The 144,179-nt window shown below is 39.6% G+C and overlaps 5 protein-coding genes and 1 long non-coding RNA gene across 13 annotated transcripts; 4 read left to right on the top strand and 2 right to left on the bottom strand.

Moving 5' to 3' along the window:
• Positions 1-7,686: 7,686 nt before the first annotated feature.
• Positions 7,687-17,447, bottom strand: LOC134636437 (beta-2 adrenergic receptor-like). Its single transcript, XM_063486417.1, has 4 exons — positions 17,233-17,447; positions 14,015-14,171; positions 13,614-13,905; positions 7,687-10,973 (listed from the first exon to the last, which is right to left on the bottom strand). The coding sequence occupies exons 2-4, from the start codon at positions 14,166-14,168 to the stop codon at positions 9,932-9,934; spliced, it is 1,488 nt and encodes a 495-aa protein (XP_063342487.1). The 5' UTR covers positions 14,169-14,171; positions 17,233-17,447; the 3' UTR covers positions 7,687-9,931.
• A 13,006-nt stretch (positions 17,448-30,453) lies between these two features.
• LOC134636847 (uncharacterized) lies at positions 30,454-35,071 on the top strand. 2 transcript variants are annotated; one of them, XR_010095034.1, is made up of 6 exons: positions 30,454-30,702; positions 30,898-31,076; positions 31,535-31,623; positions 32,509-32,683; positions 32,828-32,979; positions 34,730-35,071. It is a non-coding gene; the product is annotated as an uncharacterized LOC134636847 (long non-coding RNA). The 2 variants fall into 2 exon arrangements; XR_010095033.1 differs by lacking the exon at positions 30,898-31,076 and having other exon boundaries at positions 30,460-30,702.
• A 1,341-nt stretch (positions 35,072-36,412) lies between these two features.
• Positions 36,413-91,782, top strand: LOC134636846 (actin-binding LIM protein 3-like). 3 transcript variants are annotated; one of them, XM_063487075.1, is made up of 23 exons: positions 36,413-36,832; positions 42,713-42,880; positions 55,990-56,173; positions 57,537-57,649; positions 58,604-58,730; positions 59,064-59,157; positions 59,581-59,668; positions 66,086-66,144; positions 67,858-67,938; positions 68,511-68,672; positions 68,791-68,820; positions 69,645-69,756; positions 69,978-70,079; positions 75,050-75,100; positions 80,314-80,451; positions 80,603-80,667; positions 80,982-81,123; positions 84,826-84,855; positions 86,591-86,649; positions 87,687-87,753; positions 87,894-87,901; positions 89,342-89,422; positions 90,336-91,782. In XM_063487075.1, exons 1-23 carry the CDS (start codon positions 36,814-36,816, stop codon positions 90,447-90,449), a joined length of 2,094 nt encoding a protein of 697 aa, XP_063343145.1. In that variant the 5' UTR covers positions 36,413-36,813; the 3' UTR covers positions 90,450-91,782. The 3 variants fall into 3 exon arrangements, with proteins under 3 accessions (XP_063343145.1, XP_063343143.1, XP_063343144.1); XM_063487073.1 differs by lacking the exons at positions 89,342-89,422; positions 90,336-91,782 and having other exon boundaries at positions 42,716-42,880; positions 87,894-88,221; XM_063487074.1 differs by lacking the exons at positions 69,978-70,079; positions 89,342-89,422; positions 90,336-91,782 and having other exon boundaries at positions 87,894-88,221.
• A 2,166-nt stretch (positions 91,783-93,948) lies between these two features.
• On the top strand, positions 93,949-111,607 carry LOC134637572 (actin filament-associated protein 1-like 1). 2 transcript variants are annotated; one of them, XM_063488019.1, is made up of 19 exons: positions 93,949-94,101; positions 101,446-101,574; positions 103,135-103,215; positions 103,342-103,427; positions 103,512-103,623; positions 103,737-103,826; positions 103,945-104,156; positions 104,395-104,574; positions 104,671-104,763; positions 105,345-105,447; positions 106,995-107,150; positions 107,748-107,962; positions 108,173-108,318; positions 108,435-108,513; positions 108,944-109,052; positions 109,158-109,325; positions 109,419-109,585; positions 110,582-110,707; positions 110,784-111,607. In XM_063488019.1, the coding sequence occupies exons 1-19, from the start codon at positions 94,080-94,082 to the stop codon at positions 110,808-110,810; spliced, it is 2,301 nt and encodes a 766-aa protein (XP_063344089.1). In that variant the 5' UTR covers positions 93,949-94,079; the 3' UTR covers positions 110,811-111,607. The 2 variants fall into 2 exon arrangements, with proteins under 2 accessions (XP_063344089.1, XP_063344090.1); XM_063488020.1 differs by lacking the exon at positions 110,582-110,707.
• A 2,747-nt stretch (positions 111,608-114,354) lies between these two features.
• On the bottom strand, positions 114,355-132,796 carry LOC134637969 (fibroblast growth factor 13-like). Of its 3 annotated transcripts, none has more exons than XM_063488562.1 (5): positions 132,530-132,796; positions 121,646-121,756; positions 119,650-119,753; positions 118,138-118,336; positions 114,355-115,721 (listed from the first exon to the last, which is right to left on the bottom strand). In XM_063488562.1, the coding sequence occupies exons 1-5, from the start codon at positions 132,576-132,578 to the stop codon at positions 115,582-115,584; spliced, it is 603 nt and encodes a 200-aa protein (XP_063344632.1). In that variant the 5' UTR covers positions 132,579-132,796; the 3' UTR covers positions 114,355-115,581. The 3 variants fall into 3 exon arrangements, with proteins under 3 accessions (XP_063344632.1, XP_063344631.1, XP_063344633.1); XM_063488561.1 differs by lacking the exon at positions 132,530-132,796 and adding an exon at positions 122,301-123,260; XM_063488563.1 differs by lacking the exon at positions 132,530-132,796 and adding an exon at positions 122,161-122,273.
• On the top strand, positions 123,905-143,439 carry f9b (coagulation factor IXb). Of its 2 annotated transcripts, none has more exons than XM_063488559.1 (8): positions 123,905-124,581; positions 139,231-139,397; positions 139,666-139,690; positions 139,782-139,895; positions 139,995-140,126; positions 141,657-142,018; positions 142,460-142,604; positions 142,861-143,439. In XM_063488559.1, exons 1-8 carry the CDS (start codon positions 124,566-124,568, stop codon positions 143,418-143,420), a joined length of 1,521 nt encoding a protein of 506 aa, XP_063344629.1. In that variant the 5' UTR covers positions 123,905-124,565; the 3' UTR covers positions 143,421-143,439. The 2 variants fall into 2 exon arrangements, with proteins under 2 accessions (XP_063344629.1, XP_063344630.1); XM_063488560.1 differs by having other exon boundaries at positions 124,564-124,581; positions 139,231-139,317.
• Positions 143,440-144,179: the final 740 nt, after the last annotated feature.

Below are 144,179 nucleotides of genomic sequence, written 5' to 3'. Positions count from 1 at the left end.
TTTGGTTGTTGTTTATTCTCATACATAAATAACACTTTCCATGAACCAGTCCCTCTGAGTCACAGGGCTCTTAAAAAAACAAAATACTAAAGTCATTCAGTGATGTTCAAAGGTCTTGAGCCACTCTTCATTTATTCAAATTTTGCCAGAGCCAGACTTTGTTGTAATTTTTTAAACTGGTCCAGACTTTCTGAACGTCTTTTAAAGTCTTTGTTTTTGGTGATTGGCTGGTTCTTCACTCATTTTCATTCCAGTTTTTGTTTTTGTTTTTGTTTGGTATGCCCCTTAGCAGGGACCAATTCAATTCAATTCAATTATCACCAAATCACACCTCAGGTGTTTTAGAATGTAAAGACCAGTGTTGGCTACTTGAAAATAGTAATTAGTTACTAATTACTGATACTTCTCCAAGAAAGTAATCCCATTACTTTACTGATTACTTATTTTCAAAAGTAATTAGTCACTTTATTACTTAGTTACTTAAAAAAAACATGATACACAACACGAATATGTTATAAATCTATAGACCTTTCAGCCCAACTCTATATTTTCCTGCATAATTCATCAAAAGAAACTATCTACAGCAGATGAACAGCATCTGAAACCCAACCCTAAGAAATAGAAAAAATTAGAGTTGGGACCTGAGCTGAGACCTGAGCTGAGACCTGAGCTGAGAGATGCATCTGGCCCTTTAGTTCCGTCCATTTGCTGTTCACTGTATCCTCATCAGAAAGTATTTTGGGAAAACAGTTGCAACAGGGAAACAGAGAAAAGGCAAGAACCTTACAGAGAGATGAATCTAAATTTGAAATTCTTTGGTTCAAATCATGATCAGTGTGTATGTAGAACACTGGGATTTGTGATTGTGTCATAATTGATGGAACTATGAACACAGAAAAGATGTTGATTCACCATGCAATACCATATGGAAAGTGTTTGATTGGTAATTGCTTCATTTTTCAGCAATACAATGATTCCAAAAACTTTGCATGTGCATTAAAAGCATACACAGATAGAAAAAAACAAAGTGGAACGCTATCAACCATGGACTGGCCTCCCCAGAGCATGGACTGCAACATTATTGAAGCAGTGTGAGATCATCTTCACAGAACAGTACTGCATATGTATACAGAATAAAGGCCAAGTTGTCTTAGAAAATATAACCATGTATCTTTAAAAAAAAAATACATAGCATTAAGCATTTATTAAAAAGGCTTTCAGTTAAGACTGGAATGCTAACTAGCTTGTCTAGTCTGTGTAAGATTTGCAGCATTTTAACCTATTTAGTTAACCAACCACTCAGTGTGTTGCCATGATACTGCATTGTATCTCTTGCCTTCCCTTTATTTCCTCACTTCAGGGAGGACACTCGTGTCGACTGACTCTCAGATGCCTCCACCCGAGGTCTGAAGGACAGGCAAACATTATGTAATGTCACTGTACAAACAGCACTCTACTGTAAAAGAGCATTCACCTGCATTGCACATACACAGATACGCACAGATTACACAGATTCAGTCAGGCATCTATCTACATGTTCCTTTAAAAAAGGTAAATAGGTGAAATGTCACCTAAAACCCTCAAATCTTGCTATACTTAGTTTCAGTAAATTTCCCCTGTAGTGCTTATCACATGAGCCCAAACTTTATATGACTGTGTCCCATTTCTGGCCCTCTCCCCTTGTGACTACCCACCATTAAAAAAATACATTAAAAAAGAACAAATTAGACAGTCTTATGTTTCAGCTAAAGATATTTTGCAGGTTATAGATATTTAAGAGGATCAGTTCACCTTTGCATATAGGCCTGCAGCACAGCCTTTGTGCATCAGGCCAGATTTAAAGAATCGTGGGTGTTTGTACACGTGTGACACAAACAGACAGATAGACACACAGACAACCCGTCTGTCTGTTCTCACAGTCCTGCTTTTTCTTGTTTTGGCAGGAGATGTTGGGTCGGTATCAGCTCAGGCAGCAAAACAAGCTCACCATCTATAAACTCTCTGTGATCATAAGATACACTTGGCACATCTCTCTGTGTAACACACACTCTCAGGACATTGTGTATCTGTGCATGCACATTCTGAATATTCTGCATAGCCAGGCTGTGCTAATGTGCAGTTGCATGTCTGTTTGCACAGTACATGAGAGAGCCTGCGTGCAGGCATATGAATATGCCTGCATACTGGGGTTTCACTGTGTTAGTGCCCGTCTGTGCCTCATTTGCAAGCACTATCATTGCATCTGAGAGATACAGGGTGTTTGTGTGTGCAGGTAATTGCAAACCCGTACCTTAGCCTGACAGCTATTAGGAAATGTCTGAGACACAGCCCAGGGTGGGTCTCTGGAGCGAGAATAAACTGCTTCTTTCCAACAACATGCATATGCATGCACTGTGTGTGCATCTGTTAGCCTAACCAAAGTAGTGCATCGTTTCTGTTTGTGGGTGAGTGATCACACAGGACACATGTGACTGCCTTTTTGTCAGTTGTGTTAAAAGTTTAGATCTTGTAACAGGGGTAATACGCAGACACACCTAGACAAAGTTTTCAGTACTCTGTTTATAGTAACCATTGTCCTTAATGTAAATATGTAAGAAAAAAATTGTGTATGTTTCTGTTCTGTGTCCTGTGTACTGTTTGTTTGTATATGTGTCTTTCTGGCTGCTGTTACAACCAAGTTTCCCCTTGTGGGACAATTAAAGGATTATTCTATTCTATTTTCACAAGGAAGTGAAAGCAGATATTCACATGTAGAGAAAGGAAGTGCACAGGATGTAAAACATTTAAATTATGTCTCCTACACTCTTTTCTTAGTTTCACAATTCAAAGAATTATATATGAAACCAGAACCTTAAAATATGCCAAAGGTCAGCAGTCAGAAGCAAACAGAAGCACAGAGAGGAAGAGGTGGAGATAATAATAAAACAGTGTTTAATATGAAATTAGCCATATATATATATATATATATATATATATATATATATATATATATATATATATATATATATATTCACAATGATCCGCTCCCCAAATCTGTCACGTCAGTCTTGCCGAAATCTAATAAAACATTAGAACATCACCACTAAAATTCAGTTTTAAGTTAAATCAGTCTTCAAAGCAAATGTGCTTTTCCACATTATTTTCTCTCAAGACAAGTCAGCGCAGTGTGATATGAGTTGATTTGTGTGGTTTTTCCCACCCAAAACCTTCCAATTGAATTTAAATCATTTCATAAACAGACGCAACAAGAAATTAGATGATTGTGGTGCATTAAACGCAGCTCTACTAAAAGTCTGAGCTATACGAATCAACACAGATAATTAATTTAATAATTTTGGTACATAAACTAAGTGTTAGGTATGGCTCAGCTGAATAAAAATTGTGTGTTTACTCATAACTGTTATTAAGTGAATATTAAATACAGCTGGAGACGGAATGAAAATAGTCATTTCTACACCACCTGCCATATCAATGCAATTTACATATATAGTAGAAGCATAAAAGTTTGATTACCAGGCAATTAAATCAGATGTTATTTCTGCTGAGATGTTTGCTGTCTGCTAACCCTGCAGCTAACCCAGTAGATGCAGACAGCATGCGGCTCTAATATAGTCCAGTCTGAACAATCTTTATAAATCAAGAAGCATTTGAAGCAATAAGCTGTCTTATTATAACACTCTTTTAAGAAAAGTATTCAGAGTTGATGAACTAACTCACCTTACCCTAACTCGCTCTAAATATTCAAATTGAGCAGTACAGAAGGATATTTACCATCAGCTGACAGTGACCAGTTTTGGAGGTATTTGCATAATTTTCTTTAATAAAAGCAACAGTGCAACACTATGAAAATGCTCCACTACAATTTAAAATCCTGAACACAATTCATTAAAATGTGTGAGCATTATTTGGCTTTTTTATAAAGTAAAATATCAAAATTAAAGTAACTATTCTACAGAAAAAGTCCCTATGCAGTGTTTTATGGCAATGTATAATACTTGTGTATTAATAGTGCACATGCATCACTGTGCTGCATTTTCAAGAGCAGGCGTGAGCCATGTCATGAAGACTTTATCCTGACAAAGAGCTCTAAAGAGGTGGAGAGCGTTGCTGGAGAAGTACAGAGAAGGTCAGGAGGAATGCACTGAGTCTTTGTGGCTTTAGAAAAAGTATATCATAGAGTGACAAAAGAGGAACTGTGGTACTGCATGAGAAGGTCAGAAGTGGCAGAGAAGTATATGAGGGTGGTGCAGGACGACAGCGAGACAATGTGGGGAAGTGTGAGGTTGAAATGACAGATGAGGTCAAAGTGAGGGTAGAATCAAATCAGGGATTGGCTTCTTGTTTGCGAAAGATTGCGAACGATGTTTGATAGATTGAAAGATGAAATCAGGTATCGGTCTCTATGACTATGATGTTTGCAGATGACATTGTGAGCTGTAGTGAGATCAGGGAGCAAGTGGAAGAGACCCTGAATAGGTGGAGTTATGCCCTGGAGAGAAGAAGAGTGAAGGTCAGTAGAAGCGAGACAGAATAATGTGTGTGAATGAGAGACAGAGGTGTAACAGTGGAGATACAAGGAGCAAGGCCAACCATTCAAACCAATGGACAGTGCGCAAGAGAGGCAAAGAAGACAGTGGAGATGGGTGGAGTGTGTGGAGACTAGTGTCAGGGGTGATATGTGACAGAAGGATAGCAGCAAGAATAAAAGGCAAGGTTCGCAAGATAGTAGTGGGAACTGCTATGAAGTTTGAAAACAGTGGCACTGAGAAAAAGACAGGAGGCAGAGCTGACGTTAAAGATGGCAGAATTTAGCTCTGGACAAGATCAGAAGTGAGTACATCAGAGGGAGGCAAATTTAGGAAGGAAAGGCTGAAATGGTTTGGACATATGCACAGGGGGGTTGTGGACAAGGGATGATGAATAGCAGGCAGAAGGAAAAGAAAGTGTTGCATTTTGCTGCTGTAGAACTCTTTTTAAATAATATATTAGATTTGTTCTCTTATGTGCTGATCTGGAAGTGCTCGATAGAGCTTTCACATCAAACCCACCATGGTAAGAGTTGATAGTCCTCCCTCATCTCTTTTCTGTGAAAGAAGGTGAGCGCTAAGCATTATTTAAAGTTACTTCACACAACACAATAACAACTATTACCTGTTGAGATAATAAAAGTTTAAGCGGAAGTTGGCTAAAAATAAGCAAAGGAATAGTTGACCTGGTTTTGCTAGTTGTTAGCATAGTTAGCGGGCTGCCTGACATGCTTGTATTTATGCAGCTGGAGTTTGTAACTCCAGTCTCCTGCAGCAGGGTTTTGTGTGAGTAGGCGCAATCTGTCAAGAGCTGCTCCTAGCATCTTGGAAATAAAACTTCAATGGTCTTTATCTGAATAATTATATTGGCTCGACCAATGCTACAAATACACAAATGACAGGTAGGAACGAAAGAAATTTCATTTTCCCTCTAGTCAGTGTTCCATCAAAATTATTTTAAGTTTATATTTTAAAAATAAAAATCATTTGAAACTGTTGCTTTACAGATTAACCTTATTTTATGAAATAAAAAGTACATATATGTTAGGTACCATATATACCATATGCTGTATATAAATGATCAACATGCTGTTTGTTCCTCAAAGTAAAGCTAACGAATTGATGCCTGGAATCTGGATTTTTTCCAGCAGTGGAAACTTGTCTGCTAGCCAAAATAAGTCTATTGATGTGTCATTTGTGATGTCATGTACACAGTGCTTGAGACTTGGGTCTGGACTTGGAGGAGCTTGAAGATATGGTCCTCCATACTGGATGTTATACCGGTTGTAAGTAAACATGTATTCCCTGACTGCTTGGCAGTAGCTTGTGGAGGTTGCTAGCTGTCATTGGGTTAAATTTGTTGCACTGTCATGCCTCCAAAATGCCAGAAAAGCATTTTGGGGTTAGTGAGGCAAGCATGGTGGCCTGTTAGTGACCAAAGAAAGCACAAGGAGGTTTTAGCTACAGCACCATCTAGAGCAGCAACGTACACCAACCACTTGCCAACCAGTCAGAGAATGCACATTTTTCCCTTGCAACTGGTGACTGTATCACATCCAAGATGGTGGACAACTCTTGAAAAATATGCATATGCTGTCATGAGAGAAACCTCTATTGGAAATCGAGACTCCGACTTGCCTCGTTTTGTGAAATGCGGTTCTAGATACCAAGATAGTGATGACAACAAGCTTGGTGTAACACTTCACACTGGGACTTAACAAACAGATGGCTACACTCATGTTTTACTGTGGTGGCTGTGTGCAAAAACATACATAAACATAAGGCACTCTTACCCAAACATTTAGAGCTCAGTCGCATTCAACAAATTAGTGTCTAAGGTAATCGTGACACCAACAGTATCGTTAACATTTTGGACACGCACCAAAAAAAGGATGCCTCCACACGCTAATCTTCCAATACCTAAATTGGAAACGGGTCAAACTTCACAAACACACTTGGACACATCCACAGTTTGTTTTCATGTGTGAGGGGAAAGACGTGTGTATGAGTGCTTTGAGGCAGCAAAGCTGATTGTATTTCCTCTCCAGCAGCTGATACTGTAGCTGCTGTGACCAGCTGCAGCTGTCACTATGTGTCACATGCACCCACACACACATGCACTTATGCCAAACTCACAGCACACAACCCACCCCACCTGCACGTACCCTTTAACTTGAATGCATACGTGACAGCGGAGTCTTCATGAATAACCTGGATGACTGAATAAGCACAAAAAGCTCCTGTCTCAGGGGTTAGTTTAAAAGGATAAAGGTGCAGCACAGTGAAAATCACATTTCCTCAATGTCATTTTACTGGTCAGCCTGAGAGGATTTGGAGGAAGCATTTTCCTTAAATATTCCACAGTTGTGGAAATTTCGTGTATAATATTTTAGACATGCTTGGTCAACAACATGTAACTGAGTTGTATTTTCCACTGGCTACTTGAAAAGCATCATTGTTTTAGTGAGTGCTAAGGCTAAGACAAAGCTAGGAAGGACCGGATTAGAAGTGTTTTATTTATTTTATCTAAGGAATAAATACAGTGACATTAAAATACACCCAGATTTCCCCGTAGCCTGTAACTGAGAAAATAACTGCATGCTAACGGCACATCATTCGTCAAGTAGTCTGAACAAGTTTCACATATGCATCCACACATTCGTACACACAAAACAGGCTGTGTGTGTGTGTGTGTATATATATATATATATATATATATGTATGTATGTATGTATATATGTATCTATGTATGTATATATATATGTATGTATGTATATATGTATGTATTCTTTCTTTCTTTCTTTCTTTCTTTCTTACTGTAGCCTCATGTTTTGGTGCTTTATTGTAGGGTTCATATGTATCAACTGGATATAATTCATGATCTCCTCTTTCCCATGTCACTGACAAAAAAGTTCCTTTAAAAATAGAAAATGAAGAGTAATTTTCAGCCAGTGCGTTATTTGTTTGTTTTTTTGTTCAAGTTTCTCTATGTGATTAAAAAGTGTGATTTCAAAAGTACGGAGAAAAAAAATCCATAAAATTTTCACTAAAACTCTTTTTTATGGTGTAATGTAAGATTTATCAAGTCCGTTTCAGTAAGTTCAGTTATCATCAAAAGGCATACTTCAGTTATTCTACCTGTTTTATTTCCCATAACTTAATGAACTTGAACCCCAATGCAAAAAACAACACCCAATGCAAAAAACAACACCCACCTGAAAGGTAATCCAAATTTCAACAGTACATTAAGAAGATTCTGTGGATGTTTCGAGCTTTACATTGCAAAAATACTCATTTTCACATACTGTAAACATACTGTACACTGAGACGGATACATGCAGGTGATATTTACAGTAACTGACATTGTTCAAGAGTATTTAAAAAAAAAAATCACATATCAAATAATTATTTGTGCACATAAAAGATGAACAAGAGAGATCATTTTCAGTCTGACTTGCTCTGCTTCGTATTTGGACAAATGTATTATCATCACTTTGAATTTGGGAAATGGTGAAAGAAAGACTAATCCAAACAAATTTTTTGTTTCTGCAAAGCTTCTGCTGAGAGCAATGTATAAAGTAAGCACTTAAAATATGTGTAACCTGATTGGTATGTTTTTACAGGGAGTGTAACAGACAATGTTATTGAACCAGATCCAACTACATAAAAAAAAGATCTCCCAGCTCTTCTGACAGAGTGCACCGTTCGTACTTATAACAGAGCAAAAGCAGACAGGATAAAAGGAAAGCGTGGGTTCATGGTGTTGTTGGTGGAGGGACAAAGTGGGGGTTATAGTTTAAGGGAATACGTGATGAAAGGAAGCCAACACATGGGGAGGACACTCATGACAGTCACAAGTTTGGGTCTCACATGTTTATCTGATACACAGTTATACACCACCAAATAACTACGGACCAGTTGTGAGTTTTGTTAGAAGGAATGAAGAAAACAGGCAAACTGTGAGCCTTAAAATATACTCCCTGTTTCAAATAAAACCTTTGGCCACTGGGCAAACATGCAGTTTCTTATCTCAGTTCTGTTGGGTTCTGGTTCATGGAGAGTTTATCTTGATATTATACTTAAACTTTGGTTTCTGAGAAAAAAAAAGTTTGTTTTAACTGCAAATATTATTTATATTTCACATTTAATCCTTTGTGGAACAATGTAAGAAACCACTGTTTTTGACTTAAAAGGCTCCATTACTGTGGCAGCTTTTCAAGACAGGTAGTCCTCATCTAGTATTTTGATGGTATTTTGCAAGAACACGTTATGTTCTGTCAAAACACTTTTACTTATTCTAAAATTCATTTTTACCCTTCAGCTGTATAAACCTGATTGAGTATTATCGTAACCCTGGCAAGTGGGCGGGCAAGGTAGACACTCAAGTTTGTGATGGAGATAACTCGAGAACGAGGCGGCGCGGGATATTCAAATTGATAAAAATCTCGAACGAGTCAGAGTCTCAGTGACCTTGACCTCAATGTCAGAGGTCAAGTTTTCAGGAAATCTTGTGAATGAGATAACTTGAGAACAAGGCGATGTAGGATTTTGACATTGACTCTTAAATAAATATTAGCTTTGGGAGGTGTAGAGGTACATCTACTGATGCGAATCTTATTCATCCCACCTGATAACTCAGGGGCTGTTAATGATCAACAGTAGTTGAAAGTCCAAACGTTTAAGTCTTTAATGTTCTGACTCTAAGTCCTCTTCCTGCTCAACATTCTCAAATGTTACTGCACCTAGAGAGCATTCAGTGCTCTCCAGTACATTCTAATGCTGCTGTGCTGCACTCTTATTATGAGGACAATGATCTTTTTGACAATGTGCAGTGATTTGAAGCAGCAACCTTCTCGCCGACGGCTCACTCCTCTTCTGTTTTTAAGCAACAGGTAATCTCATGACTTTAGTCGAGGAGCATTTTGGAATGAAGTAGCATGCATGATATTTTAGTACTCTTAAAACATGTTTTATTTGGTACCAATGTCATCCCTGTAGTAATTCCAATTTGAGGAAGTTGATAATGTTTGATGTCACTTTGTGAGTTGTTTTTCAAGGCGCTGCTTTGCAAACCTTTCCTGTGTTTATAGCTCGTGAACCAAAAAACTGCCCTTTTGTCGTTAAATAAGCTACAGCATGATGCCTTCATGATCGAGACAAACTTCATACCTGTTTGAAAGGAGACACTGCTGAATATGGTTTGCCCATGTAGATGCCTTCTTGATTCACGCCATTATGAGGAAAAATCGGACCCTGGATCATAAATAAAATCTCAGTAACACTGACAACGTGGCCTCATAAAAGACCAAAAGGTTGAGTTACTCAACTCTCAAACACAAACATTATTAACTTCAACAAATTGGTGCTTACTGCACACACAATAGGAATCCTAATGCTCTAATTGGTCAAGCTATTGAACTCAGACTGTCCTTACAGCTCCAGGTGGCAGAACGGTTTGCCTGCCCGTTGGTCAAGGATCCTGGAGCTACATCTAAAACTTGCTCAGAGCAAGAAGATGGAGGAGCCAGATTCAGTGAGCTGCCTTGAATTGAACTCTCCACACTGCCCTTCCATCTAGAATGCTGAATGTCAAGTTCTGTAACATCAGTAAGAGCTGAGTTCCCATTCAGCCTTTGTGGGAGATTGGGATAACCGCTGTTCTCGCTGCATGGTCCCAATAGTCTCCTTATGCTCCACTGTCTTCCCTTACACCTCAAACGGAGTATCTCCTGGAAGGCGTGCCTGAAATCGGGGCTGCGACAGTAGATGAGAGGGTTGAAGGCTGAGTTGGAATATCCAAGCCAATTGAGGAGTCTAAAGGGTACCTCAATGTTGTCCAGGCCGAGTATGTTTCTGAGGATGTTGAGGATGAAGAATGGTAGCCAACACAGTGTGAAAGTTCCCATGATGATACCCAGAGTTTTTACAGCTTTATGCTCTTTAAGAGAAAACTTAAGACGCTTTGTGGCGGAATGTTTTCCATCCGCTTTGTCTGTCCTCAATCTGCTCTCTTTCCCCTTTTCTTCTTTACCAGTGTCTATACTTGGGTTCTGCATATTTAGACTATCGTCTCCTGCTTCTTCTCCCACCTCAGTTCCTGTCCTGCTTTGATTTAATGCAGGGCTATCATCAGGATAAGCAAACTGTGAAGCGCAATGCAAGTTATACATATGTCTTTCCCTTCCTCGGATCTTCGCCAGCTGTTTCTGAGCCTCCTGGAACACGCGGGTGTACAGGAAAATCATCACCACCAGTGGCAGGTAGAATGATACAATTGAAGAAGTCACTGCGTATGCCGTATTCGTGTTGAACTCACAGCATTTTTCTGCTTCCGGACATTGGGGAGCTCTGTGATCATGTGACTTCCACACCTTCAGATATATGGGTAGGAAGGAGATGAGGGAGGCCACCACCCAAACTGCAAGCACCACTGCAACAGCTCGACCCCTGGTTATCAGCAGGAGACAAAAGAGTGCGCAGAGAAGTGAAGAACGTTGCAAACAGTAGATGTGAGTGACAACACAGAGATAATTTCTTAGTTAAATATTATGTTGGTTGTCAAAAAATGTAAAAGAGCTCTAAAAGCAACATAATAGCCACGACTACATTCTAAATTAACTACAGCTAAGCCCAGGATCTAGCTCAGACAGGTAACATGAGCTGCACTTTGTCATGCAGAGATAACATGCCTCATTCTTCTCATTCTCCCCTTGTCATATGCCAAATACACTCTTTTTCAGTTTGGTGGTCTACTTAAGCTTCCGTTTAAATTTTATATGTAACGTATTTGTGGGTAATTATGAGTTTGGGGTCTGGTTAACTATATTCTTCTAAATATGTCCTTCTGATTCATTCAGATTTAAAATGGCTAATCGCTAAGATAATGGCTTTTCTTCTTTACTGTTACCTACATTATACATGTATTAATTTGATGAATTTGAGTCAGATATAATAATGGTAAAAAAAAGAAAAAAGAAGTACGGCATCTATAATTTCTAAGGTTTTACATATCAGGATTAATTTTTTTAAACACTGTCTAGTCTTTATCATCATGTCTTAAAATGAGATAACTATAACTTGAGATGAACAACAACACATGACATGTTGCACTGTGTCATTATTTCTACAATAAAAACAAAGCTAATATGTGGAAGCAGTGTGTAAAAAAAACCCCATGAATTATTCGCTTGCAGAACAACCTTGAGCAGCAATAACTTGAAATAGTCTTTCTCTGTGTGTCGTTATCAGTCTCTCACATCATTGTGGGGGAATTATGACTCATTCTTCTTTACAGAGGTGTTTCCGTTCATCAGTGTGAGCAGGTTTTCATTTACTCAAAGCTCTCTTAAGGTCTTAAGCTCTCTTACACACATAATTTCAATCAGCTAGAAGTCTGGACATTAAGTTAGAACATCCTTCCTTTTTGAGTCATTCTGCTGAAGATTGCCTGCTGTGCTTGTGATCATTGTCGTGTTGCATGATCGAATTTGACCTAAAATACTTTGGTACACAGAGTTCATGATCGACTCACTGACTGCAAGGTGCAAAAAGTGGGCTTGAGATTTTGCATGAGGTGCTTGTGTTAATATGCTGTGTTTGGCGCTGTACAATATAGCCAAAAATCTCCACTTTGGTTTCATGTGTCCAAAGGACTTTGTTCCAGAAGTCTTGTGGTTTGTTCAAATGCAACTTTGCAAACCGAAGCTGTGCTGCTATGCTCTTTTTCAAGAGAAGAGGCTTTCTCCTGGCAACTCGGCCAAAACAAGCCATGCTTGTTCAGTCTTTTTTTAATTGTACCATCACGAACTTCAACATTTAACATGCTAACTGAGGCCTGCAGAGTCTGAGATGTAGCTCTTGGGTATTTTGCAGTTTCTTTGAGCACTGCACGATCCGACAGGAGGAATTTGCTGAGGAGTCGACTCATTGGAAGATTAGCAGCTGTCTCGAATGATTTTCACTCGTGAATACTTTTTCTCACTGTAGAATGATGGATTTCAAATTGTTTAAAAATGGCCTTATAACCCCGTCCATAAAATCACTGCTGATGTTTTTTCTTCTTCGCATTGTGTTAACACACACCTGAATGTTCCTGACCAGCAAACTGCCAAAAGATCTGCTTTTATTGAGGCGCTTACACATTTATTGAAGTGCATTTGATTAGCAGCACCTGGCTGCTACTTACCCTGTTAATCCCAATGGAAGCAGTAAGGAAGTATTCAGTTTTTCACACACTGCTTCTGCGATCAGGCATTAATTTTGTATAATAAACAGTCACGCAGTGTAATACGTCCAGTGTATTGTTGTTCATTTAAAGTTTTATTTAACTAATTTTAAGACCTGCTAACGATTATTTTAATGTTAACATATCTTTATTTTACCACAACTGTATTTGAGAATCAGAATATCTTAATTGTCATTGTAACAAATACAATAAAATCAAGTCCTGTTCCTGCGGCACTGAAGAGAACAAAAGTAAATATTAGCAAGAATAAATATGACTTTGAAGGTAGTAACCCCAAATGTCCAGCCTCAAGCGAAAAGTCAGGGGTACAGAAAGCTCATGTCTTTGGATCTCTACACCTCTAGATTTTTTTTTCAACCTTAAATGCAATCTGCACTCCCTAGCTGACTCTAACCCAAGCTATGTCAGACTTTGCACAGGGGTGCAAAAGGGAACATCAATATTTTCACGTGTTTAGCCGCAATCCTGAACATCCATAAGACTTTGATGTGAGCAGAAAGTAGAGTTTCCTTTTTTAAGTTGTTTAAAGTTAGATTATTTAACCTTTATTAAAGTTTTATAGAAACAGAGAGGAGGCTATAGCCACACTACAAGGAAAACTGTCACTAATGCCCTGATTAAAAGTCTCATATTTTCCAGTATGTTGCACCTCTGGTTGTACCGCAACAAGTGTCAACAGTGTTTGCCTTCAACAGGAGACAGAAAGCACCTGATGTGACATCACTGGTTGGGTTTAACAAAGTGTTCAACATCTTGGAAAGTTTGAAAATGTAGAGATATTTGCAGTAGCAGCTTGATCTAACCTCATACTACACACTAGCCAAGCTACATCTCTTTTGTACCTGGTGAGCAGTGTTGGGTAGCGGAGCGGCGAGGTGATGGCAAGGTAGCGGTCCAGTGCAATCACACAAAGCGTTTCGATGCTGGCAGTCACGCACAACACATCGGTCGCTGTCCAGAAATCACACATGAAATTTCCGAACTGCCATACTCCCCGCAGGATGTAGGTAGAGCCAAAGGGGACCACAACCACACCCATGATGAGGTCAGCAACAGCCAGTGAGGCAATGAAAAGATTGGTGACAGTCTGGAGCCGCTGAAACCGCAGGATGGCGGTAATCACCAACACGTTTCCTGTGTAGAAGAAAGCAAACTGTATTCGAAACTATAAACTGGATCAATTGTAAAAGCGCATTTCAAATACAAGCAGTTCTCTGATTGAACCGAAAGAGTCACAGCTTACCGAAAACTATAGCCAGGACCAGAATGGCCATAGCAACACCAAGCAGCACGAGTTCTGCGTCACTGTACTCTGGTCTAGAAGAATTGAAGACCTGGGTGAAGTTACTGTGGTGTGAATGGTTAGTCTGTGCTAACACAGTACTCACACCTCCCATGATCTACAGTGAAAACACACAAAAACACAGCTTTGGTCACGAAAGATAAAGACACATAAACTGATTGTTTTGCATGCATGATCAATTTAGTAGGGAAGACGTTTAAAAGGTGTACAAGAGATTGGACAGCTTGTATTTGTTCCTTTGTTTGCCTCTGTGTTTGTCATGCTTTTAACAGTTTGTGCAGCAGCTTATGGGATTTGTATGTTTTCTTGGTGTAGCCTCAGTCCACAGGATCAGCATTTGGCTGCAACTAGTCCACACACACTTCCTAGTGGGATGTTATCTGCTCGGGCTCGGATGCTTTTTGAATAAGATTACATGTGACCCTTTGATCTGATTGGCCTTCTTTAACAAATAAGGGTATTCCTTTTTTTTTTTTTTACACCATTAATGCCATTAAAACAAAAAAGCAAATGCCAGTGCTGGTAAAAGCGAGAGGGTGGCTCCTGCAACATGTGTAAATGAAGACACTAAATGCCCTTGTTATGTAATAGTGCTTACATAAGTAAATGCACAGACAGACGAGTGTGCTTCTAATGTGCCATTAACACACACAGGAGTATATTTAAGCTGTTTGTATACCAACAGATCATTCTTTCTGCCAAAATGATCAAAGAATGAAACGATATCAAACTTTGAGCAGTATATGATGAAAAATAGCTTTCACAGAAGTCTGTGCATGAGAGCTAGCCTGCTTTCTATCTTAATAGAAACAAACATACTGTGTATATGTGTTCACAGAGGAAGTTATATGTTCCTCTATATTGTCCTGTCCTGTGATATGATGTCATGTATCAGCATCCAACTTCATGTTTTTCTTGCCTTGTGTTGCTATAACCTCCCTTTTTCTGTCAACACAGAAAAAGGGAGTTTTTTAGTTTTCATTTTTTTTTAAACTGATACCGAATACTGCAGTGACAGAAAACAGGAGAAAAGTGAGCAGCAAAAGTTTACAGGAAGTAAAAGTCCTTGTCCAAACCACTAGGCCATCAGGACTTCCTCTACACACTAATCTTAGTGCCTTGGTACAGAGTGTACACTTTCGTTTCAGGGTGTTACTAAGCACAAATAACTGATGCTGAGGAAGAGCAAGGCTTGTGAAATACTATATAGGCTCCAGGAGCCCATATACTGGTGTTTGCAAAGGAGCAGTGCACGGCAGAGCAACAACAGGCAGCTAAAAGAAATAATCCCCACATTGCTACGATGCTTTATAGATATATTCCAGTGACACATTAAATAATACATAAAAATGAAGTTTTGGCATCAGTTGCATTTATTCCTCAATGTTATTTCTAGTCATGTTCCAGCATAAATAGTAATAATTAAAACAAGACGTCTGTTTTTTGGGGGGCTGAACATAAATGCTCTTCCACAGCAGGCATCTAACTGACAGCAGACACATGGCGATCCTTGTTTGCGCTTCTGATGTAGATCCCTGTCAGGGGATGGTAAGTTGTATAAGTCATCCTGTCTGGACAGTCCATGAGTAGTAGACAGATACTAAATGTCTACTACTTATGGACTGTTTGCCCTTCACAGGTGGCATTTGACTTATTTTTGCTTTTCTCCAATATGTGCAATTAAGAGAAGAACACATCTATGTCTTAATTCTAATCGTAAGGCTGTTTGGCCAACTGGATCTTCTGTGTGCATTTGCACTTAGATGCATGTGAATGTTGGCTTTATTCCAATGCAGTCCAAACACCCACAACATATGTTAATTGGCAGCAGTAAAGAGGTGCATTGATTCACGAGTGTTTACCCAGTTCTCCCATGGTCAATGAGCAAAGTGTTGAATTTTGGGATGCTTTTTAAATGTTTGGGTGGACCGTCGGGGAATTGTTGTTTTTATGACAATCATCCTGTAAGTGGCATAATCGTCTAAACATGAAAGTTAAACGGTGTCATTACTTTGCAAGTGCAAGGTACCACACGTTAATTTGGAGAGCAGGTATGCTGTCAATCATGCCGTCTGCGTCCACAGCAGCATGTTTGTGCGAACATTCGTCATTGCTTGGAAAACGTCCCTAAGTCAGCACATTAACATTTTAGTAAATACGAACTAAAAGTGCCGAGAAAATGATGGATCTGCTGGAAAGGTAAGCACAGTCTCCTTTTTAAAATAACATTTTCGTTAATTATGCTTTGAAATGAGTTCTGTTATACAATAATGTGTGTGATTGTGCACTGCACACACAAAAATCAGACTTTCATGTACTTGTTAATTCATTTATGTTTACATGATGTGACAGTCGCTGTTGTTTTTCTCACAACACCAGTCACTTACGCTGTTACTCTTTGCCCTAATGACCCCTGTACTACCCCTGCAGAGGGGATCAGTACTCCAGGAGGTGGTTGCACACATTAATACCAAGTCAAACTTGCAAAACTGACTCCAATCGCCTCCCTAACCAAAACTGTTTAAACAGCCGAGACCGATTCAAACACAAAAGATTTACTGAGACGTAAAAGTCCCAATATTTAGGCTGAGGGAGCATGGCGATAGTAAGTACACTGAGCACTTAACACACAAAAGCGCTTGCACAAATATAAGCATGAAGCTGCAAGTGTGTGGAAAATACACAGAGAGAGAGAACACCCAGCTTTTGTTGTCATCGGTAAAATACAGAGATGACTGTAGAGCAAACTGTGAAAAGGACACATGCTTTTATAGCAAAAGATAAACAAGTTTCCGTCCTGATACCATAATAACAGGAAGAAAAGGAAGAAAATCAATGATATCTGTAGGTTTTGTCAGACATTTTAAACAGTAAATGATTATATGATAGGTAATCTTCAAATCTCCCACGATGTCAGAGTTAGGTGCACATATTTTAAACAATGTCATCATCAATTAGTCTTGTAAAACTAGAAAAACTTGAAGATTCTCTATCTGCACGGATCCCTTAGCATTTACTTTAAATCTATATTAATTTCACTGCTTTGATAAGTCCAAAAAACTCACAGAGTGGTGCATCCACCTGTGACAAATAGGTTGCCTGCAAGATTTGCACTTTGTAAAACAGACTTTTATTTTCAGTTGTTCTTTAATTGTTACCTCCAGACTTTGTCCTCTTCTTCAGTCCAGTGATTTCATACTCCAGAAGCTTTTAAATCCACCACACAAAGATTCATAATAAAGTGTCTGCCACCAACTTTTTCTTCATTTTTTGCTGAGTTGTTAATTTCAGGAGTTAGTGTGCGACTGACATGCACAGACAAACACACACACGCGTGCTCTGTCTCGCTCCCTGTTTCTGTTCCCACACATGTATAAACACTTTCAGGTCTCAAGCACACTTGCCCCTTTGAAGCAGCTGAGTCTGTCAGCCTTTTTATAAGCAAGCCACGATGACATCACAGCAGGATAGTAGCCTATCAGAGGACAAGGAATGGCTTTTGCTATATATCATATGTCTGCAGTGCACTGACAGCCGGACAGCACCCAGTGCTCCCTGGGAAACCTTAGGGTTTTAACATTTATTTATTCAGGGCAGCTTTTCTGAGCTTCTTTTCAGCACCACCCTCCTCACATTCTCACATAGGAGGTGCCAAACAAAACCACAGACTTCTGTATTTGGCTGCTGTTTAGCTGTACTTCTGCACCACAGCAGTGCAAAACATAACAGCAACACTATTCAAACTGAATATGGAGTTATACTGTATTCCCATAACCTGCGCATTCAGTAGTACAAGTTTTACCTGTTGCTTTCTGAGATTATGAGGATATGATAAGAATCACTGTGCATGCTCAGACAGAAAGTCAAGACTAAACATCCATTCACCAGTCTCTGGTTGCATTAAATCTTAAATTAGATTGTTTCTTTGTTCCAAACTGCAGGGCTGATTTTAATATTTATAATTTTATATTAAAATGTTTAATACAATGTGGACTACATGAAGTCTCATTAAAACAAACTTAGAGGCAGTGGATGTGGGAAACAAAGTGTTTTATTATGTAATTTTGAATTTTCTAAAAGACATCAATTCACGAGTTATTTCCTTGATTTCTCTACCACTACACAGTCCTGTGAAAAACTAAGTGCGCATCTTGATTCAGTAGCTGGTAGAATGACTTTATCTGTCTTTCATATGCTTGTGGGGGACTTTTGGCACACCCTTCATTGCAGTGTTGGTTCAGTTCATTGAGCTTTCGTTTACACCACAAGGTCCCCAGATGATGTGGCTGCAAAATATCACTACCTCTCCACCACCATGGTTTGAGGTGCAGAAATACTGGGTTTGGTTTTTGCCAAATGGGGTGCTGTGAAATATAGCCAAAGATCTTCGCTTTGGTATGAGCTAAGGACACTTTAACCACACTGCCAGGTTCTTTTTAGAGACAGGAGGCTTTCTCCTGGCTGCCCTTCCAATTAATCCAGGTTTGTTACGTCTTTTTCTAATTGTGTTTTAACTTTTAACATGCTTCCTGAGGCTTGTGAGGTTTGAAATGTAGCGCTTGTTTTGTTGTTGTTGTTTTTTTGTTTGTTTGTTTTAATTTCCCTGAACATTGCATGGTCCCACCAAATTCACCTTGAGGGGATCTATGTAGGGATGGCAGTTGTGTGTTACCACACACTGAATGCTCCAGACCATCAAACTGCCAAAATCTCAGTGTTTATAGAGGTGCTCACACTTGCTGATGATCAATGAATCAAATAGATTTCATTAGCAGCACTTGGCTGCCACTTACCGTCTTAATTCATAAGAAAGCACTGAGGGTGTACTTACTTTTTCACTGGGCTGCATACAGTTGAACTGTATTCATAATGAAAACGACCCACAATAGAACATGAACTTTGCTGCTTCATATTTGTGCATCAGTGTTTCTCATTTCACTGATCCATCACAGCACAGACAAGTCACCACTGGTCGCATATAAACAAAACACTGCGATTACTCTTTTGTCAAAAAGCATATTTTTTTAAAGCTTTCAAGGTAAGTCTCCATAAGTTTGCAAAGCTGTTAATGTGATCTGTGATCTGTAGTAATCATAAATACAGTGTACATACAAAATAAAAAACCAACCCAGTGCGCAAGATGGTGAATGCCTCTGATGCAACCAGTGGTAGTGTCAGTAATCATACCCAACCAAATATTAGGCCACTAAAATGTTTTGGAAAGAGGCTACCTCGTAGAGAGCCACCCAACTGAGTTATGACATTAAGTCAAATCCTGCACCTTTCATCATGCCACCTTGTGTGCTTACTAAGTTAAGACTCTTAATTTGTTCCAGTTGAAGTTGGAAGTCAGAACTGATCATTCAAAATTTTCCTCTCCATGAATTGCTCTACCTTGCCGAGAGGCAATCAAAATCTAATTTTTTCTTGCTTACCTGACTTTACCACTGGAACACCCTCAACTTGGCAGTGGCGTCACTGCCAAGTTCCGACATCTGACTTCCGAGGTAAACGGATCTGGTGGCATCTGGCGTTAACCAAAACGGGTAGAATGAACTCCACTGAAGCTGCAAATGAAGGTCTTCTGTCTTCCCTGAACCTTATATCTCAAGGAGGTGATGCGTGCAACAGGAAGCAGCTAAAGGTTCCCACACACCACAGAATGTACCCAGCAAGGCTTTCATGTAGAGAATTTCTCATACTTGATCACCACAAGCCGTCATTTTATATGCTCATGATGACCTACATGTCGTGAACAATAGACTCCCACATATGCGGCGCATTGAACCACTCAGATGTGAACCAGTTAGATAAAAGATGCTTTCGCAGGCTGATTGAGCAACAGCGTCTCAAAATTGCAAAGTGGCTTATCTCTGTCTGATAATATATATACATACATATTGCTTCTCCAAAGCAATTATATCATCTAAAAATATACACCACTGATGGGTTATGTTTTGTTATGTTTTTAGGGCAGTACTTTTTTTGTCAGCCCATTCAGACTTTTAGCTGTATATGAAAAGCAAGAAACACACTGCACTGAGAGCATCACACGAGCACTCACTTCTTCCCTTTTTTATGGCCTCTTTTGGAGCATGTCTGTCAGAGAGCCCAGAGCAACATCCTCTTGTCCAAACGTACTGGTAGAAGATAAAGCTGAACATTTGATCAGCAGGATTGAAATTCAGGATCTTAGTCAGTTATGTTCCGACCACCCTGCGGTCTGTACTGCAGAAGACAACAATCACCCTGAGCGTGCAAATGAAAGCTATCATAAAGCTGAGCCTGCACTCAGTTCACTGAGGAAACCACAGCTGGTACCAGTGTTCGTCTGACATACACATAAAAACTCTAATATTTCTACTGTTATGTTTGTGTTTTCTGCTCTTTAATGTTTCCTCCTGTGGGAAAAGAGACATAGAACAGAGAGTATGGCCACTTCCTCCTGTCACATTCCTCTTGGCGCCTCTTCCGTCTGCGCCTTATCTTTTCCTCTATCTCTTCACATGTTCTCTCCCCGTCACACCTTCAAAAAGTATCCATCCAAAGCTGCTCCCTCATTCACGTCACTCTTTTGTTGTTACTTTTTGTCAGTTTCTTCTTTCATCTGTCCTCAGCAATAGATCATCTTTGGACACTTGAGCTCACCAGTTCTTTCAACCAAAGTCACATTTAATGAAAGAACGCTAAGACACAGTACACTGACATTTAAAAAAAAGTCTTATGTTACTGAGTGTTGCCACTAAACCTGATTGTAAAATGTTTAAATTAATGCGGGAATCACGCGCCGTCACTCTAATGATATTTTTAGCTGCAATGTTTTTATTTCTTGCCAAATACTTCCAACATTTCCTCATTGTGTTAATATAAAATATGATACAGTGATGTCTGGTTTTGTGTTCTTACGTTACTTTCTGTTATCTGTGCTATTATCAGTTTGGTAATACATATTCATTGCCTTTCCAACATTTCACACCATTGAAAACACACGAGTCCTTGTGGAGGGGTTTCTAAAATGTTGCTGCACCAGTTGATTCTTTGTCTGCTTGTCTGCTTGAAATTCTGTCTTCACAAGCACTTAAATTAGATTTTATTTGAACAAATTATAACAACAATTGACTGATGAGGAGCAAATCTTTGTAAGGAAACAGTGGAGAAAATGTTTTCGTAGCGGTGGCAGTGGGGTTAACGCTGCTTGTAGGTTTTAGAAGCAGCTTCTTGGTACGGTCTTTTTTTCTGTGGGGTTCTGCCTGTGGTTGCACGGGTTTCTTATCAAGGCTAATAGGTTAACCGTTAATGATAAATTGACTGTAGTTGTGAATTTGGGAGTATGCTGTTGTCTGTCTCTCTGTTCCCCCTGGCAACCTGTGCAGCTGTGATCTGTATGCTCGCCGGCTATCAAATGTTGAATAAACAGTTAAGAAAATGAATGACTTCTGTTGTGATTTGATAAATAAACATGTATAACACATCCGTCTCTTTTATTTATTTTTTTCTTCTAATGTTTTCTATTACTTTCTGCCGAAACAAATATCCATCATCACTGAGAAGTTTCATCAGAAATTTACATGAAGTCAACCTCTGCACTGAGTTCACTTCCCAAGTTCTGGGAACAATTATATTGTCAATGACGACTGTCCTTAAAGTTTCACACAAAAGAACAGTCGCTGAATCTGATCTGCACACGGTTGTTTTCTGAATTACAGCAAATATTTTCCAGAACCTCAGAGACCAGATACACGATCTCAAAAGTTGATCTTTAGTAGATTGCACTACAGTTACTGCAGGAAAATATCTCGCACATACTGTGCGCAAATATGCATGTGTATCAGTCTATTACAAGAGTAATTAAGTCTAGTTGAAGCGACTGACTGTCTATAAGGAAACACATTTTCAACCTCTTCTGGATTCTGGTATGGCCCCTTTGTTTTTCTAAGAAATGCTCACTCTGAACAGTATATCCTGTACATAATGTTCCCTGGTATTACTGAAACCATGCTGCTACCACATCCTACCACATGTCCAATTTTTGACAATGTATTTTTCCTGTATCAGTATTTGACATAGACTGCAATAATGGCAGTGGTTTCCCTTTTTCTTCATTAAAACTGGACAATAGATGATTTGAAAATGCTGAAGATTATTCTATTTCTGCTTCAGATGGTAGAGCCAGAATTTGATGTAAGCAACATGAAAGTATGGCCCCATCCTGCATTGTATCAACAGTTCAATCTGCTGCTGCTGGTGCAGTGGTGTGGGGGATTTTTTCTTGTCACACTTTGAGCCGCTTAGTATCAAATGAGCATCATTTAAATACCGCAGCCTGCCTGAGTATTGTTGCTGACTATGTCCAACCCTTCTTTGACTGCAGCGTGCCCATGTTCTAATGGCTACAGGATAAAGCATCACGTCACAAAGTTTAGTTTACTTCAAACCTGTTTCATGAACATGGCAAAAAGTTCACTGCACTCAAATGGCTTCAACAGCCACCAGATCTCAATCCAATAGCATGTGAGATTTGCATCAAGGAAGTGCAGCCAACAAATCTGCAGCAACTGTGTGACACTGTCATGTCAATATAGACCAAAGTGTCTGAGGCACCTTTGTTGAATCTGTGCCACAAAGAATTGAAGCACTTCTGAAGTCAAACGGGGGTTACAGTTCATTAAGAAATATGAAGAAGTTAGAAAATTAGGGTTTTATTGCAGATGAAAACAACACAGAAGATTCAAAACTAGAGATGAAATGATTTATTGATTAATTGCTTAAAGTGACAGCTCATTACTAAATTTCATTTTTGTATTTTTCCTCCAGCCTGTTGCTGCTCTTTATCCATCTAGATTTCCAATTACTTTCCCAGATTTTGAAATATTAGCTGTAGTGCACCCACCCTTTCTCACTACAGTGGAACAGGATAGCACTCTGTTGCTCAACCACCAAAAAGTACACCTGAAAACGTCTGAAGCAATCTCTCTTTCCAGAAAAAGACCCGAGGCTTTTCTCATTTCTCTTTTTTATTCCTTCTTGTGTCCTCTCTCCTCCTGCTAGTGACCCAGAAATCTATCACAGTACTCCATGGCTTCAGTGTATTAAAGAGGGACGGCACACAGTTGTAATATACAAAATAAAGTGTAAAGAGGACCTTCAAAGGACTCAGTCCTTTTATTCATTTGTTGCTTCAGTTGTTCAGTTGCCCTTCATTGTTTGAGTGCCTGTGTACATTTAAAAACAGTGATAGTCGCATTGTACTATGTTGTGAATTGAATGTAAAGTAGCCCTAATTATATAACATCTTCTGACCTCTATAATGCCTGAGATCTATAGCTGCAGTAGGGTTTAAAAAAAGGTGCAGCTGGCCAAAAGTCATGTTTTATTCACAATGCTTCAAAATGAGGCTCCAAAGTGAGAATTTCTTGTTTTTTTTAATGACTCCTCCCTTCTCCTATCTCTTCCTCGCCAACTCTGCAGTGGTGGAAGGAATTAGGATGTGAGGAGAGGAGTCAAGGACAGGAACTGCATGTGTGCAATCCAGGAAAAAGCGAAAGAGTGCAGGTGAATGGAAAAAACCCACAGAGACTTGTGAGAAATTTAATGAAAGCTCTATTTTCTTTTTTACAGAACTACACCCAGAAACCACAACACACTGAAGACTGAGCTGCTGTAACTGCGACATGGGACTTCGGTTAGCCTACATTTCAATACCTCAGCCGGGCTGATATGTGCATTGAAACACATAAAAACAAACATCCCCTCTACTTTGCTGGACCTGCTGTGCTGACAGATGATTGAAGTAATCCCTGAAGCTAGGTTAGAGTTAAACAAGTTGGTAAGAAAAACACAGGGTCACAAACACAGAATGCATTTAAATGAGAAAATGGCCATCTCTTCATTTGCTTTTTGAGCTATCACACAAGTAGTTCTTTCATACGTACACACACATGCAGAAGTCCATGTACAGTACCACCTGTATGTGTGTTCACAAAAGGAGGCTCTTTATCCAGAACAGGAACGAAGCACACGAGCAGAAAGAAAAACAGTCTTTCTGCCTGTCAGCACTTTTCTTTTCCTCCCCTCATCCATACTCTCATCAGGTTGCTGTTGTTCTTTCTCTTCCTTTCTTTTTTCCATCACTCACCTTCTCTCATTTTGTCCGCTCTGTCACTCTTTCTGCCTGGCCTCATCACTCTCTCCACTTTCCCTAGCCTCCTCTGCCTTTTCACTCATAACTCTTTAGCTTCTTCTTTTCTCCCCTGTGTGTATCTCTGCCATTCATCTTTCATCTCTCCTCAATTTCACCCCCTCCGGGTACTTTCTTCCCACTTGTGTCATTTGTCTTCCATTTTCAAGCACCATTTGCAAACAGTTGTCAGCAGTTTTATCTCTCCAGGATGGCCGGATGCATCAAGTGTTTCCACATTTCAACAGATTTGTAAGGGACGGCCTCACACGCAGTTTACTTGATACTGTGGACTTTTTTTTGGTGAATTTAAAAAAACACGCCACCTTAACCTATAGACAGTGTAGCCATGCTTATATCCATTTTGTTTCCAAATCATTTATCATGTTCGTTTTCTGTGGAAAGTGCAAAAATGTGTGCAGCAATTTACTGAAACTTGTGCAACAATTCTAATGAGACAGAAAGTCAATATTTGGTATGAACACCTTTATTCCAACTCTCGTCTGCAAGCTTTCTTGGCATTCCTGGCACTCTTCGGGAATTGTTCTCCAGGCTCCTTGAAGGACACTCAAAGCTCTTCTTTGGACGCTGGCTGTCTTTTGTTTTGTTCTCTGTCAAGATGATCCCTCACTGCTTCAATAATGTTGAGGTCTGGCCTCTGATTACACCAATCCATGAGTAATGGTGTTCCACTGTGTTGTTTTTTTTTTGCCCAGGTATGCTTTTACTTCACTGGCAGTGTGTTTGGAATCATTGTCATGATGAAAAATTGCCAGCCAGACACTTTCCAGATGGTATTCCATGTTGGATTAAAGTCTGATCATACTTTTCTATGTTAATAATTCCATTAATTTTGACAAGATCCCCAACAACACTGGCTGAAATGCATTGCCAAACCATAACAGAGCCTCCAGCATGTTTTACAAATGACTGTAGACACTCACCGTTGTATCTCTATCCTAACCTCCTCCGCACATACTGATGAGTTGAACCAAAACTAGAATTTGGAACGATCACTTGATAAGACCTGTTGTTACCTGTTGTTTTCAGTCCAGTTCTTGTGTAGTTTAGCATACCTTCTCTGCCTTCCTTTCTCTAACAATTGCTTCTTTACAGGCATCTTTCTGAAGAAACCATTTGTCATAGGCTTTTGCTGTTTTTTCCCTATTTCCTGAAGACATGAATTTCAGGTACTGTAGATATCTGCTGGTAGATACCTTGTAGGCCTGCCACTTCTTTTGCCTTTGCACATCATGCGGAGATATGCAAAGGTTAGTGTTAGTGTTTTACATGTCATCTTCAACAATGAAAGGAATCGTTTACAACAAATCATCACACTGGAGAAGGTGGGTGTGAGGAATGTTTGGTATTTTTGCTCGTCAGATGAAATCTTCATCATGTTTCAGCGTGATTTAAAACTGATTGTATCTCTAAGCTCCACGGATTCTGTGTGAATGAACACATTTTAACTGCTGTTTGTCACTTCCCGAGTTTCGCCTTCCTCTTTGGCGCACAGCAGGCAAAGACACATTACTTGCTGCACTCGCCTGCTATGCCTCCGTAGACCAAAGGCTGAGAGAATTCCTATCTGTCCAAACACAGCTGCTAGAACGACTAAGGATAAAAACCAAAGCTGTGAAAAACTGGCTCCGCATCCAGGTTTGAACAATGTGTGAAAAGAAAGTGGCAGTCAGCCAAGGGCGATGGTTCTACTCCACTACCAGAGAAAATTTCAGTACCACAAGCTTTTCAAGAAGCTGTGAGAAATACAGCTGTTTCTGAGCCATATTATTCATTGCATTTTAATCTGCACATTGTAGACTAGCATAACACAAACAAGCAGTTATGATGGAACTCATGAAAACGACACTCTCATTGAAAGCCCTGAGGTAAAACAAAAAACAACTGCTGGGGATGTCTGCATGATATATAATTAGCATCACGTTTTGATTTTTCAGGCATATTTTAATCCCGTATATCTATAAATCTGAAGCTTTTAGGGCGTATGTTGTAACTCTTGATCTCTGGATTATGATTTATGTAATAAATCCTTCAATAAAGAACAGAATCCTGACCCACAGAGTCCACTTACGACCCTTTAATGAAGGAAGCAGAGGCGGATCACTTATTATACTGAAACACACAATAGCCTTGACCTCACCTTCAACTTGTTTCATTTCCTGACTGATAAACCCACAAGCAAACGCATATGTACCAAGGCCTTGTTCCTTTAAGTCAAGATCATAATTTTTGTCTTTAGATGGGAAGAAAGTCTCCACAGTGTCACTTTATGTACAGACTTGTGTCTCCTTTCTGCTATAAATAGACACACAGAATACCCAGTCTTTGTGAAGACAACTTTATGGGTTAAAGGTAAAAGTAGTTGCAAAACCAAAAACTGCGCAAGAGTGCAAAGAGTGCATAGTCTCACTTTTCTGTGTGTGTTTCTGTAAATAAAGGTTTTGAAGCAATTGCACAGAATTATTCTCAAACAGTTTTAGGGTTTTTTTTACTCAGCAGAATGGAAGGTGAAAAGAAAAACCTTGTTAAGGCTGCAAGCCTGCAATTCTGACTTCAAAGAGGCCTGTTGCTCAACCATCATCCATCTGTGTGTTCGCTTATCCATTACACGGGTGATTTGGCTGATTTTGTCTATGTCAGTGGGTTAAACATTTTATTTCATCCTCACTGATCTCATCGGGAAGCTATTTTGAGTAAGAACGCTCGAAACACCCACTGTATGCTATACGTTGAACAGAAATAGCACAAGGTCACATCTAAACACAGCAAAGCATTCAGCAGATAAAGACCTTCACAATTCCTTCTGTTGGTAGAGACCAAAAACAGAGCAAAAAGAATTTACTGTCATAAATGATTTATAACTGACAGATGAGGTCATAAGCAATTTTACAATGAATACAATATCAATATTGTGTTTGCAGTTTGTTTCTTTACTATTATTATTTAATTAAGCTACCATTATTATTCACTAATAATATTGGCATTATCATGTTTAGAACTGTGCAAGTAAATGAAACAGTAGTAAGGGTAAATGTTACTGTTACTGCAGAGCTGTTTATAGGTAGGTGTTATGTCATATTTCCTTCAAAGCCAGTTACTTCCTGTCCAGGAGGATGTGGTGACTTGTTGCTAAGGCACAACACAATCTTTGTATTTCTGTCTGTCTCTTATTTGCTCCATCCCGTAAGCTTCTGTACTGTGCAGGTGAAGTGGTGCAACTGTTTGCAATAAAACAGCAGCGCCCTCTTTATGACACTGTCAATCCTGCTGATTTTCTGTTGTCTAACTGTGTGTAAGACAAAATGTGGTGCAGAAACAACACGAATGATATCACTCAGAGATGTGAATCTGAAAACCCATTTCCAAAAAAGTGTCAAATGTAAATGAAAACAATGCAACAGAATCCAAATCTCATAGACCCACATTTATTCAGAGTAGAAAATAGAAAACATATCAAATGTTTTAGCCAAGAAAATGCACCAAGAAAATACACATGGTTTGATGGCAGCGACACGTTAGGACATTGCCCTTGTTTACCACTGTGTAGCGTCCCCTCTTCTTTTAAAAACAGTCTGTAAACATCTGGGAACTGAAGAGACCAGCTGCTGGACTTGTGGGAGAGAAATTTCCAATTCTTGTCTCATATAAGTTGCAGTTGCTCAACACTTCTGGATTTTCTTGGTTTTATTTTTAATTCCATGATGTCCTAACACCTTCTACTCTTCTACTATGAAGCTATGCTGCTGTATATGCAATATGCTGTTTAGCATTGTCATGCTGAAATACAGAAGGCATTCACTGAAAAAGAGGTAAGCCCGTGGTCCTTCTGTTGGTAGATGGGAGCATATGTTGTACTAAAACCAATGGTGCCTTTCCAGATGCACAAATTGTCAATTTCATAGGCACTAATGCACCCCATACCATCAGAGATGCAATTTTTCAACTGAGCGCTGATAACTGCACTTGTCCATTTCTGCTTTAGTCCAGAGGATATAGTGAAATTTCAATTTATCTGACCACAGCCTGTCCTGGACAGTCTGCAGCCTGATGCAGGAAAAGACATAGAGACAGACTCACATTCACATATATGGGCAACTGTGAATCACATACCCCCAATAATTGTATGTCTGTGGGAGGTATTGGGAGGCATGGCTGTGGGAGCACACGGAGAGAACTAAACAAACTCAGAAAGGCCTCTGACCAGAGGTGGAGTCGAACTCTGGACTTGCTTACTTTAAGACAACAGTGCTAACAACAGTACTAACATGTATGTAACGATCTATATTTACACATATAATGGTCAGTATGCTGTTTCTTCCTTCTTGATATACAATATTCCTATGCATGTACATAAATCCCGTTGTTCAGATGATCTTACTGTTTTAGCTTCCTCTCAGCGTGTCTGCTCTGACCAAAAACAGTGTAACTTCATCTTTTACAAACAACAGATGCGTCCTCTTTTGGAACATAATACATCAGCTAACTGTAGAAAATCAATGAACTAGACAAACACACACGCACAGTGCACTTGCCCAACTGCGTTCTTCAGTTCTTCCCAACTGCTTTTAAACTGACAGACTGACTTAACAATGGGTCATTAATCACATCTGAGTGTCGCCGGAGACACACAAACTGCATGCATGACATATTGTTTTTCTGACCTTGGCGGACTCACGATTGAAGGCATGAGCAGACACTCAAAGCTTTGACCTTTTGATTCTGAGTGCAGCCACTGCAGACACGGCAGTGATCTCCCAGGAGGATTCAAACCTCTGCTGCTGCTAATGTCTTAAAAAAAAAAAAAAAAAAACAGATCAAAAACTAAACACACACCTCAGCCAGGTTTAATATACTGAGGATTGTTAGATTTTGAGCTTAGGCGTTCCCCGACTTTATTTTTACTTCATCTTTGCAGTAGAGGTTAGATGAGTTTCAGCATTTGCAGGAAATATCCTGTGCATTGTTTCTCAATTACAGGGAAGTGAGCCAGGACAGACTGAAAGTTAATTGTATAAACATGTTTTGGTTGGAGGGCTGCTGCCTGCAGGCGAGAACAATCACATGCCAAAGTCTTCAAAAGAAATATATATATATATAGAACACCTGTTTGGCAATTCAAAGAGTAGTAGAGTATACCAAATAAATCCAAATATTCCTGTGATTTTGTTCAGCGGCATCAAAAATATACCCAGTTCTTCTTCTATGGACAATAATAAATGCATTCCAGCTATGTTCACTTTTTCTTCTCTCTTTCTGTCACATCTTACTTTAATACTATCCAAACTTATAGACTTTACTGATAGTGCAGTGCTTTTTTTTCTGAACATACACTGCCACCTCTTGGTGTTTCTCTATATCTACAGATAATATTTTCTTTGGTCTGTCCTGTCAATTTTTTTAGCTATTTATTTAGCTATACATTAATAGAATTATCTATTCATGGAATAATTCAATTCAGTTTAATTCAGTTTTATTGATATTGCGTCAATTTACAACAACAGTTACCTCAAGGCACTTTATACTGCAAGGTAAAGACACTACAATATTATAAAAAAATCTCCCAACAATCATACAGCCCGCTTATGAGTAAGCACTTCACTGTTAACCTTTGCTGTATTTTTCACAGTAAAATACCACAAAATGCCCAGTAACTTACCTGAAAACATTTCTACAGTTAATTACTGTAATTTGCTATGCATTATGGGTATATTAAGGTTATTTACAGTAACTTACTGTATTTTTTAAAATTGCGGTAGTAGTTATACCTACCGTTAACACATTAGCAGTAGTGCTACTGTATTATGTGATTTGAATGGTTCATCATACTGTTTGTGTATTTTTACTCTTTCAGTGGTTGGTTGCAATAGTGCATTACATTTTAACTCTTTCCCTGCTAACCATTTCCAGATTTTCCTCCAACCTATGCCATTTGTCAGTATGATACCAGTGAAAGTATTATGGTTTTGAATTTTTAGGGGACTTGATTTCACTTAGGCTGTTGCTGCTGTCTGTTTTTGTGTAATTTTGTACTTGTGACAAGTAGTGAATAAAGTTATTTAAAAAAGACGCAGAAAGGCGAACTTCAGTCAGTGGAGAATATTGTAATAATTTGGCGGAGGCTTCTCAGTCGAGCAGTAACTGAATTGCTCATTTACTGAACGTGTAACATGTACAGAACTCTTCTGGGAACTAGTCAACCCAACTCAGTGAAACACACACTGAATGCATGCTGGCCCCGCCCACCCACCTACCTCTACCAACCACCACTCCATATCCTGACTGACATGACCTGTGATCCAGTGATTGACAGGAGAGGAAAGACAGGCCAGCTTTGTTAGCTGTTCGTTAGGATATGCTCGAGAGGACAAAAGATTTTGCACCTCCTTATTGTTGGACCTCTGTGTGGAAACTGCAAACGGGATGTTATAAGGTAATGCAAACGACTCTCCTACCTAACATACTCGTTTATTAATTTTTAAGAGCATATATATTTTTTGTGTGTGTGAGGGGGAGGGGGGGCTTAAACTCGGTGTTAGCTTGGTCGAAATAGCACATTAGCTGAATTATTCTGGAAAAAATAGGTTGTGTGTGTTTTTTTTCTTTTCTTATTTAAATATATATTTAGATATATATTTTCCACGGGGAGGGGCGAGGAACACAGGCGCAACAACGGTCTTTGTCTTTTTCCCGCCGAGTGTGGTGCATTGTCCTCCTGCGCTTCTGTTCTATGACTATTGAGAAGCTGGCCATGCTAACAGTGGGACATTTAGCTTCAGCTCTTTGAAAGACAAGACAAAGCAGCAGGTAAAAATACACATTTAATGAGAATAAAGAAAGACAACTTTTTTTTGGAAATTTAGAGACTGCTAAAACAATCTTATCCAGTTTTGAGCTTGCTCATGTAGGTTAGCCTGCTTTATCTAATTTTGTGTGAGCTGCAGTACACAACATTAAAAAGTTAATATAACATTAGGTTGGTGTCACGAGGAACTCCAACCTAAGTTTTAATACTTATTTATTTTTTTTAAGTGGGAAGGGGAGCATGTTTTTTTCCTTTAATACAGCGTCTTCCAGGGTCTTTTTCATAGGAAAACCATGTAACCTCTGTGTTAGGTTGGTCAAAAGAGCAATTAGTTGAATTATTCTGGAAAAGATAGGTTGTGTGTTTTTTTTCTTTTATTTACTTATGAAAATATATTTTTCAAGGGTTAAATAAATGCAACATTAAATTAACAATTGTCTCTCTGTCTTTTCCCGCCCAGTGTGGTGCATTGCTGTCCTCCTGCCCTTGCTGGCCACGCTGACATTGTGATGTAGCCTCAGTTCTTTGAGAGACAAGACAAAACAGCAGGTAAAAAGACATATTTAGTGAGAATAAAGTTAGACAACATTTTTTTGGAAATTTAAAGACTGCTAAAACAATCTAACCCAGTTTTGAAGTTTCTCATGCAGGTTAGCCTGCTCTAATCTCAACTGTGGTTTATTGTTTCATAGGTTCCATTTAAAAAGCAAGACAGTGTAGTGGTCTGTAAATTAGTCGCAGTTAGTTGCAGTGCCATTGTTAAGGGGTTTAACGTCAGCTTGACAGACCCTCCAAAATTTTTCCTCCAGTGTTTCAGGGTCTGCATGGTTTAAGTTAATAACATTGATCTATAGATAGTTTTTCTTTTAACTTTTTCCCATTTTTGATACAACCCAAGCAATGTAGATCCCTTCTTTAATAATAGAACAAACAGATAATAGATTGAGATGTTTTTCAGTCACTGTTGTGTTGTTGCCATGCTCTTTGCAAATTAAAAGTTAAGTCAAATTCACACACATGCAGCCATGTACAGGTGTAAATTTTGTGGTGTTTGTAGTTCAGAATTAAGACAATTTTGTTATCATATGAAGAAACATCAGCACACAGCTAATTAACAGGGGTTTGTCTGTTTTATATTGTATAAAAATAGAATACACACAGTTTGCTGCTGTTCCTCTTATTATTTATTATACACAATGACCAACAGGAGAAAACAGCCTAACATTTCAGCACAGGCCAAAATGCCAAAACATTAGGCAGTTTTTTCCTGTAATTGATCATAATTTTCATTACATAATAAATAATAAGAGAAATAGGAGCAAACCGTGTGGATTCTATTTTTGTACAGTGTGAGGCCTGCTATCCAGCATTCTTGTGGAAACCTTATTTGTAAGGGTGAGCACATTGTCTTATTGGACTCTTGTCTGTTTTTAGGGAATAATTTTATGTCTGCAAGCCGCTGGATGATCAGTTTGGAGGGCAAGGTATTTTATGAGCCTGAGCAGATGCATGACTTTGGCAGCACCCTTGCTGTCTTCTTTGCGTCATACTACGTTTTGAACCTTGAGTATCAGGAGTCAGCGTCCATCACACTGGAGATGATACAGAGGTAAATACTTTACACCATTAAAGCTTACACCATTTAAGAATGAAATATATGTGATAGCTTGACTACAGTTGCAGAAACATGTAGGTGATTGCTGTAATGTATGTTTTAATTTTGAAATTAAAGCAGCCTTTTTTCCGTTAAAAGGTTCTTTGTGAGGATCCAGACATGGGAACAAAATGCCCTGCAAAACTTGGTACAAGCCGCAAGACAGGTCGTGTCGTAAAGAGGAAGGTTACAAGCATCAGCCCTCGGATCACCACCTTCCTCCAGCGGCTCTCTGGAGGACTTCCAACTAGGTAAGAATACAGAGATGATAATATCTTTTACATAGCTGATAATTATATACAGTTAAGCCCATAATTATTCATACCCCTGCCAAATTTTGACTTAAAGTTACTTTTGTTCAACAAGCAAGTTATTTTTTGAGCAGAAGTGACACAGGTGTCTCCCCAAAGATAATAAGACGATGTACAAGAGGCATTGTGGAAAAAAATATTTCTCAGGTTTTATTTATATTTTAGCAAAAAGTATCATGTCCAGAATTATTCATACCCTTCTCAATAATCAATAGAAAAGCCTTTATTGGCTATTACAGCAATCAAACGCTTCCTATAATTGCAGTCCAGCTTTTTGCATGTCTCCACAGGTATTTTTGCCCATTCATCTTTAGCAATGAGCTCCAAATCTTTCAGGTTGGAGGGTCTTCTTGCCATCACCCTGATCTTTAGCTCCCTCCACACATTCTCAATTGGATTCAAGTCAGGACTCTGGCTAGGCCACTAGAAAACGTTAATGTTGTTGTCTGCTAACCATTTCTTCACCACGTTTGCTGTATGTTTTGGGTCATTGTCGTGCTAAAATGTCCACTGGTTCCCAAGGCCAAGTTTTTCTGCAGACTGCCTGATGTTGTTGTTGAGAATCATCATGTATTGCTCTTTTTTCATGGTGCTGTTTACTGTGATTAGGTCCATTGGCTAAAAAACACCCCCAAAGCATTAGGTTCCCACCACCATGTTTGACAGTGGGGATGGTGTTCTGTGGGTTGAAGGCTTCTCCATTTTTATGCCAAGTGAAGGCAACATCATTGTGACCAAATAATTCAATTTTTGTTTCATCTGACCATAACACTGAAGACCAGAAACCTTCTTCTTTGTCCAGATGAGCATTTGCAAAGGCCAAATGAGCTTTGCATGCCTTAGAAGTGCCTGGAGAAGTGGCGTTTTCCTTGGTCTGCATCGGTGGAACCCAACAGTGTCCGTTGGACTGTCTGCCTTGAGACATTGCCACCAGCAGAGCCCAGATTCACCAGAATGGCCTTGGTGGTGATCCTTTTCACCTCTCTCACTATTCTCCTGGCCAGCACAGGTTTCACTTTTGGCTTCTGACAACGTCCTCTGAGATTTTCCACTGTGCGGAACATCTTGTATTTTTTAATAATACTTTGCACTGAAGCCACTGGAACTTGAAAACATTTGGATATGGCCTTGTAGCCCATTCCTCACTTGTGAGCAGCCACAATGCACAGCTGCAGGTCCTGACTGAGTTCCTTTGTCTTAGCCATGAATGTCCACAGACCACCTGCAGAGAGCTGCTGTTTTTCACCTGTTGAGTTGATCAAAACAGCTATTTCCAATTAATCAGGGTAATTAGGATGCTTTAGAACAGCTTTGACTATTTGGAATGGTATGGAACTTTGGATTTTCCCAGAGACTGTGACAGTTTGTGAAGGGTATGAATAATTCTGGACATGATACTTTTTGCTCAAATGTAAATAAAAGCTGAGAAATATTTTTTTTTTCACAATGATGCGTCTTGTACATCATCTTATTATCTTTTGTGAGATGCCTGTGTCATTTCCAGTCAAAAAATAACTTGCTAGTTGAATGAAAGTAACTTTAAGTCAAAATTTACCAGGGGTATGAATAATTATGGGCTTAACTGTACATACTGTACACACATCCATACAACAGTATGAATGATCTCAGACAGATGTGAAAAAGTGAATAACCTGAGCAAACATGAATATTGATGATGTGTCTTTGACAGGTGGTGATGAAGACTACGATAAACCCGACCATCCTGGTAACGGAAATCTAAATCCCATGTCACTTTCTATTTCCTGAGACCCACTGATAATTATTACATTTCGTAAATGATTTTTGTTTTACAATTGTAATAGTTTATTTAATGTTCATGCTGGTGGGTTTGTCCTGTTTTTAGTGGAATGAAAAACTGTTTTCCTTAAAAAAATCAGACACAGAAAGGTGAAGGACTGTGTAGTTTTCATGTACGCTTCTATTTATTTTGGTTATTGACATTGTTTTTATTCAGTTGAAAAATGTTTTTCTTGTTAAAAAAATTATCAACAATAAATGTTGGTTTAATTCACTATTCTGAGACTACTTTATTCAATTATATTGTTTTTTGTAAATGTTCTTATATTGAATATGAATGTTAATATTTTATATGCTGTAAAACACAATTACAGTCTAAACAAATTATACTGTACACAATTACAGTGTTATACCATAAACCACATTTGCAGTACAGTGATACTATAAAACTTAATCACGGTAAGTCTTTCTAACTGTAAACCACGTTTACAGTAACGCTGCATTACCACAAACAACATTTACAGTAAAGCTGTTATACTGTAATATATGTTTACAGTAAAGTGGTTGAACTGTAAAACATCACAACAGTAAAGATACTGTAGATCAGTAATTACAGTAACTTACTGGCAATAGTGTTGCCAGTAAGTTACTGTAAAAATACAATAAAATGTCTAACAGTGTTGGTGACAATAGGAAGGAAAAACTCCCTTTTAACACAGGAAGAAATATCTTGCAGAACCAGGTTCAGAACTGTACTTGAACACAAATAAGAAAAATATAGGCAGCCCAGTGCCACCCCCAGCCTCCTCATAGCTGTACTTATCAAATAGGTGCATGAACTAGTAGACAGTTGCATCTGTGGTATAAATGTGAAAATCCTAGGTGATTTTCAGAAAAGTTGATCTCTGACCTTGACCTTGAGGTCGAGATTCCTCTCCTCTGAGATTTTTAGTAAAAGCACGTATGGTGTACATTTCAAAATCCTACGTTGCCTCGTTCTCAGGTAATGGCACTCACAAACTTGGGTGTCCAAATTTAGCTCATATACCCGACGTAAGCGACTGTAAACCAGTAACGACAGCTACTTCACTACGTGTGGGAATTTACACTTAATAGTTTGAATCAAAGTCATAAACTATTAATAGTTCATAATTTTTTCGTTTTAATCCTTGGTACGCGGATCTTCAGAAATAATTTGTTCGCCAGAATCACTTATTCGCTACAAAATTAATCCAATTTAAATGCGTATGACTAGAATTTCCACTCTATACACCCCCTGTGGAGCTAAAAATGAGGTAAAAATTTAAAATAAGTGTAAAAAAAAAGATGCACATTTGTTGACTGGAATATTACAGAGCAAAGGCGAAGAAACACCAAAGCAAAGCAAATTTTCACAAAAATATAGGCACGACTATTGACTATCATGTGGGGAGTTATGGTTTCGGATATTTAGGCTTTTTATTTTTGACGCACTTTGGAATTCGGACGCTGTTCGGCGCTCTCTCACCGCGAGAAAAACCCCCGCCTTGCCCGGCCAAAGATGCTCCGGCATCTCCAGAGTCTGCGAACACCCCCAGAAACTCAGCATCCAGCATTTCAGCCCTGACGCCGGAGCGCACCGGTTTACAGGCGACCTCAGAGGCGCTGCTGTGACAGAACAGTTTGCAATGGACACGTCTGCACCGGAACCGAGGACCACTGAGGTTTGTGAGGTGGAGGAGGCAGAAGAAGCTGTAAGCTTGAGGAGAAGTAGTAACTCGTCAGTTTCCATTTAATTCCTGCCTTTACGCAGGGTGGAGAGGCAGAGCGATCCGCCGCCTGACAGTAATCCTCTGCCCGGGAGGAGCAGGGAAAGCCCTTTCAAGGCTGAGGCAGAGTGAGGGAGAGTTTTAAGTCGGACGAGGAACGAGAGAGTTGTCATATTCGGAGCTTTTGCCCTGCCACTCGAGGTTTAACTGATCTGCTCCAGAGCCCGGGGCGACTCTCATTCAAGCTTCTGGGAATTAACTTCGCACCATGAGCGGACCGACGGACGGTAAGCAATGTGCGCGAATCTGCCTGATCAATACCACAGTGTCCTGGGAGGGCTTAGCTTGAAGTAGACATAAACAGCCCCTCGCCAAGGTTATTGATCACTGGCTCACTTATTGACAGGCTGTTAACTAGCTTTTTTTTGGCAGTGGCATTTTGAAACAGAGCATGGTATTGGTTATAGATCGGTGACGGGATTCATCAATGTTTTCCTCAATGTCATTGCGTGTTGCCAGTTCTGAGGACTGTCAGCAGTATGTACTGGCTCATGAGGGACTCCAACAGTAGAGAAATTTCTAAAGTCATATCACCCAGCCAGGCTGTTTCCTTTTATTGACCCAATATTTAAAATAGCTACTCGAACATTTACTTTTTGAGGCAGATTTTATTGTTATTATTCTTATTCTATTATTCTTTGTGTGTGTGTGTGTGTGTGTGTGTGTGTGTGTGTGTGTGTGTGTGTGTGTGAAAGAGAGAAATAATTTTTGTAGTCAATACAAGTAAGACGGTCAGAAGACTTTGTGATGGCTTGTCAGATGTATTTTGGAGAGAAGAAGCCTGCTGTTCTTTGATAGCTGGAAGACAAAAGAGCTCATCTGTAGTTGACACTGTGCTGGGCGCACATATTAAAATGCATCAGGGACTCAACGTAGCACCAAATAAAAGCATGTTTTTTATTAATGTGAAACCACCTAATCCCAGAATTGTATTTCTGAAGGAACATAGAACAAAGTGGATCTGCTGCTTCTACACAGTGCTTTCCAGTAAGAGCTACCAAGCAGCTGCCTTCTCCTCCTAGCAGCCATTCAATTTTATACCTCCCACCACAGAGAATAGTTAACCTTATAAGGGCTTTGGTGGTGCTACACTTGTACAAGTAGTACCATGTCAGTATAGCTGAGGCCACCCCCAGCTGAGTGACTGTAACCCCCACAAACTCTGCCACAGAAAAGAAGAGGATTATCTGTTTGCTGGCTGATTTGGTTCAGAGCTTTATTGGTATATTCATGCTTTTTACCAATGAAGTCACAGGTCAGAGTAAACATGAGACGCTTTCAAACAGAGCAGAATAACTGGGGTGACTTATGAAGTCACGAGATAAATCCGATGGATCCCCAGACTGTTAAAAGATTCACGCTTTAGATATTTTTTTTTTAATATTTTTTGCATGCTTTGTGTGAATCACTGGATATCTCAACTCTACTGCAACTCAACTATTCAAATAATTTAACTGGGTCAAGCAGTGGTTTCCAGTCCTTCGTTGGGACCCATCATGAGGTCTCAATTATACAAACGTAAAAATTTCAGTGATTTTACTTATGAGTTACTGCACATTAGGCATCATTTGTGCCATTTTATTTTCAAGTGGTCACTAATACACTCCTCAAAAATAATAAAGGGAACTCTTGATCATCATAATATAACATGAAATCAGTTAAACTTCATAAATCTGACCAGTCAGAGAGCATTTCACCTGCTTTAGCGCAGCTGAATGCGACAACAGGTGCACTGTTGTGGTCTCTTTTTATCCTTCCTGACCTCCTTTTTGTACTTTGGCTTCTTGCTGGTGTCCTTGTCAATTCTTTTAGCACCAGATGATGTCTGCTGCTCATTGAGATTGCACATGTAGTCCAGCTCCAGCACGTATTCATACGTGGTTTTATGAGAAGGTTTGCTGTGTCTCTCAGCACAGTCTCCAGAGTGACTGGGCAAAAGGAGGAGTACTGAACACAGCTGTGGTTTGAATAAGAACAGGAGGCCTGGCATTGCCAGAGCCCTACTAAATGACCTCTAGCGAGCAATTCATGTGCATGTTTCTGACCTAACTACTACAAACAGACTCCATGAGCATTGCATGAGGTGCTGATGTTCTCTAATGGGACCTGTGCTCACAATCAAGCACAATGCAGCTCAGTCGGCATTCACCAAGGATATGCAGATGTCTGTGAAGAGAACAGCACCAGTGGTGGACCTGCCAGTTCTGGTCTTCTCTGGCAAATGTCAAGTGAGAGAGAGATTGGAAATTCTAGTTACTTTTAATAATTTATCAGCATTATACATCTGTGATAACAACAACACTCACCAGCCATTACACAAGGTACACCTGCCTGTTACTGGGTTGCACCGCTTTTGCCTTCATAACTGACTTACTTTTTCATGGCATAGATTCAACAAGGTGCTGGAAACATCCCTCAGACATTTTGGTCCATGTTGATTTGGTGGCATCACACAGTTGTTGCAGATTTTTTGGCTGCACATCCACGATGTAAATCTCTGCTGGATTTTGATCTGGGACTTGTGGAGGCCATTTAGACTCATTGTGACATTCCAGAAACCAGTTTGAGATGATTTGAGTTTTGAAGACGAGCACACTGAGGTCACAAAAACATCCACATGGTCAGCAGCAATATTCAGGTTGGCTGTGGCGTTTAAATGATGCTAAGGTGGTACTAAGGGGTCCAAGAAAAGGCCCTGCACACACCATTACACCACCACCACCTGAATTGTGATGTAAAGATGTTGTTTACATCACATTCTGACCCTGCCATCCAAATGCTGCAGCAGAAATCGGGCTCATTACCAGGAAAACATTTTCCAGTTTTTTTATTGTCAATTTTGGTGTGAACTGTAGCCCTAGTTTCCTTTCCTTAGCTTACAGGAGCTGCACCTGGTGTGGTCTTCTGCTGCTGTAGCCCATCAGCTTCAAGGTTTGAGGTGCTGTGCATTTAAAGACTATCCTCTGCATACTTTAGCTGTAACGAAAGGTTATTTCATCTACTGTTGCCTTCCTATCAGCTTGAAGCAATGTGGCAATTCTCCTCTGACCTCTGACATCAATAAGGCATTTTCTCCCAGAGAGCTGCCACTCACTGGATATTTTATCTTTAAAATGCCAGGAGATCAGCAGTTTGTGAAAACCTCAGACCAGTCTGGCGCAACAACCATGCCGAATTCAGAGTCACTTAAATCACCTTTTTTCTTCTTTCTGATGCTCAGTTTGAGCTTCAGCAGGTTGCATCAAGGGGTACACAGGGTACCTAATGAGGTGACTCTGACTGTATATATAAATGGCCTGTATTTGTATAGCGCTTTATAAATGACACAGCGATTCTCTCATGTGTAACTGGAAAGAAAATGTATTTTTTCACTGCACTCTGGTGTTAGTGTCAGTATTATCATTATTATTAAATAGTAATAATGTCATGTGATGTTAACTTCATTTAACTAGCTCCATCATTTCCTTTCCTCCAATGGGAGCCTCTTATTTTTCACCACAAATGCAAATCTGCAAATTCCTGAAAGTTTTAGTCAGGGTAATATGTTAGGAAGACCTTTTTGAATAAAAACAGATATTTTTGATTATTGTACTGGTCATGTATTGCTTGAAGAAGCAAATGTTATACAGAGCAGTTATTTGTTGTGTGGACAGAACTTTTCCTAGCTCCATTATCAAGAAAGCAGTACCCATGCTACACACACACACACACACACACAGCACGAGTTCAATTTCCAAAATTTAGATCACTTAAACCTGCTAATAATAACACACACACACACACACACGCACACGCACACGCACACACACACACATGCACACACATTTAATTTCTCAGCCACACACAGGTGGCTCAAATCTTTCTATGTCTGTTGTTCCAGTTCTTGTGCTGCCATCTGGCTACAAAACCAATGCCAGCTTCTGTGATATACACACTCACGCACACACACACACACACACACACACACACACACACACACACACACACACACACACACGTGTGTACTTGATGATACAATTTGTTAGGAAACATTTTTGTCCCAGTTTTACCTTTTCTTTATCATGAAAACATTTTTAGATTCACAACCCTCTCTTTCCGTGTCTCTCTTGCTGTCACCAGCTTAACCTGCCAGCGTGGTGTTTGTTGTGATTGCATAATACTCTGGGATGCAGCAGCATTAACTGTAATGTAATTGAATTGAGCAGAATACAGTAGAATTGTTGCTCAGAGTGCCGTACGGTCTGTTGAGCGCAATTTACTTTTATGGCAAAACAAAATTTAATGAGTCAGGCAGTGAAATTTAATCCTCCCACTGCTCTTTTCCTGTGCTGTCCTTTCATCACACAGATGTGGTACATGGACATGTGTGTTCGGGAGAAGTTAAAGAAAGGCCTTTTTCATTAAAATGGATTTGACTAGTTTCATAAGGATGACAGAGGTGTAATCTCACAAAGACCCCAGAGTGCACTGTTCTCTCTCCAGCAGTGTGTGTATCTTTGCTATTCTGCATGTATGTTGAGATTTGACATCATTCAGAGCTTTATTGACATATGCAAAAAGATTAAGTCAGAAAATGTAATGCAATGGTTTGCTGCCATCCAGGATTAGAAATGGAAAAAGTAAATATATAGGAAAGGGAAGGTAGTCAGGACTGAGGGAGATTGCACTACCTGAAGGCAACATTGTAGACATAGAGGACAGAACTTGGAATCCCACAGGCAAACGGGAAACATGAAGAGCTTGCTAGAAAAGCTGCAACCACCAAATACCTGCAGAGACTAAGGCAAATCCTGTGGAGTCAGTCGAATGGGAAGAACAACCATCAACACCTACGTCCTGCTGGCCGTTAGATATCCTGTTGGGATAATCAGCTGATCAAAGGAGGAGATAGAAGCCACTGATATCAAGGCAAGAAAGCTGCTTTCCATGCATGGAAGTCCAGCACCCTGAGACTGTATGCTAAGTGGAAGGAAGTAGGTGGAGGACTAGTGATTGTCAGAACCACTATTATCAGGAAGATGACCACGACTGACCACTTGCTTAGTCAATACCACAGGCAGCAGAATTCTGAGAAAGAAGAGAAGCAAGAAGACGAACCATCATGGAAGGACAGGTCCTTGCATGGCATGGACCACCTTTACATAGAAGAAGTGGCTGATATTGGGAAATAGCTAGATTGAAAGACAGCACAGAGGCATTAATCATGGCAGCAGAGGAACAAGCTCTGAGCACAAGATCCATAGAGGCTGCGGTCTACTACATCAGACAAGACTCCGGGTGCAGGCTGTGTAAAGATGCCCCTGAGACAATCCAGCACATAACAGCAGGGTGCAAGATGCTAGCAGGCAGGGCATACATGGAACGCCATAACCAAGTGGCCGGCATAGTATACAGAAACATCTGTGCTGAGTATGGCCTGGAAGTCCCGAGGTCAAAATGGGAGACCCCCCTCCACGATGATTGAGAATGACTGAGCTAAGATGCTGTGGGACTTGCAGATACAGACAGGAAAACTGGTGATGGCTAACCAATGATAATGGACATGGACATAGTAATGGTGGACAGACAGAGGAAGACAGCTGTAGTGATAGATGTAGTCTATGTGCCTTGCAATAAATGGTTGTAAGTCAGGCTGATCTCCCTTGCAGACTAAGAGGCTTCTGAAGAAATTGTGTACAAAGTCAATCTCTTCATGTTTTGTGAACATTCAATCAAGTGTGTACGCTGGTGTGTCTGTTCTATTACTGTAAATGTTTTTATTCATGTTTTCTGACTTACTGATCCAACAGGATTGGTTGCCATAGTGTTTGTGCACCATTAAACAAGAGTGTCATCTGAAGGCCACACTGACTTTTTTTTGAGCGGTTGATGTTGGAAAGTAATTTTTGCCTTATAGAACTGATTGCTTTCATCTTAACTCATGAGGCAAAATTGAGAAACTGTTTTCAAATTCATTAAGATGCATTGTTTTGCCATCCCTGTAACAAGACGCTTGGCTGAAAAAGGCATTTAAAACCTTGTCATTTTGAGGCTGTGTGAGCAACTGGCTCAAAAAGATAACAAGTAACATGCTTTTTCATCCTTGCCTCTCTTCTTTCCTCTGCCAGCAGTTCAGTACCAGTCGAGCCTCTATGGAGGAAACAGCAGCAGCAGCTCTCCCGTCTCCAGCCGTGGAAATTCACCCATCGTGTGTGAGCGCTGTGGGGAGGTTTGTCGTGGGGAGGTGGTGCGTGTGAAGAACACACACTTTCACGTTAACTGCTTCACTTGCAAAGGTAAAAGAAAAAAAACTAATAAACCCACACACAAACATGCTTTATGTATGTATTTATTTATTTGTTTTTTATCTTACACACACATAAAAAACTCATTAAGTGTGCACCACAGTTATATCTGCTTCCGTACTCCACTCTTACCCTTACATACAAGGGTTTACATTCATTTGTTTTTCAGTCTTGGTCTAATGCATTTCATCCGCATCAATTTACATAGTTAAATATTAAATAATTACTCAGACAAGAAGGAACCAAGGCAATTGAATAATTGCTAGCTTCTTCTTGCTCATTGAAATGGAGGCTGAACTACAACTTCACCGGGAACAGCCAGAAAAACATTAGAGACACCGATTTGGAAAACAGTTCTGTCATTAGTGACAAAAATTATGTTGATGTAGGCAATATCATCATTTAGCACAGTGGAAAGATTGTTGGTCATTTAAACATATAAGGCATTGTACTTTTGTCTAGATTTTCCGGCCACATAACATGCATAATATCATATTTTAAATCACCCAGATGCACATGTAAAGAAAACCGCTATGCATAATTGTTCAAGGTCTGTTAAATAACTTTCCTTTTTTCATGTTGTTCCAATTCTGGATACTCGTGAAAAACTTGGTTAATTGGTCAGAAAATGAGGTTGAAATATGTACAACTGTGTTTTTAGACAGACTGAGGTCCTGTGTAGAAAGTTATTTAAAAGACTGCAATGTTTTGAAGTAATTTAACATATATTTTAAATAGAAAATGCCCCCAGTAAAAAAAAACAACTAAAAAAAAAACAATAGGTGACTTGATACTAAGAAATGTGGTTTTGTTTTTTATTTTATTGTCCTCTTATGTAATTTAATTCTTGCAAAATGTTTCAGAAAAAAATGGTCTAATGATAACACCTACAAATTAACAAGGTTAATTAGTCACCTGATTGAGCATTCCTGAGAGTTCAGTCTCTCGGGGATGCTTGAAAAAGCACCAAAGTAAGAAAAAAAAAAAAGACAGAATGACTGATTGAATGACTGTGATCTTCAGGCCCTCAGGAGACACTGAAATAAACAGTTTGTAGCTGCAGCCATTAATGGAAAACTCCACCATGCAAAGAATCACATATCAACAAGTTCCAGAAGTGCCGATTTAAGGAGGATTGAAGTGTAGTGGAAAACTGGGACCATGTGGCTTGTTGCCAACACACAGTTCAATCTCAAGCAGGAATGGGGGACACTGTTGTTTGAAAACCACTACATTTGGTCTCTTCGGTTCTCAAACACCCGTTAAAACTCAGTCAAAATTTCTTCTTCTTCAGCTTTAAAGACTAGCTCATGTGAACCAGATGGATATGCCTAAAACTGCTCTGAAATCTTGGAATCCAGCTGTTTTTTCTATGCTTGTGATGAGCCGCGGTTTTCCTTATATGGCGACAGGGCTTATAAGCTCTGGGTTCTGTACATAAAAGCAGGCGAGGGGCAGCCAATGAGAAAAAAAGAGGCTTTCAGGGATGCAAGTCTTAAAGAAACAGGAGCTATAAGTGGCTTATTTGACACTGAAAATGAGCTGCAGCGCTGCATCAATGCCATGCATAAAGTAAAATAAATAAAGGATTTCTAATTTACCCTAGCAGAAAATTAAATTAAAAGCTCGATGTTAAGGAAGCGGCTTTTTTGGAAAATACGCTTACCACGCTTGCTTGCAGAGATAAAGCTTAGCTTCGCCTATTAGTTTCGCATTGCGCAAAGACACAGTCTGGGTGAAACAGGTAGCATGGGTATGAATATTGCTGTTCTCCAAAGAAAAACTATGACCCTCTTGCAACTAAGGTTAGCAGTAAGGTAGTAACACATAGGCAAAAAATTGTATAAAGTGAGCAAATCTCCAAAAAAAATCCTAGCTGTAAGCAGTGGATGCAGGTGTAAAGAAGCAGAGGAAAGATTTAATCATTTAGATTTAGTGTGAGGCCCTGTTTTTAGTAACACAGCTATATGCTTTTTTAAAAACATGTTTATGCATGACAGTGTGTGTTTGTGCATGTAGTTGTGCGTGCAAACCCAGAACTATATATGTCACTTGATGTCTCTGCATGGTTGAGCTCCACCAGCGAGCAGGTGGGACAGAAGGCACTAACACAGCTTTGCAGTCAGCAGCTAGCTTAGCAGTGCAGTCAGCAGGTTTTCAGCCCCTAGTCAGACTCCAACCAGCTAACCTCCTTTCACGGGCCGGGACCTACACAGTCCCAAAGCATACTGCAAGACAACACAGTTTTCTCTGTTTGATCTGACAGAAGCATCGCATCAATGCACTCAGTCACAAAGCACAGAAGAAGAGGATTTTCTATTTTTTTTTCTTTTCTTTTATGGAACGCCATGTTTTATCTCACGCACCATTACTTACAGATGCAGATCTTAAAATAGCCTGAGGTGAAATGACTCTTTTGGTTGTTTGGATGAATAATTGATTATCTGCTCGATTGAAGCACTCACTCCTCCTGACGGGACATAAGCCAGATGTATTGACAGAAGTGTCCCGTTTGATATTAAAGTTCATATTATTATGGACAATTGATCTTGCAGAGTAAGCTTAATGACTTTTAGCTAATGGCACAGTCCATTAGTACTTCATCAGCAGAGGAGACGTCAGCCGATGGAGTGGACAAGAATCAAAACGTCAGCTTTTAGTACACAGATGTCTGGTTTTTCCACTCTTCTGCTTGTTATCTCCTTCTTGCTTCTGCTCTCCCGTGCTGTCGCTCTCTCGTCACATTCTTTGTTTTTCAGATGTGAATGTCAGTGAGTTACAATGCATCTTTGGTAAACAGCTTTCCTGTTAACGTGACTATTTAGGAAAGAAAAGGGGTATTTTTAGGGAACAAAGACATTAGAGTGAGACGGATGAGGCAGCTACACTCTATTTTAGAGTGGCTCAAATTGTTTTTTAATGTGTTGTGAAGTGACTAGTGGTGATGGTGGTATGCAATGAAATTAAGATCTTGGGCCTTTTTAATGACATATAAATTAAACGTATTGAAAACCTGGAACTATTTAATGACAGTTAATTATAAGTTTTCATTGAGTCAGAGAATAGAAATCTAGATCAGACTGGCAGTATAAGAAGTCTGTGATGTGATGCATGAAGAAAAGACCGTGCACAGTTTTTCTGACACTTTTAGTCGTGAAAATATTAACCAGTTTGTTTTATTGAAATTTCTCAACAAGTATTCAGTAAATTTTTGTGTAATTTGGTGACTTAGCAGCAATAACATCAAGGTATATTTTTTCTAGGACTTTATCAGTCTCTTACATGGTTGTGGAGGAATTTTGGACCACTTTTTCTACAAAGTTATTTTAGTTCATTGAGGCTTACGGGCATTCATTTATGTATAGCTCTCTTCAAGTTCCACTACAGGATATCATTTACCAACACCCAATTATTTTCTTTTTCTGAGATTCTGTTGTAGATTTGCTACTGTACTTGAGATCATTCTCATTTTGTATGGCCCAGTTTGGACCAAGCTTTAGCTGTTGGACAGATGTCGTTATATCTGACTCTAGAATACTTTGGTACATGGTCGACTCAGTGACTGCAAGGTGTCCAGGTACGGTGGCTGTAAAACAAGCCCAAATTCTTATTCATCCACCGCCATGCTTAACAGTTAGTATGAGGTGTTTGTGCTGATATAATGTGTTTTCTATGCATTTTGGCCAAACATCTCCGCTATGGTCTCATTTGTCCAGTGGTCACTATTAGATGCAACTTTGCAAACCTAAGCTGTGCTGCCATGTTCTTTTTAGAGAGAAGAGGCTTCCTTCTGGTAACCCTTCCAAAAAAGACATAATTTCTCAGTTTTTTCTGATTGTACTGTCATAAAATTTAACATTTGATATGCTAACTGAGACCTGTAGAGTCTGTAGCTCTTGGGTTTTTTCAGTTTTTCTAGCCATTGCACGGTCTGATCTTGGCATAAATTTGATGGAAACTCCACTCCTGGGAACACCAGGGCACTGTGTTAACACACCTGAATGCTACAGAACAGCAAACTGCCAAAACATCTGCTGTTATAGAGAGAGTCGCACTTGCTATGATCAGTTAATGAAATGCATCTCATTAGCCGCACCTTCTGCTACTTACCCTCTTAATTCCTATGGAAGCAGTAAAGATGTACTTTTGTATGTAACACTCTGTCCAGTATATAACCAATTTTTTTAAATAAAGCTCACTACCGTGCAGAAGTAACTTCACCAAAAAATGGCCTTGTATACATTCTAATATACTTGTCATCAATGTGAATTTTCATAAAACATAAAAAAAAATGTGGCTGCACATAATGATTTTCTCTGAAAATCTCTCATACAGCATCACATTTAAAATCTGACTGACAAATGTTAACAATTCACAACCTCAGCGTCAAACAATACTGCCAAAATCCATGCTGTAGCACATAATTCTGCCTTTGTACAGTTAGACCACAGACTGATTAGACTCGTGCTTTTCCCTTTCCCCCTCATCAGTTTCTCTTTGATCCTTCTGTCCCGGTCACACACTCATGCAAATCCAGACGCGCTACAGAAAAGGAAATCCATCTTAAGTTGATGATGCAAATAGATGAGGGAAGACAGTGACGGGATGGCAGATGTGTGCTGGATGGACAGATCAATAGCCTCATTGATACCTCCCTAGAGTCCCCCGCATCTTTCTCTACGTCCTCATCCCTTCACTTTGCTGTCTGCTTTCCTTTCTCCTCACATATGATGCTCTTTCTCTATTCAGCTTCCTCTAATCTCTCCCTCGACTCCCATCTTGCCCTTCTTCGTCTTCCTCTGTCTTGTCTGAGCCTTGTGTCTGAAATAATCCTCTCTCCTCGACATCTCTGCTTTTTCAGACAAGAAAACTTCCCCATCTACATCATCTAAAACCTTCCAGCATCTCTTTTCTGGCAAATCTATTCAAACACTGGCAATAAGGAAAAGTGCTTGGAATTTTCCTTTGTATTGAAACAAGACAAGACAAGGCTTGTAATGTCTTCCCTCAAAGGCGGTGAAATATCGGCACGCACTAATTTATTTTGATAGATCATCCAGCTGCAGGTGCTTTGCCTTCTGAAATGAATTTAAAACAGACTCCTATGATTCTAGTGAAGCTTGCTGCCAAGGCTGACCCACTTTAAGATAAAACAAGTTTGTGTTTCACAAGTGAAACATACCAGGAGCAAGAGTCTGTGTATTTTATCACCATTAGTGTATGCTCAGCCATACACAGTCATGGATGGCCTGGCTCTTTCTTCAGAACAGACTTCAAGGGCAAGCTGTAAAGCATTAATCGCTGTATCAGCTCTGCTTTGCAGCACTTTTTTGTGGTTTTGTATGAACATTTGCTGATGTCCTTGTGTGTTTCCATACATGCTTGTATTCTGTGTTTTTACGTGTAACTGAAAGCAAAATCACAAAGATGAGACAGTCAACACCACACCTCCAGGAGTTCCTTTTGTTTTGCATCTTCATTACATCTATTATTATTAAATCTTATTCATTTTTCTTCTTTGAATCTTTCCTTCATTCACTCAATGCTTTGCTTCAGGCATCAAATAAAGAAATCATTACTTGCAGTCTTTCTGCCAATATCGCGTGTTTGTGGATAAATGCATTCACACCTGAAGCACTTCAGTCTAATAGGCTTTAAATCACTATTAACAGTTGTAAAAAGAAAAAGTACTTGGATACTTGAGTGCCTCTGACAAAGTGCAGCTGAACCTGTCCCTTAAAGGGAGAATAAATAGAAGGCTGGGGAACAATTATATCGATGAAGCAGGGCGTGAAAAAAGGAAATACAGTTTACGAAGCAAATTTATATAATGGTTGATATTTAATTTATTTATCTGTGCTTTGGGAATAGTTTTTATTGTTTTCTTGAATAGCCCAGTCTCACGGCAGTTTGTGAAACAATCATAAAAAATTAATTTTTTCATGTTTATGGGCACAAAGCAGGAAGGTGTGACCACGGCAATCAGGAAAACAAGTTTTGACAGACGTGGCAAGCTGTCGTATTTTAACCTAAGCCGTGAAACTTTTTAAGCCTAAACACTTTTAACTGACAGTACTTTTAATGCCTAACCTTAACCAAGATACATGTTGATAATGAAAAAACTGTGATATGTATGTAAGGTTAAGATGACTTACACCTCTAGCACCCCTCCTCCAAACTCCAAATTTTTTTCCTCAACTTTCCATGAGTACATATCAGAGTGGACTCATGGAAAATCATGTTCTGGGCCTTAGGAGTTGTGATGAAGATAAATAGATTACTTCTTGATATTTATAGACTGTTCTGCAGGCCTTGTGATTACAGGACAATTTTATAACCTCAATAGTGCCTTAATTTCATTGCTTTGCAAATCACAAATTAGAGTTATTAGTGAGACTTTGTTAGAGAAATTAGATTTCTATTGATTTTTATTTATGTCAAGTGAGAAGTCGTGCAAGTTAAAGTGGTTTCAAAAACTGCTCTCTACACATGGATTGAACTGCAAATGAATGAGCTAATTAAACAGAATTTATTCAAACCCCTCTCACTTCACTTGCTTTTCTTATTAAGAAACCAAAGTAATTAGTTAATGTGAAATATATTCATCTGTCCCCATTTAAGCTTCTTGTTATTGGACTACTTGATTTCTTGTTTAATTAAAGGAATAAAAGACAAATGTGAGGCAGCTTTGAAAAAGCAGGCATGACGCAGCGTGAGATCCCCAGTTGTGCACAAAATGTAATATAAAAACAACTTCTCAATATTACCAGTGTTTGTTATCTTAACTTCACTGCATATATCTCTTAAAACTAATTGTGAGTGGAGCCACACATAACTGGGGGTGCGACCTAGATGTGTGACCTCAGCCAGCGAATGCACTACATAGAATAGAATGCACTACAACTGAGTATTTATCTGTTTGCTACATTACTAACTGCAATAATCCAAAGGACGGACACAGTTTGAAGTTTTCAAACCAGAGAAAATAAACAGCTAAATGAAGTCTACTTTTTGCCTGTTAATGTAAACGTTAGGGAAACATAAAAGTTAATGTAAGAAGGAAAAAATTTAAATTATCGACTTTTGCTTGCTGTGTCAAAAATGTTTTAATTTCATGTAATTCCTAACAGCTATGTCACTGGAGGCTGGTAAAAACGCGGACTCTGTGTAAAAGTGAATGTAGCTTCCTGAAAAAGCAAAGCTAATGAAGAAGTGCCTTAAACTTGGTGTGTAGTGGCCTGGTTGTTCCAAACTTATGGGAAAGCTGCACTCAGCTTCGTTACTCTGTGACCTCAGTACGCATGTTCCTAATTATTGGTGTCAGTGATTTCCTTCAGGTCTTACCGAATGTGTTTATGACAACTCGCTAGCCTATAAACCTTTAGCAGCGCTATTTTTTGCTGTTCAAACAAGAGATACAACAAAAGTTTCAAAACACCAAGATGGCGTTGAGGTGAAAACGCTCAAATTATGGCTGCATGAATGGCTTTGATAACTATGTGTTTGTCAGTGCGTACGTGTATATACATGCTCTGTTTATACACTGAACAGTGTGACAAAGTGCCACTATAACTGGATGATCCTCCAGATGGTTGTAGGCAGTCGAAATGTGTTAGTGTCTCTGCTAGTGGATCCAGTGTATAATCCAATGTTCACTTAAATCTATAATGCCAATTATCCATCACTAATCATAAGAGTGATCTTAAGAGTGTTAACCACTAAGCAGTCTCAGTCATTTTCCACTGTGCACACTATGTCACTGTGACTGCATACAGGACTCTCTGATATGTCAGGTTTTATTTAGCTCCTGGAGGAACTGGTTAATGCTGATTCAACACACAGAGCAGTCTAAATATTAAAAAAACAAAACAAAACAAAAAAACCCTCCTTCAGTTTGGGACAGCAGGTGAGGGTCACGGAGTGTCAGGGGTAAGGTCACATTGTCCTAAGGTCTTGTTTGACAGGGTATGGATAGAAGTGCCTGACAAGTCTCTGACCTATATGAACATTAAGGCTCAGTCAGCAAGTTCAAGTAGCAGTGGGAAGATTTGCTCCGACTGTCCATGAAAGAGTAAAATGTCATGTGACAGAGGGAGAATAATGGATGGTAGCAGGCCGGCACATGCTCATTTATATTCTGGGAGTTCACTGCTCTGACATTTTCGTCTTCTATTATAATTACACTGTAAATGTGTCAAATGAAATTTTTAGTTCAATGGAATTATTTGTGGTCAGGCATGCCCTTGTATTTTAAAAGACTACATTATATGGATGGGCCTTTTGTGGCAGTATCTGCTACATTTTAAAGAAATGACTGCAAAGAAAAAAAAAGTTTTTATAAGATATGGTGAGCTACTTGATGATGTATCAGCCCTCCTTCCAGGTCTTGGGTCCTACTGTGTTCATTAAAGCCGTTGTCTTTTTAACATGCTTTAATGCTTTGTATCTTGTTTTATGTGATACAAACAAGCCCCTAAAAATAATCAGGGGTCAATGTCAGGCTCTCTGGCTTTTTATTAGCACTAGCATGCTAATAAAATGTGCAGCACTATGTGCAGCAGGTCTTTTAGCCCAGTTTTTATAACTTTACAATATAACTGTAGCCCAACGGCTCGTAGTTCACCAGACTCAAAATATTTGAACGCTTCAGAAAACAATCATTTAAAGCTAACTAATATTTGAATGGGCACATGAAGCCTAGTCTGTTAAACTTTGTAAGTCCTCTTTACATGGATTGGACCTGAAGTGGGTTTATATCACTTTCACAAAAAAATAGCAAAGCATTGTGTAAAGATATGCCAGCAGCTGATATGTGCATAACATGCAAATATTAAACTGGATAAGCGTATTTACTATCTTAGTTTGTTACTAAGCTAAGAATTGCTAGTTATCATTGAACACAAAGCTGACACTATAACGATAAGTTTGTGTTTTAGTCATAAACCAAGTGGCTGAATGTGAGTATCATAGTATCATCAAAGGAGAATTGGTTAAATACCAGGTTCAAATAGTTCGACTATAAATACCTGTAGAATACTTAATGAGATTGTGGCGGGGCGTGGTTTGCGATGCTGTGGCAGGTGCAATGGATGCACCTGCGTGGCGTCTACAATCACGCCTGGCCGGCTTAAAAGTCTGGATTTTGAGTTAAGGTTGTTGTTGTTGTTATGTTGAGCTGGCAGCGGGAGAGCTGCAGCTGTGTGTGTCCAGCAACCGTCATTAGTGAAATACAAATGATCAAAATGCCACTAGGTCTGTTGTGGATATTATTGAAATGATATTTCAGTCTGGACCAGCAGTGGGATTAGACCTACAAACTGACTGCCTTTGCCATCCCTAGTAAGATAAAACTAATAAAAAGGCTTAAATAGGTTTAAATTCACCAGTGAAAATTAAAATGACATCAATATTTGTTGAATGCTCTCTGGTGATCTTGATTATTTGAAAAATAAATATGAAAGGATATCAGCCTGTATAAAATTCTTGCATTGATTTTTGTCAGCGAGAACAGCTTTTGGAAACTGGCCTACGATTTGAAATCCAAAAATAACAGAGAGGCCTCTGGAGAGGCCAAGTCTTAACAGCTCCCACTCTTCCCTGTTTCCTCTATATCTTAATAGCTTTCCATTGAGACAGTGATGAATGTGTGAACGTTATCTGCATGGTGAGAAATGATGGGATGGAGTCTGCTACGATCCTCAAGTGTGTATTTGAGTCTGCTGGGGGGGAGACAGGGAAGGGTATCTATATGCGTCTACGTTTGTTTGGATCAGCTCTGGTAAATCCTTAATAACATCAACATTATATACAGTATGTCTTTTGAATCCCAGTGAATTATATCAAACTGATGGTTATGTCAAGGCTGGCTGTGTGGCTGGCAGATTTGGACCCAAACGTAGGACTGGGAAACACAAAGGAAAAAACTAAAATGTGGCTTTATTAACTAAAACAAAGTACAAAACAACATGAGAAATAAACAAAGGAAACAACTCAACTGGGAAAACGTGCTGCAGAAGACACAACCATGATGGATGATGTAAAAGAGAGCAAAGGGAGATTCAGACAATATAGATGCACCAGGTAATGAGGGAAATGGGAAACACCAGGGAACACAGCTGAACACAATCACACTAACGAGACAAGGGGTGCCAAAACCAAACACAACACACAGGAGACGAGGGACCATTAAAATAAAAAAAGAAGTAATAAACACTAATGCCAGGACGAAGACGCGAACTTGACACAGTGACTGGAGATAAACAAACATGGCGACATGACTGACTGGGGAAACAGAAAGGGAACACAAAAGATGATAACTAAAGATTACATAACCTAATGAGGAACACAGACTGGAAACAAAAGGAAACCAATATTTAAAAAAAAGAAACCTCGAACCACAATAATCGATATTAAAACTCAGAGGCACTAGGAATATAAAACATAAACAAAGGACTATGGCGCTCAAACACAAAACTCATTTTAACCTAGAATGAACCTAAAGACCTACAGAAGCGCAGAACTATGATACAAAAATAATCAAAAATGAGAAAAATCCCAAAACATCCTAAAAACTCAAAACCATGACAGGTTGACTTGCTGGACTTGACAATATTTACCTTTTATATGTCACATAAAAATGGCCTTTTGTTTTGACATGCAGTATGTGAGTACAATGAGTGCGAGAATGAGTGCTTCAATAACTGTAACTCTTCCTCTGTGAACTGCTTTAGTCTCAGCCCGACTGATAAAGGTCAGGCTGGCATTTCAAAGTTGTACAACAGCCACTTTGCCAGAGGAGAAAAGAACCCCCCACCCCCACCCAAAGAACGCTTAATACAGTATTGTTATCTTTTTTCCTACACTACAAAAGTTTACTTCAGAATCTTCAGGCTAACTAAATAATAAATAACTAAATACTTAGTACATAAGACAGACTGTTAGCCTTCACTGTGAATAGTTACAAAAAAGTCTATCACAGTGTGAGCTTTCTGGTTTAATTCGGGTTGGAGAGAAATTAGAATGAACTGTTTTGGACAAATTATGGACCTTACTGTAAAAGTCATCAGTTTAAATGCAGCAGTCAGTGTGTTGGAGGTCCATGTATCATATCAGAGTTTATTAAAGGGTTTGTCTCACAGATTTAGAAAAACTACGCAGGTTCCTGCAAAAAGGCTGCAGCTGTTTGAAATCACAGCTGCTGGTGCCAGCCTACACAAGAGAGGTGGCTGACATTTGTCTTTACTTTGGGATCCTATTTGTCAAACACTTCATTTAAAATATTGTCATTTATTTCTAAAGCACTGAATGAATAAGGATTGAATAAACTTCTCATAGTTCTCTGTAGTGTTTACTATTATTCCACTCTTTTTATGGTCAGCAGTCCACAAATGATGACGGGCATTATTGTAATAAAATGTATATTGAACAGCAATACCATATAAATCTAACTTTTAAGGTGTTAGAAGGTAAAATTTAAAGCGAATTGGATCCTTTTCAAACCCTTTAAATATATTTAAATGAAAATTCCTGAGTTTGGCTCCAGGCTTATATTGTTACTTAATGTTGCTTTACCGTATTTATGATGTCTTCAGCTTTCCTATACAGTTCTATACATCTCTCTCGCTCCTTCTCTCTATCTGTCTGAGCCTCTTAACACACTGGCTCAGATTAGATCCACTCACTCTGTTGGGTTTAGAGCCATTAGCTTAATTAGAGACTAGACGTTCAATTCACTGTCAGATATCTTGATCCGTTGGCTGCCTTTCAGTCGTCTAACCTAAAGTACGTAAAGGTTTCATCATACTGCCTCCGTGGATAATGCAGCGTATCCTGGGCAAGTCCGTTACAAATTATCTGTCAGTGACAGACGTGCAGAGGTGAAAGCATAGCAGTAATTTGATTCTTTTTAGATACTTTCATGGGAAAATATCTTTACACTGGTCCCACTACATAAGAATTTTTGGTTAATATAAGCCATTGGCTGACACATATTGTAATAAATACTATAAAGCACAACTGATGGCAGATGAGGGACTCAGCTCCCTCCAGCTGGAGCAAATAGCTGTTCAGTTCCTTTTAAAATGCCTAATCAACCAGCTGAGCAGAGGCCGCCTAACCTTCACACACAGTCGGACTAGAAGCAGTCACTTGGCTGAAGGACTTTGTATTAGCTAAATGAAAGCCATAGATCATACTGCCAGTATATCTTGCAAACACTGTGTCTATCTGTGTGCCTCTTTTTTTGCTGGATATGCACTTATCACACAGCTCTGCCTCCACAAAAATGTATTTAAAGTTGTCATTTGTAATTGGACACATGCAGATAGAGACAAAATTCCATATATAGTATATAAAACACAACACGTGCAAGTTAAAAGCAATACAAATTAGGATCAGGGTTCTGTAGATGCTGTACCATCTGTTGCAGGACTTCTTGTTCTTCTTGTCCCTGAAGATAGTTCTGTGTGTCTCCTACTCAGTGTTTGGAGTCGCTGTTCTCCATGCACAATGTGAGGCCAGTCAGAAGCCTCCCTAATGGTATTACATAATCGGTGAGACTCCAAACATTTGAAGTGGCTGAAACTTTATTGCACCTTGATTTGGATGGACAACCATAACATACTGTATGAGTTAAGATACGATGGTCGCTGGTCTAATCCCTAAAAGCAGATTAGAGTATTAACCCTTCTGAGCTCAGAAAGGACAACAGCTCGTACTGTACTAATCTACACCCACAAACAGTACACGCACACATGCACGCACGCACGCACACATGCACACACACACACACACACACAGAATATTAATTGTGACTTTAAATCAGCCGGTGAAACCTTTATGTGGATAAGTGGATTAATACTGTTGATTGTGTCAAAGAAGGCTGTCAATTAAAGTTTCTTAATTACTTCAGCAGCTTGTGGAACATCATACATACTGATTACATACATATTTGACCAACTCGACACCCTGTTCTTTTATTAGTCATGACAGTTTGCCCTCAATAACATGACTATCATGAGCAACCTTGCCACATTGTAACTATACATCCTTTTTTTTTTTGCTTCTGTTTATGAGAAATGAAGTTCTGTGTCTCTGTTTAGTGTGCGGCTGTGACTTGGTGCACACGGGTTTCTTCCACCATTCTGGTGAGTACATCTGTACAAAGGACTACCAGCGGCTCTACGGGACCCAGTGTGACAGCTGTAACCAGTACATCACCGGAGAGGTGGTGTCTGCCCTGGGGAGAACGTACCACCCAGACTGCTTTGTCTGCAGCATCTGCAAGTATGGAATGAGTGTTTCTTCATGTAGACCTAAATGTTGGCAGGCAGATAGTCGAACAGATAGACTGACTGAGTAAGGCAGTCAAAGTAAAAAAAGTTATTTGAACTCTAGTTTAATAATCACAGCAGGGATTGAAGACCGGTCAGGACAGGTTGTCTGATGACTTACTCGAGTGGCAAGGGTCAGTGTTCTGGTGCTCCTGGTGTCAGCAGATTTTTGGATCATGACATAAAAGTATTATTTAACCGAGGGGATTATCTTACTCTAACCTTAAAGAAGTGCTGTGATTCCACAAATACAACTTAACTAAAGTTACTTAAACATGACGATCAACAAGTAGATATTGTGAGCAAAATGAACTACGCAGAAAATTAACAGACTTACTCTGTATGAATGTTTTCTGTCATAACACAGAGATGCAAACCTTTCAAAAATGATTGATTAAAAACATAATTGCAAGATGTTTGTGTTGAAATTCTGCTGCACGTAAAAATAATCCCTGGCCTTAGTGTAGTGGTTTACATGTTTGCTTGCCAAGTGAAAAGATGCTGCTTCATTTCCAGCCGGAGGCACAGATCCCCTTTGGGGTTGTGTCATGAAGGGCATCTGGTGTAAAGCTCAGCCAAATTAAACCTGCAGAGCTGCCTGCTGTGGTGACCCCTTGTGGCAAGGCAGCATTTTTTAAAAGTAAGACATTGTAGTTGTTTCTCACACGACTTTAGAAGAGGCCTGCTTACATTACTGTGTACGAGTAAGCTGTGTGTTAAAATGTTCTTGGTTTCTTAAGAACAGCTCCTGTGTCTGCCTCACGGGCTCTGTACTCGCCTCTGCTTTTACCCTGAAATATTATCCCATACCTCACTGGATATGAAGCGTTATTCATTTTAACTGTTACGCACTGAGAATCTGACAAAGATTTTCAGAGCTGAGAGCAACATTTAATCCTCGCAACTTTGACATCAGCCTGGAGATCTTGTTTTATTCTTTGCTACATTCAAACTGCAGAAATACTCCTCTGACACTGCTGATGGTAGTTTTTGACAGTATTTATGTTATTAAAAATGTCCCAGTGTAAAAAAAGAATTTGCTAAATGTTAGTTTTCAATGCTGGGAAAGACAAATTTTCATGTATAATGTAAGGGTAGCAGAAATAATGGCAAATATTGTGTGAAACTTCTGCTAAAGAAACTTGGAAATACCTGCACCAATACTACTTACGTACATCAATACTGTTCAACTTGGGAGTACAAGCAAATTGGAATTTCGTGTGTTTTCTGATTGGGCAAACTGTGAATTTCAGTATTGCCCTATCTGCATTCTGCATGGCATTACTGAAATGTTTTTTTTATGTGTGCTTTCTCAGAAGCCCATTTCCAATTGGAGACAGAGTGACCTTCTGTGGGAAAAAGTGTGTGTGTCAGCAGTGTTCACTTTCTCTGAACAGCGACAAGCCCGTCAAGGTCCACGGACCAAGCTGTAAGAAACAAACACGCACACACACACAAATGAAAATATACGCTCACTGACGTGTGCAACACCATACACAGCAACAACATATCTCACACTTTCTTCACTAGACATAAAGGATAAGCCAACACACATTATCCAGTTCTTCAAAAGCTGTGCAGGTATTACTTTGCAATAATTATTTTTCTATTAATATTTTAAGGAAATGCATGTTTTAAATAGAATATACTCAACTCAAAGGTTCATTTACTAGCCTGTAGAGTGGCATCCCTTATGGTGTTCATTAATGAGCCAAAATATGCAAAATGTCGTGTTTGATACTCCAACAAATCAAAGAAATGGAAGAAATAAATATGTGTCCAGCTTTGAGTATTTAAGTTTGTGTGTGTAACTTAATCCCATCAAATCCCATTCATCAAACCTAACACAAGCAGAAGAAGATTCATTTTACAGCACTTTGCCAGATCATCTTTTTTAAAAAAGCTATTAGCTATGGTTTTTCCCTGCCTAATGATATTTAACTGACTCATATCTTTGTGATTCATCCAGCATGTAAGACTGTTTGTTCCTCTACAAATGAACACCTAGAGTTGCACAGTCCACCTGCTGAACGCTGTAAAAACACAGCGTCTTTGTAGGTGTGTAGCTGCAGGGAGTTACTTCCAAACACACCCACAAACACAGAAGGTGGCCTGCTGCTTCAGGTAGTCCTGTAGCCTGGTAGCTCCATCTGGCAGAGACAGTGTGACTGTCACGACAGGAGAGAGGGATGAGGAAGAGAGGAGGAGGAGGTAGAGAAGTGATGAGAGGTTGGCAGAGCAGAAAGGCAAGGACATAGAAGGGGAGTGATAAATGCATAAATGCTCAAAGTGTTCCTGCCTGTTCCTATCGTACATGTGTGCATTCTCATTACCGCGCTTCCTGCTTTTCCTCTCCCCTCTTCTCCCCTCCCCTCCCCTCCAGACTGTGCCGGCTGTGGTGAGGAGATCAAACAGGGTCAGTCTCTGCTGGCTTTGGAGAGACAGTGGCACGTCAGTTGTTTTAAATGCCGAACATGCGGCTGCGCCCTCACTGGAGAGTACATCAGCAAGTAGGTGGCTTGATCCTTCCTATCTCAAGTCAGTCATAGGTGTGCTTGGGCAAATATCAAACGTTTCTTCACCAATCCACATCAAAAGCCACTGCACAGAAACTGCCTCCTGTATCCAGACTTTTAATTCTGAAACTACCGTACTAGAAAATTGCACATTTAAAACATTTGTCATCAAGTTGTGGAAAGATTGCTGTTTTTTACTCATTTTTCTACTATTTACTATCAAAATTAAATTGAAATGTAGCACTTGCTTTGTAAATCTTTACAGGATGAATAGTAGTGGAGTAAACTGTGAGCTTTTTGTCTTTCTCACTGTTTCTCACTGTTCAGAGATGGGATACCTTACTGTGAGACTGACTACCACAGTCAGTTTGGGATCAGGTGTGAGAGCTGTAACAGGTACATAAGTGGCAAAGTACTTGAGGTGAGTGCATTTTTCTGTTGTGTATGTGCGCTTTTGGGAATATGCGTGCATGCTTAAAGACAGCTGGGAACGACAGTGGGAATGTGCGTGTTCTGTGCTTGTCAGTGTGAGCTGGTCTATAAAAAGCTGCAAAAAAATGCAGCTGTCCCTCTTTAAATGAAGTGCTGACTGATGACGAAGCAGCTTTGGAAACCCGACAAAGCAACACTTCCCCATCTCCTTCACACTATTCATCTTTTTTTTTCCTGTTTCTTATCATGCCTCTCCTCCTTCTTCACTCTGCATTGTTTTTCTGTTTCTTATCACCACTCTGTTCCCGTTTTCTCATCTGTACCATTTGCTTTTGCCATTATGTGTCTGATTTTCCTTTCCTTTCCTTTCCTTTCCTTTTCCTTTCCTTTCCTTTCCTTTCCTTTCCTGCAGGCTGGAGGAAAACATTACCACCCCAGCTGTGCGAGATGTGCCCGCTGTCACATGATGTTCCTAGAAGGAGAGGAAATGTACCTGACAGGTAATCAGGATATTGTGTGTGGTAACTAGCAAAATAAATTTCCCCTGTATGAAGTGGAAGAAAATTCCATATCAACCTGAACCTGGATAAAACAAAGCTTAACATTTAATAATAATTATAACTTCTGAATATAAAATTCTGAATATATTTGTTAGGAAATCAATTTAGTCTGAATTTATGTCTCTATAAACACAAATGTGCTTCTGCATTTATACAGTTAACAGGCATAAAAATAGACTTCTAGCTTCAATTGAATTAGTACCCTGCAAGTATCCAGATGGCCTCTGTGTGATTCTGCATCTGTGGAAGTGTGTGTGTGTTCCTGTCTAGCTATCTTTGTGAGGACCGAAAACAGTCACTTGTGAGGACACACTCACCGGTCCTCACAAGTTTGAAGGCCTTTTTGGGGCTCAAAATGTGGTTTTAGTGTCAGGGTTACAATTAGGTTATGGTTAGGTTTAGGGTAAGGGTCAGGGTTAGGCATTCATTTTTAATGGTTAGGGTTAGGTTAGGGTAAGGGGCTAGGGAAACCATTATGTCAATGAAGGTCCTCATTAAGATAGCTGAACGGGGTTGTGTGTGTGTGTGTGTGTGTGTGTGTGTGTGTGTGTGTGTGTGTGTTGGTATTACTAATGTTGTGGGGACATTAACATGTTTACTTGACCATATTGTGAGGACAAGTTTCCCGTTTGGGGACAAAAGCAAATACTTATAATAATTTAATGACTTACATCTAGGTAATTGTATATGTATGTGTATGTTTATGCCTGTGGTGTACACAGACATAAGACTGAGATTTAGATCTTGGTACTTGGGACATGAGTTGGAACTGAGGACATGCTTCATTTCCTGAAACCTCTGCAAATGACTGCATGAGTGTTAAGGGTTAAAGAGAAGGATTTGGGGGTTTATGTCTGAGTGTGTGTGTGTATGTATATATATTAGGGGTGCAACGATACACAAAATTCACGGTTCGGTTCGGTTCGATACTTTGGTGTCACGGTTCGATATTTTTTCGATACAAAAAAATGTTCATGCTTTTTTAATTTGTCATTTATTAAAATTATAAATATATATTTTAACTCAAAAGTACAGTTTTTAAATTTAATGTTGCTGAAACAACAATGTAAAGTAAATCTATCTGATCGAGAAATCACTCATCTTTGGAAAAGAGAGTTTATTACAGAAAAATGGCTCTTTCCAAAATAAAAGCTATACTATACGCTTCTTCTGGGCTATATTCTCAGAGGCATATTAAACATATCAGGTCCCCATAAGGAGAATCATGTGCTAACGGCTGTCTAAATGACTCGGGTAAAGTTTGTAGCATGCGTGCTTGTTGTTTTTGTCTGCTTCCACTTGTCTTTGCACTAGGCTGATGTCGGCGTAAATGTGCAGTCATATTCATTGTGTTCCCACTAGTGCTGTCAGCGTTAATCTGAAATGACGTTAACGCCACAACACGGCAAATCTTCGTTAACGAGCTACTGCGGATCGCCCCGTGCGTGGGGCTGGACGGCGTCAACACGTTAACGAGCAAACTGCGCTAACGCAGTAGTTCCCACCCATGTAATTGAGCATTGCGTGGCACATCCGACATACTGTTTTACTTTTGTCCATGACGCGCTTACCTTCAGGGTCATACTTCACATGAAGACCAAAATAGTTCCAAAGGCCAGATCTGAATGAGGGTGGGGGAGGTTCAGTTTGCCATGTTGCAACGAGCTTAGCTTTTGTCTTGCTAGCTTGCGCTGCGCTCAGTGGATCTGCGCTCGACAGTGCAGCCTAGGCGGAGTAGTCGAACGCAGATCCACTGAGCTCTCAACACAGACAGCATCGTCAGAAGAAAAGTTGATAAAATAAATTAAAAATTTTGTATTGTTCGATACACATGCGTACCGAACCGAAAGCACTGTATCGAACGGTTCAATATCGATACGAGTATCGTTGCACCCCTAATATATATGTAAAAAAATACCAGGAATGTCAGTGAAAAATACCTTGACCTAATAAAAGATTGCGGTAACAGCCATTATATAGGTTATTGATCTCAAGTATAACACTTGTGGTAAATACACAGAAACCCATACATCCCCCTCCTCCGTCACACACAGAGGTTGGAGTCAATTACCTGTCAGCCTTCACCTCCTCCACTGTTTCCATTACTCTCAGCTGTCACTGACAGAATTATCCTAAATGATGTTACCATCACCAGGTTTTAAATTGAATCATCCAGGAAATGTTTTACAAATCAGATAACAGTGACTAAAGTTAATGAGTTCAATCATGGAGATACAACAAAATCTTGTTGTGTATATATCTGATGAATTTAGTTTGAGTCCCACATATTCAAAGAGCATGCAACGCTTATATCATGATAATACTGCTAAGTATGTATTAAATTCTTCAGACTACTTATACCTGACAGGTGTGTTCACCTGTCACAGAACAAAGAGTTTTTATACAGTCTGACAGAGAACAGTAGGAAGATTTCCTGAAGCGTTATTTATGGTAATGGGGTTGAATCAGTCAGAGGGATAAGGAGCTCTGCTTCCTTAGTAGTGTGGAGTGGAGGGAGTTGTGATGGGTTGTCCATAATGGAGAGCAGTTTGTTCAGTGACCTCCTGTCCCTCACTGACTCAAACAGCTCCAAACTCTGGCCAGTGATGGTTCCAGCCTTGTGAATCAATTTGTTGATCCTACTGGCATCTCTGGTGCTGATGCTGCCCTGCCTAGCAGACAACAGCAAAGAAGAAAAACAAATAACAAACAGGGAGTGAAACATTATAAAAAAAATCAAAAATACAGAAAATCTGTACAAAAACTTAACAAATAACAAACTAAGTGTACTGAAAGGCATGCTATGAAGAACATATGGGAAAAAACATGGGTGCACTGCACACAGAAAGAACTGAGGTTAAACAGAGGCTAAATACACAAGTGGAATTGTTTTCACCTAATTGGTTAAACAATTAGGAAAAAGCAGCAAATCACAGCAGTGAGTAAAGACAAGAAGCAAACCAACTGGACACATGAGAAAAGAGACTGCTGAATAAAACAGGAAGTGACCAAAGGAGCACACACAGACCAAGAGTGGGTGGCTGGAACACACACCAAGAAAATACAAGATGAAAACAGATATTATAAAATAGTGCAAGTCATTTAAAAAAAGTAGGACAGGACAAGAAAAAAATTGTGAACACTTGGCCTAATGGAGGGAAATTTAAATTTAATATTAAGTTACTGTACCGTAACATGTGGCCGACAGACACAGTGTCAGAGTTGCCACACAGGGTGGCACCTCCTGTTTCAGCTCATTGTCATTCTGCTGCTCTACCTCTCAAAGCCACCAGTAAAACTAAGCATTTGCATATAGTACTTGAAGACCACATATGTGAGCTTTTTAATCTGTACCTGTAAGTGTGTACATTATATTCTTTATAGATGTGTTTGAGACTAATATGTGTGTCTGTGTGCTGAGCCCCTGTAAACTGCCCCAAGGTTACATTCACTCCTTTTGATTACTTTAGACATGTAGGAGGCCCGAGCAATCACCCACGTGAGGCACACTCAATTACGACACACACACACGTACACCCACTCGTACATGCACACACAAACTCGAAATCCATCTCATGACACATGTCTAGAATAAGAAGTGGTTTGTGTGTGCAAGTGCATACAAAAACTGGTTTGTGTGGTGGTAGGGATTAGGAATGGGAATTGATGAGAATTTAGAGATTCCAATTCCATTATTTGATCCCTTATCAATTCTCTTATCAATTGTCATGAGGTTCTCATTGGCTCAGTTTCGAGAGTAACCATCATTGCTAAGCAGCAATAAAGAAAATAAATTCTGACCACAGCTGAGTGATAAGTGATGCCAAAGAGAATCATTTTTGTTTGGCAGAATCAGTTTTTGTTTGAATGAAATGTTCCTTTCCAAGTAGAAACTGATGATTAACCACATATATTTAATTTTTTCTCGGTGTAGTCTCAGTTTCAAAAGACATAGAGTATGCATTTCATGTGCTCAGTGTGTACACACTTTGTATTGGCAGCATGGCTCAGCAATAAGGAAAATTTTCTTGAATATTTAAATATCTTTTTATAGACTACACTTAGAATTTCAAATGGTATAAATATATAAATGTTAATACTACTTCCCTGGGTTTCACACTGGTTGCCTTCGCCCCATATTTTTGAATATCACCAGCTAAGATCAGATGGCCAGTTTGTTCCATTGATTACCCTTATTTTGCATAAAGTCTGTACAAAGACAGCAGAGCCTTCATTCCTACATCGCACATCTGCATGTAAGAAAAAAAATACCAAATATCTCAGGTTACTTTATAATGGCAGTATTGTTAAAAGAAAAAATAAATAAGCATGCAGCTAGTTTTCTCAGAGTTTATTTTGCATTGTGTTTGAGGCTGAATTCTTTTTCACTGCACAATTTAAATTCTCCTCATCCTGCAGAAAAAGGATTTCAAGTCCAAGGCCACACATCTGTTCGACAGCAGAGTTGAAGACCGTGGGTGGGATGGGGGTGCACTGAATCACCACGCATGGTTCCTGTCTACACTATTGATTTTGTGTGGGTGTTTGTGTGAGAGCGGTGTGTCTACTTATTGGGCGTGCATAGCCTCCTGCTTTGTGTGTGTGCGTGTCTGTGTGTATGTGTGTTGCAGATTTATGGTGTTGATAGTGGTTGTATATTAGAGTCATGATCAACTAACTGAGTTCTTTTTGCTGGCCTGCACCGCCCCAGGGCTCAAGAAAAATGATACATAGTCAGCGTGTGTGTACACTTGCATTTATTTGTGTGTGTGTGTGTGTGTGTGTGTGTGTGTGTGTGTATGTGTGTGTGTGTGTGCGCGCGCGCGCACGTGTGCTCAGGGTGGATATATTACTGTCATTATCAGATCTACATGGATATAACATCCTGACATTAGTGGTCGATTGTTATAAGAGCTACGAGATCTCATTCATTGCCTCTTTCGTCTCTTGTGCTGTAGTTCAGCCTGCTCTTCTTTGTTTACTGTTGCTCATTCTTCTCTCTTTTTCCTCAATTACTTCACTTCTTTTTCATTCAGAAAATTCTTTTACAATAACTGTTAAAGCACAATTATGCCAACGCAGTCAAAAAATATAAACAACAACACGATTATAATGTTGCATCCTGCAATATTTGATGTAACATTTTTGCGCTTTAACACTTGTTTTACTTTCCCTTTTCTGTTTAAAAAGGATGGTACAATCATGCTGACTTCCTTAATGGAACAATTTTGAAACTCAATTAGGTTTTTTTTAGTCTACAATGTAATATAAGCAATGAGAAGTATTCACAGAAGCACAGCATAAAAACATGATAGCAAAACTAAAGAAAAAGTACTGAATGTATTTTTTAAAATCAAATACAGCGATAGAAGTTTCCATATGGTTGATGATAAATCAGCTGGCTAAATCATTGCTATAGAATACAAGGAGAAAAAACCAAAGTTTAAGCAAAGTAAAGTTTTTACTTCAATATTAATAACTTTGTGGACATTATTAGAAACATACAACATGCAGTTCAGCATTATTCACTTGTTCATTCTTTTCAGTTCCATTCTTGTTATTTGTGCAAGACTGTTTATTGTGTCTTATTTGATAATATCTGTTGCATTTTAGGCAAAACCACTACAAGGAGGTAGAAAGGCAGTTTGCAAAAAGTAACTTTATTGACCATAAAGTTGTTAACAAAACACACTGCAGAGCGTTAGCAGCAAATTCCACAGGATAAAAGCTTGATAAAATGATAGACTGAAAAGTCATACACGCTAAAGACCCACCAGGTGGAAATGGCTAGTAAGGTTCAGATAAACCAAATTAGACAATAAGGATGGCGGGAAATGAGCAAAGGCAGGAAATAGAGCTACATGAGGGACAGGACTTCAAAATAAAATAGGGAGTCACTGAAAGCTGACATGGCAAAAACAAAAAAAAATTGGGGATCACATGTCTTAAATTGTTTTCACACTTTCAGAATGTCACTAAACATTAATGACAGGTGAAGATGATGACATGAATAAGAGTTGGCTAAACTAAAAAGATGAGTTACTGTGAGAAAAACATCTGTTTAATTATGGTTGGGATATTTCAGTTTGGACAAAGGAGTGGACAGAATTTTTGTTTTTCCCTCTTGATATTTATCTGTGTAGGAGACCACAAGAGCTACATCCTCTCTTATCAGTTTAGACAAACTGCTTCCACACACACACACAGTGTCTCGTGTGTGTGTGTGCCTTTGATTGATGTTGATGCACTTGAGAAAAGCTGATCTGCTCTTCATAGGATCCCATAAAACTGTATGGCTGCTGCCCACACACAATAAACAAAGTAAACTGAGATAAAATCGCATGTGTGTATGTGCAGGTTCAGAGGTTTGGCACCCCATGTGTAAAGAAGCAGCTCGGCTGGAGAGGAAACTGAGGGTGAGTGTTACTCAAAATACCTGCAAGCCCCTGCTCTTCCTCTCTGTTTCTGTTTTTGTCCTCTCAGTGGTTCTCTCTTTCATGCTGTGTCTGAAATGTCTCACTGTTGTTTTAAAAGCAGTTATGTCGCTCTTAGCATTGTAAGAAATGTACTAAAATCTGCCCTCAGCGAATATAGTTTTATATATAAAAATTTGGATAAATAGACTTTATTTTGCGGTTCATTTATAAAAGATTTCATTGTAATATATAGTTCGTCACTAGATTTTTCATACTATTATTGCAGCTTTATTTAACAGAAATTGTCCAAAGAGGTTCATAAAGTCTTATTGTATTTTTTCAAAGCATTTCATCGAAAAGCTGCACTTTGACAGCTCTTGCCGGAGCCTGGTGTTATCATGAACATGCAAATAATAATCATCACACCATGGCAGAAGAGGAAGTTGTAACTTTACAACACACACACACACACACACACACACACACACACACACACACACACACACACACACACACACACACACACACAGGGAATATGAATGTTAAAAGTAGGAAATTAACATTTGTTGTCAAATGATTGCTCAGTTCAACTGAGAAGTGAACACGTCAAGAAAAAAAGTGAGATTCAGCTATTCCAGCACATAGAGGAACATTTACAAGAACACTTACATGATTAAGACTTGGATTAATAATCCTGTCACAGTAAAAACATAACAGGTACAGAAGTGTTAGTTTGTAGCTATAATATTCAGCACAAAGTTGTTGTCTATCCTGAAGGATTAATACTGAAGAAAAAGTCAGGTATCTGCCTTTTTAAAGTCTTGACTTTGTATGAAGTCAAACAGAGTGGATATCGATAATATTACACAGTTCTGGCTGTGAGCAGAGAACTCCATCCACTTGCTTTATATTAAAAACAAAAATGCAGCATTAACAAAACACACTTTTTTAAGTGAGAGGGTGGCTAAAGTATTTTATTTTACTTTTTTATTTTAAATTTGGTCTATATTGACATTTAATATCATACGTTTGATGCATGATTTTGCAGCTGCACCTGCATGCTGTGAATCTCCTGTTCTACCACATCTATTGGATGTTGATCTGGTGACTGTGGAGGCCATCTGGACTCATTGTAATGTTCCAGAAAGCCTTTTTGGGATGGTTTTAGCTTGGTGTGACTTGGTGTGTTAACTTACAGCTATTAGAAGATTAGCACACTGAGGCTTGACGCTGAGTAGTAAGGATGGAGTCCAGAGTGTGCCAAGAAAATATCCCCCATAGACCATCATACCACCACCATAATACCACTTTAAGTGTTGATACAAGGCAGGATGGATCCAGGCTTTCATGTTGTTTACACCAAATTCTCACCCTACCGTTCAAATGTTTGAGCAGAAATCAAGGCTCATTACCAGGCGGCCATTTTCCAGTTGTCTGTTGTCCAGTTTTGGTGAGCCGATGTGAATTATAGCCTCAGTTTCCTGTGGTACTGGAGGTACTAGTGGTACTGGGTAACCAGCTCAAGGTTTGAGGTGATGTGCTTTCAGAGATGATCTTCTGGATACCTTGGCTGTAACGAGTGATTATTTGAGTTACTGCTCCGGGTTCACTTTTTTGAGTAATGCATTAAATTAAAGTACTTTTCTGCGCTCACTGTTGTATTTAAGCTAACTTTATTCATCTTCTTGCTCTCACTGACATTTGTCCCACCAGCTGAGACGTACCTCTGAGACAGCATCCATTTCTCCTCCAGGCTCCTCTCCTCTCCTTGGCTCTCCTCACCGGCTCATCTGTGTGAGTAACCGTCACCATGGCTACGCCATGGTTGCGCCCTCAGCTGTCACAGTCACATCTGTCACTCAAACATAACCAGCATAGACAGAAGCACAAAAGAGACCCTGAAAGCTCAGGCGGTCTGTGCTATCAGTCTCTCAGCAGACTTCTTGTCTGTCTGTTGCCTCTCCCTGCCTTACTGTATGTCTACTAAAAGCAAAGTGCTAGACTACTAAAGCCTTAATATGCCTTTTATAATAAGCAGGCTTTTATCTTGAGCCCTTTAGTTTCCTATCCAGAGTTATTGTCTTACAGTGCACACTTTTTAGCTCTATCTTAGATCGTTTAATGTCATGTTTAAATTTTTACCGGCCCATCAAAGATTTCAGTTTAACCTGCTCACCTGAATGTTTACCATTGCCTCATTTCCCTTCCTGTATGCTACCATATGTGTGATTTTCTATGCAAGAATTTGTGTCTCCGTGGGTGCCTCTTCTGTTGGTGATCGAGATTGGCTGTTTACAGCCAGTCTTCTACTTATGGTTTGGTCTTCATTTAATGTGTATCCCTGTCTACCTGTCTCTCTCTAACAGGCTAAGGGTAATGGGGATGTTTTGGAATATAAGCAGGTGGCAGCACTTCCCAGGGTTAAAGCCATATATGACATTCAGCGGCCCGACATTATTCCTTATCAGGCCGACCATGCACAGACGCACCTCTCAGATGACACTTTGGAGAGATGCAACCGTAGGCAGGTAGTCACACACGCACAAACTCACTATTTGAATTTCTTCCGGTAAAAATAAATTGACCATAACATATTAAGAATAATGAACAGTAACAAATATCTTTTATTTCTCCTCATATGTCCAGTCATTGGGCTCCTTATCACCATACTCTCATGTAAGTACTCCACCCACCTCTTTGTGTAATGGTTGAGAAGGTAATCCTTACTCTAAAGTATTAAATACAAAAGAAAATAGATGTAACTGGTTTTAATTTTAGAACTCAAAACAGTAAAGTTGAGTGATATCAAACACCGGCAACATTTGAATAGATCAAAATGATAACAGGTTGATTACTTCAGTGTATTCAGTACTTTAAACACATTAAACTCACGGTAATATAAGGTACCGGTGTCTTGCTATTGGCAGATAAGCTGAGGTACTGTAAAGTGTTGGGTTTCTGGAAGCAGATTTTGATGAAAATTAATTACCAATAATAGCAGATTGGATAAAAAAAGGATACAAAAAGACATAGTTTGATATTTTGGGACATAATTTTGTACCCTTGAGATATACCATCTTAATTAGTAAACTTTAGAAGTGCTGGTAGGTGGATTTTGTTCCCATCAGGCTGCATGTTTCCTCTGATTCCAGTCTACATGCTACGCTAACCAAACCACTTTCATATTTAATACGCATCTATTTATATGTTAATATTATTGTTTCAGTCTCGGCATGAAGGAAAGTAACCATCCAAGTATTTCTTTAATTTGTGCCATCATTGTAACGGCACCGTAATAGTCTTCACTGTCTGTGTTTAGACTACATCTGCACATGTTTGTGCACTAGGACTGCTAGCAGCATACGCACCATGTAGGTTAATAAACTGCTGTCAGCATGATTAAAACTGTGTTGTGGAAGTAACCTTGTGGTCTACTTTACTGCCTTTAGTAAATTAAAACACATTACTCAGACAGCCTCTAAAGCAGCCTTTCCTTTCAGGATCTCTTGGATGGCATGGAGTTAAGAACAAGACGTTCCTCCAGCTCCCCCTATACCGACTCACCTGCACACAGTCGTCACGGAGGCTCCCCACTGCATTATTATGTCCCTGGTAATACTTTCACTCAAGCAAAGACACACACACACACGCGCACACACACAGAGAAAAATAGCTGGATAGAAAGTCTTTGTGTGGGTGCAACTCACATTTACATGCACATGTAATCCATCGGGTTATTTCTATCTTTCAATACCCTGTCTGTCTTACTGTTTGTGGATGTGGGTCATTGATGCTTTGGTTTCTCTCACTGTGATTGGCTGGGCTGAGTGCAGGCAGTGAAAGTGGCAGGAGTTCTCCTTATTATAGTCAGCCAGTGCCCAGGTGTGCTACACCCACCAACACCTTCCAAGCCCCCAAGCATTTCCATGTGCCAGGTAGGCCGTTACTGTGTATGTAGCCCTGACCCTAACCTGTTAACTAACCAAAACTTCACCACGTCAGACCAAAACTAATCCACAGTTCACTGATGGACCTAGTTTGTTATTACTATATATCAGCTATATCAGCTGTTCTCCTGCGTTCATGCACACAGGTTTTAATTGGATTAAAATAATAATTTGATATTTTGTTATCATTTTTGAAATAAAAAAAATCCTTTATAGTCATGGCAAAAAAGTACACTGTCTCAAGTCTAAGGTTTTACATATGAGGACATAATAAAAAATAATGTGGTTCTGAGCAGGTGTTAGAATGAGGTAAATGCCACCTCAGATGGACAACAAGCAACTAACTAACAACAGCTAAGCCAAAATGTAGAAGCTGTGTGTGGAAGAGAAAATACGGTCCATGATTCAGTCGCTTGTAGAACCACCGTTAGTAAATTGAAGTAAACATTTTCTATACAACATTATTAATCTCTCACATCATTGTAGAGGAATTTCTGCTAACTCTGCTTGACAGCTTTGCCTCAGTTCATTGAAGTTTGCGGGCATTCGTTCATGGACAGCTCTTTGAAAGTCCCACCACAGCATTTTATTCAGGTTGAGGTCTGGACTTCGTCTTGGCCAAGGCAACCTAGATTCTTTTCTTTTTCAACCATCCTCTCATATATTTGCTGCTATGCTTGTTTATTGTCCTGGTGCATGACCAAATATCACTCAAGCTTTAGCTGTCGGGCAGATTTAATTCTATACAGAGGAGTTCAAGGTTCCCAGGTCCAGTGGCTGCAAAACAAGCCCAAATCATCACCCCTCTACCACTGTGCTTGACAGTTGGTATGAGGTGTTTGATGGTTGGTTGTTGGTATGCTGTGTTTGAGTTTTACCAAATGTGGTGCATTATGTGCTGTATAGCCAAATACCTACAGTTTAGTCTCATCTGTCCAAAAGCCATTGTTCCAAAGGTATTGAGGGTTTTCCAGATTCACCTATGCAAACCTAAGCCATGGTATAATATTCATTTTTAGAAATAATCAGCTTTTTCCTGGCACTATCTACTATCAAAATTGAGCTACAAGAACTTTTCTGTAATTTTATACATTTATTGATTTGTGGTGACAGATTTCAGAGGATCCATGGGTGAGGGGGCGGGTGGGCGACATCAACACCCAAGTTTGTGAATGTGATAACTCGCGAACAAAGTGACATAGGAGTTTCAGATAGGTGTATAGCTGTATCTAGGAGGCTGAGGGGTAGCACTATTTTTGTTTTTGTTAATGTGCTTTTTTTTTTTATATATCATGTCGTGATAGTAAAAACCTTAGAATTCAGGGTTTACTTTCTTTTTACCATGACTGTAACTAAAGAGTAAATTTGAATATTGAGTAATTATTGTGATGGAAGAACAGTCTTCTTGCTGGTTCCAATTTATCTACCCCCAAAAAATGAGTCACAAAAAAGGAATTTGAGATATTAATTACTAATGAGCACGATCCATCCATCATCATCTAGATAGAGGAACAAAAGTTTTTCTGTAATTCATTCATTTTCATCTTTTTTAATTTTCTTTTATTCTTTTGCCTTTGTCCTTATTTCATTGATGTTTTAACAACCATAAAATGTATTAATCCTCCTCTCTCATTGACCAATGGGCACTCTTTGTCTATTTTGTCTTACTCATTTGCAGCTTTTGTGTAACATACGAGTTCTTTAGTACTGTCATCTTGCAACAAATATCGGTTAATTTTATTTTAAGAGCCCATCAACCCTCCACTTTAACAACTTAACGCCTCTCTCCTCTCTGAATGCTTCACTCTGTCTTTGCTCCCTTCACTATAAAAGGCCTCTTCTTCTCAATATCAGCTGCATATTTGATTTCCCTCCATCGTTCCCTCTTCCTGCCCCCACTCCATTTCTCAATTTGTGTTTCCTCATGCTTTTTTTCCTCTCGCCAGCCCTGAAACAGCACTTCCTGCTTGCTTTCAACAGAGTGCGAAATGTATCTGCTGGATGCTTTTATTCAAAGTGTCTCAGAGTGTCATGTGCATACACATTTAGTGCATACAAATAAGGGAGTCAAATCTCAAACTTGGTTGCATTTGCGGCACACAGTGTGAATGGAAATGTTTTCTGTTTTTTTCATTATTTATTGTTATATTAAAGGCTAAAAGGCATTTATAGTTTACTGTGGCATGTTGTTGTGCCGCTTTCCTGTTCTTGTCTCTTCTTAGTTTTTTCTTTTTAATTTGGATCAACTTTAATTGCTCTCCACCCTCATCTTTATTCTTGTGCCGCCTGCTTTTCTTTCCTGTATTAAGCCTGGGAAGCTGTATTAATCAACCTCGGCATGTTAGTCAGGTTGTCTGGATGCAAGGCAGCACCTCTGCAGTACCAGTTTATCACCTGTTCTGTCAGCTTCCGTCGTGCTTAAGACTGTAAATGTATACAACTAATTTGGTGGGGGAGGTTAAACAAGGAAAGCCAGAATATTTAACTCCTCCGCTCTCCTCTGTGCACTGCATACTGGGATTTTGTACGGGAAGGTGGTTGGTATAGTTTTACCTTTATATACAGTTTGCATGATATCTTTTAAGAAACGTGAGGGTAATTTAATTAATTATCTCATTAATCGTTGGTGTAAAGCTATGCATTGATGTACTGGTGTTCTCCCCAGAAATGGTGTCCCTCTCTGGGGAAAAGTGATGCTAACAACACAAATAGTGCAAGTAATGAAAAAAAATTGAAGGAGGAAGTGTCGCTGTGGCAGGTGATGCAGCAGGTTCAGCTTCAGTTGTATGAGATGAAAATGAGAATAAAGATGAAAGAATGGTGGATGATGGTTGACATAATGTGGAAATACAGTTTTTTTCCCCTCCCTGCATCTGAGCAAATTCTAGACTTCTGTAAAAAATAAATACTGATGACTATAGTTCTGATATTTAGCATGTCTGTCAAGGCAAACGTATCTGACCTACCTTCGTTTCACCTCTGTCAAGTGTGGTGAAGGAAAATGACCTCACTGCTGTGAGAAGAAAATTTCATTGATTTGGAGGTCTGGTCAGTAGTTTTGAGCTTGGGTTTGTGTTATAAAAGCATATGTTTTAGTTTCACTTCCTGTATGTTCTCACCTGTACCTCAATCCCCACCATCAGTGTTCAGAACATATGGTATATTCCTGTTCCCTTTCTTCCTGTGTGCACCTTCTTTGGTCTCCTGTTTTCCTTTGCTTACATCTTTTATTTTGGATTTCTGTTAACCTCCTAAGACCCAAACTCTTCCACAGCATGCATTTTTAATTTCTCTTTGATATTTGGGCATATTGGGGTCCAATGAATGTAAAAACAAAGAATTACCAGATTTTTTTTTTTTACCTTATTTTTGTTTTTATGAAAAATCAGAGCCACATATGAGGATATTCGTTTAAAATTTTGATAGAACAGTAGCAGTATAATGTCCTCGTAAGTGGATATCAGGCCCTTGTAGAGCAAAATTGAGTATTTTGGTCTAAATAACCCAAAATGTGATGTCCACATATGTGGACGCAGGGTCCTAGGAGGTTAATGCCACATTATGGATTTTTAACATTTTGGACTTTGATTTTACCCTGAATAAAAATCTGGCTTTGTAATTCAAGTGTGCCATTCACAGCTCTGCACTCAATATTTCACATTAGGGCCATGATGTCACCCTAATGATTTTTCAGATCACCATACAGCTACAGAAGACACCCTCAGCACCCACTGTGGCAAATTAACATTCAGAAGCAGGCCCCTCCTGTCAGTCTTTCTGAAGTCAGTGGAGATTAAGAAAAGATCACTAATATCATCATTTCAACAGTGGGAGTTGGTTAAAAAAAAAAAAAACACAAATTAGAGTCTTTTCTCAAATGCACATGACCCACACAAGGAAAAAGTATTTAGCAGTTCAAAAGAAAGATTTAGTTGCTCAAAGAAAGGATCGTCATCAGGAAAAAGAATTGCAAAAAGCCAGGAGACAGGAAAGAAATCTCACATGAAAGGCAAAGAGGTTCTTGATTAGAATCTTTGCTAATGATATAGATCAGAGATGTCAGATTCATTTTACATCATGGGCCACATACAACCCATTTTAAGTGGGCAAGACCATAGAAACTGTCACCAAGTGCTTGGTCAAAGTAAGCACTTGTTTGATTGTTGGGGGTTTTTCTGTATTATTGTAGACTCTTTACCTTACAATACAACGTGCCTTGAGGCGACTCTTCTTGTGATTTGGCACTATTTAAGTAAAATTGAACTGAATTGAATGGATGCCAGTCATGTAGATGGAGGGATTACCTACACTGAAGTTGAACTTTCCTTTGAGAAGACTTTTTTTTACTACCATTCAGCAGCTCAGTTGTGACTCCCTGAAGAGCCCTATAGGCAACAAAAAAAGGAGAGAGAGATGTTAGGTTTGCTAAGAAATCAGAGACCAGCTTCACGTCACTGTACAAACTATAAAAATAGATGAATGTCTTTTAAATACATTTAAGGATGGTCTGGAAGCCATTATTCATTATATTCAGACTTAACACATTCAATAACTCGCACTATTGGACAATTTAGGCCTTTGTGTCTAGAGGAAGAAAAAGCAGATCATCTTTGTTGCAGATGCTTGAAGCCTTTGTTTTATTTCATGGGATAAGCTGTTGTATTCAAATACTGCTATATTGTTGAAAATAAGAGGACTTAGCAGCTACGTCACTGTACAAAGAGGCATTAGGATCACTTGATCTCACTTTCTGAAAATATTTATGTGTTGTAGCCACACTATGTACAGGTTGGGGTTGTAAATATGTACAGTAGCTTTCCTTTGTGGGATCAATAAAGTATCTGTCTAATTGTACAAAGAAATTGGTTTATTAAAGAATTAGTTAAAGGTCAAAGTTCTCCTCTTATCTGAATGTTTATTTTGCTTTTTCTCACCAACTGACTCTCTTTTGTTCTCAGCTTCTGAGGAAACTAACATCTATAGAAAACCACCCATCTACAAGAGACAAGGTTGGTTAATTGCTCACATTTGTGTGATTTCAAAGCCTTTTTTGGGGCTGTGTATCTGTCCAGTCAGTTGTTTTTGTGTACATTGTAGCATAGTCTTAGTGTGATAGTTCTGTGTGTCTGACTTAACGAACCAGTTACGGAAAAGATCTGAGTTAAAGCTGCAGTATAGATTTATAGACACACTTTTTTATTGTCTGTAATCTGCTACCTCTGATTAGATTCAGTCTTCTTAGGATTTTCTCAATATTGAAACAAGAATAAATGAAAGAATTTCTTCTGGACCCTTTCACAGCCTTAAAGTAGCTGCAGTTTGACCCCATCCCGTTCAGTTACAAAGTTTATGGTGTGAATTAACTCAAATTTTGTTTCCCATTTTTTCAGCTCTTGTCAGTTGTCCACTAGATAAGTTTCACCTTCTGAAACTAGAAAGGTTGATGGCCTTTGGGTACTGATCACTTGTCCCTGTTAAGTAGGCTTTGGTTGGAATGGGGTAAACAGTCTATGAAAAGCCTGAGAAATACATATTTAAAATGTAATATTTCAAAACCATCAGCTGTAGTCTTTAAACAGTTTAGCCCTTTATTGCTTTTAACAAAATGTAGTGAAGTGAAAAATGATAAAACTACAAGAAATGAACCCAACATAAAGCAAGATGGCAAAGTAAAGCACCTCTTAGGGTAAACAGACAAACTGACAAAGGGTACAATACGGGACTATACACACACACACACACACACACACACACACACACAGAGAGAGAGAGAGAGGGGTGACTGGAGGTGAAGCACAGGTGGGAACAAGACACAAGTGAAAGCAATAATTTGGCAGATAGTCACAGCAGAGAAAAAGAGCATGAAATAAAATTAGAGGTGTGGTTGTGCAGTTAATGTTGCTTAGGAAGGTTTCTAACAAATAGAAGTGACACAGAAGTATCTGTATGGCAGCCATAATAACAGCGGTTCAAATTCTCCGTCTGCTAAGAAAAGACCCTTCCTTTATTACGTGCAACACACCATCCAACTATTCACCAAAACAATGACTGTGATTTAGACCTAAATCAAACTGATGGTGATTTTGGTCACATAAATGTTAACACTAAGTGTGTGTTTCTCATTTTTGAGTAATTTCAATCACTAATTTCACAGTGAGGCCTACTCATACCATAACCCTGCTATATGGTTTGACAACAGGTAGTAAAATGTACAGTTGATCTGTCAATGTTGCACTGCCGTAATAAAATTCTCAAGGTGTTGGCTCCTTATGAAAAGCATAGATTTATATCAGCTGTCTAAATCAATGTTATAACTTATATGAACTATATCAAAGTGTGTTTAAGATATACATTAGTCATGTCTGTGGTTGTATTGCCACCCTCATCATATCACATGCATTTTTATTTGGGGCTTGCTGGGAAAGGCTCCATCCTAAGTTAGAATAGAATAGAATAATCCTTTAATTGTCCCACAAGGGGAAATTTGGTTGTAACAGCAGCAAAAAGACACATATACAAACAAACAGTACACAGGACACAGAACAGAAACATACACAATTTTTCTTAAATATTTACATTAAGGACAATGGTTACTATATACAGAGTATTGTACAGTTATTAAATTAAATAAAAATAACTACAGATAAGAGGCAAACCAGGTTGTAGTGCAACTCGGTTAATTAACTTATTGCAGTTACAGTGCTGATGTAAACATCTATGTTTGTTGGGAGCAGTTCTGATTGTACAGTCTGACAGCTGCAGGGAGGAAGGACCTGCGGAAACGCTCCTTCATGCATCTAGGATGCAGCAGTCTGTCACTGAAGGAGCTCTGCAGTTCAGCAACATTTACATGCATGGGGTGGGAGTTGTTGTTGATGGAGGGAATTTTACTTTGGTCACAGAAAATTTTAACAGTAGGATAGGAGTTACTGCATCATTGGTCAGGCAGGAAAAAAACAATAAAATAAGATTCATTTAATTTTATAGGATTTCAGCCTTTGTAATGAAGTAAAAAAAAATTTCTTTTACTAGTTCTTCTTGTAATTTAGTAATTTAGTCCAGCTATGGGACATTGTAGTTTTAACATGGTACACCATTAACAAATATGTGCATTCAGATTCTCTGAATAAAAAGCTTTGCTTTTCCTGTTTCCTTATAAGTTCTTCTGGACACCTTTCCTTGATGTTTTCCATCAAAATCAGGTAAAAGGAAGTAGGAGTCAATTTTAGGACTATTTGATTATTATCCATAAAAAGAGACATGAGAAACTAACCTTCACTTCAGATCAAAAAGAAGTGACCAAGAGACAAATAATACAGAGTAAAGATTGAATATGATGCCAGAGGCAGAAGAACAGATGAGGCTGGAGAAACTAAAAATATTAAAAACAGTAAAAATAGCCAATCTGTTACACCACCGCTGCAGCCATTGTCTGTGCTTCTCATTTTTGCTGTCATGTATCTGCAGGAGGAGGACTCATATGGAGACTCTTAAGGCAGCAGCATAAATTGAAAACACACCTTTACTTAAATAGGTTGAAAAGTACAAACTATAAATATTAAAGATTATACAGGAATCCAACAATTTAGGCACAGAAGACACAGTAACAGACACTGTACAAGGACTGACAGAAAGATGCCATTATATATACACAAGAGGGGGGATTAGCTGAAGTGAACACAGCTGAGGGAAATGAGACACAGGTGAACAGAATCTACAGTGGCTTGCAAAAGTATTCGGCCCCTTGAACTTTTCCACATTTTGTCACATTACAGCCACAAACATGAATCAATTTCATGTGAATGAGATGAATGAGTACCAAAATAAAACAGGAACTAACAACTGGCGGACGGAGACGAAAACTTCAGAAGACTTAGGAAACTCAAGATATAAACAGACCTCAGATTATAAAAAGTAACCACAACTCAAGACTAAAAGCTCAAAAACTTACTTAAAATATAAAATTCAGAGAGCCATAAACTTTATAAAACGCAAAACTATGCTTTTTCCATATTTCTTCTTGCACTTCTTCATCTTCAAGATGAATTCCAGCGTCACTCCCTTTCCCGAGCAGCTCAATTTTTCAAACAATCGACATCGGAGTTGAACATAACAACAACATCAGTTTTAAGATATGAGCTGTTGGCTGTTTGGAGAACTGAATGCAAATGCCTCTCCATAGCTTCTATGTAGGTGGATTTCTGCCAGCCCTTTTCTCTGTATGACCAAATATCTCATAAGTCAGAAGACCATTCAGTGAGTTCCCAGATTGACCTTAATATGACTGAATCTTGTATCTCCCCGTCACACTGACTAGCCTGCTCAGTTTTTTAGCGTTCTAGCCAAATGCTACCTCATGAGACTTTTGGAAAAATGCACATACTAAATCACAGTCAGAGCTGATGGATTGGTGCATTCCTAATTATGACAGTAGCATTCCCCATACATCATGTTGATAAAGTTACTTTAAGGTTACTTGGCTCGACTATAAAGGTATGCAGACTTGAGGTGGATGTAAAGTTTGATCGTAGTTTTGATACAGCCACATCAAACCTGTGATTACAGATTCTGCTGGTGGAACTGAGAGAAGCAGTGCCAAATAGTGTCTAGATGATCTATCTGTGCTCACATGGCAGGTCCAACAGAGTTACAGTTCTTCTGAAAGACCTCTGCATGATTTACATTGCGCCACAAAGTGCTGACAAGCCTCCCTCTCTCCTGTTGGGCAGTCTGCAAACTGGGCTGTGTGGATGTGGATTTACATTTACACCATTAATCATGTATAGAACAGGTTTCATATTAAGGCAAAATACCATAATCAGGTGTATATACGATACATTGATACCATAATGTGCTATAGGCAGATGTGGCTGCACATCTGCCTATAACACTATGCAATAACACTATTTCATCTATTTCCTCACATGTCATCTACCACATCTAGATATACCACAGAAGGAATCACAGATAAAATGTTTTAGCAGCTCAAGTCAGGCCAAAAATACATTGCATCTGTTTTAGTGCATCTGAAAGGTAGCATCAGTTTTAGATGTAAAATGATACTAAAAATAGGGGTGAGGTGGAGCCATATTGCACTTGATCAAATGCCTAAGTTAAATGAATACTCAAATTAAATAAAAAAAACATCACAATACAAAAATGATAACAAATACGCACAAACAGATGGATTTTATTTGTGTCCTTCAAAGAAGAAAAATGCCATTCATGTATACACATGATTAGTTTACAGTGGCCCTGAAGGTACAAATGCACTGCATCTTAAGAAAACACCAGCAAATAGAAAAATGCTCAAAAAGCACACAAAACACAAGGGAAGTTTGGTGAAACAACAGTGTGATGGACCAGCTGCAGAAGTGACAAACTAGCAGTTAATAGCAAACATGAATCTACAGTGTTATATGAATCATCTGATTTAAAAAAAAAAAACACCTTGCGTGTGTCTTTTTCACGTCTTTTCTACAGTCATTGGTTCCTGACAGCACAGATGACTCCTCCACTTCTGTGTATCATGTGTATTCGTGTGGTTTGGTTTCTGTCACGTGTGCAGCTGTGCTGTCACATTATTGTCTTCCAAAAACACTCCATTGTGTTTTGTGATTTCCTGTTTCCATTTTGGTTTGTGTGCTTTTACAGTGTTTTTCTGTTTGCTGACATTTTTCTTAATTTCTTCTTGTGAGATTTCAGCCCTAACAGAAACTTTACACATTTGTATAATAACTTAAAGTGTTTCATTCTGTTCATATTTTTTATTCAGAGTCAGCATTATCGCCTGCTTGAAGTTTTGTATCACACCCCCTCCCGTTGTCTCTGACCTCTTTTCGATTTTCCATTCCCCTGTTTTTGATGCGTCTCCCCTCTTCTCCTCCTTTCCTCTCACATACTGTGCTCTCTCCCCTCTCTGTAAATATATGCACTACTTCATCTGTCTTGTTTCTCTTGCACTCACGCATCAGCAAACATGTTGGTCAGAAAATCATTTTAGAGCCAACAATGGGAGGGGGAAAAAAGACACTTTCATTAAACAAGAACATCTTTAAGGCTTTCTACCCATTGTTGTTTTGTTGTTATTTCTAGCATGAAATTCAGCACAAGATCCTAGGACAAAAAGATTTTCTGTCACAAATCAAATGCTCAAAGTGTGTCTTTAACAATAAATTTTAAAAAATACCCTCAACAGCTTCTCTAATTATCTTCCTGTCAGAAATATCAGCCTCTCCAACAGCCAATAAGAGTAGGACCAATGACAATCTCACCAATTCAAATCGCCTTTCCACCTCAAACTGTAACAGCATTTATCACCCGAACTCCAACTACTACCCATATACCGGCTCTCCAAAAGGTAAAGCACCTTCTACTTAATAGCATGTTTTACTGCTATACACAAACTGAACTCAGAGAGCCAAGTGACAGCTTTTTCACTTTGATGTTCACTTTTTCAGTCTTCTCACTTGCTCCCTGTTACCTTTCATTTCCCCCATCTCTCTGTCTAGTCTCCAGGGTGAGGAGGTTTTCATCTGGAGGAGAGGAGGATGGACTGAATCATAATATAAACAGGGTAAAAATACATCTGTTGCTTCTTCCTGTTATATTTTAAGTGAGGGTTAATATTTAATGAGCCAGTTAATTAAGTGCTTCTTTCCAGCCTCACTTGACATGATACAAAGTGATGCCCCTGTACTCCTCTCTTATTCTGTCCTCACATCCATCCTTCGCTTTTATCCTGCATTATTCCATCACCATCTGTCAACTCATGCACCCATCCCACTCAATCAACTCTTATTACTCCATCTATCTGTCCTTTTGTTCCACCTTGTTTTCCCATCTCTCTTTGTTCCTCCTCTCTGCTCTTCTTTTCTTCACTCCATCCAGGGAATTGGCAGATTGATCCTGAAGGAGGAGATGAAGGCACGAGCAGGTTGTCACGACAATGACCAGTGGGGTAGCAGACACAGCTCCCGCTGTAGCAGCAAGGAGGCACTGAGCAATCTGGGATACAGCTCCCTTAATGGCTGTAAGTGTGTGTGTGTACATGTGTTTATTTACATCTTGAATATGCCAGTAAGCTGATCAACTTTATTTACCATGCATTGTCACATGACAGTAGGTTAGGCTCGTAATCTTGTCTTTAGTATGATGAATTTGATGTGGGATTTTTTTGCAGATATATTAGTAAAAGTCTATATTGTAATTCATTATAGAAAAAACAAACTAAGTCTGATGATTTTAAGAGGTGGTGCCATGGCTATAAGTTGATTAGTTGGAGTAAAGCAGAAATGTTCAAGTGGATGTATTCAGCTTTTTTCTTATTTTATGGTATATATATATATATATATATATGTATATATATATATATATATATATATATATATATATATATACTGTTACACTTGTAAATGCTCACATTAAACATGGCTAAAGTTTGAAATAATGAGGTCAACACAGGCTTCAGATGGCTCTAAATGCACAGTTTTTTATACTCGTATTTTCATATGATGTCACTGAGAGCAGATATCCCTTATATGGTCATCTCAGGCACACAGGACTGTGAGTCATCCGTTGTTCAAACGATTTGTTTTTGCGGGACAGCCAATGAGAAGAAAGCTTACTTAAAAAGACAGGAAAAGGAGCCGCAACAGACTGTTTTTATGGCAATGCTACAAGCACCCCTTTTATCTGGTTAAGTAGCGAAAGTCTGTCTATTGGTTGTTCCCTCATTTGTTCCAAATATCGGAGAAATATCTCCCTGTCTACGGGATAAACCATCTCTCTAAAGTATCTCAGTATTTACTGGACTCCATTGTTTTATCTTCTGTTTCCCATATGATTTATATAGTAATAAAACATTAAACGTTTGCATGTTAGCATTATCAGTGTGACCATGTTAGCATGCTGGTGTTCATATAGAATTTCAGCTTCAAATAGTAGCTAGCGTGGCTACGTCCTTTCTGTCTCTCTTCTGGTGGAAGGTTAATGATGTTAAGTTTGCATGACTTATCGATATATTCCCAGTGCCTGAAGTATTTTATTTATTTATTTATGTAATTTTTAAATGGTTTGAGGCTTTAGTAGCTAAAACAACATTAGTTTTGGTTTGGGCTAATTCTGATTAGGATGCAGTGACTGAAGGTTAGATGTTAGGAAATAAATGTAGTTTCCTTTATAGCTGGAACAGTGTTGGGTGTTGTACTGTTTGCTGACCGAGCCTGAGCAGGTGGGGTTTTCCCGCTTCTGTGTTAACTCTTTAATTGATCCCATTCCTCATTGTGTTCAGCAGATAACGCGAGACAAAGATGGAGAGATTCGGAGAAAGGCAAAGAAAGCGTGCGTTGTGTTGTGTTGTGGTGGGGGTCCAGCAGGAATAAAAGGAAGGGTGTTAAAGCGGAACAAAGAGTGAACACTATAGAAAGTGTATAGATATAAGGGTGAGAGAGAGAATCAGAAGCTAAAGCAATTTGGAGCTGTTGAGAGAAGATGTACGACATGAAGCCTTAGAAGTAAATCAGGGTCAGAGAGCGGTGGAAAAAGAGGGAAATGAGCTCTGTCCACAGGGAGGTCACGGAGAGAGAGAGAGGTATGAATAATGTGGGTGCTCAGTGCTGTGTAATCACTATGGGTTTATGGTGCTTGCTCTTATTATACTGATTAGAAAATCCTGACAGGCGCACTCTCATCTGTCCTTCAGAGGAGGCTAATTCCAAAATGGGATGTTCACCATTTTTCAGAAATGGAATGAACTGCTACAAACTGACTGACATGCTTGGGGACTTCATTTCACTGAATTGATTCGGACCATTTTTATCCACGCTAGCAGCCTGACCCTAAGGATGGCAGTATCTGTCCATCAGTTAGTCAATCACTTTGGTCTAATATATCTCAGCATGGTGGTATGGCCATGACAATTTCACATTTCATGTTCACCAGAGGATGAGAGCTGGTAAACACATTTATATCATTCTCAGTGATGACCTTAAGTCATCAGGCCAAAGCTTAAGTTAATTACTAGAAAACAACTGAGCGTTGCAGTTGTTTTGTTTTATTCTGATTCAGCCTTCAGAGTCATTGATTGTAGATTGTTAAGTGATTGCATAATCATTCAAATGTACTTAAGTGTGTACAGGATCAATAATTAATATTCAGCAGTGATGCAAGCTGTCTTAACTTTAGCACTAATACTAGAGAAGCAGCTGCATTTCGATTAGTACAAAACTAGCCGTAAAAGCGCAAGGTTAACAACTAAGTTCTTTTGATTTATTATCTTTTATAATAAATCATTATTATTTTTGATTATTTTTTCAGTTTAAAGACTTAAAGATGTTTTTACAAGATCCTCAGCTGTAGTTTTGCTTTCTAATTAGCAATTGCTAGCACGCTATCATGCGAAACTAAGCAGATTGTGGCTGCTAAACTTGTTAGCATTCTCACTGTAATTATTTCACCATAGTGACAGAAACAGTTTGCAACTACAGTCATTAGCAAGCTTTGCTAGTAAGTCATTATAATAAAATGGAAAAAAGGGAAAGAACTTTTTCCTTTATTTATTTATTTGTTTATCTATGTTTGAGAAAAATAACTGAAAAACTCTATTCAAAATAAGTGCAGTGGGTATGTGCCGTAAGCATATAAATATCTAACATGCTGCATGCCTATGCACATAGTGCTTCATATTTTAAATGATGTATAGGTCTTGGTAGTGATTAATCCTGCATGCAGATCTTCTTAGGGACATGTTCTCACACAGCTGATGTTTTATAGACATCTCCCAAAACAGCTAGCTTTTTTAAATATGTATACCCTCGCCACTGAAAACTAATACTTTTACTATGTGATAGATTTATTAACCCTACTTAAAAGAGTGTGACATCTGTTCATGTTGTCCCAGCAACTGATATGCATGTTTATGCGCACACTAAACCAACAGACCAACATGGTCCACAAAGGACAGCAGCATTGTTGCAGCTTTAGTCAGTTTAATGGATCAGGATGAAGAACATCTGCTGATTGCCAATGCTTTTTAAAGACAAGAATGTATATCCCAATATTAACTTCAGCTATGCCTTTGTTCTCACACACTGTGCATATAATGTATTTTTCATGGGTTTTATTTTGTCAAATGTTAAAATTCATTGCATTATATTTAACATGGAGTCCTCTTGATTTGGTAGATATCCTAATTACTGTTACAACTTCAGTATTTCAAGATATATACAACAGAATGCCTGGATTCTTATGTGTGTTAAGTAGGATGTCATGTACAGAGGAGCAATAGTGCATATATTGGACAAAGGATTGAAGATGACGATGTGAGGCGGGAAGAAAAGAAAAGATTGTGCTAGGGAGATGGAGATAGATAATTTGATGTAGTGACCTCCTAAAATTCTCTTTGTGTCCCATAACATACTATAGCTTTCTCACTAGATTCCACAGATCACTGCACGATTTGTTCCTCAGTGTTTTAACTGAATCGGAGATGGATTCAAAATCCATCTTGCTGTTTTTCTTTAGCAGTATTTTATTCTGCTCTTTACTAGCATCTCTTTTCTAGGAAACAAGTCCCTCTCCTAAAGTGTTTATTGAGCTAAAGTTCTTATTCTAAATCATTTTAAAAAACTGCATTTTTGGGGCTTGAGACAAAATTTTCATAGTATGAAACTGGTGAAATTACAATATTTTCATGTGGCCCCTCTCCCCACTCCTTTGTTTGTCTGTCTTTCAGCTCCCAGGTCCCTCTGCAGCGGTGACAGCGGTGAGTGGTTCATCAATGTGTTTTGATCTGCTTGTTCATCCCAATGGGAGCCGCGACACAGAGAGCCGGCTTTTCCCCTCATCTTCTTCATCCTGTTAGTTCTGCTGTGACAGCAGCAGAGCTTTAAGTTGGAGATTTTTATCAGTTCACACTGACGCGCGCACAGACACCTCTATCTTTTGAGTTACGGGTAGGAAGATGAATGGCAAGACAAGGCCTGTCTTTATTTTTTTTTAGAAGCTGCATCTTCCACAGTGATCTGTTCTATAAGCTGTTGTTACATGTGGCAATATTTTTAAAGATTTTGGGGAATTCCGATGCTGTTCTTCTGCTTTTAATAGTTGTTAATGTTTTAAGGCATTAAAGTCCGAACTGGGCTTCCATATTTGTTTTTGAAAACTGTGCATTTGTGCCCAATAAAGTAATTTTGATGGTGCACTAAATACACCAAACGTTAGCTATAAAGATTCAAAGATTCAGTTATTATAGTGAAGGAACAACAAAACAAAAATTGTGATACATGAGATGCTTATGCTAGTAGTTTTCATGCTGGCAACAGAGCAGTACATATCTGAGATGAACACTGACTATATCTCATTTCTTGTTGAGAAAGAAAGTAGTAGATGACAAACTCATTATAGTTCAGCATTTTACACACACTGTACATTGCCAATACACAGCAGCCTGTATTCTGCTGCATCATGGTGTTTCGCCAGGGCTCTTTGACATTACAGGGTAATTTAATTCCTTTCAACACCAGAGTAAAAGAGAGAGGGAGGGAGGAAGGATGAACAGAGGAGTGAGAGGGAGGAGTGGAAAAATGAGGGAAAAGCTAGTGACAGGGGAAGAACTGGAACAGGAAACAGTGATAGTGAAGTAAAGGCAGTTGATAAGCCAAATGAATTGAGAGGAACAGTGGGATTACACTGCCCTCTGCTGCTTCAACTGCAGCAGTGCACACAACAAGTGCAAGGATGCCCGGAGATACTTGGTTGCCACCAGTGGTTATCACTGATTACAAGACAGGTGCTATGTTGGTATAAAGGAAGTAATGCAACTCTTTTCTGCAACTTAAAAGCCATCTCAGATCACAGCTTGGGTCTTTGAGACATTGTGTTGTAGCCTTGAGATTTCAAATATATGAAAAAAGAGCACTTCTGCTTTGAATTCTTATATGAAACGATAGAAAGTTGATCGGAGGTCTTTTTCCAAACTCCCAGCAACATGTCAGTAACTCGCTGTTTGAGCTACTGAGATGAGAGGTTTCAAGATCAGAGTTGGGTGAAAGATATTAGATAGAAAAATGAGCATAAGACAGAAAAACCATTAGATCATCACTTTTCAGACATGAAAACATTTCTTATGCAACACTTCAGTAGAAAAAAAGTGGAAAGAAAACCTGATGAAACAGCAAAATATAGAAGCTTCTGCTCATTGACAGAAAAAAAGCAAAATGTCTTTCCCCCATTTACCCACAGCTCAAAACCTATAGCTTTCTTAAAATCAGATACAGAAATGTATTTGTAGTTTATTTCTTGCTGTATTTGACAAAATCAAATTAAAAATTTATAAGCCATAAAGTAACCTATTTTTTTCCCCAAATAAATAATTAAATAAATAAACCAAAAGCACCACAGACAATAGAGGCAGTGTACTCTTGATTCTAATTTAAGTGTGTCGGTATCAGTTTTCATACTTCATGTGTTTGTTTATGTGTTTTTGTTTGTTCTGCCAGACTCCTACATTGCCAAATCAGCCTCGTTGCCAGGCTACGGCAGAAATGCACTGAACAGGGTAAGGAATCAATGGGTTTTGGCTGTGTGTGTGTGTGTGTGTGTTCCGGTTCTTCCTATCTTGGTGGGGACCAAAATCTGAAATTTACTATACTGGTGGGGACCAACAGCCTTCAACCCCGTGGGGACCTGGATTTTGGTCCCCACGGGGTTGAAGGCATTTTTCACACTCAAAATGTGGTTTTAGTGTCAGAGTTACAATTGGGTTATGGTTAGGTTTAGGGTAAGGGTTAGGGTTAGGCATTCATTTTTGATGGTTAGGGTAAGCGGCTAGGGAAAGCATTACGTCAATGAGATGTCCCCACGAGGATAGCAACACCAGAAGTGTGTGTGTGTGTGTGTGTGTGTGTGTGTGTGTGTGTGTGTGTGTGTGTGTGTGTGTGTGTGTGTGTGTATGTGTGTACGGGTTCGTACTATCCTGGTGGGGACCAAAATCTGACTTTTACTATCCTGGTGGGGACTTTCTGCACCGTGGGGACCAAAATCCAGGTCCCCTCGGGGTTGAAAGCAATTTTCACACTCAAAATGCGGTTTTACTGTCAGGGTTACAATTAGGTTATGGTTAGGTTTAGGGTAAGGGTTAGGGTTAGGCATTCATTTTTAATGGTTAGGGTTAGGGTAAGGGGCTAGGGAAAGCATTATGTCAATGGGATGTCCCCACGAGGATAGCAAACCAGACATGTGTGTGTGTGTGTGTGTGTTGACTCGCCTTGTGTTTGGAGACAAAAACCAAGTTCCCATAATTGATGTTTGCAGTCCACAGATAATGAGTGTAGGTTTCCTCTCAAGAGTCAGAGAGAGAATAAGATACACATGGCCATTTGCTAAACTGTAATACATTGCAAAGTCCTTCATTTGCTACTGACCTGAAACCCATTTGTATCAGTTGCTTCTTAAGGCCAAGTGAAACAAGTGGCATGATGCTGTCGTTACATTAGTGTGATAAGTTGTTACACTAAAAAACACTACGCTTTGTAAAATATTAAATGTGTATTTTTATTCCATGTTTTCCTAAAATGCACTTTCCTGTTGCGGCAGCCTGGGAGTGTTGGTGGAGATTATTACCAGTATGACAGCACTAATGCAGTTAATTGGCAGATAAGAGGTAAGCCTATTGCTCAGCTCAATCTGCTTACGCCACTTCTTAGAGTTTTTCTCTTGATCTATTGCCTACCTTAACACATGTTAGTCAGAACTGCTGGAACAGCAATTGTCAGTGACTCCTTTTTTTCTCCTTCTTTTCAGAATACAAGGTAAGATCCAGTTGCTAAAAGTAAGAAATCTGTTGCTGAGCATAGAGTGACAGGTTTGTATCAGTGGATAAGAATGATGATGTTGCTTCTTTAATCTGAATAATGAATTAATCTCACTCAGTAGCACCCACTTCAGCCAGAGAAATTGTAATGGTGACAGACTCAATTTACTGACAGCAAAGTCAATCCCACAAATAGACGTTAACAAAAGCTAACAGTACCAGCCTTGTCTTTTTATGGCAAGATAAGCATATTTATACTAATGAATATGAGTAAACACAGGCTGACAGTACTATGGCAGTACTCTCTAAGATCAAGCTACCTAATTGGAAAGTTAATAATAAATAATAGTCATGCATTATGTATATACTAGTGCATGGCCATTCTCCAGTATTGTCTGGTCTGTAGTTTTTCTCCTTCTTAGGCAGTTGCTAGGCAACATTGTATCTCAACATAGCATGCATAATTCAAGTTTTGTGGTTAAAAAATTGCATGATATTGTCGTGACATTTTAATCATATGACGCTTTTAAGGTGTTATAGGCGCATAAACTACAAAGGCATCAGTTAACTTGGTAGGTGGTTGCTTGGCAACATGATGATATCACAACACCTGCTATAGATGAGAACCTTCAGGGAAGATTTTGGTTGCTCAAATCTTGATTGCGTAGCTATTTTGCATATAATCACAATAAATATATATTTCTTCTTCTTTTTAGTTTTTATGTAACAATGTTACATGTTGGTGTCACGTGCTGTATCCTGAAAAAGCTCCTGTTTATTTTGTACTTTTTGGCACTGAATTAAAAATGCATGTAAAGTAAAACCGTTCAAGCTTTTTTGTTTGTATTTAGATGATTATAATTTATAGCTCAGGAAGATCAGAATTATGCTGACAACAGACATCAGCAGACTTGATTCTGCTGCGTGATTATTGTAAATAATTCTCACTTGTTCTTTACGTCATCATTTTAGGATAAAAAAGAAAATCAACCGAGAAGTTCATTAACACCAGAAGAAAACAGCATTTCTTAACATTTTCATTGTTGAAATCACAAATTTGAAAAAATAAACTTAATGTTCTTTTTTTTCTTCATATGCAGTTTTAGGGGTTGTTGGCATTGTAACTGCATTTGACCACTAGAGGGTAAAACAAATGCAAAATGATTCAGATTCTTCTGATGCTAACATGTTAAAATATATACTGAATTTCCAAAGTTTTTTACTGGTGTTTTTGTTTTCATGCTCATTCAAATAATCATTTTCAGTAAAGAATTTAGAATGAAGTCAGCATTTAAAGTGCTTTTAAGTCCTTTTAGCGTTTCAGACTTATTTCAGCTAAATCACCCATGGTGCATTTTGATGAGGAACCTTACAGGAATATTAATAGTAAAACAACCCCTTTGACAGGTATTAATAATATGTTTTCTTTCTTCATAAGATCTACCCATATGAAGCCCTTGTGGTGTCAGTCAGAGGGCAGCACCGCCTCCCCAGTGATGTGGACCGAGCCAGACTAGAGGTGACCTGTTATAGGACCCAACTCTTTCACAAAGTCTACATCAATCGTTGCTTTTGATCTTTCAGACTGTGATGAAAGCTCTCAACACTAAAGAACAAAAAAACCCTGCAGTGTCCCTCATGTTGGACACAATGAGCACTGCAGATGTTTTACGAGTCATAGAGCAGCAAAGAAAGCAGAATACAGAGCCTTCCTCTAAGCACTAAGTGGCAGATGTTGTTGCCCGTAGCCTCCAACAACCTGCAGTGTAAAGCTGAATGGACAGACTGATCATTAGCAGAGAAAAACATTTAAAGCACAGTGTTCCCTGTGTGCTGCACTGTGCAAAAGTCCTGAGTCACCATTCATTTCTTTATATTTTGCTAACAAAATGGGAAATAGGTGCAGTGATTTACTGAAACATGTGCAAACGTAAATGGAAATAGAGTGCACAAAGCAAAAACAGAGTTTTTACAGTTCCAAAGAGCTTGAACTTCTAGGCCTCTTGAAGGACATTCAAAGATTTTGACTGCCTTTTGTTCAGTTGTTTGTCAAGATGATCCCACACTACTTCAAAAATGTTGACGTCCAGGCTCAGGTTCAAGGAGTGGACTAAGAAAAAACTGCCAGTGTCCTAAGAAAAAAATTGAAAGTGCTTCTGAAAGCCCGGATAGTTATTGCTCAAACCGCTTTAAAATTACGAGAAAGTCTGGCTACTTATAAACAAACTTTATAGAAATGAGGGTGACTCGATACTTTTGTATAGTACTGTATGTCTTTTCATTTGGTACTGTAGCAGCAAAGGTCATTACTTATGAATTTTAGAAACTCTGTGCAACTGGCCGTGTCACATTATTAATGTTTTTTCTCTATGGTTTATTAAATGTAAAAATGAGATTGTGTTTTAATCTGCTTTGTCTCTTCCTGCTAACAGCGTCACCTCTCCCCAGAGGAGTTTTATAGAGTCTTCGGCATGTCCATGTCTGCCTTTGACCGTCTTGCTCAGTGGAAACAAAATGAACTGAAGAAACAGGTCAGACTCTTCTGAGAAAAGTCAACAGATTCTTTCACTGAACCCAGCTTGAGTCCATGGCTCAGTGGAAGAAGAACTGAACAAAATAAGAAGGCAGAAGAGAGATGTTCTTGGCTTGTTGTAGCTGCTGTGTGTTCGGACTTCTTAAGCAATGTTTGTGAAGTCTGCCAAGTGGGCAAAATTGTGGAAAAATCCCCACCAAAAAGGGAAAACTGAGTGGTAGAAAACTAAAAGAGGAGCAGAGAGCTTCACTGGAGCTACAACGGGTTGCTTGTGCCTCTCCTACCAGCAGATGGCAGTGTGTTTACATAAGCGTTACAGTTTTTGTCTGAACTACTGATGTGCTTTTTAAGAAACTCCAGGTCTGCTAAAAAACGTGTATTCTTATGAAGTATGTCAGCTGTTTGGAAGATGGTATAAAGAATCTAGTTTTAGGGGGTGAGAGTTGCTGCAGAGTCTGATAAACTGGCAAGACAAGTAAATGAGCACTGTGTGATTCTCAGCATTGGGGTTACTGAACATGGTGTATAAATAATGTGTTTTTATAATGTGCACATCTTGAAAACCAAAGGTTTTCGTCTACATTTTTCAAACAACATGTTTGATTTTTGATGTCAGTATTTCTGAAGCCATATTACAAACTTCTTTTCTACATGTGCAAGCAGACTGGACAGTCCATCAACGTTTGCTTTGAAATGACATTTGACATAAATGAGCTGCGTCATGGCTCAGAGCTGGGAGGTGTTAGTTTAGAAGTGGGGGTTTAGTACTATACACTTTAAAATAAAATGTTTGCGTTTTACTTATATATGGAAATCCAAGATTTTTGTTCGTATTTGCAGTTATTCTCAAGAAACAAGCCTGAATTTCAGATGCTGGACTACAGTTGAAACACTGTTTTTCTGACGTGTAGTGTATGTGTGAGGGTGTGAGCGTATGACTGACGATAGTAAACAGTTAATCAAGAATTTTTTTATTAATATTTAAAAGCCATCTGAACAAAGTGAAGAACTCTGAATATAAGGAATGTCAAGAAAGGAAATATTGAAGGAAGAAATGTACAAAAAATATGAAGTAAAGGTTTGTGTTTGTGATTAACAGATGCAATATGTAGTGTCTGAGCTTAAAGGGGTCTAATTAAAACGAAAGGCACTGGATAGCTGTTGCAAAGAATGACTCAAGTTTGTTTTAACTGGCGGTAAAAGGTGAAGTAATGCCGTTGAACCAAGTGGAGGGTTTTTGTGTTTACAGGCTGCAACAATTAATCACATATACAACGTTTGCCTTTTTGTTTATTGGAGTTTTCATTTACAGCCTAATGTCTTTCACTGCTACTCTTAAATAAATGATGCACTGATTTATTTAGTGTGCGGTATTTTTTTCCCAACCCTCGAATGCAACTCAATAGAAGTTATGATGTTATCTGTTCTATGGTTTGTATTTTTAGACTTCACTGACACAACCATTAATCAAGGGCTCATCTTTAAAGTGCTTTCACCTGGACCTCTCTTATCTCTCAGAGTGTTCAGTTTTACTGCAGATCTGGGGGTACAGAAAGCTGCTTCCTTATCTGGAAAATATAGGAATTTTGATAAACGCTTTAGGAAAGTGGAGGAGTATCAGTGAATATATCTCTTGGCAGGTTCGTATTTTTGTGCACATAATAATAATAATTTATATGAGTTTATTATATGAACATTTTTTTAATTAATGTGCATTTTAGAAATATAATACATAATCTGAGAGGTTCAAATACTATTATTTATTTAACTGAGTGACATTTATTGCAGCTCACCACCTGAATTAGCACCCAACAGCACCCAACCTTTGCAATCTTTTTTATTCATAAACTTGTATTAGCTGTTATTTGGTATCATGAACATAGACGTTTATTTTTTTCTGGTTGTACTTTGGTTTTACCACCTGACATGGAAGGTTTACCAGCTGAATTTACCTATTAGTATCCATATTTAAGAGAACTCAGCCAGCCATGAAGACCTCATTGGGTTACTCTGTATGATGAAACATTATTTTCACTGTTATTATTGTTTTATTTCATATTAATAGTCTCGTATTCATGGTGGAGCCATCCTGACATATGACAAATTGCTGAACAAAATTCTAGTAATTATCTCAACAGCTTCAAAACTATCCGGATTTGTATTTTTTTCTTCTTCAAAAAGACAGTTTTCACCATTCTAAAAAACATCAACATTAATATTTGACTTTTTGTGTGAGAGAGACTGAACTCCTTCAGCCAAACTCTTCTTTAATAAGTCATCTTCAAGAAATAGTTTCCAGGCTTCTTGAAAGACCTCCACTGCGTTTTTAGGCGGCTTTAGAAATTCACTGTTTTACCTCTCTCCTGATCGCCTTCGTTCATATATGATTTAAACCAAAAATTTAATTTTCAGTCCAGTTCTTGTATAATCTAGCATACCTCAATATTTTCTCCCACTTACTTTTCCTTTCTGATGATGCTTCAGTGAACAGTAGATGATCAGCTGAAGAGCCAGATGCATCTCTCAGGTCCCGTGTCAGGTCTTTACTAGATATTTTGCTGTTTTGCAATGATGTGACTTTCAGATATTGTTCATCTGCTGTAGGTAGATTTTATTTATTTATTTTTAGCCCTTCTACTTCTTCTTTTGTCCCCCACTTTTCCAATTTCATTTAGATTTTTTAGGGACACACTGCACACCATAGTGAGACATCCCAAGTTTAAGGATGGAAAAATACAATTTTATACCTGTCAAACCTTGATATCAGTGCCATTTTGTTTTATAGATTTGACTAAAGAAATAGAAACAAATTATGTGTTTTTGCAGTGAATTGACCAAAGATACAATTTAAAATAGATTTTTTGCTAACTTATATATAGAAGCAATAAACAAATAAACAACCAAACAAATAAAATTCCTCTGAAAATGGTGAAGTCCAAGGAGCCAAAAGCAGCCAATGAATGACTTTCAAAGAAAATGGAAAAAAGAGAAAGACCTTCAAAAAGCCTGGAGAACTATTGCTCAAGACCACTTCAAAAAAAAAAACAAATTCCAAGAAAGTCTGGCTCCTGGAAATCAGGCATTGCTTAAACCTTTTCCAGAGCACTGTAGACTCAAACATGTGCATGACCCTTGAGTAAGGACCTTCTTAACGTTAAAAATAATTCTACCTTTAATAATTATGGTTTATGATCTCTTAAAGTAAGAAAGTGCATATTTCTGGCCCCAACAGTATGCATCCCAGCCTCCAACCAGATATATTTGCTAATAAAAACCTGTTGTCTGGTTAATACTGTAGGAATTACATGATCATGTGAGTATTATGCCTTCCGTACCAAACTACTACCCCGGTATTGCCATGTTACTACCAAGCTGTAATGCTATGATGAATATTGTCACTGTGGATCTGTAACAGAACTCCACCAGCACTAGGACCCAGCGGGACTCTTGATGATGAACAAGCAGCCCCTACTCAAAAAGTGTAGCGGCCACTCTGACTCACTTGGCCGCACAGAGGCCGACAGACCTCCGCTGTGTACGCGGGTACAACTCTTCTCATATGAGCAGAACTTGTAACCGAAGCAACTGAGGGATTATTACTGGAAACAAATCGGGCGGCACAGACTTCAGAACATCTGAAGACATGGACTCCAAACGCCAGAGTGGTAAGTAAATATCCATGTATCGCACGGTAACTGTAAATACTTTATGATAAAGCCTCCATAGGTTGGGTGGGCACCAGTGTAAATGCAAGAGCTCCTCCACAGCGAGGCCACATTCATAAACCCAAACAGAAACAACTGGCTACATTAAAAAACATTATCCACCGTATCAGATACGATATACAGTTCTTTTCCAAACAAAAGCGATGTTATGGGTGGTTTTAATACATCTGGGTTCTCGTTAAACACACGTGAATGGAGAAGCAGCATCTGTCTCAAGTTTCTCTGAGTGAGCGAGCAGAGAGTGCCTCGCGCCTCGCTGCCGGTTGACTGCTGGGGAGTGATGTCATACAGCCACGCGCCGGGTGGTGCGCTGTGTGAGTGGATGGAGGAGGTATCCTCAGGTAGAGTGATGCAATCTGATACCAACAGAAAAGTGCCCTGTTGGAAGCAGCGCTGCTGGTGGGAAGCAGCAGCAGCTGAAAGGCTGCTCTGTTTTAAAACCCTTCAGGCCACTGTGTTGCAAACAGGAAGCTTCTTTACGGGAGACCAGGTGATGAAGAAGGGGCTTAATTTGAAAGATAATAAGAAAGGGGGTTCGTTTGTCACAGAGGTAACTGGTTAAATAGGCAGTTTGCATTAAACGGAAATGTAAATGGATGCCATTGGCATAGCTCAGTGCAGCTGCAGAATTAAATTCTAAGCATCTTATCTTGGAATTTGGGACTCTTATCTTATCTCATCTCATCTCATCTTAACATCTTATAACACATAACTTCCCTAGTTCACTGTATTTTTATTTAGCGTGCAGTTCATCTCTTTTTATTATAAGATTTGTGTGAATTTATTGATAATTCATCTTTTGAAGCAGCCAAATGTAAATAAGCCATTCCTTTTTGTCTTATGGACAGGTGACAAATACAAGGAAAGAAATAACATTGTTGGGCCATTACATGCCACAGTATGGCACTAAACTTAAATATCTCTGGATCTCTAACGGAGGTCTCTTTTCTAACTGATTCTCACTCATTTGGTGTTTTAGTGATGGTGGTGCTCACACTGTCTAACAAGCTGATCTAAAATCACAGATAGGTGTTCTTCCATCTTGAGACCAGGTGATTGTGAAGGCTACAGCACATGGTACACATCACCTTTTTAAAAATTATTAATTAAGTGATTCATTGGCCACCTGTGTCTTACGGATATGAGTGTTGCTAACTAGTAAAGGCCATTCAAATCAGAAGTGATTCTTTATAGGATAAAAGTTATGTTCCTCTTCCCTGTAAAAGCAGGGAACACCAACAAAGTCACCAGGCGCCCTCACTGCAGGGTTTGGATTTCTCCTTTAGATTGTCCCCTTTCTGTCTGTAAATTTGTCTGTTTGTCAGGAGGATGAAACAAAAACTATCAACCTGACTTTCATGAAAAGTTGCGCATGGACAAATTGAAGAACTGATTCAGTTTTGTTGTGCATCTGGATCACTTTCTTTTTCTTTCCTTAAAAACTGGAAAATGCTGCATTGGCCTTGGCAGACGTTGGGCTCGCTGCCCTTTTAGTTATTTTATTTACACCTCTGCTTTTCCAATGTGAAAATGTGTTGGAGGGGAAAAACATGGAGCACTCAGACACAAGCGGCAGATCCACAGCCAAACGGTTGGAGCAGCTGTACACTGCAGGAGAAAATATTCTCACAGTAAATGTGTGAATAATTGATACTGGAGATTTGGCAAAATATTGCAAGAGCTTCAGTGGCTGGGAAAAATTGGTAGATTCTGAGCTGTGGATAAAGGAGAGATTAAAGAGCTGCAAAGTTTTCTCACAACCCTATTTTAATTTAAAAAGGTAAACCTACCCCTCACTGAATTTTACACTGTTTCTACGTGCATTCTGCTTATAAGTGGTTTATTGCATTTGCACATATGATTTTCCTCAGTTTAATATGTGTCACAAGCTTGACCTCTGCCACGTTTGCCTTACAATCCCTTTTCCTCTACGATTCATTCCAGCGCGCTACACACCCCCTCGCTCCATTTTCAGAAAGTGCACAACTCCCTCTTGATTGGATTTCAAGTTGTGTTTCACACAGAAATATAACCTTCATGAATGGAAGTGAGTCTGCAGCTCAAAGCCAGAATTAGCTGCGCTTCAAATCAGCTGTGATTACATTTTCTGTAACAGAAACGCAACAGAGCAGCAGGTCTGTACATGTGGCCCACGTGGGTCTGGTGTAGGTGGAAGCTAAGCTGATGTGGTGATGATAGCAGCTTCCCCCCACCACCAAAGTGGAAAAACAGAGAATCATGATATTTTGTCCTCATCATCACCCTGTCACTCCCTGTAAAAGCAATAAAAAATAAAACCTTTGAGTGGGTGCGTGTGTCTGTGTGTGTACGTACGTCTCAGTGTTTGCATTTGTGAAAGACAGTGATGACAGGTAGTAACAGTAAAGTGTGGTCTGGTCCAGTCATTTTAAATTGTGTGCACTTGATAGGATTATTGCAGACTTAGTTCAAGAAAAGAAACACAACTAGCTAATTTCCAGATTTCATGCCTTCACATTAACTCATACTAACTGTGTTCTGGCTGCTGCGTTATCTTTACAAACCATTTTCATTCCACTCTGGGCAAATAAAGAATTTCAGTATTTATAAAAGTCGTTTGTGCCCCTCTGTTTCCTGTGTTTCCACACCATTTGCTATCTGCAGAAAATGATAAGATACTAAAAGAATGCGAAAAGAATTCATCTACTGTTTCCCCCCAGCTGTTTCTTTTTAAGTATCTTGCTATCTTTGTTGTGGACTTTTTAAAGTGTCTGACTGAACGCTAACCCCAGGCAAGCACTGACACCATCTTTTGTTGTCACGAAAATATGAATTACTGGATGCTGTGTCTCTGAAGTAGACTTTTGTCTTAGTGGGAGATGCTGGGCCTGCCAAGCCTTGAACTTTGGCCTCTGTCTGAAGAGGATGGGTGTCTGGGGAAGGGACAGAGGGAGACAGACGAGGGAGAGGAGTTGAAGGAAAAGGATCTCAGAGGAAGGGAAAGAAAGGAGTGGCAGAGAGAATATGCAATCTGGAGGGACCACAGTGCTGAGGAGTGTGGGGGAGGCAGGAAGAGGACAGTTTCATACGGTTTTTGCATAGAGTATATGTCTTAAATTACCCTTGTTACACATATTAATGTCAATCAGGTAACAGAATCTATGGAAGCAAGAAGCAGTACAGTTCAGTGCATTCATATAGAGTACTTCTGAGTCATGAAGTGTTGGTAAAATTATAACATGGAGGGATATTTTGAATGGGAGAGGCAAGTGAAGATGGGTAGCCTTGGATTTATGTTAATTGGTGTGTTCAAATTGTAATGGATGGGAATGAAAGCCTCAGTTTAGGAGATCCAAAGTGTCTTTCCTGTTTTGACCTGCTGCCCATAGGTATTATGTGGCGAGAAAAGCGGCAGCAGCAGCAGCAGTAAGTAGCAGTTGTTTTGTTCTGAGCTGCAAACAAACACACTAAATCAGTCCAAATGAGAGTCTCATGGCCCGAGTCTCATGACTGATCTTCATCAGGAAGTCTGTCTGTGGAAACACACAGAAAAAGGAACGTGAAGACGCACAAACAAACACATTCCTCTTTGTACTCTTGTGACTGTATGTTTACTCAGACGAGGAAGCGAGAGACGAATTAACAGTGAGCGTTTGTGCTTCCTCTTAGTTAAGTGAATGATTGTGTCTATCAGTGGGGAAAAAAGGATTTGAAGAGGAAATTTGTGCTGTGGGTGTGTGTGTATGTGCTTGCATGTGTGTGGTTCTGGGTGGAGTGGGGGTGTGTGTGTGTATGTGCTTGCATGTGTGTGGTTCTGGGTGGAGTGGGGGTGTGTGGGGCAGTGGGAGATTACAAAGATCCCTCTGTGGGTGAGACAGACCACAATCCTGCAGAACAGCTGATTCTCAGCTTCTGAACCCTCAGGTCCCTTGAGAGAGAGAGAGGGAAATAGAAGGAGAGAGAAATAAAGATATAGACTCAGAGATGAGGGGGCGAGAGAGAGAGCCTGTGCACTGATGTCCTTGACCGTGCGTGTCTTTGAGACTGGCAGAAAATAGATCAGAGCACTGGTCTGACTACTCGAGATCTTTGTTGATTGTTTTTTAATTGAAGTTTCCTCAATTAAAGCAAAATGCATCTGCAAATTGAGCACCCATCAGATAAGAATCTTTCTATTCAGTTGTTTTGGGAAAAATGTAGAGTATGGGCAAGAGATGGAAGGAGAGCATGCAGCGAGAGAAGATGTTGGGGCAGAAACAGAAACAGCAGGACACAAAATGGGAAAGTGGGAAGAAGTGAAGGAGGAGGAGGTGAGGTTCATAATGCAATGGAGAGTCAAGATCAGGAAGGAGGGGAGAGAAGCTCCTGTCGACAGCTAAGACAGGAAACCACAGCTGCACTCGCACGTACACTCACTCATACACAAACGCACGCACACACACAGCTGCTGGAGATACAACCCTGCATGCCCGTGGATTGAGACCGTGCAGCTGCGTTGCACCACGCCCCTCTTACACTGTGTGTTAGTTCCTGTTTTGTTTTCTCCGGGAGTCTCTGACTCCGACAATACGATTGTTTGCTCTGGTCTTGCCGAGCATTGTGGCCATCTAATTTTGGCCTTTGCGGAGACAATAGAGTATTGTCCGAGTGAGAGGGGGAGGCGGAAGAGGCTTGTGGGAGAGTGAGGGCTTTTTCGCTCACTCTCTCTGTCTTCACGTTGTGTGAGAGGAAAACAGACTGTTTTGATCTTATTTTTATTTAACCCTTGTTCCACTTCTTTTCTGGGAATGGAAAATTCATTTATTATTATTTTTTTAGGTGTACTTATGTCATTATAAATTGTAAACATACTAAAGCTTATTGATCTGACTAATCATTGTGAAGCATGTTCTTCTTAACAAAGCCATAAAATTAAGTGGATCAGATTGTAAAAAGGGACACGAGGTGAAAGAGTCTGCTTGTTCAAATCATTCCTGAAAAATCCTGTTGCTTTTCCAGCTTTCCAGCTATGAACTTTCTGCTTTGTATTATGAATGAAACTGAACTGTAAATTTGACAATTTTAATGCCAAAAAATACAAAATTTAAATGCTTCCACAAACTATAATCTTTCCAGCGTGGATAAAGCCACATAAAGAGCACAGGCTATTAAAACCTCCCACTGGAAACCAAAGTGACATGAAACTATTTTAGACTTGGTTGCACTTGACCTGTTCAAGTGTATGAATAATACTTCATCAAATAACAGTGGATAATATCAGAGTCCAATAAGAAGCAGTTCTAATGTCTATGATAATATTCAGTGTTTAATTAAAAGTCAATATCAGAAGAAAAGCTGCTTGCTTCGGGTTCAGACTAATCCTAAGATACGCCTTTCAATCTTCTTATATGAAGAAGTAAACAAGTAAATGAACTAACTTGGGGCTTCAAGCAGTTTGGTAACCATCTCCTGTCCTCTGTGGTGAAGCTATACATTTTCCTCTTCACTTTGGCTCCATTTCCTTTAGGGAAGGAAGCTTCCTCCTCCTCACCTTCTTTTTTCTCTGCCCCCCCCCCCCCCCCCCCACTCCTGCTCCTGCTCCTCCTCCTCCTCTTTGTCGGCTGTGAGGAGGCAGGATGTGTGAGAGTGTGTCAGGGCATTTGGAACAATGTCAAGGTCAACAAAACACACACACGGACACACACTGCTTGACCCACACAGGATGTAGGAGTGAAAAAAGTAAATTTTTCAAAGAAAGCACAAAATATCAACGTGGAAAGTCGGATTTAACGCTTAGTAGTGACACACAGAAAACTCGCTGTGTTCCCAAAAAGGCTTGCTCCGAGCGGGACAAAATCACCAGGGTGACATTAAAGGATGTTAAAAATCTTTTCCCTGTCAGCTGTTGCAGCAGCTGACAGCTGAGTTCCAAACTGACTTCATGCCACTTGTGAACTGACAGTTTTAGTCATATTTGCCTGTATGGCCTTGTGATGATCTGATGGCCATGCTGAGCACTCAGGATTTTACTTTATTGCTTTTACCTTAAACATTCTTCCCTTAGACAATATTATAGCCTTAAAAACTGCATGCAGTATTATTACCATGCAGATTGTACGCAGTTATATTTATCTATAAAATCTGACTACAGCAGCTAAAGACATAAAGGCCTAAATGACCTCCAGTTTTCTGCTTCTGAATTCAGACAAATCTGGTTATTGTACTGTTATCCTTAAAATCTTAGAAACATGCTGTCTAACCAGATACTTTCTATGTATTGCATTACTGTGGCCTTCAGTAACACTGTGAGGCATCCTTGAGTCATTTTTGTCCAGGACATATCCTTTAGCGCACACATTAGACAAATATGTAAGAATGCTTTCTTTCATGTGCTAAATTCAATGGGAAAAACCCTTTCTTAGAGTGATGCTAAAAAAGTAGTTCATACCTTTTTACTTTGTGGCTGGACTCTTGTAATTCATTATTATCAGGCTGTTTTAAAAACTCCCTAAAAAGCCTTCAGTGTTTCAAAACACTGCAGTGAGAGTACTAACAGTGATTAGTAAGTGAGATCATATTTCTCCCAGATTAGCTTCTCTTCATTGGCTCCCTGTTGAATTTAAACTTCGCCTCACACACAAGGTCTTGAATAATCAGGGCCCGTCATATCTTAAAGACCTCACAGTACCATATGATTATAAACAGAACACTTCGCTCTGAGACTGCAGGCTTATTTGTGGTTATTAAAGTTTCTAAAAGTAGAATGGGAGGCAGAGCTTTCAGCTGTCAGGCTGCTCTTCTGTGGACCCAGCTCCCAGTTTGTATTTAGTAGACAGACACCCTCTCTACTTTTAGGATTAGACTTAAAACTTTCCGTTTTGATAAAGCATACAGTTAGAACGATCCCTCCCTGACTTCCCATGATGCACTGAGCAGTTCTTCTCCACTTATCTCTTCTCACTCCCCATTCATTATATGGCTTTGTAAGTCATTACACTTTGTGTTATCCCTCCCATGGTGTGTTTTGTCCTTGTTTCTCTGTGCCCTCCTTTTTTCTTTTTCCCTTCACCCCATTTGTGGCTGCCTATCCCTGAGCCTGGTTCTGCTGCAGGTTTCTTCCTGTCAAAAGAAAGTTTTTCCTTCCCACTGTCACCAAGTGCTTGCTCATAGGGGATCATCATATTGTTGGGGTTTTCTTCTCTGTGGGATCTTTACATTACAATATTTTGATGAATTGATATAAATAAAATTTAGTTGAAGTGAATAACCTGGTGGTTCTTGAAATCAGAAGAGTATTACATGATGTCTGTTTTTTGTCGTTTCTAGTTGTGATGGAACGACTTGTAAATGAGTTAGGGTCTCTACTGAAGATGCTGGACCACGAGACGGTCAGTCCTGCTACCGCTGAAAAAATGGCATCCATACGCAACATCCTGGACTCACTGCAGCTGTCAGGTACAGAATCGCCAATGTTAGGATGGCAATGTAAATAACCCAGGTCAATATTTCTTAACATGTACAGTTTCCTGTACAGCACAGCTTAATACATTTCACACAGCACAGAAATAATTTACAGTTCTTTACTTAGTCAACTGCACTGAATGACCTTTCCCAATTATATAAATTTAGGACTTTGAAGAAGGTCCAATCAGTCCTGGCTGGTCCAGCCAGCTGTAGTCTAAGCAGTTTAAGGTCTGGCTGCAGATAGACTACATCAATAAAGTGAAAAACTCATTTGTCCAAACTTCCAATTGTTTTTAAGTCACTCACTATGATTTTGATGTTGCTGTTTGGTTGATGGTTTTGTGATTTCCGCTGACTGTGTAATATATTCTCCCTTGAAGATAATAAAGATCTGATCTTTCAGATGGAGCCCAGTAATAATAAAACTGCCCTTTTGTGTTACTTTTATTATTTATTTTATTTCCTGCTCTTCTGTCAGGTGCTACTGGCTTCTCATAGCATGCATAGTTCTACTGTAATATTGGACACCTAGAGACTGAAGTTTCTGTCCTTTGGACATCTGCATTTTGGTTAGGTTTTGGGAAAAGATTTTAGGTTGAAATATGACTAGCAGAAACATCAGTGCAGTATTTAAAAATGGTGCTTCATTAGAAAAAAGTCATGCATTATAAACAGTTTGATTGGCAGACTTGTCTCACTAGTGCCAAGAAACACCTTCTGCACACCAGCAGGTCAGATAGAACAGCAGCATTTGATGCCCTGGCATTACAAAAATAGTAAAAGCAGCACTTTATTTGAATACAATGTATAAATAAGAATATTCAATGTAGAAGTGTTTTTTTATTTATTCAGGATGAATTCAGCTGAGTGTGATGGCAGCAGTTTAGCCAAAAAAGAAAAGTCAGAAGTGTCACTTCAACAGTACTACAGCATGTCTTTCTTTTTTGTCTGTTTGCAATGGTGTGACCCTACTGTATTTAGCCAACCGCACTGAAACTGCTCAACTTGACAGAGTGCAGCAGTTGTTGTGCTACAAAATGCAGCCTCTGTGACATGAAATCTTGCTGAGGTCTTTACAGACAAATCCCTTTTTATCTGGAAGAATACAGGATGTCGGGGAGGATAAAAGGATCCGTGTAAGAGGATAATGAAATGCAAAGAGGATAATGAGAACAGCAAAACATCCCGATGGTTTCAGAACACAAATACTAGACTGGACCCAGCCTGGCGTGTCCGCACTCATCTTTTTTAAATCGTTGCTGTGTATTTCGCATAATTTTATCTGTTTTTTTCTGTCAAACCTTTCTGTGACCTTTCACACACATTTTCTTTAGTCTTGCTGTACAAAGATTTTCAATCTCAGTTCTGTACTCCCTGTACATAGGTCACCATAGATCTAATTTTTATTGCAGATGAAATACTATTTATACTTCGTGACACTGTCTTTTTATTCAGTCTCTATAGCCCTTCATAATCCTGACCTAAAAGCTATAGGCTATGTTAACCCTAACTCTGATCCTGTTTTTAATCCATAATTTGTCTTTTCCACAGTGAACGGCTCTGATGTCTACATGAACAGCTGTCTCTATGGCAATGGCACGAGCTTTGTAGAGTCTCTGTTTGAGGATTTTGGTTAGTAGACCTTCAAAATACCTTCGGTTTCGTTCAGTTACAAAAAAATCCTTTGCGTGTGTATTTACAATCATTATACCTCCGTTTATATAAAATTATAAAGTTAATCATGATTAATCCTATCAGGCTGTGATTTGCACATGCTCAGTGCATCTCCAGTGGAGCAGAAAGAGCACAAGGATGAAGAGGAGAAGACTCATCCCAATAAATCTGTAAGTCATTCACAGAAACTACTTACCTACATCAGCCTTCCTTTTACCCCCAGTTCTGGTTCAACAGCTACCTTTGGTTTTCAGACCCCAACTGACACGCCTCCTCCTCCTCTGCCAACTACACCCCTTCCTGATGACTACTATGAAGAAGCTGTTCCTCTAGATCCCGGATCTACTCCTCAGTACTTTACCACCAGTATGAACACATGCATATACAAACGCACATGTGTGCGCGCATTCATGTATAATGGTAATCAGATCAGTACCTTTGGTTCTGCTTTCTCACATACTCTACCTATTCACCTGTAGCATCCAGGAACTCTGTGGAGGACGCCTATTATGAAGATGCTGACAATAACTACCCCACCACCAGAATGAATGGGCCTCCCAAAAGCTCCTGTGAGTCTTAATCTGACCCTTATTCATGCTAGTTTATGTCTAGTAGTAGAGCTAGGATTTTGTGAATCACAATTTGTTTTGTGGATCTTTTGTAAAACAATAATTCTTTGGTACTCAGACAATGACTCAGATGCTCTGAGTAGTTCTTACGAGTCTTACGAAGAAGAGGAAGAGGAAGCAAAGGGCCGAGACCAGCCTCAGAGATGGACAGCCGAGGAAAGAACAGATGGACCGGTTCGAGACTGCCGCATCTGTGCCTTCCTACTGCGAAAGAAACGCTTTGGCCAGTGGGCTAAGCAGCTTGTTGTTGTCCGAGACAATAAACTGCAGGTAAATAGATGCTGCTGTTTATTAATGTTTATTTTATCATTCAAATCAAAGAATTGTCTTTTTCTGGAGTTATTCAAAGTAAATCCTTATTTATTTATGGTGAATCAGACGGTTGAACACACTTATTTGTAAGCCACAGTTTACACAGTTATTTTCCAGCTTATAACAGTAAGAGGCTAGGCTTACATAGATTGTCTTTTACTCAAATAATGCATGTTCTTGACTTCTTCCTTCACAGTGTTTTAAAAGCATCAAAGAGAGCTCTCCCAACACAGAGCTCCCACTGAATCTTTGCAACGTCATCTATGTCCCTAAGGAAGGCCGGAAAAAGCGTCACGAGTTGCGCTTCTCATTACCTGGGGGCGAAGCGCTAGTCTTGGCAGTCCAGAGTAAAGAACAGGCCCAGCGATGGCTCAAGGTACCTTTTTTCACCTCATTAGAGGCATGGTGCTGAGACAGACGAGCAGACACAAGGCTGTGCCTGTAAATGAATGTTTTCTTTTTCTCTGTCCAGGTGGTCCACGATGTTGGCAGCCAGTGTAGCAACACTGAGGGGCTGGATGGATCAACTTCTCCAATTATACAGAGGAAGCTGGAGCTCGACAAGGTGAGTGTGCTTATCTGCGTATGTCCTTGAATGTCAGACTGTTTGTCCACAGTGTTCTCTTTGTGGTCTTGCCACAAAGACCAAAATTTCCCATAAAACAGTCTTAATGAGAAGCCCCAATGCCGGTCTAACGCTGTGCTCTTACTGTGTCTTACTATGACAAATGTAATTTGTGGCATACTGAATATATACCCCAGTTTTAACATTTCAGTGTCGCTGACATCACCCTCTTTCAGCCCACGCATGACACAACTATTCCTTTGGCTTCTAGTTTACAAGCAGTGAGTGAGGTGATTATTGCGGTTGCTGAGTTGCCTTGGTTTCAAAGAGCTTCAAGTCCTGAACAAACTATATGCATGCTGACATGGCAGTTACACCCCACGTTGGCAGAAAGAAATAGTCATACTCCCATAGGATACATTAATTTTTATTTATTTTTATTTTTAACATGATTTTGCACAATTTAAATGTTTTGTTATAAACCGGAAAGACAAATGTGCCAATTTGTGCTATTTCTTGTGTCCTCTCTTCAAACGTTATAAAAGAGAGAAGTAAAAGTGTTTTGTTCCTTTTGTTGCCAGGTGCTACAGTCTGACAGACAGGCTTCAGACTCAGACAGCGGGCCAACAGCAGACAGTCAGGCCACTGCACACGGGTCAGGACGAGACACTACTGACTCACTCAGTACGTGAACCTTCACCAGCAGTTTTTGAGATGTTTTTGTTGCAACCGACTCTTTTTTATTGTGGTTGCTTCATTGAAATAAGCTTCTTGTGTGTACACTCTCAGTAATTATAGCACAAGACATGTTATTGCAGGTTAAATCGGTGGTTATAGTGAGATTTAACATTAGATTAGTGTCTGTGGGTAATTTCTCAGTGTTACCACAGATATATTGGGACAGTTCAGCATGATTTACACTTTACATGCTCTTTAAAATCACAGCAAAGCATCTTTCTGGTCTCGTTGGCATATTTCACAGTGAAAACAAACATTTAGATAGATGGTTGTTAAAGGGTATTTAGGCACAGTTTCGCAGATGCAGCACACTGTTGATCTGTGGGGAGAGGCATAACACCTTCCTCTCATGTGTTGTAAGATTAAGAGGTAAAGGATTCATTTCAGTATATTTGTAACACACATCATATACTGCATTGCTCTTCTAGCTTCCCATAAGCTTAATTGATGTTACCATTTTTATGAAAAGAGAGGAACACTGTATGAGTAATACTATTCTGACTCATTCATTGATACTTTGTAGCAAATTAAAAAAAGGTAAACTAATAACTGGCAGGGAGACGATTTTTTCCTCCATTATTCTACATCTTTAACATAGAGAAACAAACATAGTTACATTTTAAAAGAAATGTAAATGACTGTGATGCAACTTCTCTGTAGTAAATGATAACTGTATGTCTGTTACAAAGTTTAATGGTTGTTGATGGGTTTTGTGTGACTAGTGTTTTACGAGTCTAGCATCTTTTTAAACCATAAATATTTAAATAAGGGTTCTTCAAATGGTTCCTCAGTTTCTAAGAGTCCCCACTTTCAGGGTCTGGAACCCAGGTTCCCACAAGGCTACAAAAGCAAAAGCAAACACACACACACACAGAATATTTTTGTTTTTCTATCTACAAAATCAGGAAGGATAAACCAGGGAGATCCTTGGTGTTGGGTTAGAAAATAGGTCAAACACAGTGAAGTTGGGAAACAATTGTTTCAAATCTGTTTACGGACGAAGGAACTCTGATCCTAAAGAGACATGAGAGAGAGGGAGAGACAGGAAGTGAGGCTCGAGCAGATATGACATCCTTCCTGTCCTCTTCCTGCAATTGTCTCCCACTGACATCATCAGGAAGTAGTGTGAACAGTGCACTGCAGCACCTGGTACATTCAGAGTGAACTTGCAAACCGGCTGTAGGGGTCTGGTTGAATAAATACAAGCCATCTCTGAAATAACAAGATATTATTTCTTCAAAAGCTTCATGAGTCCTGTTTGGGTGCAGGGTCTTTTTCAAAAATGTATTTTTTTCCAGAATTCAGACCTTTTATTTTAATCCAGTTTTCATCATGTTTTTGTTACATTGTAACTGATAAAATGTAAAACTTAAAAAAAAAAAGAAGTAATTTTTTAATTTCAAAAACAGCATGATACTTTAATGATGAGGCAACATTGTCTCTTTTACTGGCTGGATTTATGAAGTTCAACTTCAGGATGTGTTTGACTTCAGACAGGGGGAAGCGTGGAGCATTTTCAGAGCTGACCGGGTCGATGAGCCGAGCAGCTGGGAGGAAAATCAATCGGATCATCACCTTTTCCAAGCGGAAACCTCCTTTACCAGGAGAGCCTCCTTTGTCTTCTGGCCAGCACGACAACCCCCGCTCTGGTGAGAAGACCTGATGAATACTTTGTTGAATGGCTGGTTAGTTAGAGAATCATCTAAGTGGCTGATTGATGTTTAGATTGTTTTTCCATTAGCATTTGTAATTTGACATCAGTGTCAAAGAGTGTTAAAGGACAAATTAATGCTGATGATGCACAATTCAGAACAACAATAAAAATGCCTTTTAGGAAAAAACATATAGCTGTAGAGATGTAAAAGTTATTGTACATATTCTTCCTATAATACACCAAATATTTGTCCACAAATTCCTCCTCCATGATCAGGAGCTAAACAATTATAATGTGCTGTAATGGGCACAAGTAGATATTAAGTCCCTGAAGTTTTTATTCCATATCTGTTGTTATGACATCATCATTTTGCCTAGCCAACACCTAAGAACAAGCTAAAATGACTCATTTTTAGCATTCACGCAAATATAACACCTTATAAAAACATCATATCATTTTAATTTCATGATAATAACATCTAATTTAGATCCAGAAACCGAACATCACATCAAACAGTGTTGGGTACATTATATGACAATGAATGAAATGTAAATATGCCTGCAGTTCACGTTCTTTTTAACACACTCATCAGGATATCTGAGCGTGTGTCTGAGCGGCTCTTGGAGAGAGCGGTGGTGCGTGCTCCGGGGTGGAAGTTTGTACCTGCAGAAGGACCCCGGGGACCAGCGACCCCCGATCATTGTGGTGCCACTCAAGGGGGCAGAGGTGATGCCAGGCGGGCTTGGACCTAAACATCCGTTCTCTTTCCGCATCCTACAGGGAGGCAACGAGCTGGCAGCTCTGGAGGTGAAGCAAGAGATCTTGAACCATTTTATCCAGCACAGGAGATTTAATGTATATACAGACTGATTTTATTTGTGCCACTTGGTTACATCACTGTTGATATAGCTGAGAGGTATCATCAGTGTGTGCACAGGCATGCCACACCTTACATTTTTCTGCTCATGGACTAAAAAAAAATGTGCGTGTGTCTGTTTGTGTTTGTGTGTCGTTCAGGCCAGCTGCTCTGAGGATCTTGGCCGCTGGCTTGGAGTTTTGTTTGCAGAGACCGGCAGCAGCACTCTCCCTGAAGAGTTGCACTATGATTACATCGATGTGGACACACTTACTGACATACGGCATGCTGCCAGACACTCCTTCTTGTGAGTCAATAGTATGCGTTTTTGTACATATGTTTACCCAACAGTCTTTTATTACAGCTTTTATTCTGAAATACTCATTTTTGTATTTATATATCTTCCTCTTCTTTTCCTCCCAGGTGGGCTACAACTGCTAACTCCTCCAGCAGTGCTTCAATAGATTCCAGAACTTACGATGAGGTCTATGAAAGTGTTGCGGTGAGGAAACTTTATTTTTCTTTAATTCTAAGCAAGTGATGAGATACAAAAACCTTTATATTGAACACAGCAGACACAGAGATGTTTAAATCTGCTTCTACTCTCTTTCTCTCCTTACTGATCCTCTCCTCTCTCTTATATTCATTCATTGAAATTTATTGGAAATTTACAGCATACAAACACCATTTTTTTGTAACTTAGGATTTTAATACCATTCTGTGTTGAGTTTCACTGGAGCTCCAGTGAAACTACTAATAAGATTTTGGATAATAGATTAACAAAATATGTTTTCATTTTTTTTTAAATCGATCTTTAAAAAGCTTATATTTATCAGTCATACAAACATATAGTATTTATAGTATTTTCCTTTTCCTTAAAATTTCCCTATTACATTTTGTTAATTAGAAATAATTAAATTATTCTGTTGCAGGAAGTGGATGTGGAGAGCAGAGGAGGCCAGGTGAGACGTCACGCTTCGTTCTCCAGCAGAGACTCTGAGAAAACTGAACAACAGGCTGCCATTAAGAGACATGCCTCCAGTGAGTCTCGGTTAATTTCATAATTCATTAGACTGTCTCCATGAAAGTGATTTGGGTTCAAATGTGGCCAAATGTTTCTTCATTTCCTTCTTTTTCACATCGTAGATGTGAATCAGTATGGGCGGTATGGGAAGACGCGGGCAGAGGAGGATGCCAGGCGCTACCTGAGAGAGAAAGAGGAGCTGGAGAAGCAGAAGGAGGACCTCAGAAATGCACTGATTTCCCTGCGCAAGGAGAAAAGGCAGTTGAAGGAGGAGGTGAAGAGCGGCACAGGTCAGAGACGAATCACACACACAGCGCTTGTTCAGTCGTAGGCTTCATAGCGGTCCTAATTATGAGTGTGTGTGTGGGTGTGCGTGTGTTCAGGTAATAGTGTGGAAAAGCAGTTAGCTGAGCTGGAAACACTGTGCAAACAGAAGGAGGAGGAACGGGTGGAGCTGGAGCTGAGACTGACAGAGGTCAAAGAAAACCTGAAGAAGTCACTGGCTAGAGGGGCACTGGGTCCACCTACTGATACCAAGATCAACGTCAAGGTAGGCAGCAAACACACACATCTGTTTACAGCTGGAACTGAAACTTTGCTTAGAAAACTCTTAATGAATGTACTTTAAAATATATACAAACACTGGTAAAAGTGTTCTTCATGCCATACTGACTACAGAGAGATCACCAAGAGGCCAGGAATACTTTTAAATGCAGTCCTGAATTATAGTATTTTTTTTTTAGGATGGAGGTAAAACGATGGTACTAAAAATACATCAATATCAACGACTGCTAAAAGTTCATATGAGCTTCAGTGAAGATTTACGGTTGATTTTTGTCCAGAACATGAGCTAAGGGATTTCTCATATGGACAGCTAGGACTGTATTAAGACAAATCCTTTAAATCAGTGTGCAGTGTCTGTTACCAGACAAGTCATTTATTTGATTGCCAAATCTCAGTACAGTACCTTCATACATATCATTTTAAATGCACACTGCTCTCCTTTAAATGGATGCTGTTTTTTATTTACTTAATTTTGTAAGCACTTAATCAACCATACTGTTGTCACCTTTACAGTTGGTATGGCTACTACACTTACACTAATGATAATTTTATGTTTAATAGTAGGAGGAGAAACAAACACACATATATAAAATAAAATTACATGCCCGTTTAAACACAGATTGATTAAATAGGTGTCCACAGGGATACTATTTTGAAGGATTTACACTTATTTGCCTGTGGATGGTTACCATATGGTCCTTATTTATTTGACTTTTATTTTATCATGCTTTATATGTTTGTTTGCTAACATATGTTTCTCATTTTAGATATTTATAATGAGTTTCTGTGTTTGCTTGTTTTAGTGTTTCTCTCTTCATTCTTTCTGTGTTCTTGTATGCTTGTTTTAGTAATCCATCTGCTTTTGACTGGAAGAACTTTTGGTCTTCTTGTGTTGTTTTTAAAGTAACATCACTGGGCTCAAATAAGTGAAATCAAACTTTTACTGTTTTTTGGGGGGGGTTGCCTGTGTGTTCGTGCGTAGGCGCAGGGCAGTAAGGTTGAAAAGGTTTACATGGAGACTGTGCCTGTCAACGCGGCATCTGAGCTTCGAAAGCGGCCTCCGTCTCTTTACGCCTCCTCCAAGGGGAATGTGATGCAGAAGGCAAAGGTAGAGTGTGCGTGTGTTTGTGTGTGCGAGGACCAAAAACTGTTTGACTCACATGCTCCCGTTTTATGGTTTCCAGGAGTGGGAGTCAAAGAAGGGGACATAGAGTGATCATAAACAGATCGACAGATGGAGACGAGGACGTTTGAAAGGAAAACGCAAGAAGAGCAAGAAAACTGGCACTGAAGAGAGAAAGGATGGACTCGGAGGCATTGCGCTCTCATTTCATCTAAAGGAAAAGTACAGGCAGCGTGATGCTGCACCAGCTACTGTAAATACGACATGCTCAGCTGATACATCAGTACCGTGTTAATGTGGATCACTATGAACGTGATGTGTACGTGTTGGTGTGAGTTTGCATGCGTGTTTACATTTGCACAGGGCTGCAGAAAGTTAAAAAAAAAAAAAGGAAAGCGTAGCAAAGGGAGAGTGTAGTTCTTCAACACTGTGAGTTCAGAGTTACAGGCAAGACGTTTTAGCTACACCCACTGGTTTGTATTATTTTTATACTTGATACTTGGAAATGAAAAATGAAAAACCCGGTTAAACAATTTTTTTAGTTATAATCTTAAATTATCATTATTAGTAAGAGAAGTACAGCATCTCATATCTTAATTATGTATTTATACATTTAATAAAAAATATCGAGTAGACACTGTTCCTAAAAGCAATGAATAAATGTTTGTTGTTGCAATGTGAAGCAATTGGTTTTGATCTTTATATGACTCTTATTTTTCACATTTGACTTTTGCACTTTATCTTGTTGTATTTTGTGATTGCATAAATGTGTCCTCAGCCCCTCTCAGCTGAATCATTTGAAGATAAATGCCTGTGTCTGCTTTACCTGCCCTTCACTGAGAAACGAACACACGCAAATGTTGGAGTAAATAATTTTATAAAGAATATTTGTGTTTGGGACTGTTTATTTTTAGTCATTTCTTTAGACTTTTAAGATTCTTTACCAGAGTTTCTTTTATTTCGGGATCATGCTGCCTCCCATCCACCCCCAAGATGAGTTACCAATAACAGCAACAGAGCTCTGAAATAGAAGCACCATCTAGTGGTCAAATAAAATACCACTTTTTTTTTAATGTTCTTGTTTTGCTTCCAGAGGCGAGTTGAAGTTAATTATGCTAACTTCAACATTAAAATAAGTCAATACTTAGGTTTTTTTCCTCTCTTATAAGAGCACAAGGAGCTCCTTAATGTGAAGATAACTACAGTCAAAGCTACTATGTGAGAGGGCAGTGGTTCAATGCCCAGCTCCTCCAGCTTGCGTGTTGTTGAGGTCTCCATGGACAGTTAACGGAGCCCAATACTGTAGCTGACCTCACTGATTGTGAGACAGTGAGAAAGTGTTTAAAGGCTTATGGGTTGGAGTAGAACGTTAGGTGAGTGTGAATAAAACAGAGTTATAATTTTTCTCTTCGTCTGCTAGATAAGGCAATAAATGTCATTTCTGTTCATGGTACAACTCATAAAAACCGTTTTCATGCATGAAAAACACAAATTCACTTTATCCAGAATCCTGTTTGGATCCTACAGTGATTAACTTAAGTGTTTTATGCATATGTTCAGTGCAGCACCATGCGGTTTTCGATCATCATCATTCACGTGCTCTGTTAAACTCCAAATGTCTGAATAACAAGCATGGCTTCTTTGTGAGCCTTCAGATAAAGTGGTTTGCGTGTTTTTAATATCTGTATCAAACATACAGTCACGGTAAAAAGAGAGTGCACGCTCTGCCGATTCTTTGTTTTACATCATTTGATCAGGGCATAATTAAATATATTGATCTGGTCTTCACCAGTTCTTAAGATTAAGTTAATACAACCTCAGATGAAGAAAAGCAATGCATAATACACTATCATTATTTATTTAAGCACGCCCATGATTCTTAAGCTAGTAGAACCACTTTTATCAGCTATAATTTGAAGTACCTTGAAATAATCATTTGTATGACTTCATCAGTCTCTCACATCATTGTGGGAGAATTTCTGCCCGCTTTTCTTTACAGCATTGTTTCAGTTGTTTGAGGGTAGCAGTCGGGTTGAGGTCACTGTGCTTGGCAGTCAGTACGAGGAGTTTGTGCTGATATTCCGTGGTTGGTTTTTGTCCATATGCCCAAAGAACATTGTTCCAGACGTCTTGTGGTTTGTTCAGAAGCAGCTTTGCAAACCTAAGACGTGCTACTATGTTGGTTTTAAAGAGAAGAGGCTTTCTCCTAAAAACCCTTCCAGAAAAAGAATAAACTTATTCAGCCTTTTTCTAATTGTATTTATTTGCTGGGTAGTCCACTTCTGGGAACATTGGCCACTGTCTCAATTGTTTTCACTTTGGCAGATTTTCCAAACTGATTGGCGGCAACAATTGCTTTTCTACAATCAGTGCTGATGTCGTTCCTCATTGGCGTCGTGTGAATTCTCCAGACCAGCAAACTGCCAAAACGTCTGCTTTTATAGATGTTCTCACACTTGGTTGGTTATCAGTATCAATCAAGTGTTTTTGATTAGCAGCATCTGGCTGCTACTTACCATCTTAATCCCTGTGGAACCAGTAAAGGTTTTAGCTTTCACACATTGCTTTTGTTTTGGCTTAATCTTTGTTAAATAAATAGTGACACGCTGTTTTGTATATTTGTAAGTCCTGCCAAGGACCAGATGATTTTTATTATTTGATATGCAAAACATTAGAATTGAAAAGAGGCTGCACTTTTCTTTCTTTTCTTTTTTTTACCATGACTGTATTATCCATTCTAAATTACTACAAAGTTAAGACAATTTAAAATAAATATTTTACTTTATTAAGAGTCATTTCCCTTCATTCATATGTCAAAATTAAATATCTTGTGCTTCTTCTGTAAGCATTTAGCATTGCCACTCCTTTCTATAAATGAGTACAGTTGATTTTACACCATTATTCATCATTTAGCATTTAACAGTGTTAATGAAGGAGCAGGTCACCACTTTATAATACCAAGCGAAAACATGAAGAGCCATGCTTAACTCATCATGACTGCAACATCTGGAATTAAACATAATAAACATGTGCAAATTTTGTTTTAGAGCCCACCCTGTAAACTGCAGACGACTATGAACATGATTAATATATCCTAATTCACGATGAATGAAATACATGTGGCATTAATTAACGCACCGCTTCATGCAAGAGCTGTTTTATTTATGTACTCCTGATAATTCATGAGGGTTTGCATAATTATTTAATGAACTTTTACCATGATTAGTTGGTGAGGTTTTACATTAATTATTATTTTTCATGCCTGAAGTCTTACATTAATCCGCGAGGTTGTATTCACAGACCCCCGCTATGGAGTGCTAGCAAATCAGCACTGTTACACTCGGTAATCCACACAAGCCACTATCAACACGTTTTCATAGGGACTAATTCATCTTCCGCCTTTGGTGGTGGTAAAACCGTCGGCGCTGGGCATGAAACCAAAACTATCAGCAGCCCACTGGAGCAATAGAATAAAAATATGTCTTATGTAATAAGAAAAAAAAATGTGAGCGCTGCCTTAACTGTTGATAAAATTCAAATATTATAAGCCAGACTTCAAACATTTGAAACAGACATGACATCAGCCAGGTGCAAAATGCTTGAATAAATACACAAGGGAGACAGTTCACTTCCTTAGAAAGAGTTTATTTAGTGCATTTCTAGTTTGTCCACAGCAGGAACCAAAATATTAAGTTAATCTGTGCTGTTCACCAAAGTTCTGGTCCAACACCATTGGTCCGCTCGTGTTCTGGTGCAATACTATTGGTCCAGTAGTGTTCTAACACCCTCACATTAGTTCACTAGTGTTCTGGTATCACACTATTGGCTCACTAGTGTTCTCTTATGGTCAGGAACACGTAAGACCAGGAGAGAGGGGGAAAAGAAAAAGGACCTTCAGCATGCTGCTACTGAGCAGAGGTCCACAAGCTTCCATGCAACAACAAACAAACAAACGGCAAGGGACAACAACGACGAACGGAAAGAGAAACGACAGCATTGCTTGTAAGAAGTAAGCATGGAAGCATATACAGTAAACCTTACAGTAACCTGCTCAAGCCCTCGGGGGGTTTGTCCAATATACAACAGATCTTAAAAAGGTAAAATCCCAACCCCCACCCTCAAGACACATGCGTGCACACACACACACTTTCTCTCCCACACACACACGCACACAGCACGCCTATCGCAAGCACAGCATGTACTCAATCTCTCTCTCTCGCTCTCTCTCACACATGCACAGGCACACCTGCATGCAAACAAATGATAAGTCCTTATAAGTGTACAAGGAATATGTTTGTCAGTTTTAAAAATATGACTTAAACCCATGAGCTCTGTGTAAACATAGCGTACGGTAGATTAGATAAAGACTTCCTTCCATCGTAACTCCCTGTAACTTTCTAGCCGCGTGCCATTTCGTAGTAATAACCTAGTGGGTTAATACTTGTACTCTTTGGTTCTCTGTAACAGTCTGTTTATCTGACTGCGTGACTGACTGTCTGACTTCCTCTGTCCCCTCTTCTCTATCGCTCCCTCGCTTGTTCCAACTGTTCACGATACAGCAGGAGGACCGGTCAAGGGAAGAGAGTCGCAGGTCCCGTCCCTCTGCACACCAGGGGCAGCAGAGCCAGACGGATTGATTGTCCTTGATTTATTTACATCACAGTCAGTCACAGTGGGCTCCGTTTAGTGGAAGAACACGTCCCCGTCCTCCTTCTTTTTCTCCCACCCCTCACCAGTCTGATGTGTGGGCATGTCGGCCTGAGATCTGTGCGTGTATGTGTGTGTCTGCATGGGAGTGTGTCTGAGTGTGCATGTGTATGTGCATGTGTATGTGTGGTACGGTGTGAGGGGTCGGGGGGCTAGGATAAGTCGTTGTTGCTGGGTGTCTTCCCGCCGCCATTAAGTAGGGCCGAAGCGCTGCGGCTCTTGGTCGGTGTGCCGCTGCCTGAACGGGAGAGTTCTGTCAAGTCATGGAGGGAGGGCTCCCTGTACATGGCCACTACACCCCCACACACACACACATGCAGACAGACACACAAGACAAGACAAGAATCATTAATTCAGTTATTGCCACTGGTCTTTGTCACATGGGTTTAGTCTGCACAGCTTTGTTCAGTCAGTTCCTCTGCACCTGGGAGATTCAGTTTCTACAGACTAATTAATTCTGATTTTAAGACGCTATTTTATCATCAGAGAGAAATTTAAAGACTATAACACTCCATAAATGGGTAAATTATAATCTTAATTTCAAAAACTGGCAAAAAAATAAACAATTAACTAAGAGTTCAGTTTTTTTTTCCTTTTTCCTCGCTTTCATATAATGCCTGATGGCTTCTGGTCACTGACATATTAGCCTTTAGGCTGAAAGCCTGTTACCAAACAGTTGCCACACACTGAACAGATCCATTAGCTGCATTAGCAGCGTTATATGGAGTCGTGTTCATGTCCGTTTGATGAATGTAACTCCAATATTCATTCCCTTTTCAGCTTTGTTTTGCCCTCCGCTAAGTCTCCGGGGAAATATGTGTCTCTTCAGCTAACTTTTTGTATCTGCTGTTCGCTGCCAGTCAGATGGTGCACAGTGCATTTTAGTGCTCTTTCACTGGAAACAGCTATCTAATGCATCCAGAAGTGGTGATACTAAATGGTCAGAAATGCTGCAGTAGAGTCAGATAACCAATCTCTGTGGATCCATTATCGCCTTGCTATGCAGAAATATTGATTATTCCCTCTTTTCCTATTTTCCTGGTATTTTCTTGTTTTTCTGGATGACCGGCACTGGTAAATCAAACCCGAGAATTGGGTCGCCTAACACTATCATATCTGGTGGCCAGGAATGTGATTATTGATGTTTTCCCCCTCCTCTAGAGTATTTGGGCATAAACTTTCATTTTATGCCATTTAAGACTCAATTATTGTTTTTATTCATGAGTACCCAATCTGCATTTACATTTCAATGTTTATCTTCTGGCGCTGGCATTCTTTTCAGTGTGCCTTCACTCTGGCCTGTAAATCTGTAAAGGTTCTATATATTACCATCTACAATGGCCTTCCTTGTATAGAATCCAGTTAAATCTTTTATAAACTAACAAGACACAAAATCAGTTTTAAAGACGATAAGACCTTCAAGCAAAGAGTGCAAATAGCAGATGGGTTCTAAGTTAGTCCAGGAAGGCAGATATTTTCCATAGGTCAGGGGTCCTCTGAATTTTTGGAATCCTAAATCCTCTATAGGGGAGAAAACTTTCCAAGAGCGGCCCCAAGCTCCTAATCAATGAGGCCTTAGTACAATTTGCTCTCTTAGATGCTATCACAACTTCATTTGTTTAAAAACATTGTAACCTAACATATCTTATATACTTGTGACGTAATACATCACAGCCATAGTTTCTAGAGCCCCGAAATAGCGAGGGTCAGGGGTAACGGACACACCGTGTTTGCTTTGCTGGTGTAAATGGTACCTGCACAGTTTTATACTTCATCATTTATGAGCATGACTCACTTTGATAACGAGTGCTATAGGTTCGCTGAGATTCTGCTTTTGTTTTCACTAAGCTGCCAAACTCACCCCGAGGTGCTCAAAACCATTTTCACAATTAGCTGTCTATTTTGTTCTACATGAACACACGGGGGTTATAAGCTCATCTATAGCTTTTTCCCAGTGTTAACACTGATCGCTGCATATTTAGTCATTAATATTTAAACATCCCCTCTGGACATGTTTTAAACTTTAAAAAAATTGCTACTCTATTTTTTTCTTAAAACGATTTTTTTTTCAACGCATATCTTAATTTAACTTCTTTCCTCCCTCACTGACAAACTCAGAATATATGAATATGTAAATACTGCAAGTTTCATTGGAAAGCAGGCCTACTCTGCTCATTTCCAGACTCATGTTTTTTATTCTTGGACTCTACTTGAGTACCTCTGCATGATTTACAGTTCAAAGAAATTCTTGTTTATCTTATGATAGGCCTTTGTGCATTCTCTGTCTGAAACAAACCACCCCTCACCCAGGAAGACCACCCTCCCTTTAAGCCAGCTTTCTTCTGATTGGCTGCTCCTCTTAAACACAGCTTTTCTCTTCTCAGTTTGAAACCTACAGTAAGCCTTGAACTCGTACTTGTGCACATGCTGAGCTTCTTATTTAAAGTTTTGACTATAAAAAGATGTGTAGGGTCTGACTTTCGAGCTGAGAGAAATGCGAAGGTGAATGCAAAGACATCCTTTTAATGATGCAAAATGATGAAGAAAATCCAAGTGAAGCAACAACAAGCAAACAGTCTTTGATGTTTTCTGGGGGGTTTTAAACATGCGACAGGAATATCAGAATAAACGCTTCATTTTACATTTAAACTTTTACGTGTTCTGAGTTATTAAGTTGGTATTTAAATCAGTAGGGCTATCGGTCCTACCTTTGAGTGGCTTCGGTATGAAGTGTGCAGCAGGCTTGTTCTTCTTGACATGATTCCCCTTCATGATTCCACCCTCCTTGTTAAGCCCCAGGTACCAAGCCCGGCCCGATGCCTGCTGCCGGTAGAGCATGGAGGAGTAGGTGACATAGTAGTTCTCGAACACCGACTCCTTGAATTTACACTCCGGGGTAAAATGCTCCTGTGAGAAAAATGTGACAGAAATGAGAACAAATCCTACACGAAAGAAGACGAGAAGGTGATAAAGCAGACGTGGCGAGAGTGGAGTGTTAGCTGCTGGCGGCGACTCCATTAAAAAGCGTTCAGTCATTCCACCATATAGTCATCAGTGTATTCATCCATCAGCTGGTCTGCTCTTTGAATCATTATCTCGGCCAGGCTGTATCCTCCGAGAACAAACTGCACCAACTTAGGACAGCTGACATTTGCATTTCCTTATTCCTGCGTCTCCATAGCAACCGGCTACTCCCTTGAATACCAACCAGCCCACTGAGAGAACGGTGGTGCCCAGAGAGAAAGCTGTTTCTCTTCGATATCCATTAATCTTAAGTAAATTTTGATGAAGTTTCAGCATGCATGATCCTGAAATAGATTAAGCAGGAAAACATAAAGAAATATGACCCGGGCGCAGAAATATTGCGCGGCTGTATTCTGCATTTAATATTAGGTGAGAAGATGGAACGAGTGATATCAGTGCTGTGACTGAAGCCAGCACCCTCACAATAACAACATGATGGACCAGATATTGTGGCGGTATACGTGTCTGCACAGGCGTAGCAGCGTGGCTCTTATTACATCGGGTTCTGTGCCATTCTTCTATTTCCTCTTTGTTAGTTTTCTATCTGCTGGTCTCACAGTTTTGTTCAGATTGCTGTTATTTTTGTTGATTCTGTTGTTGTTATTGCTTCCACACCACCCACCATCAGAGCTGTGCAGCTAAAGTGAGGCACTTAATGCACTGCACTGCAGCCAGCACTACCTTCTGACCTGTCTGAGAAAATGTAGGCACAGTAGCGTTGGAGAGGAGGAGGGGGGGGTGTGCGTGTGTTTTGAGTGGGAAAAGACATGAAAACAAATTTTGGGAGCTGTGTGTGTAAACGGACACAAAGTAATCTTCCTATCACAGAATCACTGAAGGGAGATAAACAAAAGGAGGCTGGGGGATGATCTGAAATCAATCCTGAGAAGCCACAATATCAGGAGACAGATAAGGGAGACTCAGACACTGGATTATAACACCCCGTGGCAGCTGACTCACAAAGCAACACTGTAGTTAAAGTATTGATGTGATGATGTGATGACAATGAGTCTGCTCACGGTGAAAGCTTCTGCTTCATTACTCAACCTGACCCAAAGAGCAGGTTTGAGTCTGTAGCATTAATGACGCTGGTTGTGATGGTGTGTGTGTGTCTGTCTGTGTGTGTGTGTGTGTGTGTGTGTGTGTGTGTGTGTGTGTGTGTGTGTGTGTGTGTGTGTGTGTCTGTGGTGACCTACAGAGGTGTAGAGAAAGCCTTCGTTGTTCATTGCCAGGTAGAGTTTGGTCTGGACACCCTGGATGGCCACCACACGAAGTCCCACTGGGATCAGGTTGAACACAGCTGCAAATGCACACGCAAAGCCATGCGCACAACACAAAGCAATCAAACAAGCATTCACACAGCGAACACAGAGGGAAACAGAGGAAAGTACTCATCAATATCAATGGCATGATGACACCTCCATTTTGCCACAGAGAAGCTATTTTAGAAGGTCAGTCAGGCACTGAGGAGGCTGAACTACGCTTACAATTTAGCTCCTGCTATTAAGCGTGGGATAAAATTATCAAAAGGCGAGCAGCAGAGCAAGTTTTGGTAAACATTTGATACTGCAAGGACATGCTTCAACAGAAAAGCCAGAGAGCCAGTGATCAGCGCTATTTCATCTGTCATACAAATGAAAAATGTTCCTGCTAGAGCTGCACTTAATGATCACTTTCAGCTATTTTTTCTACTCAATCACTCATTTAGTCTATAAAATGTCAGACGGTAGTTAAAAGTACCCATTACAGTTTTCCCCACACAGAAGGCGATGCCTTCAAATTTCTGTTTGATTAACACTCCAAAAACCCTCGAAATATATTCACTTTACACCGATGTGAATCAGAAGAAAAGCGGCAAATCTTGCGGTTAAGAAGCTGCAATCAGGAAATGTTTGACGATTTGCTGGAGAAGTGGTCCGCCGTCGCCGAATGTTTTGAGCATGCAGAGTAAACAGTGCATTCCCGAGCTTCTTTAACGCCGCAAATTCAATGAGCTCTGGCTGTTTGTGAATTTTTACAGCATGATTTATAAGCATAAGCTACCCGAGCAAAACTAAGCTGTCTGGGCTCTTCGACACATTACAGCGAATGTGACATTAAATCGCAGACTGTCAGATTTCATTTGAATGCATTTCCAGCCAAACTGGATGAGCACTTAAAGGCTCCACGATGGTAACAACATATCAACGTAAAGATTAGACCGAGCCATAGCTCTGTGAGTCAGGACCCTTGTTTAATCATCATCATTTTTAGTCAATACTGTTCTTTACAATAACTGTGCATAATATATGAAGACGTGGATTACGGGGATTATGCATTCAAACGCATTTACGGGTGACTGATTTAATGTGGGTAGGCGTTTACATGATGTATACACCATGTAATCATCTCATTAAAGAGTGTGCTTCCTCTGTAGTCGTTCTGCATGCAGACAACAGTTGGTGGCCTGAGAAGTAGCAGAGATTAATGTGAGATGCTGGCAGCACCAACTGTGCATAAGGAGAGTGATTGCAGTCTGAACCACAACAACAGAATTGAATTAGCCGTATCAATCAAACATTGCACTGTGTGTGTGTGTGTGTGTGTGTGTGTGTGTGTGTGTGTGTGTGTGTGTGTGTGTGTGTGTGTGTGTGTGTGTGTGTGTGTGTGTGTGTGTGTGTGTGCGTGTGTGATGGAGAGAATGAAATGGAGTGGGTAAAAATGAATCTGTTGTCTGATTTGGTGTAGTAGCTTTCTGAATGCTAAGGATTTGAACGTGGCACTGTATGTTGTGCAGACATTTGATCAATTACTTTAACCAGGAAGCATTTCATATAGAAAGACTGCAGTGTCACCACTTGACATTTGCTAATTAAATGAGTACTTGACTTGTTGTTGAGTGACTGACTGAATTAAAATCACTGCAGTAAACAGATTTCCACAAGATGAAACTCAACAATAGGGATGTGGGAATTAAATTAAATCGACCCTTAAAGCAGTAACATGTTGCAACATTCTGTTGTAGCGGGAATTAATATAGACCTGCACTGAAGAAAGTCAGTTTCAGCCTGTACTTTGCTTTTATTTATAAATCATGTTAAAGTATAAATAATCTAAATAACCTAGTTCTAGGTTACCTAGTTAACCTAGGTCAAAATGATTGAGTCGGGGAAAATACACACACACAACAAATCTAGTTAAAGCCAGCCTCACCATAGGTGCTGTCTTCATCCTTGGTTCCATCAATGGTGCCATCAGGCTGCATCTGCAGCTGGAAGCCCTGGCGACTGGAAAGCCTGGTTACAATGCCCTTTAACTGGGGCTCTAAGAGGAAAACAGAAACATTAAGTGCATTCTTTTCTTACTGCTGTCATGTGATCACATGCATCAAATCCAGCAGCCTCTAGGAAGCCGGAAGTGTCAGAGGAGGAGACGCTGTTTGTATTTCCAATCACTGATGCTTGAGGGCCCTGACCACCAGTATCGATCCGTGGCAGTTCCACTAAACATTGTGGAACTCATAAAAAAAGATACACCTTTTTAAAAAAAAAAAAAAATCAGCTAATAATTGACACATATATCATGAGTAGGATCACTTAGGGTTGTGCTTTTCAACACTTTGCTGTGGGACAATATAAAGTTACTCATGTGAGACGTTTGTGGGTTCATGCAACAGGATTGTGACACTGTCCTCAGAGTGAGGAGTGATGAAGTAATGAAGAACCTGCCTTAGTGATGAGAAAAAAATAATGCTGAATGGTGGCAGAGATGAGGATGGCGATGATGCTGAAGGTGATGGTGAAGATGGACGAGGTAGTGATGCTACCCGCCGGCTATCCGACTGCCCCCACCCCCCGTCCTCACAGACCTGGTGGTCGCCTTCTCTTCCGTTTCTTCCTCGAGCCAAACAACTTGACACGCGAAAACACGTTCAGTTTGCTCGGTTTCTCGTTTGCGCCTTTGCTGTTGCTCGGGCTGCCGCTTCCGCGGCATGCGTTTGCCTTCTCCCGCTCCCTCGCCTGTCGCTTCTGGCGGATCAGGGAGCTGGCGATAGCCGCTGCCCGGGACATGTTCCCCCGGTGGAGTGAAACAAGGCTGCGCGTCCTGCGTTGGAGAGGGCGATCGCGGACGAGGCGGTCGGGGTGTGTGGAGCGCGGGGAGAGGGGTTGAGGGGTGGGGGTCTACACCACCCACGGCTCAGTTCGCATCACACACCGACCGATGAAGTCTCGCGGATATCCGTGATTTTAAAAAGCGTCCAGAATCCTCCATCGGTGCGTCCCGGTGCTTCATGGAAGTCGTTAGATCCAGCACCGTGCCAGTGACTGAGCGCTAACGACGCCGCCTCACATCCCCGCAAGGGGTCTGAGTGGCAAAGAGCGCTCTGATTCCCCCCTCTGGTGATTCCTCCGAGTGTCCCGAGAGAGAGAGAGAGAGAGCGTGGACGGAGAACGACGGCGCGTGAGATTCTCCAGGTCCGAGTGGCAAATCAACAGAGTGTAAGCTGGCGTGAACGACACCGGGGGTTGTTGACGATCGCTGCAGCTGCTGCTGCCTCCTCTTCTCCTTCTTCTTCTTCTGCTGCTGCTGCCGCTCTGCACCGTTCCCCCGGCGATGCTCCTCTTCTTGACGCTGTCCGTGACAGAAATGCAGCAACTGGGATGTTTGTCAATGAAACAGCTCGGGGCTGGCTCAGTGGGAAAGGGATCATGGTGCAGCCGTGCCGTTCATAAAACTGCTGCAGCCCTGCCCGCCGCGAGGAAGAAGAGTGAGGAAGGGGAGGTGGAGCGGGTATGTGTGTATGCGTGTCCGTGCAGTGTGTGTGTGTGTGTGTGTGTGTGTGTGTGTGTGTGTGTGTGTGTGTGTGTGTGTGTGTGTGTGAGGAGAGGGGGTGTCGGATGAGAGTGGTGGGGGCTGGATGGTGTGTGTGTGTGTGTGCGTGTGTGTGTGTGTGTGTGGGGGGGGGGGGGGGGGGGTGCTTTCTCATAGGGCACCTGTAGCCCCTGTACCCCCACGTGGCATGATATTTACATGATACACTAAATATGCTGATGTGTGATAGGCGGACTGAGAGAGACAGAAGGAGAGGATAAAATGGGAGGTGGGAAAATAAACAATGAAATAAGAGAGGAGACAGACAGGTGAATGAATGAGAGGAGGAATAATGAAAGAGGGGGTGGGCGGAAGAGAGAAAATGAGATACTGAGTGTGTTGGAGAGAGAAAGAGAGAGAGATGGAGAGAGAGAGGGAGACGCTTGTAGAAAATAACCTGCAAATGGATTGGAAAAGAGAATGATGAATGAAAAAGGAGGGAAAAATAAATCCAGTAGAAGGCAGGAGAAGAAAGTGCAAGACTATTCCACACATCAGGAAAAATGACGTATATGAGGGGGAACTACGTGATAATGAAATAAGAGAAATGAAGTGAAGGGACAATGAAGGAAGAGGGTGGGAGAGAGAGTGAGAGAAAGACCTAGCAAGTGTGCATGAGGGGAAGAAATCAGAAGGGGGGTAGAGAAAGGAGGGGCTCTAATATTTTGGTGCAGAGGTTCACCACTGCTGAAAAGGCTGCAGCATGCAAGGAGGTGAAAAAGACGGCGGCACTTGTGTCTCTGCGAACTGTGTCGTTTTCTAGATGTTCCCTTTTTGCATTTGCACCAGAGCAGAGGTGCACACACACACACACTAGGCAGCAGCAATCAGCCACTCGGTGCATTTCGGCTGGCCACAGGCAGCCCCCACAGGAAAACAGATGCACAGTTGTCAGAGACAAAAACAGCTGCAGTGGCGGATGGTGACTGCTAATTCCAACTGGTACGGAGGAAGAGGAGGCGGTGGACACACAGCCGGCAGACGAAGGTCGACCTGCATGTGGCAACTGCCGCTGAACAGCGGGCAGAGTCAATGCATGCTGTTCTCCAGCGGGAGAGATCGATGGCTGGGGGAGTAAGAGGATGTGGTGAGCAGTAAACTACATGAATGAAGAGGATCCAAACCCAGTGAGCTGTAACCCACTGTGAGGATAAGACAGCTGGAGAACGTGATGGACCGTGGACAGACACTGAGGTCAGGAAGTGGCTGCTAAAGTGGAGCATTTACCCTGCCGCTGACCGAGGAAGTTGAAGTACCACCGATGGCCCTCTGGTTAGGTAAGGACTCTCGTAAACATGCACAGATAAATATAGTTTTACCTGTGACTTTGCAGTTCAACCCACGCTCTTTGAGACAACACTCAAAAATATTTCATAACTAACCGGTAACGTCAACTAAAACATCAATCACATGAAGGAAAACAGCTGGAGTAAAGAAGTGACTGAAAGCTAAATCTAGTTCTTCATGTTTCTTTTATGAGCTCACTGCTTTAAACCCAACCACAGGCCTCTAAAAGCTTGAGCCACACAAAATAAGAGCCACGTAAAAAACATCAGATATAAAGTGATCCTGAGGAACATTAACACAGCCTTCAGCCATCACGATAACTCATTTCATCTTTACAGAGAGCAAGCAAATCAATAAAATCAACCAACAGAAAAGCAATGAAAAAAGAGACAAGGTACAAAGATTTAAAAATAAATAAATGGCTATCCATAATTAACATCTATTTGAGGTGTAGCTAGAAATGACACAGTGATGTCTGAAATGGAGACAAACAGTCTGAAGAATGTGAGTAGTATGTACTCTATGATAAGGAAGTGAAGGTCTTTAAGCTTTGGTTGGAGTTCATTAGCGCCACCAATTGGCAGTTTAAGAACTGAATACATTAAAAAAAAGTTGGAAAAAAGAAAAATACTTAAAAAAACAGCAGCCTAAACTTTAAAAAGATTAAAAAAACTGTGAGAAACTCAGTCTAACCACACAAGAGTCGGAAATAGTGAAATAGTGAAATCAGCCACGCACAACAACATTCACAGCTTGCGATACAAAATTCAACACTTTAAATTCTTTGCGACTGGCCGCCATGACATTACGAGGCCAAAATGCTTCAGTGAAATGCTCAGACCCGGAATTTGTTTGCGCATTTAATCCATCAATGCGTTGTTTGAATCGCGCTTGAAATATTTTATTTAACGTAAAACTTTGGATGCAAAGTGGTTTTAGTGGAGGAGACCGTGTAAGAAACTGCACTGCAGGCCGACTCTACACTAAAGGGATTATCCGAGTCTTCGCTGTGCCTAAACGGACTGGTGTTAAACCGATAATAGAATTCATTAACGCTCCCAAAACTCACTCAGAATGTTTCTCTGTTGAGTTTCATGTTGTGTTTTTTCTTTTCTTTAAGTTAAGCTCGTGAAATAAACTCAGAGCCGAGGCGATTCGTTGTGAATGTGTTTGTGTTTTAAGGAGCCAGCGCGTTGCTAAGGTGTGCTGAAGTCCAGCTGTCCTCCCAACAGAAGGGCGCGTCCTGCCCTGTTTTCAGCACCACGGACAGCGCTTCGTCTTTAAACCCATTTTATTTAAAAACAAAACAAAACAAAAAAAAAACACGTTAAACTTTTTTAAATAGAAAATTATCAACATAAAGTTAAACATTTTAAATATTCTAAGGTCCACAATTCACATTCGTAATTCAGAAGCCACTTCAAACACGTCCAGCGCCTGAGTTGAGCTGTTTGAACTTAGTTTAGCGCGTCTCGTTTGCACATCTTATTACCAGAACATATTGGTGATATTTAGGCACAGATTTGGCTCCTTTTTCTAGCTAACTTTGTTCTTTCTCATCTTACCTGAAGTGGATCGGCGGAGAGGGAAAGTCATGCTGCGCCCGCGGAGCTCTGGAGCCTTTTGCTCGTGGCTTTTTGCACTTCCTGTTGTGCGCCGCTCGTCGAAAACAGGGCGAATTATGGAAGTTCAAACCAGACAATTCTCCACGGCATTGGATCCATTAAGGCCGCGTACATGGCGTTGACGGGAGATCATTACAGAACATTAGAGGCCATTAAGCCGTTGGAACCGGTCATTAATGATTCATCTCGAGGCCCCGCTGATCTGGCACAATAAGAGAGGGAGAGAGCCAGCAGGCCCTTCCCAAATCCAAGGACCTATCGAGGAAACGCTGTCTGTGTTTGTTTTTCCTTGTAATGTGGCTGAGACACATTCATCCAAATCTATGTTACTGCAGCCGACATATAAATACTCTCTGATGACCTCTTTCAACACTTAAACACAGTTATTCTCTGTCCAAAAACATGACAGCTATATTTACAGGGGCCTCTTGTGACTATTTTGGTCAGTATCCAAACTTGTCTTTTGTTACTTAAACAATTCATTTACCAGCAAAACATATGGTTATTTAAACAATTGCTAAAAAAAAAAAAAATGTAAACAAACAAAAAGAAATAATCAGGTTTTAATCCCCAAAATCCTGCAATCAGATTCATGTTTTCCATTCCCTCAAAAAGCAGTAAACATTACAACAGAGACTCTGGTGCTTACTGCCCAAACTGGGGCGTGAGTCATTAAACACAAACCTTTTTAAAATGCCATTTCAAATTCAGCTAAACAGTTTTAACAAAGAGAAGCAGGAAATTTCTAAGCTGCACTTGGTGAAATAAATCAGATTAATAGGAAACAAGGTCTACATCAGATATTGCTCTTTTCAGTATTTGTCACAGCTTAAACTGCACCAATCCATAATTGTAGTCATCGACCTTAAACAAGCTCCAGGCGAAATTCTTATTTATATTTGCTTCTAATTAAACCCTGATTACAAGTTCAACCAGTGGAGCCAACATGCTTGGTGATTCAAATTTTAGGTCTCATATAGAAAACTGATTACACTGTCTCGCTGTTGGAGCCTTTCAGGCAGACACACACACACACACACACACACACACACACACACACACACACACACACACACACACACACACACAATTCTGTTAAGATAAACAACTAGAAGTGAAACTACTAAAAACTTTAATTCAGAGGCAAACTCACATAGTGTGCACACAAATACACAAGCAAACACACCATTAGTGGCTCTCTCACAGTGGGCTATCCACATCATAGCACATTAAATAGCAGCCTCACTCAGAGACATGCCCATGAACCATATAGAGACTCTACACAATTATCCACAACTGTGTATTATCAGCCCATTACACTGCTGTCCTCTAAGAGCTCTTCCTGTGAAGCTGCCTGGTAAAAGACAGCAGCATCCATATTACAGACATGATACGCAAAGAATAACAGACTGCAGCAACTGCTGCTGCATGCAGAACATCCCAAAGAACATGCAAACTCAGCACATTAAGAAGTAAAACTAGTAGAACAAGTAATTTAAAAAAACATCTTTGAAATAACTCTGTAGATTCTGATTTTACATAATCAACATTTCCGATATTATTGTTGTTTTGCGTTATTATGGTTTGCCTACCTGTAATCAAGAAATAACTCTATTAGTCAGATGGATGAGCTGGGTCAGCTTTCTTTCTTTCTCCCTTTTTTGTTTGTTTGCTTCATTCTTTCTTTCTTTCTTTCTTTCTTTCTTTCTTTCTTTCTTTCTTTCTTTCTTTCTTTCTTTGTGTACCAAAATTCTTTCTTTTTCCCAAAATAACTTTGTAACCTTGGCTTTGAATAGCAAATTACAAAGATGGCAGCTGGCATGTTTTGGCTCAGACTTCAAAGACAGTTTCCTGGGCAGGTAGCCAGTATTTAATAACCTCAGTCTATTAAAAAAAGAGAACGAGAAAAAGAAAGAAAGAAAAAAGAAAAACATCTGCAAATGTATTTCCCTTTGGATTTTTCAAACAATGTAATGTCACCAGTTTTGTAAGCGATCAGCCACTGGATGGCACCATCAGATAACATAATGCTGGAAAACAGGAAGCTGAAGGGAAAAGCTATGGGAAAGGCTGAGCAGTACTGTGAGCTCGGAGACAACGAAGTGTGAATGTGCAGGGAAGGTGGATGCACCTGCACGGCATCTGCAATCATGCCCCGCCGACTTAAGTATTGCAGCGGGTCCCGTGATAGTCGTTGTTGGTATGTTGAGCTGGCAGCGGGAGAGCTGCAGCTCTGTGTTTTGTAACAGCAACCGTGTTTGGAATAAAGTATGCTGCAAAGCATGTTCATGCTATCGGGTCTGCCGTGGTCATTCACAGTGCGGGTGTACCATGTTTACATATCTTCGTGGGGACCAGAAATTGAAATATTGCTATACTTGTGGGGACCAAAAGTCGTTATGGGGACAAATTCCTGACCGCATGACTTTGAAGCCATTTTTGAGACTCAAAATGTGGTTTTGGTGTCAGGGTTGTCCTTAGGATATGATTTGGTTTAGACTAAGGGTTAGGGTTAGGCATTCATTTTTGATGGTTAGGGTAAGCGGCTTGGGAAAACATCTCAATTGATGTCCCCACTAAAATATGAAAACACGACTGTGTGTGTGTGTGTCTCATTTATGTTGTGTTCATGAACAAGCCACAATAAGTTGATGCATTTACTAACTGTGACCTCAGTCTGTGCTATGGAGGCATGTCTCTTTATTTTGTTAATGTATATACAGTGGGTAAAATAAGCATCGAACGCATCATCAATTTTCTAATTAAATATATTTCTAAAGGTGCTATTGACATAAAATTCTCAGCAGATGTCAGTAACGACTCATCCAATCCACACATGCAGAGAAATCAAACCACAGAATTAAGTTATGTGAGATAATGAGAGCTGAAACAGAAAAAATGTTGAACAACCTTAGTGATTTTTCTTATTTATTGAAGACGCCTCCTGTATGGAAAAGCAAGTTGCATGGATTGCTCAGGTGTGATTTTGGTTCATTCTTCCATGGTGTTTATTATGGCATCCAAAGAGTTCGATTTTGGTCTCATTTGACCGGACGATATTCTCCCATTATTTCACAGGCTTGTCCGAATGTTGCGCATTTAGAGCAACATTTAGACAAGATATTTTAAACATATTTCATCATGCTTTCCTTCATCAGTGATGAAAAGCAAACATCATCTTGTATGATGAGCATGCATACAACTGTGGTGGCAGAGTACATTACTTGTTTTCTTAGAAACAACTGTACCTGCCGATTCCAGGTCTTTCTGTAGCTCTCCACAAGCGCTCCTTGGCTCTTAGACAACTCTTCTGATAATTCTTCTCACTCCTTTGCCTAAAATCTTGTGGGGAGCATCTGGTTATGTTAAATTATGTTCTTTCCACTTTCCAGTTTTGAAATTCTTCTGTAACTAATGCCATCAACATGTTTTGCAACAATAAGGTTGTGACGGTATTGCACCAGCTCTTTGGTTTTACCCATCATGAGATGGTTCTTGTGTAGCACCTTGGTAATGAGGCACATTTTCATAGGCCATCAGTTGGGACTGAACCAGCTGACATTAATTTGCCCTAAGTGGCAGGGTTGCTTTCTAATTGCTGATAGATTTCAGCTGGCGTCATGTCTTTTTGCACCACCCTTTCTTCATGTGTTCAGTACTTTTTTCCTGTGTCATTTCTCATTATTACACAAAACTTAATTTATGGACATCTATGGTTGGATGTCTCTGTATGTTGCACTTTTTCTATTACACTGTTGTGTCTGCACTGTCTTGTGTCTGTATCATTCTGTTCTGTCTTTGTTTTGGTTTTTTGTAATTTTTGCACACTTGCACTTTATTTAGTCCTGTGTTGATTGTCTGTTATATGTTATATGTAGCACCATGGTCTTGGAGGAATGTTGTCCCGCTTCCCTGTGTACTGCACCACTGCACATGGTTGAAATGACAATAAAGCCACTTGACTTGAAGTGTGGATTGGGTGAGTCGTTACCGATGTCTGCTGAGAATTTCACGTTATAGCACTTTTAGAGATATATTTACTTAGAAAATTGTTGATGTGTTCAATACTTATTTTGCCCACTGTATTTATATATTTGTTATGTCATTCAAACTAAATTCAAAGCCTGGTGGTTCAGGTAATAACCTTGCTTAACTTCAAATACTCTATTTATAAAAAACACAAATAATATGCATTCCTTCAAAAGCAATATTTCAAGGTGCTTTTATTGTATCCGTTGCAATGTATAAAGGTTTCGCCCTACTCTGGTAAAACACTTGGTTTTATTGGGTTTTCTGTGTACTGATGTGTTCGCTTTGTTCCCCATAGGTGAGTAAAGGTTAACATTAACCTGGTTTATTACAGCACTGTCACTAGCTGTTGAGCAAAATCGACGTGGTACAAAGAAGCTGAAGTTTAATTGGATCTACTATGCACATTTTTAGCTCAATATTGTTATTCTTGTACTCTTCAAAGGTAGACAAAGGTAAAGGCATAGTCTACATTAAACAAAATACATACAATACCTGGACCTTACAAAGTTTGCACAAAGGTCCAGCTCTTACAGCAGTACGTGCTATTTTAAAAGGGCATGGAGGAGATTCCAGGAGACCGGCAGTTACTGTAGGAAAGCTGGACAAGGCTGTAGAAGGTCTTTGACCCATCAGCAGGACCAGAATAACAGAACTGATGCTCTGTGCTTTTCACGGATGTGTGCAGGTTCACTGTAAGCACATGTGACAGTCCTGAAAGGGTCTGGAGCAGCTGCCTGTAGCTGGTCATGCTGCCTGTAACATCGTTCAGCATGACCAGTTTGGTGGTTTGTGATTGATGGTCTAGGACACACAGACTTACAGGTCAGGCAACAGCACCTTGACTGCTTTTAAGTATTGCTATGAAATCCTTGGACCCATTGTCAGAGAGTTTCCAGAGATGACGAGTCTCTCTGGCCACAGCTTATTTGAATTAAGTAGCCTAGATTTCAACTTTATTCAATTAAGAAGCAGCAAATATGAAACTCTGAGCTTTTGAGTACAAAGCGATGTTTATGCAAAAAGGAAATAAATCAGCTGAACTAATAATAAGAAATACTTGAAACTTAAAATGATTTCTCATTAATGATTAGTTGTTTTCCCCCCAGAAATGCTCAAAATATCTATATTTAATACATCAGCTGCCTGTCAACTAAACAACCAATCATAGCCACATAGTAAAATGCTAGGTTACAACAGTGTCATTCACTAATAATGATAATAATAAATGAAAAACTAAATAAAATTGCCAATGTGCTCTGGCTAACTGTCCCATCCACCTCCCCTTAAGCAGGGCTACAGCGTTTGCTATCTACTGTCTGCGTAAATGTGTTGTTAATTCATAATTCCAACAACAGGCTCGATGCTTGTTTTTTTATTTTTGCTCTCCATATATTTTTAGAATAGATAGCGTTAGCCTCTTTCCCCACCATTAAGCACAAATGTGACTTATTTGTGTTATAGACCTACATTTACCTTTTAGACCTCCAGTCTCTTTGAATATTTTGTTTAAAACTGCAATCTTTGGATTTTTGTTATATTAAACTCTTCCTGTATCTGCTAAATTTGTCTTTCTTAAGTTATAAAAACGAGTATTTTTATGTTGGCCAAATTCTTAGTGCTAAATAAAGCAAATAAAATGTATGCAAGATACAATCATGAATGACACGGGTTTCACGTACAGCTTATTATTCATGATAGAGCACAGCTTGCAGGCAACTCCCTTTTTTGTCTCCATGGCAATCATAGTTTCCCAGTTTCCATTGCGGTGTACCCCACGTCGATTTTACTGCTGTCCAGGGGGGAGGAATGAATGAATTTGTGCGTGCTCGCAAACCGTTTCACGGGGGGGAGACACACCACATTTGAACGATTTTACAAGCTCGGAACGCAAGAAATTCAATCTCAAACAAAAGTAATAAATTCATAGGTTTGTGTTTCTTCTTATATATTTAAAATACCTCAAAGCTGTTAAATACAAAACCAATAGAGAGACAACATCCACGAAATAATAATTTGTTTAAAAACCCACGGGTTTCATTTACATTATACCTAAACACACATTTCCAAATGGTTTAAGTGTGTATGTTGAGGCTTCCACACAATGCCCTGTATGCCCTGTATTGTGGGAACAATGGGATTAAGTGGCCACGGAGCGTGCTGGACTCAGCATCATCGCAGACCTTTTGGCTACCACATCTTTCTTCTTTTTTTCCTTCCCTCTATAAACAATAAATAAATACATAAAATGTCTCCCTCCTGACTCGGGTTCACCGTTACTCACCTTTGGAAGCATGATCTTTATCCTCTTTGCTTTTCGTTATCACGTTCATGGAGCTCCGTCGCTTCTACCGGTCGCTGAATCAAACTTCAGGTGAAACGTTCACTTTTTTCATTCTCCTCTAATGTGTCCGGTCCCTTTGCGCACGGTCCAGCTCTTTCCCCTCTTTCCTTGTCCCCCTGTCTCTTGCTCCTCTGATGCTGCTCTCTGCACAGCTCCACTCTGTCTGTGCTCCTACATGTCACCATGTACCAGCAGGAGCGCTTCCCCTCCGATCCTGCACGCGCGAAAACTGCACTCGCACGCGCGCAGTGACAAACTGAAACGATGATGGCGCGCGGAGGGGGGGGGGGCACGAGCCAAAGACAGCTCATTGTATTCTGACTGAATGAGGAATTAAAAGTAGCCTATCATTTTCTATCAGCTCTGCAGAGATGCAGTCACTGGATTCATCTGTAACTGTGTTGCAGGGATTTGAAAACATTACACGGGCTTAACTGGCGTTTGTTCATGTTCTGCTATAATTTTAAGTAAGTGGCTTATCTTTGCTGCTGGCTGTTGGACCACTGACCTCATGGCCTTTTGCGGAGTCCGAAAGAAAAGACAAAACACACAGCCATGTATTCATGGGTGACCAACACCCATGATTAGAAATGAGTACATCAGAGGGACGGTGTTGAGACAAAGTTAGAGAGACAAGGTTGAGATGGTTTGAACATGGGCAGGGAAGGTTCAGTGGATATTATCTGGAAAAAAAAGGGGGGAAAAGACTGGGGAAAACTAAAACTGAACACTAAGCACACAAGACAAAGACTACAGAAATAAAATAGGAAGAGACTAAACAGAGGAACATCACAGATGGAGACAATACATGGGTAACACTGGGGAGGCAGGTTCAACTGAAAAAAAGGACATAAACTTGATGATAAATGTTACAGTTGTATGTGCAAAGCAGACAAAAAAAACCTTTAAAATAACTAAACCAAGCTTACAAGTCCAAAACACAAAATTCCTGACACACTGTTGACTGTTAAAAACTGACCTAACGACTAAAAGTATTCATCAGGATCTGATGACCTGCTGATGAGCACCTGTTTTAGAAACACACAGCTCTTCCTTTTTATCTTTTTTTTCTCCAAAACCCAAAACTCTGGGTCAACAACCCAGGTACCACGGCAAAAAGATGAAGAAGATGATGAAGAATTGGTGATTTATAGGAAACCTGCAGTCCTTCATGTTTAAATAAATACGTCATTAATAAAGTGTTTTGCAGGCTCACTATTTCTAAATGTTAAACTGATATATTTTTAAAAACGGCAGATATCCTGCAGCTCTTTCTCTGAGTAGTCAAGGGATCTTTGAAAGAAATTTAACAGCTATAAATACAACAAAGACAAAACAAGTGAGAAGGACTTTCCACCAGCTGACAAATTAAACAGTTCTCCTTATAACACCTCTACTGCATCAAACATTAAAAGACTGAGCAATAATGAAGACATTGGTTACAGCAGACATACGGAAACTGAAAGATGCACATTTTTGCTCTTACTGAAGAAAAGAAGGTCAGTGTAATCACAAGGTTGTCTTCTCTCCAAGAAATGCAAATCCACTACTGCACTCAGCACTCTAGCACTATGCAAATGAATCCATTTATTGATCACTTAATCAATTTTTGCTGAAAAGTAGTTTTTTCTTTGCTTTTTTTGTGTTTTTTACTGTGGTCAATACTTATTTTGGATCCCATTTAAACTTCATACTTAGTATTGGTATTGGGTAATGTATTTTTCTTTTCCATATTATAATATTCCAACACTTTTCTGCCCTAAAGGCCTGTTTTTGATTCATTTCTGGTTGACTGAATGAAAAGTGGCTTCGTCTTTGGATTGTGACTCTAAATTGGCTATAGGTGTGAATATGAGCATGGTTGTCTGTGTTAGTCTTGCGACTGATTGGCGACTCGTCCAGGATGGACTGTGTCTCTTGCCCTGGGATGGACTGAAGCTCTCCTGTGCCCTTAAATCGGATAAGCAAAAGAAAATGAATAGATTAAAAAAAAAAAGCCTGTGAAAAAAGAAAATCTGCATCCTCAGGCCACAGTGATTCAAGCCTGTATATTCAAGGAGTGTCTCTTTGGAGCGGCTTCTTCCCAAACCTTCACCTCACCGCATTCACTGAATATCATGAATAGAATTATTTGCTTCAGTGAAATTTCCTGCACCATGAGAAATTATGTCACTGTGTTTTGTTAAAGATTTTTGTCCTTGCATGACCCTTCAAAATGCTGCTACTACATCTCTTGTATGACGACTTTGTATAATGGAGCTGTGACATCGTCATAGTGGCTTTTTGACTCTAAGCCAGCAGACCAAAGCACAGCTGTCCCTCTGTAAGAGCCCCCTTCTGGAGGATTACTGATCTGGGACCAGCTGCTCTATTAGAACAAAAAGTGGTACATAAGTCTGCTCCTTTTCCCAGGAGTCAAACCCACTCTCATTTCCGGGGGGAGTCAAACCCACTCTGCCCAGAAATATAGATTTCACACACAGAGAAAGGTAACACAAATTAAACACAGAAACCATTACAGGGTAGTTTGCTTGTCTTGTTTGTGAGTATTGCCACATTAGGGCAAAGACATGGAAATGAGAAATGAATTATACTCTTTACTCTACAGGGGGATTAGATTAACCATCTCTGATCATGTTCATGTCATTAGTTTCAGCATGTTTTCAAGTGGGACAAACACCTGGCCACAGTGGAAACACTGTACCCGGGGGCAGGTGTATTAGTTAAAATATTCTCATTCAGCCAGTCATAATTCCTCCGCACTGTGTGCATGTCTGAGATCAGCTGCACACCACTCAGTGTTGTTGAGGGAACAGCAATGACCTCATGACTCACTAATGGCAACAGAGCTGAATGATTTTAATGGGAATGAGAGGGGGCACTTCTGTACTGACTGGAGAAAATGGGGACATGAATAAAGGAGGTAATTGACTCGATGTCATGCCTAGATCTGGAGCATCGAGTCCTACAAATCAAACCAAGATTTCAGCAGCTCTGTTAACAGCAAACATTGATATCAAATAGGTAAAAGTCCATCAAAAACAGTGGTGGTAATAGGATTTTCCTGCTTTTAACCCACTTTTTTTTCTTTTTCTTTTTTTACTTCTCTCTGTCATCTGTAAAGCTTGAAACCAGTACCACCCTCCTCATCTTCAGAGCTATAAAATCTGTTCCCAGGACACCAATCAGCAGGCAGCGATCTATTCATAATTGCTTCAAACCTGCTAATTGTGAAATCCCCCTTCCCATTTTACGCTCTAATATCTAATTTGCAAGTGAGATGAATTTAAAGGCTTACATAAGTTGCCATAAAAAGAGGGATGCAACCCCCTGCTCGCTCCATCTAAGCCATCTTCAGCCAATAAATCACCACACGGGCGCAGTTGCTAAGGAGCTGCTGGCTCAAGGTCAGCTGACCTAGCTGTCAGTCACAGTGATTTATCACCAGTCAAACCCTGCGTAGCTCACGATCTAATCAAACAGCCTTCAACACTTAGTACAGATCTGACATTATTTACTTCAGTGTGCGAGTTTCAGCATCAACTGATGAGTTTCTGTTGATGTTTTTTCCTTTTCTTGCTGTATCTGAATGGCTTTCAGGTGACTTTCCTGCCTACATTTGTAATATCACATGCAGGTAACTGCATTTAAGTAATTCAATTATGTTGCTATTGTTATCCCTGCCAGTTAGTTATTGATAAAAGCATGCAGTTAAATTATAATTGCTAATCAAATGTTGGTGTTAGTGGGTGACCTGCTCCTCCACCAGAGCTACGGTCTTGAGTAAACAAGACAAAAATATTACATAAATAAATACACACATATTGGTTTCCATACAAAAGGACTATAAATGAACATTAGAGTGGAAGGTTCAACTGCCAGCTGTGAAAATGCTCCAGGTGTGTGTGCGTGTGAGTGTACACACACAAAAAAAGATTTCAGTGAGCATTTTTATAAATCGAGGACATTTACTCTCCAGTTGTGAAGAAATATGTTTCAGATTTAAAGTGAACTCTGAACAGGAGCCCCAGTCACCGCAAATTTATGGACTAATGGATTAAAACATTAGAGAGCAGAAATAGAAATTAATCCAATATTCAGAAAACCTGATTTGGTGGCGTCAGCTGTACAAGAATATCTTATACAACAAAGATGGTGACTTTATCCACCCTCAACTACTGGATCCTCCAGACAGACAAACATTTTAAGCATGAGTTTTGTTTTTTGTTTTTTATTTCCTAATATTTTCAACTTTTTTGGTAATTTTGTAATTTTGGTGATTTAATGAATACTTTTTTCCCCCAAGGTGGAAATCTTTAATGACTTTAAGAAACAAGAATTGGATCCACAAGTTTGAATTCATTTTGGATTTTCTGTAATCCATACATAAAATCATTTTTCAATAGTTTAATAACTGGTGCTGAAGGTTCTACAGTGTCTTTTAACTTGGGATGGCCTTTTAACTTCTTATGATTATGACTGACTATAACTGGTAGTTTCTCTTTGTCGGTATAAAAAAGACTTTTATACTGACAACCAGGCAATGGAAAAGTCCAAGGAACTCAGTGAAGATCTAAGGTGGAGAAATGTAGATTTACACATGTTGGGAAAGTCTCTTGGGTATCTTTCTAAACAACTGAGATTCCAGGATTAGCAGTTCAAACAACTGTACGTAGTGTTATTGCATGTTATTTGAATGTTATTTGAATGTGTCACCACTTCGCCAAGGTCTAAAAGAACTTTCATCTTTGGATGAGATGAAATTCTGCTGAAAGGTTTTATGGTCAGACAAGACAAAGACTGATCTGCTCACACTGACAAGAGGTATGTTTGGAGGCATAAAGGTGAGGCTTTCAAACCTAAGAACACTGTACTAACTGTCAAATATGGTGGCATCAGTTCTAAAAATGCTTTACAGTAAGTCTCAAATTCTTGTTTATGTGCCAGAGGTGGCAGAGCTGAAATGCAAGGTTCTTAATTGACTTTGGGAACAACTTTGGGTTCAGTCACTTGATCAAGGACACTAGCTCAATGACCTGAGCCCTCATTATAAACTTACCCAGAAATGGAGAAGTACAAACTTGTGGGTGTGTGTTTTCGTAAATGTGCCTGTGCGAGTGCACTCAACTCATCTGAAACCTCACGTAAGCCTTGCAAAAGCTGCTTATCGGAAAAGACTCATCATGATAAACAACAGCTGGTAATGTTCACACACGCGTGCACACGCACACACACACATGTGTGCAAGCTAATGTCCAAACTGTTCCGTCCCATCAGCAGTCAATATTTGATGTTGCTCAATTTCAGCCTGACGTGTAGAAAAAAAGCACCTTCTTTTATTCTTTTATGGGACACCTCTCTTTTCTTCCATGCACACATGAAGTTTTTCTCCACATCCTTCCCTCAAACATACTTCATACACACACACACGCACAAATCTGAAAAAACAAACACCCACAGTCACACACACATGCACTGCAGACATACCAGTGAGCAAACACTGTGTTGCTGTACTTTGGAGTGCTGGATAAGGCTTTGAGTTTAGTGTCAAAGTCAGACAGACAACTGACAACGACAAGATGGCCAGAGTGTGTGCACTGGTTTGCTTTGCTGGTTTTTTGTTGGACATGTATGGAGTGGGTGCTGAGGTCACAGAAGAAAACACAGGTAAAAAGCAGCAGAGCAGGTACTGACTGCGGTGGCAGGAAAATGAGTTCAGCAAAGTTTAGAGCTGCACAAAATATAGGAAAAGGCTGGTGGCTAAGCAGGTGACCACTGAATTGCTTTTGAAAGCCTGGTTAATAACCTCGATTCTTAAAGTTCTTATTCACTTGGATCTGTAAAGATTCCTAAGTGCTTAGGCTGTAGGTGTAAATATTTTTAACCATTCATGAGGATTACTCAGGCCAGCCCTTATCATAACCCAGTTTGCTTTTGTCCATCCACAGGGTTAGGATGTAAATCTGAAATATTAAGTTGATATAATTTAGACAATTTGGTGCTTGTTTGGTGGCTGTTTGCAAGACGTCTTGTGCTGGAAAGGCAGGGATGATAGCTGGACCACTGAGTTAGGTACATGTAGCAGTCAGTCTAGATTATCCTAAGCAGATGTGGATGTAAAACTGTAGCAAGTATCAGCTCTTTGTTTGGCTCAATTAAATGATTAAGATAGGTCAAAGGTAAAGCACGGTATCATGTGTCAAAGGGATCACCAGATATATGAAGATGAGACCATAGCAGACTCTCTACACAAGTGAGAACACCAATAATATTATTACTGCAGAGGAATATCACAGACTGTACATAGAAGATGGTCACTGGACAGCAAAGTTGTAAATTTTTAGCCTCAAGCTGGGCTTTTTGGTCACCATAAAGGTGTTTTGATGAGTGCATTGTCGATCTGAATGGAAAAAGCACAGAATCTCAGCCTGCTTCCAACAAACCTCTCCCTGCTGCCAGATTTAAGACACTTCCATGCTGGTTTCACTTTCAGTCCTGGTAGCTGTCCATCTTTAATGTACTTTTATATTATGCATATAGGTTTTACATACATATATATCCCTGAAAGCAGCCTTTATCAATAGTTCTGAATAATTATGTTAAACTTAGTGAGGACTCTTTGTCTTTTGTTACCCTTTCAGGAGCTGTGTTCATGTCTCAGCAGATGGCACACACCGTGCTGCATCGTAAGCGCAGACATAACACTCCTTTTGAAGAGCTTAAACAAGGTAACCTGGAGCGGGAATGTATGGAAGAAATTTGCAGCATGGAGGAGGCCAGAGAGGTGTTTGAGGATGATGAGAAAACTGTAGGTCTCTCTCTCTCTCTCTCTCTCTCACACACACACACACACACACACACACACACACACACACACACACACACACACACACTTGCACGCACAATCCTATGCTTCTACCAGTATTAAGAGGCTGGCACTGCTGACACCATATTAGGATGTAAACGGCCATCTTGACTGTTTATATCTCCAAAAGTGGGCAGTTACAGTGGTCTAGTGATCAGAGCTTGATGGATGGTTGGTGAACTTCCCGTTTAATTTGATCTTCCTTTTTCAGATGGAGTTCTGGGCAGGCTATATCGGTAAGACAAACAAAGTACAAGTTCTCATGTTTGCTGAGAATTTACAGCACACAATCTTCTCTAAACTTGTGGTGTGGTCTGTCATTTGTAGATGGTGACCAGTGTAAGCCACCCCCCTGTCAGAATGGAGGTGTGTGTGAAGATGGGATCAACAGTTATCTTTGCTTGTGCCAACCAAACTTCAGTGGCAAGAACTGTGAGATCGGTGAGTGTGGATCTGAATAACTCGGCTGAAACAACGTTTGAGCTAAGACCATAAAGTTTTGTCAAAGAAAGCTAATTCTGTTTTCCTGACTTTTTCCAGACGTGAACAAGCAGTGTTTGGTGAACAATGGCGGATGTTCTCATTTCTGTGTTATGAAGGCTAATCAAGCTGTGTGCAGGTGCGCAACTGGTTACATACTTGGGCCAAACAAGAAGAGCTGTGAACCAATAGGTAAAACCACACACAGCATTTAGTGCAGTGGTAAGAGCATTTTGTTTTGTTTTTTTCTGAACGAGTGCTTTCATAAAAGGTAACCACAGTCTATGTGAAACATCTGCACCCATAGAAGAAATTCAATTCACATTAAATTTAAAGTTTAACTTACTAAGTACATTTTCCATTAACATCTGATTATTTTTCATTCTGACTTCAACTACAATACAGTTTCTAAGGTTTTACATATGAAGACATAATAAAAAAAAAAACCGTCTTTATCAGGTTTTAATATTAGCTAGAAAAAAAAAGACTGAACAACTATGGCTTGTTTAGAAGCCTCTAAAAGAGCATGGCAGTAAAACATGGCATTGGCTATGATTTGGGCTTGTTTTGAAGCAGATCATCTGAGTACCTTGTAGTCACTGGGTCAACCATGAACTCCTCTGTATACCAAAGTGTTTAAAGCCAAGTGTGAGGCCATGTGTCCTGAAGAATGATCCTGAGCAGAGCAGCAAATCTACAACAGAATGGCTGAAAAAGAAAAGAATCAAGGCATCGCAATGGCCCGGTCAAAGTCCAGAACTCAACCTGATTAAAATGCTGTGGTGTGACAGTAAGAGAGCTGTGCATAAACAAATGCCTGCAAAACTCAATGAAATGAAGCAACGTTGTAAAGAAGAGTGGGCCAAAACTGCTCCACAGCCACATGAGATACTGATAAAGCCACAAAGAAAAACCATTAATTTAAGATATTGCTGCTAATGGTGGTCTGGAAGCTACTGAATTACGGATGTATATAGTTTATTTTATATTGCGTCTGCATTTCAGCTTAGTTTTTGTTACATAAATAATGACTTGGAATAATATTTCATTTGTTGTTGTTTATCCATGGTTTCATTTACCTCATTTAAAAGCCAAGTACAGATTAGTTAGCTTTTTACGATGTCCTGATGTGTGAAACCTTAGAAAGGACAAACCGTGTAGTTTCCTTTTTATCATGACTACATGTAAATTTTGTATTCCACAGAGAGGCAACAATCATAAAGGAAATAAGCTTTCATGTAAATATTCATGATGATTGTTCTTAATGCAATTGTTCCTCCTCATACTTCTCCTGAAGTTGTCTTCCTAACACGTCTCCAGTGGAAGTGGTGGGGTGCAAAATTTATAGTTCTCATTTTTACGCTAGTTCATGCTTCAGCAGCCGGACTAATTAAATCATGTGAACGGAAAAAATTCTTCTTTTCTTTTACCACAAAAAACATTTAGGGAACTTAACAGTATTCACATTCATCTATGATATACTGCTTAAACATATTATAACTGGACTTTGCTAAAGATGAAGTGTTCAAAGGGAACAGAAAGGAAATAGGTATTTTTCTTTTCTTTTTTTTCTTTCTTTTTTTGGGTCAGCAATCTGCACATATGAGAAAAATCTGAAGAACTATAGTTCCAACCCCATAAAAAATGACAATGTAAAATTTAAACAAATCTAGGAGGCAAAAATATAATATTTCCCCTATTATTTCACTTTTATTTCTCCAGAGCCATTCAGCTGTGGTCGTGTGAATCTGTCCTCCAGCTCTCTCACCAGGTCCATTCTAGAACCAAGATCGTCAAACTTCTCCTACAACGATACCCGGAACGATTACTTCTATGATGAAGATATATCAGAGTATGATTATCTGTACCATCCCATGACCGACTCAAACCCGAGCAATGACTCTCTGGACTCTGAGGCTGTGATTGGCAGTCGACATGTGAGAAGTGTCACTGATACACCAAAAACAAAGACAGAGATGTCGTCCTGGGGGTATGCCACACTCCCCAACGTCACAGCTCAAGAGAAAACTGGCCAAAGAATTGTGGGAGGAGATACGGCCATTCCTGGAGAGATACCTTGGCAGGTACTGTGATATAGGCTGGAGAGGGAGGAGCTGGGGATGCAGTGAAGGCAAATATGTGAAGAACTGGAACAAAAATCCCAGCAGGGCAAGAACATTTGCATGAGTTTTAGATGTAGCTGTAAAGTAAGATGTAAGCTGTAATCCTCAAATAGTCAGCAACTTTTAAATCTGTGCAATAGTTTAAATAGAAGGACTTTTGAATAGACTTTGACATTTCAACTTGCACTTGAGCGCCAGGTTTAATGAAGATGCATTAGAAGTGTAAGTGTAGACCCGTGTTTGAAGCCTGTGCCATGCAGAGAGAACGTGCTGCTTTTGAGTGTTTTTTGTTTTCAGATGCTCAAAAAATGTGCAAGAAACGGTCGGTTCTTTAAAACAGAATACTGCATCACTGCTCTTCTGTTGCAAGTTTTTTTTTTGCCTTTCTTTCTGTGTTTGAAGGTGGCCCTGATGTTCCGCCCAGACAGCGTGCAGAGAGCGCGGCCCTTCTGTGGAGGATCCCTGCTCGCTGACTTATGGGTCATCACTGCTGCCCATTGTCTGTGGAACAACGATGGCACAGAACGTAAATTCTTCATCAGAGTTGGTAGGAAGAACAAAGGCTACTTGCATTCTTTAACATTAAATCTTTCACTTGAACTTCTAAAGTACAGATACTGTTTTGTCCTAAAGTAGGGATCAGGCTATTCCTTTTTCATTTCAGCTTCAATGCTTTTTAACAAATTATGTTTCAGTTGTTTCTTTAATATTTTTTCACAAGTTGTCTAATACTTTAGACTTTGCTTCCTTGTGCAGAATTTTACATTGTCTTAGAAAATCTTTATCTTAATCTATGCTTCCAGGTGAACATGATGTGAACCATGATGAGGGTCCAGAGCGAGACCATGAGGTGGCCGAAAGGCATCCCCACCACATGTATGATTTCAAGAACTCACCATATAACCATGACATTGCGCTCCTAAAACTTGGCAGTCCAGTGGACTTGTCCAACAAGCGGCGTCCCATTTGCCTGGGCCCCAGAGACTTCATACAGAACATTGTGAGAGAATCCACGGTCTCCCTTGTGAGTGGATGGGGCCGGATAAGGTTTCAAGGCCCCGAGGCCACCAAGCTCCAGAAGCTGGAAGTCCCCTATGTGGATCGCACCAAATGTAAACAGAGCAGCCGAGACCATATCACCCGATTTATGTTCTGTGCAGGCTTTGAAAGTGAACAGAAGGACTCGTGCCAGGGGGACAGCGGTGGGCCGCATGCCACCAATTACAAAGGAACTTGGTTCCTGACAGGCATCGTCAGCTGGGGAGAGGAGTGTGCCAAAGACGGGAAGTATGGCATCTATACCCGGGTCTCACACTACTACAAATGGATCAGTAACGTAACACAGATCAGTATAAACAATTAACAGGATTCATGACTCAGCTGTAAAAATAAACAAGTAGCATGGGTTGAGTTTAGCCCCCGAGGAAGTGAATGAAGTGAGAAATCCCCCGTGTTCTTTTTTAGTACCTCAATAAAACATATCAACTTATCTGAGTGTTTGATTATCATATGATGCTCTCATTTTTGATGACAAATATGTATTAAGCAAATTTGCATCAACAGGAAGCTCTATATGAATACCCCGTTTTATCAATGAAATGAAGTGGTAGAGAATTTTGCTGGGACCGGGCCATTATCCTGCTCTAAGAGGAACCATAAAACTAACAAGAGGATTATAGACGTATCGTTCACGCAAAGGCTATACAAAAGGGACAAATCACATCAGTCAAGCTGAAACAAGTCCAGTGTTTATATTTTCAGAAAATAATTCTATACATAATTAGTATTATTTAAAAAAATACAGTGCAAATAAGCAAAAGCAGCAAACACCAAGTTAAAGCACTGCCACGAAAGACGCTAAAGCCTAACTGAACTAATCCATTAATAACTTCTGATGTTACAGTGCAGCCAGCGGTGGGTGGATTTCAAATCAATTTAAAGTGATGAAATGTTATTTAGCATTGCGTATCAGTGAACATGCTTCATTTGGATGGTCGAGCGCTCACTGTCAAACGATTCAATGCTCCCACTGTGGGTGCTGAATACCGTGAAAATTAATCTTTACTTAGTGTACAAGCTAATGTTGGATTTACTGCTACTACAAGGATTTGATTCAAATATT

Source organism: Pelmatolapia mariae, linkage group LG10_11 (genome assembly GCF_036321145.2).
Source record: "Pelmatolapia mariae isolate MD_Pm_ZW linkage group LG10_11, Pm_UMD_F_2, whole genome shotgun sequence".
NCBI classification, from domain to species: Eukaryota; Metazoa; Chordata; class Actinopteri; order Cichliformes; family Cichlidae; genus Pelmatolapia; species Pelmatolapia mariae.
Note: the sequence above shows the minus strand (reverse complement) of the source record. Positions and strands in the feature narration are given on the sequence as shown.

What these genes read in the sequence shown, in the direction of transcription:
- LOC134636437 (XM_063486417.1), bottom strand. Translation starts at nt 14,168, where the DNA reads ATGGGAGGTGTGAGTACTGTGTTAGCACAGACTAACCATTCACACCAC. An exon ending in GGTCCTGGCTATAGTTTTCG is followed by an intron (nt 13,906 to 14,014) that starts GTAAGCTGTGAC and finishes TCTTCTACACAG; the next exon opens with GAAACGTGTTGGTGATTACC. An exon ending in TACCCAACACTGCTCACCAG is followed by an intron (nt 10,974 to 13,613) that starts GTACAAAAGAGA and finishes GCTGATAACCAG; the next exon opens with GGGTCGAGCTGTTGCAGTGG.
- LOC134636846 (XM_063487075.1), top strand. An exon ending in ACTGGAGAGTACATCAGCAA is followed by an intron (nt 58,731 to 59,063) that starts GTAGGTGGCTTG and finishes CTCACTGTTCAG; the next exon opens with AGATGGGATACCTTACTGTG. An exon ending in CAAGCATTTCCATGTGCCAG is followed by an intron (nt 70,080 to 75,049) that starts GTAGGCCGTTAC and finishes TTTTGTTCTCAG; the next exon opens with CTTCTGAGGAAACTAACATC.
- LOC134637572 (XM_063488019.1), top strand. Translation starts at nt 94,080, where the DNA reads ATGGACTCCAAACGCCAGAGTG. An exon ending in GCACGACAACCCCCGCTCTG is followed by an intron (nt 107,151 to 107,747) that starts GTGAGAAGACCT and finishes CACACTCATCAG; the next exon opens with GATATCTGAGCGTGTGTCTG. An exon ending in GGAGGTGAAGAGCGGCACAG is followed by an intron (nt 109,326 to 109,418) that starts GTCAGAGACGAA and finishes GCGTGTGTTCAG; the next exon opens with GTAATAGTGTGGAAAAGCAG.
- LOC134637969 (XM_063488561.1), bottom strand. Translation starts at nt 122,502, where the DNA reads ATGTCCCGGGCAGCGGCTATCGCCAGCTCCCTGATCCGCCAGAAGCGA. An exon ending in GGATGAAGACAGCACCTATG is followed by an intron (nt 119,754 to 121,645) that starts GTGAGGCTGGCT and finishes GTGCATTTGCAG; the next exon opens with CTGTGTTCAACCTGATCCCA. An exon ending in CATACCGAAGCCACTCAAAG is followed by an intron (nt 115,722 to 118,137) that starts GTAGGACCGATA and finishes GTGGGGGTGTAG; the next exon opens with TGGCCATGTACAGGGAGCCC.
- f9b (XM_063488559.1), top strand. An exon ending in GTTCTGGGCAGGCTATATCG is followed by an intron (nt 139,691 to 139,781) that starts GTAAGACAAACA and finishes TGTCATTTGTAG; the next exon opens with ATGGTGACCAGTGTAAGCCA. An exon ending in TGGCAAGAACTGTGAGATCG is followed by an intron (nt 139,896 to 139,994) that starts GTGAGTGTGGAT and finishes GACTTTTTCCAG; the next exon opens with ACGTGAACAAGCAGTGTTTG.